Source organism: Spea bombifrons, chromosome 4, assembly GCF_027358695.1.
Source record: "Spea bombifrons isolate aSpeBom1 chromosome 4, aSpeBom1.2.pri, whole genome shotgun sequence".
Taxonomy (NCBI): domain Eukaryota; kingdom Metazoa; phylum Chordata; class Amphibia; order Anura; family Pelobatidae; genus Spea; species Spea bombifrons.
Window position 1 is genome coordinate 59,506,545 of NC_071090.1, and position 144,179 is coordinate 59,650,723.

Genomic DNA, 144,179 nt, shown 5'->3' on the forward strand with positions numbered 1-144,179 from the left:
AATATTATTGTCGAGGAACATTTTAAAGAAAATCTTTGTACTGGCTCATCAAATATCTGCTAAAAAAGTGTAATTATTGGGCTTAATTGTGTATTGTAGGGGATTCATTGTTATACAGTCTTCTATTCAATATGCAAGCTGGGTGGATCTGTAACATAGGTGGGAACAGTGTTATGCTAATTCAAACCCCCTTCACCCTACTCGTCTTTGCATGTTCTTCAGTGAAACAACACAATGTTCAAAAGTGTAATGATAGAAACCTAGTCACATAAACAGTGTGATGCAGCCAGAGCAAAGGAAGTTCTGTAGTTGCCCCCCCCCCCACAGACAGTAGAGATTCAAAGTACTTGCTTTTAAATGCTGATGAACCAGCGTGCCATGGCTTTTTGTTTAATGCTTGTATTGTAATTCATACTGGTAGACCCCTTTAATCATTATTTTCTTCACAGCAAGACACATTGGACACGATTCACAGATAAAATTTATATACTTATCACAAAAAAGTTGTGTCTTTCTCTGGGTCTCACTGACTGATATGGGGGTTGTGGATAATTTGGGCTTTCATATACAGTATGCATTTAAATCGAGCCACCCATACAATGAGAAGGGCTATGTTCTGTGCCTATATTTTGTCATCAGGGCTGACCCTTCATAATTGACCCTGACCCTTCGTAATTGTTTACTAGTTCTGTATATGACTCTACAGCATGCTGTGTTTTTAAATTGATTGTTATATGTAAAAGTTGGTTGAGTGCATTCTGGACCACTTCTAAAGCGAGCATTCAATATATTAACACATTTCCCGAATTCTCTCCAGGTTCACTAGAAAGACTAGGCCTAGCAAAGTTGTGGAAGGGGAGCCCCAAGGCTTCTTACTGCAAAAAGTGACCCTTTTAAAACCGACTTTAATCTGCTGTTTATTATATCTGCATTATTTTATCACTGAGTGTAAGAAAAGTGTGTATTTACATATCTCTGGCATTATCTCTGTGTTATGTCATTAGGCCAAAGTTAACTTTATAAATACCATACTCAACTTGATAATTTTCAAAGTTAAGTGCTATAAATAAAATTACAAAAGTACAAGACTAAAGTAAATATTGTATCAAGGAAAACACACTTTCAATGACAGCTGGAGATCAAAACCAAAACAGAGGTCAAATAGACAAAGTATGTGAAGAATAATTGATCTTTGTAACGTCACATCATTTCAGGCTTTTCAGTTTAGTGGATAATACTTGTGGTGTTATAACCCTCTCAGTACCTCTTAATGAGAGAGTGGGCTGCGTTTGGCATCTTAAAAGGAAACTCTTATTTTACTTAAAGTATCCGGTTAAAAATATGTTTTGTGCTGTTTTATTTTTTGCATAATATAATGTTTCAGACAGCTGCATATTAGCCATTTGTAGCCCAATCTACTTGACAAACACCCTGATTCCTTTTATCACCTACCAGGCACTCTGACTGATTAATGGAGAAACAGACTTCATTACAACTGCCATAAAGAATCAGCTTTGAACAGAGAAAGCCACGCAAAATATTACAACTGACAACAATGGCAGCCTACAGGTCTCTAGATAGAGGAAGTTTATTGGAACAAAATGAAATAAAACTAGGCGTTTTAATGCTAACCTACTTTACTGTATAGAACACTATCTTCTGTGCTCAAGGAGAAAATATTTTCTTCAATGGGATTTACCCTTTAATCTGGGAGACTATGCTTAGTCATGGGTAAACCATCCACACAACATAAAAATGTCACTTTACTACAAAAGCTCTGGCCTGACTGATGAGGGTATCATGTTTTATTAGAGATAATCATTTGGTGTATGCAAGATAATATTTCTGCCAACAGGACAATGCATTTCATGTTATGATTCTGACATTTGCATTAGGAGCACTTAAATGTTGTGCTATTGTGTATTTTGATATTAGTAATGTTTGTTTTTAAATTAGTAAGGCTCTCAGTTAAGCTCACGGGTTGGATTACATTTCTCATGATAAATGTATTACTGGCATTGCTCAAACTGTTCCCATAAACTGTAATAAAAATCTAAAATAAAAACATTACATGCTATCTTCAGCATTGTACATTTTAAGTGATTTGTAAACAATGTCATGTCATTTTCATAAGGCAAAACCTACAGTTCATGTCTCCTTGACGTACTCCTGATGGGTCCTTCCAAGCTTGGGATTTACTGAAAAGGTACCTCAAACCTTTCCATCACAGGACCAGAAAGTATTTGATGGTAACACATAACACTAATACTAAGTGAACAAAATGTGCACACGAGGCTTGCTTGGTTTGGTACTATGAGCACTAGGACGAGAGCACTGGTAGAAGAACATTGATACCTAGGTGCAGTCACTAAGCTCAACATTTGCTGGTTAGGTAAAAATTTCCACTCGTGGGCCACTGTACATTGTAAAGGGCCAGTCCTAATGAGTTTCTAATGAGAGTTGTTAATTTGCCTATAATTAACCAATTCGCCTATTGATATTTAATTTCATGTTATATTTAGTATGTTTTTTGTTGTTGTTTCCACTGACCTTTATACCACAGTGTGCTGTTTGTATCACTAGCTACAAAGAAGTAAATATGTTCAAGGTTAACAACAAAAGAGCTGGTCTTAAATGGTAGAGTAGATAGGCCAATTGGTTCTTCTCTTGATCCATACATGTAATGTCAAGAGCCAAAGATTTGATGAAACAGTAGGTCATGGTAGCCATTAAGGAATAAGATAAGAACAAGATGGTTAGATGTCCAGAGGACAAAGACAAAGCGAGGGCTTATAAAAGACTGATGAGAAAGTGGGACAGAAACTGGAGCACTAGAGATTACTTTATCATTGGTATGAGAGCATTCGTTTTAATTGACGGTGATCACATTGTACTACACACAGTATGGAAAAATGCTTCTATGTGTTCTAGATGCACTGGTGACACCCATGTTTGCAGTGACACATGTGTCCTTAAATTATGCATACAGTATGTGTGAAACGTCCAGCTGCCTGCTTATGTATGACACAATGCAAAAACTAAGAAAATGTTATCCATATCCCAGCTGCATGGTTGGATATTCCAGCACTGAGATTAGGAATCAGTTGTGAATGCCAATGTTTTATTAAGTATGGCTGCAGATAAGTAGAGGAATGCAAGAGCTTGGCCTCGTTATACCACTTATTGTTAGCAGCTGTATTCTCTCAATTCGAAACCAAGAAGAAAACAGCTAACAAACCAACAATCTCCAGTGCCTACTCTGAATGTTATTTATGGCAGCAAGTACATGGATTTGGGTAATGCTTTCACGGTGAAAATATTTTAAATAATTTACAGAGATGCTTCCCTCTTATATAAAGCCAGATGGATGAACCCAGAGGTCCACCATCAAAGGACAGTTCAGTCGGTGCATTTTTAGAGATAGATAAGGCCCTATGTCCCCAGGGAAGTCATGGCAGTTGTATAGGTATGGCTTCTTTGAAACCACCACCCCCCTCCTTCCCCAAGCATTTTTCTCCACCAATTCCCAACCACCATACAAAGGCTAATTTAAAATAAAACTATTTTATTTTGAGTAAGCAGTCTTTGTGCCTAGGGACATACTGGGCTATAATATCATATCATATAGTTACTGCATCACCCATAATGGTTGTTAGATGACCCATAGGTTTGGTGACAATTTAAAGTACCCTTATCATTAAAAGTCAGGTCTCATTTTGTGGAGGGGACGATGGAATAAATACATCGTGTATTATTACAGAGCATCATGTTATTTTACATTTTGCCAGCAGGTGGCACTAGACCACATCTTCTTTCATGACATCCCGTTGAGACACATGGGGTGTGGCAGGCAAATCCCCTCCCTGGGGACGCTTCAGTGACCTACTGTCTCCATGGTAACAACAACTTACTCGTCTCATTCAACGTGTTGAACAATACATTTAAACTGAACTAAAAAAGTTTCTTTTCCCACTCGCACTTTCGATTTTTCGTGCAGCCTGAATCCTGTGTCTCGGTAGGGTGGCATAGGATTAAAATACTTGCTTTTATAGATCAGTAAAAACTGTAGTCACACACCTAAAAAGTGACATTATTTTGACCACAAATTCCTTAGAATCGTTGCAAGTTATCCTTTTAACCACTTAATGATCAGAAGTGTTTATGTTAAAAACATGTTTTCGCTTTGTATCTAATAATATTTACAGTTAACCATTTCAAAGCCAAATACAATGGCTTCTTTTGGTGATGGGAATATATTTATAGAAAATTCCCCTCCCCCACATCACCGGGCACTCCTCCCCAAACTGTCACTCGTGGATTTATGGGTCACGCTGTTCGTGCTTCTTCATACCCTCCTTTATATAAAATGCCCTGCATTAAAGCCTCCAGGCCGTGGTGTTAACCCGCTATTGTCTGGAATCCCCCGTTGGCACCATGTGCAGTTTAGGGAGGGCTTCATTTTAGTTGAAAGAAGAGGGGACAGGTGCAGGCAGCAGCCTGTGTTGGGGGTGGGGGGGTCTTTACAATCCCATCCGGGAAACACTGGAAATACAGCTTTTGAAGAAAAGGGGGCTGATTGGCAAACAGTGAATGGAAAGAAGTTCATACGAGAGAGTTGGGGAATAAGAACGAGAAATATTAACCCAGGGGGCAGAATCCGTGGCAGTCGGTTGCAGTCTATTAAGCATCGGCTCCATCTCTGGCATGTAGTGGGTTAAACGCCCGGCTGGCATCGTGGGCATCCTGTGCCCGCTGTTTCGGAGAAAGCCACGGTCCGCTCCGGCACAGGGGAGGATGGGGGTTGCTGTGGGAAGCTCCGGACAGGGTGAATAGATAGAGCAGGTTTATGCTAATCAGCTCCACAGTGGGAGGGGGAGGAGAGGAGCGGCACAGGGTGAGAGGGGGATGGAGCCATTTTGAAATCACTTTTGAGAAGTACCGTGGAAATTAAAGTTGAGGTGCGGGTCCGCCCCGGTATGCCGCCCCCCAGCCCGGTGTGAGGGGTGCAGATGGGCCGAGGCAGAAGATCTGAGCGGGAGATGTGGGCGCCGTGCGTGTGGATCGCTCTTCTTGGGCTGCTCCAGCCGGCTGGGGGACTGGATGTGCATCTCTATCCCGGGACCCCCGGAGGAGCTAACCTGTCTATGGGAGCGGGGTGGACTTATCACTTGGAGGGCTCCCGGCAGATGATGGAGACCGTGGAGGTGACCGAGCTGGGGCAGCTGAGGCTGACTTCTGGGGCAACTTGTAAGCGACTTTCCAGCCTCCCGCAACCTGTGTCTGCGCTGCTGTCCTCCCGGAGGGAGCTCACCTCCATATCTCTACGGCTGCAAGTGTACGTGCACGGGCAGGACTGTTACACCAAGCACCGGAGGAAGAGCTCCTGGCCAGGGGAGCTTGATGTGGATATTGAGCACCTGGCTGCCCCAGGGGAGCCCCCGTACCCCCCGGACCTGTTGGACAGGACGCAGGAGCTGGTGGCCGCCGTGACGGGGAGCTCGGGATGTACAGTGAGAGGGTCACCCTCCTACCCAGACCAGGGTGGCAGCATAGATGCTAGAGGGCTTCGGGTGTTGCTCGTTTGCCCCACTCAGGACTCTTCAGGGCAGGTGATGGCGCGGGTCCGACTGAAAGCTGACGGAGAAGAAGCCAAGGTGGCCTCTTCCAGACGGAGAAGGGCAAAGAGGAATACAAATAGTACCCCTCAGTTCCAGCTATACAATTACCAGGCTTCAGTACCGGAGAACGAGCCTGCGGGGACACGAGTGACCACCCTGAAGGCTTCGGACCCGGACGATGGAGAGTCCGGCAGGGTGGAGTACTTCATGGAGGCTCTGTTTGACAGCAGATCTAATGACTACTTCGAGATAGATCCCGAAACGGGCACTGTTACCACCACTCAGCCACTGGACAGGGAAACTAAGGACACCCATGTACTGAAGGTGACGGCCACCGACTTTGGCTCGCCCAGGAGGTCGGCCACTACTTTCCTCACAGTGACAGTAAGTGACACCAATGACCACGTCCCCATGTTTGAGCAGTCCGAGTACAGGGAGAACATCAGGGAAAACTTAGAAGTGGGCTACGAGGTAATGACCATCAGGGCCACCGATGGAGATGCCCCTTCTAATGCCAACATGCTGTACAGGCTGGTAAACGGCGACGGGGTGAATGCAGTGTTTGAGATAGACCCCAGGTCAGGGGTGGTCAGAACAAAGGCACAGGTGGACAGAGAGTCCGTTGCTGACTATCAACTCATAGTGGAAGCCAATGATCAGGGGAAGGACCCGGGCCCCAAAAGTGCCACGGCTACCGTCTATATCTATGTAGAGGATGAAAACGATAACTACCCTCAGTTCACAGAGAAGAGGTATGTGGTGCAAGTGCCTGAAAACGTCAGCCCCAATACTCAGATACTGCAGGTCCAAGCTACGGACAGGGATAAGGGCAACAATGCCATTGTCTACTATAGCATGGTAAGTGGCAACATCAAAGGCCAGTTCTTTATCCATTCACTGACTGGGAGCATTGATGTCATTTACCCCTTGGATTATGAGGCCATCAGAGAATATTCCTTACGGATTAAAGCGCAGGATGGTGGGCGGCCACCACTAAGCAACACAACTGGCATGGTGTCAGTGCAGGTCATTGATGTGAATGATAATGCACCTATATTTGTTAGCACCCCATTTCAAGCTACTGTCTTGGAGAATGTGCCCATTGGTTACTCGGTAGTTCATATCCAAGCCAACGATGCGGATTCCGGTGACAATGCCCGCATACAGTACAGCCTCACTGACATTCCTCCAAATTTCCCCTTCGCGATTAACAATAACACCGGCTGGATTACAGTGTCTGCCGAGCTGGACCGAGAAACAGTGGAGCTCTACACCTTTGGAGTAGAAGCCAGAGACCATGGGGATCCCATCATGACGTCATCGGCAAGCGTAACTATAACAGTACTGGATGTGAACGATAACAACCCTACCTTCACTGAGAAGGTCTACCAGCTGAGGCTCAACGAGGATGCTGCTGTTGGGAGCAGTGTCCTCACCATGACTGCTGTGGACAAGGACGTAAACAGTGTTGTGACATATCAGATCACCAGTGGGAACACCAGGAACCGATTTGCCATAACCAGTCAGAGTGGCCATGGGCTGATAACCCTAGCACTGCCTCTGGATTACAAGCAAGAGAGACAATATGCCCTAACTGTAACTGCATCTGACGGCACCCGCTCGGACACTGTCCTAGTATTCATCAATGTGACAGATGCCAATACCCACAGGCCAGTATTTCAGAGCTCTCATTATACAGTGAGTGTGAGTGAAGACAAACCCATAGGCACCTCTATAGTCACTATAAGCGCCACAGACGAAGACACAGGGGAAAATGCCCGAATAACATATTTCATGGAGGATAACATCCCCCAGTTTAGGATAGACCCTGACACAGGTACGATCACAACACTCATTGAACTGGACTATGAGGATCAAGCTTCCTACACCTTAGCTATCACGGCCAAGGACAATGGCATCCCACAAAAATCTGACACCACCTATGTAGAGATCTTGATTCTCGATGCCAATGACAACGTCCCACAGTTCCAAAGGGATAGGTACCAAGGTTCTGTGTTTGAAGATGTTCCACTTTCCACCAGCGTGCTTCAGATCTCAGCCACCGACAGAGACTCTGGGCTTAATGGGAGGGTCACTTATACTTTTCAAGGAGGAGATGATGGAGATGGAGACTTCTACATAGAGCCCACCTCAGGCATCATCAGGACATATCGAAAGCTGGATAGAGAAAATGTGCCGGTATACAACCTAAAAGCTTATGCAGTGGATAGGGGCAACCCTCCTCTGAAAGCTCCCGTGGATATTCGTATCACAGTGCTGGACATCAATGACAACCCCCCGGTGTTCGAGAAGGACGAGCTGGATATCTTCGTGGAGGAAAACAGTCCCGTGGGGTCTGTCGTGGCCAAAATAACAGCCACTGACCCAGATGAAGGTACCAATGCTCAGATAATGTACCAAATAGTGGAAGGAAACAACCCGGAGGTTTTCCAGTTGGATCTGTTCAATGGAGACTTGACAGCTCTGGTAGACCTGGACTATGAAGTCAAGACAGAATATGTCATCGTGGTCCAGGCGACCTCTGCCCCTTTGGTCAGCAGGGCTACAGTCCACGTGAAATTGTTGGATAAGAATGACAATGATCCTGTTCTGCAAGACTTTGAGATCATATTTAACAACTATGTGACCAATAAATCCAACAGCTTTCCAACAGGAGTAATTGGCAAAATCCCTGCTTATGACCCAGATGTCTCTGATACTCTCCATTACAGCTTTGAGCAAGGTAATGAGTTAAACCTTCTCATTCTGGACTCCTCCACTGGAGAATTAAAGCTCAGCCGGGACTTGGACAATAACCGACCTCTGGAAGCCCTGATGAGGGTCTCAGTTTCTGGTAAGTGAAGCCAACATTTACAACTGATTTGTTTCTTTATGAAATTGTTACAGTTTGGTCCCTACAACTTCATAGTTTTGTCAGCTATGCGATGTTATCTGTTTAAAAAAGATGAATTATGTAAACCGAGGAAGTGCAGTATAAATTTGCTTTGACATATTTGCAGAGGTTACTAAACACGATCACCTTTCAGGAGGAAATGTTCAAGTAACTATAGCTAATCAGCCATAATGTTTAGAATATAGCACAGGGCAGATTGGTCATGGCTATAGAACCCTCCATGGCTATGTAAAATGCTCTGTCCTTCATAACATTCATCTGGTGAAGTTAGCAATCTCAGAAGTAAAGTTCACATGTGGAGTAATTCATGCATGTATCTCACTAAATACATCCCTACCACCTCAGTTGGGTAGCTCTTCCATGCATCTAACATTATAATGTGTCATCTTGTTTTGCACTCTACCAATACCTAACATGACCTGTTTGAGTTTATGTAGAACATTCATATGTTCACACTGCTACTAATACACTGTGTATGGGGTAGCAATTTGCATTAATAAGCTTGGCTGGAGATGGAAGAATAAGACATGCTCAAAAGTAGCTCTTTAGATGTGGGTTGTGGACACCTGGATTAGTTTTGTTATTTTGGTTGGTAGATTTGAAACATTTGAACATACTGTATACTTTGATTAACATTTTAAAATATGTTTTGGAATTCTTACAAGTTACTTTCCCAGACAAATCATAGTAAAGGCTAAGAGCACTACTCCTTGTCATGCTCACATGTTCCCTATGTTTCCCATGTTTCTCAGGCTTTAATGTAGACTCCACAGTGTTCCAAGATGGATAAAAGCATTAATCTTGCCAGGCCAATGTTTTGGTCTTTTAGAATTTACAGGTGACTATTTTTCACATATAAAACTATTTTATGCCCAATTGATGACATTGAAACGGTGTCACTTTGATTAGTTTGACTTATGTAATTCTAGCTAGTGCACATATTTTTGTACTGTCAAATGAAGCGATCATTTGGTGTCTTTAACTTGTCAACAGGTGACTTAAATATGTATTTAATAACCTGGCAGCTGGAAGGAGAGCTGAACTTTTCAACTGCTTGGCATCAGTATACATCATAAAGGAAAAACCCTGGTTAGCTTTTCCTTTAATAAGTGCTGTGATTGCCATGCAATTACATTATTATTATTATTATTATTATTATTATTTATTGTTTTATATACCGCCATCAAATTCCATAGAGCTGTACAATGGGTACACAGTACATAACATATAGTATATAACATAACAATCTGGCTTACAGAAACAACTTTATGATACTGGAAAAGAAGTCCTGCAAAACCCCACCTTAGCCAATACACCTTTTATTGTTCAAGCAAAATTGATTCTGTTTATTAAGGACAATGTGGTACGGTCAGCAGGGATGATCTTGATTTTTAGGGGATTATTCTAAATGTATTCCGCAAGCCACTTCCTTGCATTTTAAAGAGTCGTATACGTCAAATATATAAATCTGCACTGAATAAATTAGTTCATTATAACTAAATTATAAATACAGTATCCCTTTCCCCTTAATGTTGCCGTTGAACACTCGACTAATACATTATAGTTTTTATGCAAAATATTTATGCAAAAGACCAACAAGCTGTTTTTTCTTTCCCTTCCTCAATCTAAATACTTGTACCACAAGCGTGAGAAAATATAGCTGAAATATGAAAAAACAAATACTTATATTTATATATGTCATTAAAAAATCTATAACTGTGGCAAACACCCACAGGGATCATCAAAATAGGCAGGATGTTTTTTAAACTGCTGAAGCTGTTAATTAGTGCTCCACGTTCTTTTCTCACCAGTTTAGACAATGTGCTCATACTGACCTTTTCTGAAACTACTACATTGACCTGCCGTGCATTTGAACACAAAGCAGATGGTTCACCATGTGAGATCAGCCCAGCTGTCATACCCCATGTCTGGATCCCTCCCAGACACATTAGTGGAAAGCTATACAGCATCTCCTCCAACTCAGGCCATTATATCGGTCTCATTAATTGTTTATGGCTTAATGAACATTAAAGGAGTATCTACTGGTCTGCTGTAAAGTAAAGTACTGCGACCACTTACATTACGAGTTAGTTGCACAGATGAGAATATGGCTAATGTAATTTAGTTCAGAATGACTACACGTGTGGTTAAACGTCTCTGGAAGCAGGCAGTGGGTGATGTGTCCAAATACACATTATAATATTTCTCTTGGTTATGATCCACCAACAAGATCTACCTTGTTCTGGTTAAGAGCCCATAAAGGCAAACTCATTATGAAGGACCAAATTTGGTGACCTTCTCTTGAAAGTCAACTTACCTATCTCACTTTACCTTGTGCCAAGCCAATTAGCCCCCTTCTTGCAAGAGCAACTCATTGCAGATTGCCATTAATGATACTTAGTCAGTTATAATCAATTATAAAGTTCTCACTCAGCTGCAAAAATGTGAGTTTATTGAACTGAATTAACCTAAAGTTTTTGCTTTTGGGGTTGCATTCTTTTTGCCTCACCCTAATTACTATAAGAGCCTAATAATCTGTGTGCATATGGCCAATTTCATGCATCTGTGTACTTTAATAGCGGTTTTTCGTGTTTCTTCTTCTTAGAGTATATATTTTTATTGAGTGCTAACATTCTGCATGCGTGGAGCAATCGAAATAAAACCCCTAATTAGTATGTGTAATGTAAACAAATAAATCAAGCTGAATACATATAATATGCACTTGTTCTCCTGGCACCGTTAAGCAATTATAGCATGCTTGTTAAGAGCTCTCGATAAACACCAGCTTCTTATCTACAGACAGGAGGCAGATTCAGTATTTCTGTTTAGTCTATAAGACTACTGAGAGAGGCACAGCTGACATGTTGGAACAGATTGTTGAGAACCGCTCTATTGGATAGTAAGATAGGGGAAATCAGTGTCGTTTTACAAGAAGAATCAGTCAAAAATCATGAAATGCAATGCCTTTTTAACACAATTAAGCATATTTTTCATGGGAAAGGGAGTTTTGGCAGCGATTTCTTGCCTAGATTCGGAGGAGTTTCCCCCTCCTCATATGGTAAATGCCCACTATTCCAGTTTGACACTATCCAGAAACTATTCCCATGGCTGTTTACTGGAAATCCTTGGGAACCAGACTAAGGGAGTTCATTCTGATTTGCTATTTACGAGGGAGAACTCAAAATCTGTATTTAAAAATTCAATAATTTTTCCCTAAATCATAACATTTAATTGAAATGTTTTATTGTTAACATGAAGTCTAATTTTTAAGAACCCTAGATATGTTGAGCAGGAGCCTTATTGCTGTGAAACTAGTGACGTTCATCCTCAAGTTTAATTTAAGTTATGTGATGATGGATCAGGGCCAGAATAGCAATGACAAGACGTCCTTGGCACTTTAAAGCCGGACACTGCCTGATGAAGTAGGTGTGTGTGGCTGCACGTTACATGCAACCAGGCATATTTAGCCGCCAGATGCACTCTGCAGCACCAGATCTGCCAGTGGAGAAGCAGACTGAGTGTTGGAGGCGGTTGGCCAGTGACCCATTGGGCATTTGGCCGGTGTGCCAGATGGGCAGTCCGTGCATGTAATGCACACAGGTAGATATAATCATGTTCGTATTAAAATGACCCTTTAGCTCTGTTACCTTTTGGGAAGGTTTTAATTAGTTGTCACAATTTTGTGCATTGCCATTCCTCTCATTTGCTGAAAACCAGTTCAGGCAACCTTAGGAAGAACAAGGTGAAAGGGGAGAGTAATTGCTTGTCTTTTACATGCAATGGAAAACTAAAAAGTGCAAGCTGTAGTTGGTAAATATAAGAACATGTAATGGTGCTAAAATTGCAAATGCAGCAGGTCTACTTTAACTCTATGCTTCCTCCAAAGACTAGAAGCTGAGGCTACACATGGATTTGTTGTCTTATGATATATTATTTCTCGCTATCTTGGTAGCCTTTTAATACAGCTGTATGATATTTCCCTAAAATGTCAGATCTTTAACATCATACTGTGTGGCTTTCTCCAACTTGCCGGTTTCAGAAAGTTGCAGTTCATAGGCCAAGCTGCCCTCTGTCTCTCAGAAGTCCCTGCTTGTCCTCATTTGGTGTTGCTATCAATACCAAGCATTCATAGTCCGGTATATCGAGTGTCTAGATAAAACAGACTGCAATAAACTTGCCATGTAATCCCCGGCTTCGTGTTGCTGAAAGGATACGTTTATTGCGCCTCGTGCCAAGAAATTACCGAAATCTATGAAAATGCTGCTGTAATCAGAGTGTGAGAAGCCACGGTTTTCCCTCTGTGAAGTGGAATTACAGGTGTGGCGTCTTCAAAAGGAAGACATTTTTCACTGTCAAGACATTTTTTTTCTGCCAGCAACAAATTGGAAGTGATGCCTTTTAAGCTAAGCACAAACTAAACATGAAAGGAGAATAAGTCATAATGACTGACAGGCTAAAAATGTTTATTTTTTTCCCTTTTGTTTTATACTGTTTGAATCTCTAATGGATTTGTGTTGTTTGTATATTGAGTGTTATTTTTTAACATAGACAAAAAAAGATATATATATATACCGTATTTGGTCATTGCCCTGATTATAAGACAACCTCCCAACATTTGAATATTAATTTAGGAAAAAAAGAAAAAGCCTGAATATAAGACTATCCTATAGGAAAAATATATTTTCATATTTAATAAAAACTATGATTGAGAAAACCTGATTTTTTTTGTTTTTATTTCCTTTTATTTACCACTCTGCCCCAACTTATGCACATCTGCCCCACGACTTGCTACTCTGCCTCCCTGATATGCCTTATACCCCCCTATATGCTACTCTGCCCCCTGACCAGTGTTCCCTCTAAGCTGTGCGCTTGTGCACATAGCTTTTTTAGAGAGCGCACAGGTCCAAAAATTGTGCGCACAACAGTTTTTCCGAAAAAAGAAAAAAATAATAATTTTTTTGATACTTAATGTGGCGCAGATATTGTGCACACGAGAATTTTTCTGCGCACGCCTACTAAGAAAAATTAGATGGAACATTGCCCCTGACATGCCTTTTAACCCCCTATTTGACACTCTGCCCTCCCCGGGAGGTGCCAGCAGCAGTGGAGGTTGCCTGTGTGCAACCGGCAAACGTTCACTGGCTACGGGATGCGGAACAATATCCGCTGCTGCCGGCACTTCCGCCGGGGCTTTTATGGTGGAGTACCGGAAGGTCATGTGATGCCAGCGCTCCATCATAGAAGCCCCAGAGGAAGTGGCGGCAGCAGCAGAGGTTGTCTGCACGCATCGCACAGACCTGCACCGGCTGCTGAAGGTCTGATTAAAAGACGACTTTGAATATAAGACGAGCAAATACGATATATATATATATATATATATATATATATATATATATATATATCATGTTGATCAGTATTGCTTCAGACCTGATGAAGACAGGATAACTCTCGAAAGCTTGTTTTTTAAATGTTATGTTATTCCAATAAAAAAGGTTTCACCGCATACTCTGCAATACTTTGACATTATATATATTATATATATATATATATATATATATATATATATATATATATATATATATATATATATTTTATTCTATTTTAGGGGTTATTTCCAGAATAGTTAAAATGTGTGTGTGTGTGTGTATATATATATATATATATATACATGTATATTATCGCACGTTTCCAATTTCGATGTCAGTGTGATTTTATGCCAGCCACAGATCAATAGGATAAAGAAGTTTCAAGCTATTTACCATATGAGAACTTCTTACTCTCCTTCAAAGAAGTGGTCCCCGTAGGAGTAGATGTGTGTTTCAGTACATAATAATTAAATGAAACCTCATTAAGACATTTTAAGAAAACAGGTATAATTGAAACAAACATACATTCTGTCATTTGGTTTATCTCTATTGCAAGGAATGCAGACATCCTATCTGCGTTACCCAGGATTTGTGTAATTATTTCTTCCATCTGAGATATGTGGTAAACGGTTTCAAAGCTTACATTCCTAATCTATTCCCTGTCCTGAAGTTCGCTCTCTTCTCCTGGCCTCTCTCTTGCAATTGCTGCTTGAATCATCAACTTAACCACAGAGCAGAGATAACATAATGGGGAGGGATAAAAATAGAGATCTTGCAAAAAATTAAAAAAGTATTTAGCGCAAAACGCTTTAGGTGCGGTTTATCTGTCCACATCCTCGTGTTCACTGAACACTCCACAATAAATCTTTACTTCCGTATAAACATATTTTGTGAGTATGTTGTGTTTTTGCGCTTTGGTTTTTGCTGTGATACATGCCATTGGCTCCTGCTGCTTTCTTTAACCCCAGTCGGAGTGCTACTGAGCATGTCCAGTAGTTTGCATGCAGCTCATGCATTGGAGTCCATGCAACATGTTAGATGCAAGATTTGGGATATTAAGGGCAACTTAAATGGAACTTAAAAGCCATTTCATCGTCACAGACATCTTAGTGTTGGTTGCATGCCGTAACCTGTTTTATACCGTGTGTGTGTGTTTTTAGCATAGGAGCTGCAGTTTTTGCAGGCGATATCCTTTCATCACGGCATTGTGCTCTGCGCTGTTTTTTGTAAACACCCTGCACGTTCTAGCACCTGTGAATACTGCTATCGCATATCTGCCATTCAGGGGCTTGGTCTTTTTCCCTTTTCTCTTTGTTACTGTAAAAATAAAGCCCAAAACCAACAAATCCTGAAATTCCAGTCTCCTGCATGTGCAGGTTTAAGTTCCAGGATGTACATAAAGTTGTATGTTTTTTATCTGTTAATGCCCTAAACAAATATAGTAGATTAGAATAAAAATATGTCTTCCAAAATCAGAAATATATATATATATATATATATATATATATATATAATGCAATGTATTCAGGCGAACAGAGGCTTAATAGCTTTTCTAGCTGTTATATTATACCACTTTCCAGGAGCACAGCAGTGTATTTATTACTGAACGTAAATGAGTTGACAGCTTAATAGGGCATTCTCCTTACCTGCAAAGTTTGAACTATAAATGATGTCATGAGCATGGGTGTCGGATCCTGATGTTATAATCCCAGCTACTAATTATAAAACATTAACCAGAGGGTTGCAATCATAAACGTGATGTTGCAGGGATGGGTTTGTAAGAACAGAGCCATCCCAATGCTATCGAGGCTGTCAGGCCATGCTACATAAACCCATCTACTATTATGTAGGGCAGATCTCATCAATAATATATATCCATACTTCAGAGAGCATCATAACTAGTACATTTCCTTTTCTAATGGGTTTCCTTTATTGCCCTTGAGATAGACTAACAAGCAAAATCTTTTACGTTAATCTCTCGTTTACACCTGGGAATTTTTAAGGGTTTTGTTTTTATTTCTTAAAATCTAAATTCAAAAGGAACTGTAATAGTTTCTAACCAGAATACATTTTAACTTCATCATAAGGTGAATAATGATGAAGGTCATCCATTGGGCTAATCAGCCGTGTATGGTGTAGGGGCCATCTTAAAAAGTAATTAATAATTTGCAACTATTTTATTAAGTAATATATTGGAAAACTCATGGATAACAAACAGGTAGGAACCACTAGCTGTATGATTAGGTATGACTTGGGAAAAGTCAAATCCAAGGGAAGGGAAGACATTTTTGGCTGTGCTAATCGGTTTTATTAAAGTTTGGCAGGGTCAGACTACTCTTTGGGGTAATCAGGAAGATGTAAGAATGGCTGTATTCCCTTTTATATTCTCATTCACAAACATGTGCATGTTGACCTGGTTTCCTTTTTCTGGTGGCAGTCGAATGGAAGTTGAATGTCTAGTTTCTACAGTATACCTTTCCTTCCCAAAAGGGTAGCTAAGGGCTTTGATGCAGGAAGTGTCTTGTTTTCTCACTCAGCTACAGAAAACATGTTGATAATTATATTATATGCCAAAATATTAGTATAGTAGTTCCTGAGTTCTTCATATTTCATTGTCCTCCATAGTGCATGAGTGTGGAGGGTGAAAAAACCCCATAAAACTAACAAATACATATGTGCCTGGCAGGCAAAAGGCAGACAAAACTTTTTTTGTGACCTTCTAGACATATGTGTGTGCGTGATGGTATCAGGGTAATGGTTGGCTGCTATTATTGTGGTGATGAGGGGGAAAAGTGCAAGGTTATCTGAATAGTGTTCTTTCCATAAAAATTACCAATGTGGAGGATGGGAGAGAGTCTAGTGTTGCATGATGGGAAATTCCAATGGCAAGAGTAAACCTAGAATCCTCTATTATCACTAGTACAGATATACAATAGTATACTACAGTGCTTATATCAGCCAGACACGACGGATAAGCTGTATTCATTACACAGTCTTGGAGCTGTTGACTTGTAACATGAAATACTGTGCTAGCAAAGAGGAAGCATTTCTTTGATGACAGGAGCGTAGTCTCCTGCATTGTAGTACCATCAGAGCTTTGTGGCTCAAAAGCCACAGTGAATGGCTGAGAATGTTTTTTTGTGCTTCTAGAATAAAATAACTCTGTAATAATAGGTAGTAGAATTTGTTCACTTCTATTTCCCTCTTGGCACACCTTGTGGGTAATGTTGCCAAGTCTGTTACTTAATCCGACTGAGAGCAGCGTCTCGCAGACCTATTAACCAGCCACCAATTCAGGCTCTGGATAATCTTTCCAGTCAACCTCTCCATTCTTACATTTATTCAATGGGATTGTTTGTGATTAATAACATATTTAATAAATTATTTTTTTAAATGGAGATGTCCATGGTAGATCACAAATAGTTTTGGAATATAACTCTTTTTCCAATGTCAAGCAATACAAACAAGGAATTGGGGTATATATATATATATTTTTAAATAGAATCAATTTGGGACTGAGTCTTAAATTGTTAATTTGCCCAAAATGTTCTCTAGGCAGCCTAGGGGATATTACAGGTTTTTTTAAAAAAACCTTTGTACCTTTGTTTAGATGTGAATTGGTAGACAATGTTCTTTTACTTGCTTTGGACTTTTTAGCGATTGATATTGGATTGGGTCTAATATGAGTATTGAAAAGCTGGTCAAGCTGAGTAAAACCCGGCATTTGTTACACTTATTAAGTAATAAATGTGACAATTAGTTTTCTGGGATTGTAGACGGGTTTCTAGGAGGATATGCAGGAGGAGTGCCTCTCCCATTTAATAGCTTGCTATCTGTAACGGTATCACCTGGTTATCAGCAAAATGTATCAGCAGTTGACATGCCCCAGCAGAGTGGGGGGTGTTTCACAAATGCACTTTGGTGCATTAGAGGTACATTCAAACCAACATGCCTATTTGTAATTCGAGCAGGGACTGTGTTTCTTTCTCAGTCTTGATTTTAGAGAAACTAAAATCAAAGCAAAACTGGACATTATAACCCCTTTGGTAGATACAGTTACAATGTGCAGATAGTTTTTACAGTCTCGAGATAACCCAGCCATCACAACATCGTAACATTGCAAATTGTTTTATTACACGTATAAACCGTGTCTGCTTTAGGTGTTATCACAAAAAAATGGTGGTTTTTGAAACTTTTTGAAGCCCTGTTTTTACATGTATGTGTACAAATAAAGGATATTTAATATACGTTACAGTGAGATAGTTGGGTGAATTATTGGTAAAGTATTATCACGTACATTTTTTTTCTTCAACGTTGTCAAACATCTATATTAGGCAATCTAAATTGCACTAATTATTTGTGTAATGTTCAGCGTAGCTGGCAAGGGAATTATGCTGGGACCCAAAGAATAGTTCACATTTTAGGAATACTCCAAGCAGAAAAGGATTCTGCCCAGGGGGCTGGAGTGAAAGATTCCTGAGCCAATAGATAAGATTGCATTTCAGAACAGCACTGCAATTGGTTTGTCTTCTCCTTTTCACTGCTAGACGTATGGAAGTAGACGGATTATAAAATCCGAAAGCAGTGATGAAGTTGATGCAGTGTCCAACAGAATAATTACTTTTATTGAGGAAGCTCGTATTTTTGTTTGTCTTTAGACGAAGTCACAAAAAGGTCAATGAGTTTCACGCATGCTCCCCTTTTTTGGTTCCAGTTCTGTGTGCCAGATAGCTGACTAATGTCCAGAACAAAGCTGTTCCCACCCATAGCGCTCCCAAATAATTAAACAAAGGGATCATCTATAAAACAGCACCGGTTTACAAGAAGAAGTAGGATGTTAACAGAGCACACAAGCAGTTAGTGGGCTGGGGTGGTAGTTTCTACTTAGTAATGTTGAAAATTCAGAGGCAAATTAGTATTTTTATTTGTGTAGAAATGGAATGCAACTACTACAGCAGGGGGTAAACATGAAACTGTCTGAGTAGGAAATGAAAGGATATATTAGGACTTATCTTTGTAGATAGGGAAGGACGGTTGAGATAGGACTATTGACTCTATCTATTGTAAAGTACTAGGATTTCTCTAGCTCCTTGGCTTTTACATTACTCTGATGGTTTTATTGATGCATCTGTTTAGTGGAACAGTGAATCTTTCCCAGTAAACTGCAGAAGGCCTGGAAAGAGTATAGTATTCAGTGCAATAGTCAGAATACAACATGGAACTGAGTATGGGAAAGGAGAGTGTTTTAATTTACTTTCCGATGGTCACAGGGTTGGGCTAATAAGGACAGGCTTTAGCACTAAATTGCTCAGTCGGTAAGCAACGGCTTGAATCACTTTTCATACAAATTTGGATTGCTACTGGACCCTGTTTTATGTAGCATAATGATGGATTGTAAACGTGCAAAAACAGGGTCCTCCTCCTTTACCAGTATGTCATATCCTCATGTCATAGTATATTTTGTATTTTGCCCTTATATGTAATATGCTGGCGCACTCTTCACAAAATGTAATAGTAAAGCACAGAAAATGTATACTGCTGGGGGAAATTCTGAACTGTATATGATAATTTTGTTTACATGATTGCGTATGTAATGGTGGCAGCCTATGCATACATAAGGGGTTTTGCTCATTTATGACAACTTTGAGAACTTTCCTTCTCAAAGACAGGATTTTAGAAAAATGCTTTAGTAGTAACTAACCATATGCTAATCTTTGAAAACTATATCACTTATAAAACAACCTACAGTTATCTAATTCAAATATCTAAACTTAAATACCTAGCACAAGCCAATTGCAAATATGTCATTTACTTTGCATTCATTGAATCATTTATAGAAGTGCTTATGGTTATCAGAAAGGTCACTTTTTCCAGTGCAGCGTAGTATCTGAATACAGCTACTGACTTTATCACTGCTCAGACTGACTGTTGGGATATTAGCTGCTCATTAAATCTTTAGGGTAATTTGACAGCTTTGGGGAAAACCAATATAGTGAATTATTAACCACAACCTAATAATTCCTAACTTAGCCCTATGACATTACGAAGGTTTGCATGCAAAATCGTCAGTTCAGTTAATTTAGTGATGACTGCATACCTATAGGAATAAGAAACAACTAGTGAGCTCTAACTGATGGATACACTGATAATGCTGACACATGACACAAGAGGAATTTCTAGTACTTCTAGCCTTTACATTTCTTGCATTAGGTTAACTGAGGTCAACGTTTGTAAGGCCATTTGAGTTTAGGCTCCCATGCGGACCTCTTTGTTAGAGTGGGCATGCTATTTTCTCATATCCTAGTGGGCAGGGAGTGGGAGACTTTAGGCAGAATTTACACTTCCTATGAAGTTTTTCTCGGGAGGTGTGTGTAGGACAGGCCTAGTCCAGTAAGTGTATTTTTGGCTCCATTAGTATTGGCCATTTTAGTGAGGCTTTCTCTCTTGGGATGAATCACTAATAATAGCTTCAAAAATGCTGTTCTTTTATTAATTACATGAAAGTTGCTGCTGCTATCACAAATGGTCCATCACAACTATTACTTTTTAAAGACTATGGTGCCATTTGTTATATAAATGTTTGCTTCAAAATACATCATTACTGTAACAATGTTTTTGAACATGTCCCTGACAAAGCTTAACTCATGACCCACTATACACTACAGGTGGCTTTTCAAGTGTTGCTGAATATTATCTCTCATGATCATATCTGGGAACATCCCAGTCTGGCTTACTATGATTGTTCCTCCTCATGTTCCCCAGTTGGGTCAAGAAGGTTAGGCTAGCCACAAATAGGGGTTTCACTGGCTCTTATTCCATCACCCAGTGGGCATGAAGTATGCAAAAGAGTAATGACAAGATGAAAGACCACATCACCTATCCAGAGCTGCCTCTGAGGTCAACTAATGAGCTGTGAGGGTTCACAGGTATCCTTATAAGTCTTAGCTTCTGGCTGTCCAAAACTTGGCTGAGTAGAATGGATGCAACACCTGAAGAGATACCTTTTGGCTTAACTATACCTTCGCATAGTGCTCATCCTTGGAAAGTTTATATGTCTTCTTCAGGCATATATTTTGGGAAAAGATTCAAAATATATTGTTCTTCTTGTTAAGTCATCTACTTATAAAGGACACAGCCAAATGAAAATAATAGGTATTCCGGAGACCTCTGAAGTTAGCTAATAGGAATGATGTGTTTTGTTTGAGTATTTGTTCAGTAGGTGCAGTTGATGAAGCTCTCTGGAGGTATTTGAACCCATGCCACCTATTTATTTGACTTTGTGTGACTGAAGAACTGGCACAGTATAGATGTTTTCTCTGGATCTCGGGTTCTTTCTTTTGTCTTTAAAACTAAACTGTGACATAAATATATTATTATATGCCTCATAAAGGGGAATGTACAGGCCACTCCTTAAGGTGAGAACCAGCAGGTTTCTAGCACCTTAGGAAACCTTTGCTTCCCAAACCCCTCCTGCATGTACTTGCGTGCTAATGTAGGAGAGCCCCTGGTGTAGGTGTCCATCGCTGCAGAAATGGGCTGAGAGTGAGTGGAGCCAACATAAATATCTTAGATGCCCAGTAATCAGCTCTGGTTCTAAGAGCCTCTGGATTAAACCTGGAGATTTCCCATATATGTTTATGAGTTAGGAGTAGTAATATTCCATTTTGTCTTACAGCATATGCTTTATAATTACCTCCTACCTCCCTTTTGCTGAATGCGATTGGTTCTGACAGCTTTAAAAGGAGGTGAGAAAAAGGGAGGGGGTTTTGAATAGCGATTGTGATATCTTAGACAAGACTAAATTTACCTTCTGTTACACTGAGACAGGAGCTGTTATGACATTACATTCTAAATACATACACATTCATCCAGTAGAGCATTTGTGGGATCAGATGTTAGATAAGAAGGCCTGGCTCGCAATCTTCTTTCCAGTTCATCCCAAAGGTGTTTTTGATGTGCTTGAGGTCAGGGTTGTGTGCTGACCAGTCAGGGTTTTCCACACCAAACTCATCCAACCATGTCTTTATGGACCTTGCTTTGTGCACTGGGGCACAGTCATTCTGGAGTAGAAAAGGGCCTTCCCCAAGCTGTTCCCACAAAGTTTGAAGCATAGCATTATCCAAAGTGTCTTGGTATGCTGAAGTATTAAGATTTCTCTTCATTGGAAGAAAGCAGCCTAGTCCACCCCATGAAATACAGTCTAATGACACATACACGGAGAGAAGCAGTACTTGCCAGTGGATATTGGAACCTGTCTGATGGCTTACATGATATATTACAACCTGTCTACATCTGGAAAGAATACTGTAGCCAACCATGTTGAATGCGTTGTGGGCAATATATATATATAGCATAGTAATGGTCTGGTCATTGTCATTGCAAACAGAGACGTGCTTTAAAAGGGTTGAAGTATTGTTTGCTTGCACGCCACCCACTCAATAATAGGTTTTATATTCTACGAAACTATGAGAAAATAGGTTCTAATGGTTTCCAGTGTATTCATGAGTAATGTTTAAACCAGGTTTGTCTAAAGTAAGATAACACTTTCAGTTCTCTACGGGCTGTTATTTTCTCTATAAACAAACCTGTTTGCTCTTGCATAGCTAAGCTTGACACCCATAGCAGTCTGCACATGTATGTGAAATACTGATGAAACCTGCTTTGGGTGAAAGGCTAGTAACGCTATCATGCAGTAACCAACAGGAACCCTCACATAAAGTGAACAAAATGATTATCGCAGGGGTGCTATAGTGTCAGTGCTCCATGGCATGATCCATTAATGTGCCTATCTACAAAATAACCTTATATACAAAGCCAGTGCCTCTCATGGACATTTAAATGGTTTGAGGTTTGGAAACCATACAACTTTAGCTGTACAACTATAGAAAGCAACACGCTAGTTTCTTAATTCCCATTTACATCCCAGTGGACGTGATTATGTTGGATGTATATGATCTGTTGTGGATTTTGTATATCAAGTAGAATTATGCTGTTTGTCTTTTGTTAATGCATTATTCTATAACAAAATATTTTGTTATAAGAAATGTGTTATATACCATTCAATATGAATAAAAAAATCGTTTAAGAAAGATTTTATCCCGTCTTTCTTTAAAAAAGGTTGAATTTTTTTTTACAAACATATTGTTTCCATGATCTTGTATCTCCATCACTTTAGTTTTTTTTTTATCTTTGTATTATGTGTTTATTTAAGAACATTAAAATAAATATAGATGCATCGACCTACAATATTATTATTATTACATGTGGATTAATAATTAGCTGCAAAGTTTATCTATTAAAAATGAAATATAAAATCTAGGTAAATGTTTGCGATCAGGAGAGCCAGTGAATCAGGATGTTGTGTTCTGTTGCCAAACTTTAGTTTGCCATAAATTAGGAGAAAACCCAGTCTTAAAATTTGAAGGTGGAAACGTCCAGGCAGGTCAGAGCAGGTACGCCATGCAGAAAAGGGTAACACAGAAGAATTAATATGAGGAACCTGATTTATATGAAAAAAACTTATGGAAGAAAATAAAAAAGACCTCTTGCCGCAGGTTATCCAACATTTTCTAATATTAGATGATTTATGGGACAGATTATAACAGTCTTATTCAACAAAATGACAGTAAACATTTCATAAGACTACGTAGACATTCAGCTTGTATTCCTGGGGAAATCAAAATGCTAGCTATCAAATGGATTAATATTTGACTGATTGTTTCATCAGGCAACTGTCTTGTTAATTTATTGGTTCTGCTTAAAGCAATACATTTATAATCCAATTTTTGTTCACAGTTGAACCCATACAATAAATCATAACTTCTGGAAATCCATAGATGATTCTTCTTAGGGTGTGCAACATGTAAAAAAAAGTTGGCTCCAGGTACAAATGGCTTGAAGAATGAGTCAGAACATGCTGAGAATAACAAAATGTGTAAATTAAAAAAAGTAAACTTCCTTCACATCAAAAGGAGCATATTTCATTTCCGCAATCCAATATTACTGATCATCCGGACAGAGCTGATTTAGTGTGGTAACATGTATGTAGTATGTAGCATGTGCATGTGAATTTGCCCTGGGTTACTCTGTAGCCAGTGCAGGATGCAGTTCAATGGGGGAGGTTAAATATGTTGCATATACACAGGTATGCCTGGAAAGAGGTTCTCACAGCATTTATTTACCTGTGTTGTCATTTATTAATAGGAAGGAATGAAAGTTCAAGCTTGGTGTCACCAGAGTATTGACCAAGCATTTAAGTATTTCCAAGTAGAGATTCTACGTAGACAGACTTAATTGATTTACCACCTAAAAATACACTCACTCTTTGCTACGATTAAGGTAAAAAAATAAGTAAAGTGAAATAATTTAACATTTTCAAACATTGAATAAAAAAATCTACAAAGTGCGAATTTGATGAAATCATGATTTACATACTCTTAGTAGTTTGTGGAACCTCAGTCATTTACTTGTGTCACCAATATTTTATAATATTTTAATATTTTGCATTTTCCAAATTGAAAGGAAAAATATAAATACAGCATTAAGCATACAGTTATCCATCCGGCAATCTTATCTATCTGTGTCAATTAAGACTCATTTTACAATTTATTTTTCTTTCTGTTTGGGACAATATTTTCCATACTTTACTATTCAAAGCTTTTTTCTTTCTTTGAAATAATAATATGGTAAAAAAATAACAATAATAAGGCAATATAATATGTGTCTCAATCACCGATGATGTAATGAAAGATCAAGACCAATATGGACAATGATGTAAATTGCAAAGACAAGTCATTGTGAACTGTCTATATGCATCCCCTAGACTTAAGTGTATTGTTTTTTTTAATGTTTTTTATTTTTTCTGCCCACAGCCTACAATAGCCAGAACGGTGGTTTTCTTTGTTTTTGAATAAATTGTATCTTTATTAAATAATTCTGAGTGGGCATGAAAAGCTAAATTGTAATCTGCCCTCACTTTGAAGAAGTAAAGTAGCTGCCAGCTTGGAATATTTCAGTTTTCTTTGTAAATAACATAGTTTGCCCAAGGTGACCTTGTCCATTATGGTGTTGTCAGCGATGCTTAAAGTACAGTTTTGGCAGAATTTTGAGACATGCCCTTTTGCAAGACAATGGTTGTCTGGGGTTGGAAAAGTTGTTGGCATTACAAAGGGGTCCCCATGGATACTGAAACCTTCACATAAGCATTTCACAGTAAAAGCAGACTGCAAGATGTACCTTTTGTAGTTACTTTCTAAGCAACGGACCCTTTAAATCAGGGAGTCCATTTTATTGTGTTAATGCAGATTTCTGTCACAGCCACATCAATGGTCATCAGCAGCGCTGTTTGTGCATCAATGAGTATTTTAATTGCACTGCACATGAAAGTCTACAAAGAAAGTTGAGTTCTAAGGCTTAGTTCTTGAGCAGGCATGGGATACAGAGAATCAAAGAAGTTAACATGTGTCTCTAGTTTGTTATGAAACATTAAGGTAGACTAGTACAGAAATAAAAATAACAAAATAACAAAATGTACAATTCTATCAAGGTTATAGGACTTGAACTCAAGCATCAGAGAAGACATAAAGAAAATGACTTTGGTTTGATGGTTTTACTCCTACAAGAAAACTGTATGTTTGACACCATTGCCAACTATATGGTGATTTTAACAAATAACAATATAGCAAAAAAAATAAGTTTTCAAATTTAGCTCCAGTTAAAGTCACATGAAAGGTGACAAATGGCAAGGTCCCAAATTCAGCATATATATAGAATGCATATATTTGCTTAACATGTACTGCAAAATCGACTCCAGAGTGCCTAAATCTTTTTTTATGTACATTATCAAAACAGTGATTCTACCACTTATTATTTTGTAATAAGGAGTTCCATAACAGCTGCTTGTATCCTAGTGGGTCCAAACACAAGGACCACCCTTGCACTGTAAAGTGTCCACTCTATAATCCAAATAATTAGGATTTTCTCGTATCGTTTCAGCAAAATTCTCCATTAGAAAATATGCAGAAAATGCCAGTAGAATAAGCTCTTCTGACAATCAACACAAAGTAAATCAGATTAAAACACTGATAATATCTCATCATCTTGTCTTGCCTTGCCTCATCACCTTTGAAAAGTAAAAAATAACAGACTGAACTTCTTGTGAAAGCCAAATGTGCCCTTAGATGGTTTGATCCCAGCACTGTAATGAAAATAAAGTCAATTTCACAGGCACAGGGATAACCACAACATTGCATTATGTCTACAATGTATACCTTGGGGCCATATAATCAGAGCAGAGACTGCACACAACTGTGTGCTTTATTTTAACAACTGACTGCAAAAGGGCATTCTCACAGCAACACGATATAGCAAGAGACTACTCGTCCATATTCTGTGTTTTTATATTCTGTGATTTTACCGGAAGTGGAAACAATATTACTAATTACTAACTGTGGGCAATGAGAACCTCAAGGTGCGCCTTTACCCAATGGGCAGGTTACAAGGGCAATCTCTGACCTTCCCGACCAGCCCATTTACACTTATGGACTGCTACTGGCACTACTATTACATGCCTTTAGATAACAGGAGCTGCCATGGGTCAGGCTTGGGGCAATGCCCAAGGTAAATGCATCTTTGTCCCCAAGTGTAAAGGTGTGTCCAGACCTGAGACTTCCTGCTCGCTGTGGTTAGAAGGACACAAACGGTACTTGCTGTGAGGCTGTTGATTCCCTTCTGTGGAGGAAATGTGTCTCGCCTTGCATTTTTGATGTAGATTGCCTTTTGTGAGTCTATTAGTCTGTTACGCTGATGGAGAATTTTCCTCAGTAGTGGCAACCGGGAGCTAAAATCTGTGACAGTCCCATGTGGGAATTTCCCTGTAGGGCAGGTTATTTAAACCTAGCTATACTAAAGAACAAGCAGTTTGCATTGGCCTATAGCAATAAAGACCACGGTTTTCTAAGGCGGTGAGGTGGCCCATACCCTGGGAAATCTTGTTACAGGCAGATACCTTCTTGATCCACTTGGGACAAAGGTTGCATTGCACTGAGGCACCCTTTACACCCCATTTTTATACAATGCACCTTTGTCTGTTGTTGGACTGTAAACCCATACTTGCTATGTATTCTGGTGGGCTGCAGGCCTGACCTACATTCTAAAATTTCTGAGGCGTTACTCAAGTAATGAATAGACCAACTTGTGGGAATAGTCCTGTCTGTGTAACACCCGTAGGCATATTTTAAATAATGAGTAATGCCGTCTTACAGGGTAGGTACATTTATCCCCTGGCTATTCTCTTTTGTCTAGTGCTACTGTGTTTTAGAGGAAGTTGAACGTACTGTATGTACCCCATTTCCTCCCTTCTTATCTGCATTGGTTGCTTGATAAGGTCAGGGTGTGGTAAAGAAAACACTTGCTTGACAAACACTTAGCCACAATATAAATCTTTAATCTAGTTATTAATCTTTATATAAGCTTTGATTTTGTTAGAACATTTAGGATGTTTTTAGTAAGATCCGCTCATTTATGGACACTTCTGATCACACAACTTAAAAAACTGATGCTACCATGCTACACAAATATAGTTTAACAATGTTTGCTAATGGTAGGACTAGATTTTAAATGAAAACAAAGTTCCCTGATTATTTACAATAACATTTGCTAATAAAACTTGATTCAAATAATTATTTTGGTGATTGAGTTATTTTTCTAATGATCTTGGACGTTTTTTAGAGTTACTTCCTAAAAATGACACTTTAGTCTTATACGTTATTATGTCATACGTTATTAGATACCTCTGCTAAACCAGAATTTCTCAGCATAAATCTTCGGGTATTCCCAACAGTGATTTAGTGTTCTGCCCTGACAGGTGTATCTGTCAGTGTCTGACCTCTGGTAATTGCCCCTTGGGCTCATGAAGAGAAACAGAAAAGAAGAACTTAAGTACCCAACATTCTAAAGCCAGTTTGAGAAAGATGTTCTAAAACACTGTGCTGTGACATCTGATACGTCACTCGTTACTCATGTCCAGGTCCTTTTAGCAGACTGCGTCTGTGGTAGAAGTATCTGTTGATGACATAAGCTTATTGGGAATGTTAACCAAGTGCATTAAAGTGGGTTACAGAGAGTTACAGTTCACTGCTCAGCCCTCTGGAACTTAACAACTTTAAATTTGTAAGAGAATTAGTATTTGGGTTTAGAAATGTTTAGGTGGTGAACCATTTTTCCTCTGGTCCCCACGAGGAGCCTCATATGGTGCACTTTTGAACCTGTACACAATTAATTCACTTTATAGTAACAAAATAACCATGATTGTCCTGTGAGTTGGCATAGCTGTGTTTAACTGTTGTGATAGCAAAGCAGCTGACCTTGAAAAGGTGTTATCCTACAATAGACTGCACCTTGATTTGATCTATTGATAGAACTCCGCTTGCGTAAACAGTTACAGCAAATACGGCTGTCGCAGAGCACCTGCAAACAACTCGTATTATTCACCCGCCTTTGTAACAGAAACAGGTCCTGATCCAAGAATTTTCTTCTTTTCTCACAAGAGAAGTTCTATGCTATTCTCATATCCCGGGTGTTTCTCTTTTGGATGGAGATACACAAGAGCTAAGGGAAGCTTTGGGAAGACAACCTCTCGGACCCGCGTTTCTCCTCTTGTGTATCTCATTAATGAAAGCTTACAATTTGAGGGGCGTGTGTGCGTACCTATAGCAGAGTTGGGTGGCTAATTAATTATACTGCAAAAACTGTACATTGATTAGTTAGCTGTGGTAGTTTACAGTTCAACTGTATACAAATGACACTAGAATATACATTTTGTTCTTAATACTCTGCTTAGAATGTATCGCATGCGTGGGAAAAGGTAGTTAACATGTCAACATTATGTTTTGTTAATGACATCTATTGCATATTTTTCTGACCCTTCTTTACCTGAAAGTAAGAGAGCAGGAAAACACAGATTCTGTAAAGTTTACAGTCTCGTTGATCAAACCTCAACTTAGTAAATGATTTATTATGCAGTAGGAATGTGCTTATTATAAGGTGGATCTTATTTTATTGAATGTTAAATGTTAAAATCCAAAACAGACACATGGTTTAAGTTGTTTATACTGTGTATATAATAAGTCCACAAACAATGGTAAATAATGTTAAAGTAAATAAGCTAGTGAAAATATGTAAGTGCAAGAAGATGTGGATTTTTTAAATCCATTTTTGAGACTAAAACGAAAATACGTCACAATATTGCTTCTGCATTGAACTTAGTACCCATGCTTGAGGTATCTTTTTCTCCTCCGTGATTGTCAACATTGAAAAAGTGTCCAGATTTTTGGATCTAAACTGGGCTTTATGTCAGTGTAGATATTACCAGTTGTTAATTGCCTTTATACCATATATAATTAATTACATCTTAAAATACAGCACAAGTAGAGACCTTCTCATGCGATAAACAAATGGCATATATGTAGTCATCACAGCAAAACAACTTCCATCACCCTCGGCTAGCCAATACATCAGGGTCTTGCGGTCTCCTCTTACAATCCAAGAATGGTCTGGATTTATATTACAGACTCCGATATCTCAGTCAATCCCACTTTACCTGACGACAGTTTCCTTTCCCAGGTATTTGCCAGCAGGCACCAGACTTCTTCATTGTAATGTATGTGAACGCTCAATTTTCAGTCTATGCTTCTAGTAAAATGTGTTACTCGGACATTTTACCTAACTGGAAATTGTTATCATTATTTATATGATTAAAATATGTAAAATACCAACAAAAATACAGTTTTGATACAAATCCAGGAATTTTCAGCCAAATTACGTTTTCCCATGTAAGAAGCCAAAAAAACACAGTTGCGTAATAAATTAGAAAACTGACTGAAATAATCCAGATTTCTTGACATCGTGCATGTCATACCTACCTGTCCGGCTGGGGTCCCTCGGCGTTCCTCGCGCACGTCCTCCTCGTGTGTTGCCGTGCGTGCGGCGCGCACACGAGGGGGCGTGCGTGTTGAACAGGCACGCCTCCCTGCCACTGACAGTCCTGATCGGGCTGCCGCAGCCTGTCAGCGGCGATCTAAAAGACGATCCGCCGCTGCAGGTTCGCGGCACCCGACCAGTACCTCTTCTGCCTGTGTGGCGCCGCCGCGTCGCTCGCGGCGGCAGCACAGGCAGAGAGGACTTTGTGGTTAGCCGCCACGGACATGTCGGCGGCGATCGAGTGTCCGATCGCCGCTGCCTGTCCGCAGTGGCTGTCTCTTTCCCCTCCTGCCTGTGTGCGCTGCCGCGTTGCTCGCGGCGGCAGCACAGGCAGAGAGGGCTTTTCGGTTAGCCGCCGCGGGCATGTCCACGGTGGCTGTCTTCTTTCTTCTCCTGCCTTGTGGCACCTCCACGTCATTCGCGGAGGTACCACAGGCAGGAGGGTTTGTTTTTGCTCGTTGCCATCGCGACGACGCATATCTTGCGTCGGTCGCGATGACGTCATCGTACCTTCTTTCCCGCCATTGGTCCTATTTAAACTTCCTGCTCCTGTGTTTCCTTGCCCGTTCAACGAGTCCATGTTAATGTTCTCTGGGTGCTCTTGTTTATTGATTGATCTCCACGTGTACCAGACCTCGGCTTTGTTATTCGACCTTGATCCTGTGCTGCCCGTCCCGACCTCGGCTTTGTTATTTGACCTTGATCCTGTGCTGCCCGTCCCGACCTCGGCTTTGTCATTTGACCCTGATCCTGTGCTGCCTGCCCCGACCTCGGCTATTGTATTGACCACGCTCCTGTGCTGCCTGTCTCGATCCCGGCTTGTTTTTCGGAGATATTTCTGCATCGTGGGTCCACCACCTGTGGCGCCTGATCCGGCGTAACAGTGCATAGGCATTCATGCATGGGAGATGGGGGGTTATTAGCTATGCTTAAATATTGTGTCACAGATAGAATGAGGCAGAACATAAGATAGGATATTAGATGGGTATTTCTAACATGCCATCACCATACCAATGAGCATCAGGTAGAATGTTGGCGGGGCTAACATTTAATCATATTTAAGTAAAACACAGCTTTTAGAATTTTATAGAATTTTATAGTGTTCTTTTGTCTTTAGATTCAATATAATGACCATAATTGATATAAAGTGGTTTTGCATTCTGATGTCGCCATCTTCACTGATTCTGGTCTGAAATGTAGATTGGGTGACCGACATGACCTTTCAGGTTCAAATCTAAATGAAGCATGGTGAACACCCACATGCAAATTAAATTGGGCTGAGGTGCTTGCTTTTCATATGGACACGCAATGATAAATGCTGAGCTGTCCGTTTTACCTTACATTTTCTGGCTCTTTTATGTCTTTGCTGGAGGACTCTGGCTTTGATCTTTCTCTTGCAAACTCAAATATATTATAGATTTAACCTCCACCTTAAACAGGATAAGCTATACAAAGTGACGGCAGCTCCTTGTTTACAGTTCTAGTTCCGGCTTAGTGATAGTTGCTGCCGACTGGCAATCAAAGTATTTTGTCTATGGGAGCTTCCAGCTGTCTTCATAAAATGAGCATGACATTGACAATGGAGGGGGTGGAGGTGGAGTGGACACTTTACACAAAGTCGCATGGAAAGTTTAATATAAGATTATTACACTCAGTGGGTGCATTATATTTTGGAGAAAATATGTGTTTACCCAATGCATTTTGGATGATGAAAGAGGATTGCCCTAAAGTTTTGAACTGACCTGGTAATAAAACATACCAAAACATTTTTGGTAGACAAAAGGCTTGCTGTAATCTATATAGTACTGTCCTACACATGCTCACCACAGAAACATTTAAAAGAAACACAGAACCGATCTAGTCATTGTCCAAACACTGCCCAACGTCCATGTTACTTTAGACACCCTGCAGACTTTATATGGAATTAACATAGTAACATAGCCACATAGCAAGTCAGGTTGATAAAAGTCTATTCAACCATTCTACTTATCTCTGGCAAGTGCATTTTACACAGGGGCATCAAATTGTGGCCCCAAGTCATAGCATCCAAAGGGGAAATGTCTTCATTCCCACCCCTGGTGGCCTTTTATAACCTACATTTAGCCATAACCTCCCTAGCCATAACATAACTGTTTACACAGTTGCTAAACCTGTCACAGGGTCACATAAAAAAATCTAAGTAAAGCCTTGCCCAAGACATGCGTCTAACCACATCTCATAAAACAACTGTTCTGCTGCAAGAGATGTTGATAAGTATTCATTACGATACCGTGAGCCCAATGACGGATAACTTGAGAATTCCGCCTAGATTCTCACACAGTGTTGTGGGAGAAGGTCTTTTGGCTTGGCCCTTTATAATGCATAGTGAAGCTGCAGTGACAAAATGTTTCAACTCGCCCTGAAAAGTGCTGGTTTAGTGACAAAATGGGTGAATAAATGTGTGTATTACAATGAACCAAACGGTTTAATTTCTAGGTCCACCTGTCTGTCCACTTGTGTCATGCCCCACTGACCACAAGTAAGGCAAATGAGCCGCAAATGTCTTCTGAAGATCGCTGCTCTTACTGCAGTATTTGCCACAGTTATGGGAGGAATTTCAGGAGTGCCAAGTGGCTGGTTTGGAAGAGGTCAGCAGGAGGGAAATGCAATAAATCTGAATTGACAGCAGCTGAAGGGGTAACAGGGGCAACCAGTTTGGTATCAGACAACAGCTGTAATATCCCAGCAATGGAAGCCGAGGAATGAAGCCAGCAGGAGCAGATAAAGTAAAAACAGGCTAACGGCATTCAGTTCATATGCCTCTCTGCAGACAGCGACCTGCCCTGTATAAAGGATCACTTATCTGAATTACCATTATTTTTTATCCAGTTTATGCAGCACCTGTATTCAGCAGCTTACAAAAAAGAGGCATGGAGGATGTAGGCGGGAATGTATATATCTTTTTTCTGTATCTATCCCTGCAATACATTAAGAGAATGTATGGCACCTGATACGGAACAGACGGTAAAAATCAACGGTCATATCTAGGTTCTCTTGGACTTATTGGCTGATATAATGCATGAAGCTTTACCGTAGTGTATTTCTAAACAGTCTTACAGTTGTCCTTAATGGACCTCTATTACATTGTCTTTATAATACCAGAAACACACAATCGTAAGTTCATTCTTAGTTTCTCTGTTGTTTTCTGTTCCTACAGTAACTGTGTGCCTTGTTAATGAGCGGCACTTTATACTCGACCTATTGTTGTCTTGTTGTCATTTCCTTATTAATTATTCACTGGTGATCTACGTTGATTAACCCCATTGTTGCCTGCTAAACATGCTAACTGCTAGCATAAGACGAGTTAAAATGCATTTGTGTTGGTGCATGTGCTATGTACAGAGAGAGAATGTATACACTAATATATGTGTTAATTATCATATGTAGCAGGGCACTTCATAAAATACAAGCTGATTTAATCAATGAATGAAAGGCTATTCTGTATTTTAGGTTTAAAATTCACACCTTTCTATGGTTTTGGCCGTAATATTTCAAAATATGTATTTATGCGGTATAGTCTTTATTTCCGCACCTGTGCTGTTTGTCATTCTGTTGTTTTACCCAGTAGTAATGAAAAGAAGAGGGGAGAAGCTAATATTGCCTTAGTCTGTGAATTCAGTAGCAAATAAATCTAGTGTTTCTTATGACACTTGTAAGCTTCATGTTTTAATTGATGCGTTTAAACACGCAGGATAATTACAGTGCAGCTGGCGTCACCGTGGCTTGCCTACATCGCTACCGGTGGCTACATGAGCCTATGGCTCATGAGCTACTTTATCTATGCTGGCAAGCTCCGGTGTCACAGGACAGCAGCCGTCACGCCGAGCTGCACCATCTGCACACCATTCCCACCTACACTGGTCTCCAACTTGTTCATAGTGAAAGCCACTTAAGTTGATGGGGAAAAATAACGCTCTATGTTAAATGCATCCTGAGGTTGGAACAAAAACCTTGAGACTTGGGGTCAAACCCTGAGAGTCCCCAGGAATACATTTAAGGATATTAAAGGTTTATTGCATTATTATAACTTTTTTTTAAAATTCCAAGCATGAAGTTCCTAGTATCTCTGGCGTGGTGATGGCAAAGTTGCATCTATGACAGGTGGCAAACTGTACAAGGTTTTTAATAAAAAAATATAATAAAGATATCTCCATTAACAAATACATTAATTAATCATTAATACATGAATTGCTGCATTTTGTCTACTATATAACAAAAAAATTGACTTAGTAAGCTCATGTGGAACACAATCAAGAACAGAGGCAGGGTTATTCATTTATATATATATATATATATATATATATATATATATATATATATATATTACTCGATATATTATTACAAATAAACAAGGCGTGTGTTTAAATACACAATTTTCCCATTTTGTTATTTAAATACTGCCCCTGTCAATAATATATTACAGTTATCATTGAAAGGAAACGCATTGGTTGCTCAGACAAAAAGCGTAACGCATGATATAATCTGATGCTGCCTTGAAAAAACAATAATGCTTATTTGTTCCACAGTAAAACCGCCATGCATATGGATGTTTGTAAAACAGGAAACACATTTGCCTTCTGATTGAAATGTTGTTCGCTGGTAGGATGGAAAATGTCCAATAATATGTTTTTACCCATCCAGTTTAATGTGGTATGTAACGTTATGTTGGTGACAGAGGTGTCACCGGCCAAATTAAACAAAAGGTGTTTGCATATCCAGTTTGGCCACTCAGTGACAGCAGTGCCGCAGGCCGCCATGTACACACACCTGCAGGAAAGTGCTCAAGGTGTGCGTGTGCCTTTTCAGTCACCTTTGTGGAATGGAGTTTGCTGCATTCCAGGTAGTGCGTGGAATGGTTGGTTTACAAACACTCTAATTGCTTACTATATTTTGATGGGCAAGGTATGTCTTAATGAAAAAAAAACTATGGGAAAGTAGCACATGTCTACTAAACCCTCAACCTGCCTCTACTCTACTCATGATCAAGTTGCTGTGAGTAGAAAAGCAAGTTGAAAGTTTAGCAGACATTAATTTCATCAAAGCATATACCGTATTTGCTCGATTATAAGACGAGGTTTTTTCCAGAGCAAATGCTCTGAAAAATACCCCTCGTCTTATAATCAGGGTCGTCTTATAATCAGACCTCAAATAGGTCTGATTATGAGACTAAGATCCAGATCCCCCGCAGCGATGCAGAGGACCTGGATCCTCCTGTGTTAACCCCCTCCCCCCACTTACCGGTGCTTCTGAGTCCCCGGTGCTTAGTCCGGGCTGCGTGTAGAGCTCTACGCGATATAATCGCGTAGAGCTCTACACGATACAATCGCGTAGAGCTCTACACGCTGCCCGGACTAAGCACTGGGGACTCAGAACCACCGGTAAGTTGGAGGGGGGTCATAACACAGGAGATGCAGGGGACCTGCATCCTCCTGTGTTATGCCCCCTCCAATTTACCGGTGCTTCTGAGTCCCCGGTGCTTAGTCCGGGCAGCGTGTAGAGCGCTACGCGATTCGCGTGGAGCTCTACATGCTGTCCGGACTAAGCACCTGGGGCTCAGATGCAGGGGACCTGGACCCTCCTGTGTTATGCGCCCCCCCCCAACTCAGAAGCACCGGTAAGTTTGGAGGAGGGAGGGGGAGTGTTAAATGGGGGGTGTAAGGCATTTCTGGAGGCAGAGTGCTCTTTGAAATGCCTTTTAACCCCTTTAATGCCACTCTGCCTCCTGAAATGCCTTAAACCTCCCTATATGCCACTCTTCCCCATAATATGCATTTTAACCCTCTAAGTGCCAGATAGGGTTAAAAGGCATATAGGGTTAAAAGGCATATCATGGGGCACAGTGGCATATAGGGTTAAAAGGCATATCATGGGGCACTGTGGCATTTAGAGGGTTAAAAGGCATATCATGGGGCACAGTGGCATATAGGGGGTATAAGGCACTTCTGGGGCAGATGTGCATAACTGGGGGGCAGGTTGGAAAATAGAAGGAAATAAAACCAAAATATTTTTCTCAAGCATACCTTTTATTAAAAAAGTGTTTAAATGAATTAACATTTACTGGTAAAACTTTTTTCCTATAGGGTCGTCTTATATTCAGGCTTTTTCTTTTTTTCCTAAATTAATATTAAGATTTGGGGGGTCGTCTTATAATCAGGGTCGTCTTATAATCGAGCAAATACGGTGTATATATCTCTCTCTCTCTCTCTCTCTCTATTTATATATATATATATATATATATATATATAGTGAATACTTCAAAATTCATGGAGAATTCATGATTCATGGAGAATAAACATTAAATCGTCTTATCTTCAAGTGTGTGCTTTTGCATTCTGATCGCCACTCCACCATCTTCATGATTCTGACCACAAACAGTCTAGGACTCAATGGCCCTTTAAACAATTCAGGATCTGAAGAGGCTCACACAATGTAATAACCAGCTGGTGAAATTGAAGTGACCACTTAGCAAAGTAAAAACAGAAACTATGTTAAACCATCATAAAATAAGTGGGGACTTATGACATTGCATCGCCTTTCTTTATATGAATGTGTGTTTGTGTGGGGGGGTTATGCATGCGACGTTGCATGGTGTTGCAAGCCCTGGGTATGGACATACTCTAGTGCATTAGGGACATATTGTGGGTGAGAAGTTTTCTTTAGGAGAGATTTGACGAACCAAAGAGACAAAGATTCCAGAATAAAACCCTTAGGCAGTTAACTTTTGGCTACTCCTCCCAATGCACATGACTACTAAATACTGATTCAACAGCGACTCTCAGGTGGAAGCAAATGCAAGGTATTCAATAGCTAAATTGTACCCACAGTCAATATAGAACACATGCACGTTATTTTTAATTTTTTTTCTATTTATGGTCCACTGACCATACAGGTATGTAAGTGTATTAGGTAATTCAACAAGTTCATCTTAATAGTACGATGGTTTTCAGAATGCAGTGAAGGCCTTTGTAACCGTGAAACACGGTTCTATCACCATGGCAACGAATAAGTTGTTCCTTCTGGACCATTGCATTGGTTGATGTGGTGATAAGGTAATGTTTCAAACTTTTCACAACTATTGGGAAAGTGACAGGGAAATGGACCACAAGTAGCAATAATAAATTCACCAATTAAACTGCCTGTGGTTTGTGTTTTTTTTGTCAGTCAGAGGAATTGTTTTGAGATATTTAGTTTAAAAGTTTATAGACCGGAGCAAAAATTATCTAATCCTAATCCATTTTCGATTCCGAAGTTCCCTCCTGCCACAAAGGCTGTCTGAACTATTCAACATAAATCAGCAATTTAACCCATAACAATGGGTAGGGATAGTCATGCCGAACTTTTCCCATGAAATACCGTATATAATGATTATATAAATATATTATGTAAGATAGGCGCAACATAATGAAACAACTTGAAGTTGCAAGTAACAGCTATTTATTATGTAAAGAATACAGACAGTAAATTGCATACATTTTTATGGGTTCTTCCACGGCTTGATGAAGGCTGCCATCATTATAGAGATTACAATTTACATATTTGTAGATGATGAATCCAACCAGGCAGCAGCTCTGGCAAAATGTCACAATCATCACTGATGTGATAACAGCAATCCATGTTATATCCAAGTTGTTCTGATAATTGCTCGGACGCTTGCATGGTACTATCTTCATCTTGATTAACTTGTCGTCATCATCATCATCATGCCAATTTACAGGCAAGGGAGCAGGGCAGACTTCCATCACAAATTTTAAAGCTATTTATTATGTAAAGAATGCAGACAGTATGACTTTGAATACATTTGGACGGATTCTTCCACGGGTTTGATGAAGGCTGCCATTATTATCGGGATGATGAATCCAAACAGGCAGCAGCTTTGGCAAATTAACACAATTATCACTGATGCAATAACAGCAAGATATTTTGTATCCATGTTGTTCTAATAATTGTTTAAAGGCTTGCTTGGTACTATCTTAATTATGATTAACTTGTTGTCATCATTATGCCAATTTATGGGCAAAGGGAGCAGGTTAGTCTTCCATCACAAACTATAAAGCTATTTATTATGTAAAGAATACAGACTGTAAGAATTTGAATACGTTTGGACCTGTGCTTGCATGGGTTTGATGACGGCTGGCATTATTATCGCCATTAAAAGCTACATATTTGTAGATGATGAATCCAACCAGGCAGCAGCTCAGGAATATTGACACACTTAAAAATGATGCAATAGAAGCAATACATTTTATACGCATGTTGTTCTGATAATTGTTCGGAGGCTTGCTTGGTACTATCTTCATCTTGATTAACTTGTCGTCATCATCATCACAATTTACAGGAAGTGGAGCAGGGCAGACTTCTATCACCAGTAGAAATTTTCCTTGTTCAGTCAATCCAGCAAAGTGGTGGCCTGAGCCTGTGTTCTGCACACATTCATCTTTGCCTTTACTGCATCACAGAGTTATGATGTCACCATAAGTACTGTTACAGCTGGAATATTTGCATCTGGACTCAAGTGAACAAAATATAGTTTTATTAAAAAAATAATAATAATTTTGTGTTTGTTTTGTAATTAATTATAGGATTTTTAATGTGCTCATCGGTATACTATTACTGCAAATAAAAAAAGATAGTTGTTATTAACTGTGATATGTAAAAAGGCACATAAATGTAATGATAGAACTGAAATATGTTCGAAATGCGGTGAAGATCCCAGTTTCTATTACTATGGCAGCCAATCAGTTGTTCCTGCTGATTGGACCATTGCATTGGTTGATGTGGTGATAAGATAATGATTCAAACTTTGCACAACTATTGGAAAAGTAACATGGAAATAGACATCATGTAGCAAAAATAAATTCACCAATTAAACTGCCTATAGTTTGTGTTTTGCTTGTCAGTGAAATTGTTTTCAGAGAGTTAGATATATAGTACAATAATTCATTGTGCATTATAGAGGACCATTCCTTTTTTCTGTGAAAGGGTTTAGCTGGCCCTGCATAATGCATAGTTCAATTAAGTACTTGAATCAATCTCACTGCATGCTTTACACAGTACCAAACAAAGTGTTCATACAGCCGAAGCTCATTGGGGTTGGGCTTTTATAATGTAAAATAAAGTCAGCAAGGTGAAAAACAACTCTTCTGTCAACCGCCTGTTTAGCTAATACCCATTTTAGCGGGATTGTTGATGTAGCTTAACCTTTACATCTGTAAAATGCTAATCTATCTCTCCCGTACCCTGTAGACCATTTTGTATCTCTGTAATAGTCATTAGTTTTGGTAATTTTGGATTGGGTAAAATGGATTAGTTGAGTTTTTATAGTGAACAGCCAGTAATGGTGATCAAGGCAAAGATTGAGATTACACTGCTGTTTAATGATGATGTTATGAGATCCTCTCAGGGGACTTCTAAATCCACAGCAGCAGCTCCTTTTGTTGCACCACCACATATTCTTTAATAGAACATATGACTTTTTCCACTCTCCATAACATAAGTTTATTTTCTTTTGAATAGTTTCTCAGAAGGTCTTTTATAAATTAAGATGTACAGATTAACAGTCGATATATATAACGGTATATATATATGTATATATATAATGTATGTATGTACGTGGGGACCTGTTTTTGTACTAACAGACTGTGCATTGTGAGTATATCCTTTTATGAATAGTTCCACTTAGTCTTATTGCCATGTAAATCCATAATGTTACAGATGGGTCATTATTCTGCACTGGGGACATTTGTGTTTGTTAAATGCAGTGATGAAACATAACTGCATATTTATGTGCCAATAGCAACCACCATTTTTGCTGATTACATGTTTTTTACCAATTCATGCCAGGACTGCACGTGTCCTCCATTGTGCCATCTAGTGCGTCCAGTGCAGTGGAGACCTTTGTTGTCCCTGCCTTCCAGGATGCTAAAAATTCTGGACCCTCTTCTCCTTCTGTACCAGTATATTTATATGTGCATTAATGTTATTGGCAAATTATATATTGTCCGTCTTGTAAAAGTAATCTGCTAAAGCTCTAGTCACGATAAATGGCATGTAAGAGTGCATTTAATCCACAGTCAATTATTCTGGGATTCTCGATTAGTGCATATTTTTAGTGTTGATTTAATCTTAAATGGAATGTACTCATTGGTTTATTTTTTTTCTTTCAGATGGTATTCATAGTGTAACCGCACATTGTACTCTTCGAGTGACTATCATCACGGATGATATGCTGACAAACAGCATCACAGTACGCCTGGAAAACATGTCCCAGGAGAAATTCATGTCCCCGCTTCTTTCACTGTTTGTGGAAGGGGTTGCTACCGTATTGTCTACCACCAAGGATGGAATTTTTGTCTTCAATATTCAAAATGACACAGATGTCAGTTCCAACATTCTTAATGTGACTTTTTCTGCACTTCTTCCTGGGGGTGTCCGTAACAAGTTTTTTCATTCTGAAGATCTCCAGGAACAGATTTACCTCAACAGGACCCTTCTAACCATGATTTCCACACAGCGTGTCCTGCCTTTTGATGACAACATTTGTTTGAGAGAACCTTGTGAGAATTACATGAAGTGTGTGTCTGTCCTAAAGTTTGACAGCTCTGCCCCCTTCATTAGCTCAAACACAGTACTTTTTCGCCCCATTCATCCTATCAATGGATTGAGGTGCAGATGTCCTCCTGGATTTACTGGAGACTATTGCGAAACAGAAATTGATCTCTGCTACTCCAATCCTTGTGGCAAAAATGGGCTGTGTCGAAGCAGAGAAGGTGGCTACTCTTGTGAGTGCAATGAAGAATACACAGGTAAGCTTCATTTATAATATCTATATATTATATATATATATTATTTACTATTATTTATTGTATTTTGGTGTACTTTGTTCAGTTGGCATAATAGCAAAGAATGCCTTTTTCTATATTATATTATCTGGTAAACCCCTTGATTTCTAAGGAGACACGGTGGATATTGGAACACAGCAAAAATGTGTATTATTATTACTACCACCTTTTATTTATTAAGTGCCAACAAATTATGAAGCGCTGTGCAACTTAAATGGGGCCGTTAACAAACATATCTAATATGCATTAATACATACAGACACATCAGGAGATGAGAACCTTGCCCGAGAGCTTGCCATCAAGCCTGATGGTACTTTTATACAAAGTTTCAGTCAAGAATGGTGGGCTTTTTAGGGCCCCGCTTGAAAAGTGTGTTAGATGACTCCATAACAAGACATGCAGGATTACTCATATGTGGTAGTAGTAGATGTACCTCTTGTGATGTTCATGAATAAACAATTCCTTAGCTAGCTAGTACATATATCATCAAGCAGTGTCTGGTGAATCTGCAAGACAGAGAAATCAAGATGACTTATTACGTATAAGTGCTGTAGGCTGTGAGCATGCCCGAAGTGCCCCTGACTTACCTCCGCTGGTTGGCCTGGCGCATTCACTCCATGATATCAGAAAACTACCTGTATATAATTAAACACAAATTATTTTTATCGACAAAATTCTGTTCCTGTGTTTCCCTGTTTATCTTTAGTAATTAAGCAACATGTCTGCTGCCTCTACAGCTCAGATCTCATGTAGAGGTTTTATGCATAGGTCATAAACAATTATGTTGCGTGCTTTATACATTTCACAGTTTATGAAATATACTAGAAAACACATTCTCGCAATTTAATGTATTTTTGAGTATCGTGAAAGACACAAAAGATCTAATGACAAGCAATTTGTAAAGCAATATCATTGTATGTGTTACTTTTTTTTTTTAAAGACATCTCTATTAATCTAACAACCGCTTTTTTTAAAAAAAATAATAATTTGGGCTTTGATTGCAGTTAATCAGGATAAAAAAGTCTCCTTCGTGACAGTTTGCACCCATGCTGGGAATGTCTATTGTTCCCGGGAATCCTCTTCACAGTAAAATGTAGGCCCCTGGAACTCCAGCTGTAACAGTCATGTTATCTGTGTAGCCCTGAGCGGTGGTGACTTGCTGCAAGCTGCATATTAATGCCAGGCATTGTTTGGGCCATGAATGGGCTTGGCGTCCAGTCATTCTGGTTGATGGGGTAATGCTGGGTGGAATGCAGCGCCAGCTAGGGGCTCCCTCCTTTTCATTTTCCCTTTTCGGTGCGCCGTATATCAGAAATCTGCCATTTCAAAATGCTACAATCTGTCATCCAAATGATAAGGCCCACTAAGGAATGATGATGGAGAGCATGCCAGAGATATAGCTCAGTTCACAAATAACTACTTGTGACCAAACATGAAATATACCTCATTAAAAAGGGCAATGATTATCCTCCTTCCTCTGGAGGATAATCATAGCGTAATGTCACCATTATCCCATCCAGTACTTTGAAGGTCTTCATTTGTCCTGCAGTAATTATTAGTAATTTATACACGATGAAAGTTATCCTATCGCTTGAGTTTTGTGTAACTTACACTCCAGTAAACTGAGCTGCAGTGTGCATTTTTGTAACTGGTATTCAGGACAATTAGACTGGCTTATCTTTAAGTCTGTTTCTTTTCTGAAGGTTTTGACATGATGAAATAAATAAAATTGCACATACTTTTTTAAAAAAAGTTAGGGAGTATGAGATATTATAATGTCTTCATCTTCCTGAATAAAATATTGCAATAGTCAAACCAGGTTCCATAAAATAATAATGTTGTTATCGTAAAATACCATGTACTGTAAAGACCATTTTTACACATCCTTTTAAGGGTTCTGGAGTGAGGGCAGATTATATTAAATTGAGGATATAATAGAACCTGTTTTATTTTATTTATTTAATTATTATTACATATTATACCATGGGATTTAGAAACATTCTGGAGCATTCCCAGTACTCTTTTAACTAATATAAATGCTGGTGAGCTAGGTTGTTTACTTGTGTTACCTTTCCTCACCAAATGCAATACACTGTATTTCATGTCTCCAGGGGTAAGCCTTCCCTTTTTCATGAGTAATATGAATTCTGTTCCTGTGGCATTACTAAACAACATGATTGCCAACTCCGGCAAGTGATTAGCACATATAAACAGCCTCAGGCCCAACAATTCAAACCAAGTGTCTGCCAGTGATAGATGGTACAGATAACGCTATACCCAGTGCTTATCTTTATGATATAATGTGCGATATCGAAACAACAAAAAAATAGCTGTTTTACAAAGCTATAGAGATTGTATTTCAAGATGAAATTTCTATAACCATAAGTATACAAAGTGTGAAAAAAACAGTGCAAATGGGCTTTGTTAAGGTTTACAGTTTCTATGCCATTGAACTGTTATGAATGGAATATTCCTATCTTGTTATTATTTATGCACTTCAAGTGGTCAATATAATTCCATTTCATCGTCTCACACCAGCAACATATTTTGGGTTCATTTTGGATCTCAAAATTAGGAAAAGGAGCAGGTAACAAAGTAACTGAGACAGAGAAATAAAATAATCTAATCAAGGTCAAATTTGTTAACCTTGAATTTCAGACACATTTCTTTTGTTCACCAAAAATGGTCTTGCAATACATATTGAGGGTCATCACTATCTATCTATTTTACATTTGCTCTTTATAAAGATGAGCACAGTTTCTGAAACTTATTTTGGCAGGAGCGAGCCAATGGGTCTTTTGGGCAATTTCAAAGTTTGTTCCAATAAGGAAGGATCCAGGAGCCTAGTAAACCATTACAAGGAAAATGACTTAATAATTACATGAATATATGAAATATAAATTATTTTATTTATTGTACTTGTTATTATTAGGTATGTCATTCTTTGCAATAAAGTATTCTATAGCTATCTAAAACTTTACTTAACTCTTTATTAGGAGAACACTGTGAAGTGAGTTCCAGATCTGGACGCTGTGTTCCCGGCGTCTGCAAGAACGGAGGAACCTGTATTAACTTGCTTATTGGTGGTTTCAAGTGTGAATGTCCAGCAGGTGAATTTGAGAGGCCTTACTGTGAAATGACCACAAGAAGCTTCCCACCACAATCCTTTATTACATTCAAAGGATTAAGGCAGCGTTTCCATTTCACAGTCTTCCTAATGTGAGTATTAACATATAGACCAATATATACGTGTTATGGCATAGGTTAGTATGTGACAATGTACAATACAGATAGATTTCTTGTATGCACCACTTTACCAAAGGTAATTCTTTTAACAGCACTACACTATGCTATACAGAAGAGTCAGAGTTTGTTTTATTAATATATTTATGTATGTATAATAATAATCATCAAGCTAATGTTTCTAATGAAAACAGTGTATCACTAGCCAATATACACAAACAGCTAGAAATCCCATTACATTGCACCAGTAGCTGTCTTCAGAAAGCACCTCCTGGGATGACAACCAAAGCTTAAAATCTTGAGGGAATGGGGTGAGCACAAACAGAGAAAGGGTGAGAGGTAGTGTCGGGGTTGTGTCAGTGACAGGGAAGTTCTAGCAACTAAGATGGTATGCTTCTCTGGAGAAGTGGCTTTTGAGATTTAGCTTGAATGTTGGGAGGGAGGGTGAAAGCTGAAGGTTTGGTGGAAGAAGGTTCCAGTAGGTATGGGGCAGCCCAAGTGAAATCTTGTAGAGTGGAAAAGTGAGGAGCAGAACCTTAGCTGATGGAAAGAATGTAAAGATTGAGTAGAAGACTCGATTTTCTGCCATTTATAATGGCAGAAATGTATGGCCTTATATGTTAGTACCAGGATTTTAAATTCAATTCTTAAGGTAATAGGCTGTCACCACTATTTATTGGTGACTCAGTTCTGACACGTGGCTAGTTTTCCTATGTAGTAAATACTATGGGGTAATGTTTTGCCGCAAATTGGTAAGAGTTACTACAGAATTAGTACATGTGCTCCTTCCTGGTTGCACTCATGTTAATTTTGTAGGGAAATGTTATAGTCTTGATGAAACTGACACTTTTGTATTGTTTTACTCTGACTTTTGACCCTCATCCTCTGTGTTTCTCTGTGTGAAGAATGTGCCTGTTTTTGTGTTTCAGGTTTGCTACCAGAGAAAGGAATGCTCTGCTGCTTTACAATGGGAGGTTTAATGAAAAGCATGACTTTATTGCACTTGAGATCATTGAAGAGCAGATCCAGCTAACTTTCTCAGCAGGTACTTTAATTATCTTGTGTAGATCACATGGATATGTATATACGAAGACTCTGAGATATTGATTTGATTCGTTATTGATTTTAAAACATACAAAATTGAATAACATATTGGCATATACGTTCCATTACAATACAATGCAGCAATTTTAGTGTAGCCAAATATATAGGACAGACAAAACAGACAACTAAAGAGGAGGGGGGCATTATATTGCCGGTCAGGGGGAAATCTGGGATAGAGAGGAGGTATAAATACTTTTAAGTACCTATGGAACAAACTTAATTGACAGTGGTGTTAATGTCAAGGGTGTATTTCTTGATTTCATTGCTTTGTTTTGGTTTCTGGTTACTTTTCAGTCAAAGAGTCGAGAGACTGTGCAGCCAACTGACATTGTAAATAGGATGGTTTTTAAGAATAGTGTTCCTTGACCAGTCATTTTATTTTAAAACAGAAATAGTATTGCAAATCTGAAAATCATCTATGAAGGAGGCAGTCCACAGTTCCAAGTTAAATGCAGCGTAACTCTACTTACTTCAGCAAATCTGTAGTAATCCTCCAGTAACTTTTTTAAATGAGAGAATATGTTACATTCTTGCTCAAGAGGGAACACGCTGGAAAATCCTGGCCTATTGTGCCATTTGGTTTACATGTCCTGCAACTAATCATATCCAATTAACTCCAGATTAGTCTGCCTAACCTCTGATACGTATTAGTGTCAAATAATCCCAGATTACCAGATGAACACATTAATATGCCTAAAGGTGAATTAATACCAGATTATACGACTATCTAGCAACTATTTATGAACACCAGGTGAAGCTTTGTAAGCTATAGCCAACCTAATTGGTGATTACTGCATGTAACCAGCAAAATCCGTTTTGGACTAACCTTTTCAAGAGAAAGGATTTAGCACGTTTTAGAGTCTTTTTCTTTTTCTTACCATATATCATGATTTCTCCTTTAGTGTACCCACAAAAATTTTATATATTGTCTTTTGACAAACAGGACTTATATTTGGTACGATTTGTATAGTCCATAATTTAAAATGAACAATTTATAATAGAATTATATATATATATATATATATATATATATATATATATATATATATATATATATATTTCTAGTGGGAGGAGTACTAGTCTGTCTGTCTTTACTTCATTCTTTCTTTCTTTCTTTCTTTCTTTCTTTCTTTCTTTCTTTCTTTCTTTCTATACTAGAGGTAAAGAATGGTTCTATCTGCCTTCAAATTCTATGGTTCTACCTCTTCAAGCTGATCCCAAATTAATAAAGAAGCAATACAGTATAATCCTGCATTCCTGATCTCAGAACCTTTTTGGTTCAGGAGCTTAATAATAAATAGTTACTTTTTGTTAAAAAAAAAAAAAGAAAAGAAAAACAAAAAAAAACAAGCATTTATTGTTGCCTACTGATGATTTAAGGAGATTATTCACTAATTGCTGGGAGTGACAGGACATGAGGGGAGCGTTCCCCCCCACCCCAAAATTTATATTCAGTCCTGATTAACAAAACCTCTGGGAAAAACTTGGAGGGTTCCCAGGTAGGCTACTTTGCTAACAACATCATGTCTTTGCATACAACAAACAATTTGTAAAGAAAACATTCAATCAATATAATAAAATCTAAAACATTTTGTAATATGCATAGAAGAACAGTGGAACCCTTTGTATTTGTTTAGATTAAGTTAGGTGTAACTTTTAACTGCAGTTGTTGTTGTTTTGTTGACCTGGAAGAGTACTTCTTTTTTTTAATTAACAAGCAGCTCGTCTTCTGTTGCCCTGAAAACTGGTCTTTAAATTGCCCTCTGGGTTACGCGTTGAGCAAGTCTGTATTAAAACCATCTCTTGATTTCTGTCATAACATTTTGACAAACCCCGTATGACGCATCGCCTCAGCATACCATCCAGGCACACGCCACGCATTTTGAAAATTACCCTGAAAGTAGTTATTATGAAGGTTGCGTTTCCCACAAAGTTGAGCTGCAATCCTCCCACTGCTGCATGTCTTGGCAAAACACTAAATAACATAAATACGCTTCCAGTCGTTCATTAACGGGGTAAGATTTGTATGCATTTTAAATACTCCGGTATTTTCTTTATCCTTGATTAGGCTAGATTAAATAAGCTTTACTTAAAATGCTGTGCACCGCACTGATTTATAGTGAGCGCTCTCATTATTGTTCATGATCCATCCACGCAACATGCACATTCTTGTGTGGGTTATTGTAAGACCTTCGGGATAATATGACACATTTATTTATCCATTGCATGTCGTAAATTAATTTATTGGCATTTCAAGCCTAAACTAGGACCCCACTGGTTTCTGTGAATTATCCAGAAGCTTGTCGGCATAAAGGGTGTATGATATAATGGTCGGTTACAGGATTCTAGAATATAATAACAAATCTCTGCGTTTCGGTTCATTTAGTGTTTTGGGAGTGTACTGGTGGCTTAAGAATAGGCTTACAGCTAAATACGTTTTAGGGACCAACCTAAGACATGCAAACTAAGAGGCTACTAAGGTATTTAGTTGAATTTGGCACTAAAAGAAAAGTACTTAATTATCTGAACATGTGCAGTCTTACGAAATGAGGTCCTTAAGTGTTAACTATGATTATGGTGAATTTCGGTAAATGTGTGTTTTGCAATAGTTGCTCACCTGCATACATATATCTGATTTGAGGAATTTCTTCAGACATTTTTACTGAATCATAACTAATTTGTATAGTTTTCACTGATGCCACTTTTTATGTAGCCATCTGCTTTTTTTAAGATTCTCAGGCTCAGGCTTGAAAAGCAGAAAGTATATTGTATATCGTTTTTCCCAACACATCTCTTGTTGCAGTCAACAGAAATAATGTTTTTTTTTTCCGATCCGTGTCAGCAAAGTCAAGCAAAACAGTGTAGGTAATAATAAAACGTCCTTAATTGTGATCTTCTGCAGGAGAAACCACAACCCGTGTGACCCCCTATGTTGAAGGAGGAGTGAGTGACGGGCAGTGGCATTCCGTGCAAGTGCAGTACTACAACAAGGTAAGGATTAAAGCGGCTTAATCTTTGCCATCATGACATACAGGCAGCAGCTTGCGTGTTGGACTTGCATAAAATTGGAATGTTTGCCTATGCACCTTCTTTCGCTCTCTCTGACATTTCTCTCCAGTTGCTGAATCACAATGCAAATAGAAACCAGTATGATTCTGGAATTTGATAGGGCTTACTTTTTTCTGCTGTAACATTTCTTTCAGAAATGTAAAATGATGCAGCATATTTGTAAAATATGCAAAGAGAGAAAATAATACATTTTTAAGAGGGAATAGAACAATTGGAGTTATTTTGGTTTATTGGTTTCTGGAGAGAAAAGACCACTTTTTAAACTTTGTGCCTAAATCACTTCTTATTCATTAACCACAATATGTTTGCCTGGGGAAAATATTAATTTATTAAGAAATAAACTATTTTCACCCACTTATCGTATATTTGTGAATAGCTTTGGTGAGAGGCTTTGTGTAGTTTGTTTATGACTTTTAATGCCCCAGGAGTGGTTTTGTTTCTTAAAAAGGGATTGTGGTGTAAAATGTGAAAAATGCTCTTATCCCCATAGAAACGAATCGAAGCATTCTGTGGGTTATTATGGTGATATGGACACTTTACAGATGTGGCACTGGAAACACTCTTTATATGTAAAGCCTCCACTACTTTGCCAATAATGACTTTGTGTGACTACTCAACACTTTTTATCCTTTGTGCTATGTCAACTTTAATGCTAAGGGAGACTACTAAAACTGACATTGTAAGCGCGCCCAGCTTTGTTTGTCTGGATATTGGCTCCTTATAGAGCATATATTTGAGAATGGCTTTTCCCACTGCCCATGTGCACTTACATGTTTCCTTCTCACGGTAAACATAGCCTGTTCATGCTTGCATTTGTTTTATAGAAAAACAAATGTCACTATATGGAAATCCCATGATGTCTGATACTTTCCTAGAAAATGTCTCGCTTTGCATCACCATTTTTTTGACTGATAGTGGTGAACAATGAAATAAAGGGCCAATACTGCCACGATACAAGAAAGGTGAACTAAAGGTGTATCGTGGCTCGTAAATAGGCCGGTCAAGTTTCACCAAGGTATTCATTTGACTTGTCAGCCCCATATGAGCTGCGTATAAAGTTACTGACATGCGTATGGAGAGAAGTGTATGGGAAGTTTCAGGAATGCCTTATGCTAGATCTTTCCATTTGTTCTAGTTTCCTCCAGGTCAGCGGGCATACGTCCCAAGTGAATTCAGTGTTACATAAAGCCTTTGTGTTGGTCCTCTAAAGTAATAGTGATACCCTTTGAAACTAAGCTTTGGCTAATTATTATAATGATTTCTAATTAGTTGGACTAGTGTGAGTTTCAGATGTAGGCTCCAGGAAACCTTTTGATGCTCCTCAATGACTATAACATATGTTATAGTCCTACTATAAATAACATAGTTCTACTTCTATGTGCCTTTGTTATAATAGACATATTCAAATGTGCAAGATATATATTAAATGAATGTTGTGTACATGAAGAGCCTACAGGTTTCAGATATATTACAGCATATAGCTTTGGTGCAAAAAATGCAATCCAATTAAGCACAGCTGGAGTCCCATTGAGATCACTAATCTGTAGTGATTGGCGTTTTCAGTACAACCATCCTACTGGATCTGCTGTCATGATATGACTTTCACATGTAAGAGATTCATGGTACAATGGAAGGAAACTTAAATCTATTTGTTTTTAATTTTAACAGACACTTGTACAGGGCAGTATCTTCATTTCACAGTAAATGTGTCAGGAATGCCTTTGGTGACACAACCAGTGTTCAAGGAAGGAAGACAATGTCTAAACCAATTCACTGACCTGGATCTTGAGAGGCACCACATGCTCAATTCACTTTATAACCCAAGTGCCTACTGAGCCATTGTTATCGTCGGCCTTATGCACTAAAAAGGAGACCAGCGCAGGCTTTCCGTCCAACTTCCTGAGAACGCCAATGTTAGTCCATTAGCGCTCTGCTTTTCATTGAGATGTAAATATATTTGCCCAAGTTCCTAGGAGCTCTATATATGTCAGGATACTCAAGGAAAGTTAACATTTTAAGCATCTTTATGTGATTTATTCTTCTACCACGCCACACTACGTAGATATCTATTTAACAGAAATATTTCTATGAAATTAAATTAAATATATTATTAGATATAGGATAATTATAATTGACATAACGTTCTAGCTCTCATTTCCACAATGTATGTGGAGTTGACATGTATTTTTAGTATTATTAGTATGATCTACACTGTGATTTGCAAGGCCCTAATGACCGAGTGAAATACATAAGGCAATAGTATTATGTTTCCGTTAGTAAGACATCCTTGAGCTGCTGTAATCTACTTAAAGTGTAAGAAGACAACAACCGTAAATCTGAAGAATTAAATTCTATATTACCTGTCTCTTTAAACTATGATAGGCACAGAGGAAATCCCATGTTTAAAAATCAACGTATTACCTCATAAGGAGGCTAAAAAAGAAAACCTAAAAATAATAAGTCATAAGTAGACCTATTTGCTAAGCCAGTTTTTAGACCAGTCTGCTGGTTATAAAATGTATGTTATGTGGTGTTCAGAATGTCTTAAAGGTGAAGTAGTTTCCAAGATATTTTTTTAATCCTATATTTACACTTTTCCTCCCTCTTATTGTGCATCAGACATCATAATAATATTAATCAGTATCAATCATACCACCATCTTCCTGATTGGCTGCTGATTTGGTATTTTTTAACTCTTTTTAATGCATGCTATAAAAGAAATGAGTTAATGGTAGGTAAGCTGAATTTTAACTTAAAACTGATCCAGAGTGTTTCGCACATTCTCTAGTTTGAATTTTCATAAGGGGCTGGTTGACTTTAAACATAATAAAACACAGCAAAGGACCATAAGTAATGTACAGTTGTTCCATCCGTTCTCTTTTCTCTAGACAAAGATTTGTTTAAATTTCAGGTTTATTTAAAAATGTATCACAGGGAAGACATTTATTCCTTATAAGGTAGAGTTTCTCCGGGGGTCTCTGTTATGATTTTAGTATGGTATTGCCTTACATAGACACTTTACCTACTTCTAATCCCACTTAAATTCCCAGCGAATAGTGGACGGGAAATCTAATAAGGATATGTTTTTTTACATGCAAATGTATAATCCACTTGTCTAGCCTGTTTTTATTAGACTTCTCGAAAGCTTAGCTATTTTCAAAAATGTATCTTGTTAACTGAATTTAAAACATGCAAATAGCTATTTTCCTTATAAGTTTGTTTATCAATACAAAGTAAAAAAGATACTGTGGTTTTTAAAAGTATTTATTTCTCTGTGTTTTATCTTGTCAAGTTGATTATCACAGTATTGCCAAAAAAAAGTTATCCTATTTTTTGGGGGTTGGAATTTTAGATTAGCTTGGATTATGTGTATATGTAGGGTCCTGCGCTTTACATGTCAAAGAAACCATAAGCATAACGTTGTTCGTGAAACCCACCCACATCCATCTAGTTACATTTACCAGTATAATCTTCTGCGAGCAAGCCTAAAAGAATGTTCTGCATTGCTTATTCAGTTTACATTTTCCACGCTAAAATTTAAACCCAGCCTCAAGCATTGTGTAACATATAATTTCTACGTTCTGAATGTTGTAATCGTATATTAGCAGTAAGCCAGTTAACAGCCGTAAGTAATACTTTTATTTTATTTTTTTTACTGTTTTGGAGCTTTAGACCCAGGTTTAAAGCGTCTGATCTGTTGTGACAAGTAAAGATACAATGGAAGAAGACAATGCTGTTTGTAGAAAAGCCTTGCATTAAAAAGTAGCAAGATTGTGCTTGATGTGGTTAATTCAATGGTGTATAACATGCACACATATTATTTCATCCCTATTTGTTGTAAAAAAAAATAGCTGCATTTTTGACATCCCTTAACCATATACTAATCTTGTTATTGATGATCCTTAATTCTATATTTTGTCAGGGCAATTTGAAGGATCTCTATTATTGAATAATAATTATTACAATTATTCTATTACCTCTGACCGTTAAAAGCTCTTTGTCATAAGATTTTTCAAGTTTGAATTTACTAATGGCACATGAATTAATCAGTACTATCAAATGTAACTGTGGAATAAGCTAGAAAAGAAAATGTATGTAGTAAACTTTGGGAGTTCTGAAACTAATCAAGAAAGATGCTTTGCCATCATCTCTCACATCTTAAAGAAACCTTCCCTTGATACTATATCTTGATACTATATCCCTATAAAACTGTCTAGTGTCCCTTCTCCCCTTGGCATGCAATCTGGTTTATGTCCACAGTGTTTTACAGAGACAGCACTCACTAAAATTACTAACATCTCTGTTACTGTTGACAATTCCACCATTCAATCAACAGACCATGTTAGCTGCCTTGGTGTTACAGATGACTGTGCTCTCTTTCATCCCTTACATCTAGTCCTTCACCAAATCCTAAAAAACATAATCCTCCCATCCCTTCTGGATTACTGCAGCTCACTACTAACTGGTCTCCCAGTCTCTCGCTTTTCACCACTTCAGCCCTTCCTCAACACTGCTGTTAGACTAATCTTTCTCTGTCATTGTTTCTTGTCTCCTGCTCCACTGTGCCAATCGCTCCATTGGCCCCCATACCCTCCAGAATCAAATTCACACTTCTGACCATGACCAACAGAGCACTTAACAACCCTACACCCCCTACATCTCTACCCTCTTATCCAAATATATCCTTAACTGCCTCTGTGTTCCTCTCACATCTTGTGTGTCTCTTCTATCATCATTACCTTTTCCCTGCATTCAGGATCTCACACATGCTGTACCCCTTCTCTGGAATTCCCTACACCATTCCGTCAGACTTTCTATCTTGTACGCAAATTTCAAAAGCTCTCTGAAAACCCACACGCTCAGCCAGCATCCCAATCAATCCATCTGAATGATCAACAACATCTACTGATTCGATTAGCTGATCCATATCCAAGAAGTCCTCTCCTACTGTTTAACTTCCATGATACATCTACAATAACATATGGGGTTTCATTTATTGAACTCTAGGTTTGCAAGTGATTTTCCATAAATTTGACAGTATGTTAATTCTACTCCAGCAATAATCACTCTGCAAAGAATAAACTCAACGGTGACAGCATCTTTGAAAGCTGTGGCAACTCTCTGTCCCTAGACCTTTAACCAGTTTTGTAGCAAACTAACAATTCTGTTACAATAGGCTATTAAACTAAAAGTTAATGACCTGCTTACCGTTTAAAAAATACATCCATATCTGGATCCGCATGAAGGCAAACTATATGGGCCAAACGGTTGTTATCTGCCAAAAGGCCACCTGTCCACCAGGTGGAATGACCACAGTCAGTTTCCGCTTTGCTTCTTAGTACACGTATAAAGCATGGATTTATGAGTTTATTTGGTCACCTTGCAAAATAAAATCTGATGGTTTCTTAAGCCTTGCATGTCCTGGCTTATTTGTCATTATATATTCTGACAGATTCCAAAGTAAGGATGTATATCTATAGCTGTGTTCTATATTAAAGGCTGATGCTCCTACTTGTAAGCCTTAAACCGTTGGCTACTCAGCAAGCTCAAACATAACAGAGCAAGATGAATGCTCCAAGGGGGTAATTCAATCCGTACAGAAGCCTCTCTGAGGCAACTCCCTTTAACATGAATAGAAGTTTTTCTGCCAATCACAATGTTATCAATGGTTACTGTAAGTGAATGACTCAAGAACACCCATGTACTACCTTCTTTACATTGACATGCACATCAGTCATTAAATACTTTTCCGATACAGTCACTTTGCAGCCACCTGCTTGACTAATTGGTGCAGGTATAGTATTTTAGTGTTAATGCAACTGTGAGCCCACTATGGAAGCAGACCAGCTTGTAACGTATTATTCTAGTCTGGATTTTCAGTTGTTTATGCCTTCAAGAAGACAGCATTCCCGTGATACTAGGTCAACATATCGTATATTGAAGTATCAACTTTCATCTTCTAATAGCAGAAGAACCATGTGTTCCCACCTTGTCCTTATTCAGCATTATTTTTATATTTTATGTTGTGCTATTTTGAGGTCATAATTTATTTGCGGTTTGATATTTTAGTGTGCATATAGTGAGAACTTGTTGCCTCCAGTGTTCCCATGTATGACATAATTATAATAAAACAGACACATACTTATTTTTTCTCTTAAAGTGTCAGCTACTCAATTTCGATGGATGCCATGTGGATTTGTAGTATTTTATTGTTCTTTTTTATAAGTTCCTTTTACCGAAAAAATATTTAAAGGCTAATTAAATTAGTAATATGGCTATCAATGAAAACAAAATTTCCGGTAATGCGAAGGGAAGAAGTAAGTAGATGCTTGAGAAATGAGGCCATGCTTTACAGTATTTTTTGGCTGAGGTCAGGGGGCTAATGAAATGCTTCTCCAGGGTTGGCTGGGTGCCTAATGGGATGATGCTTGTTTGAAGTAAGCATCCGATATTTTCCAGGTAAACACTCCCATTACTTAAAGTGAACTAGCAAAATTTGGTCTTAAATACTGTATCCTCTTTTGTCTCCTTATTAGACAGCTTTAGACAGAGACTTACATATGGCTCATACACTCCTGTGAACCTAGTTTTAGAGTTTATCATGGAGTTTCCGAAACGAAAAACTACAAAGTCATTTTAAGTACATTAAATCATTTAAGTGTTTGCCAATATAATCCTCTAAATAATGAAATTTCGATAGTTGATTTATGTTAGCTGATAACTATAACTAAGAATGGTCAGAATGCCCTCGTTCTTCTCTTTGGTCATTGTTTAGAAGATAGGAGTAAGTGTTATGTTACTTTATAGTATGCATTTAGTGCATGAAGCTTCCTCTACAACCTGTACAATATTTCTGTATACTTTAGATTACACTTTCTTATGTATCATTATAATAATAATACTCCATAGTTCCATAATGTAATTTATACGATTAATTCCGTTCCCTCTGATCAAGTTAATATATATATATATAGTGTTTGATAATTTAGTCTTTTATAAGCGCCCTGCTGTATTGCCATGAGAATATATGTGTATAAGTGAGAGGGACTTCTCAAGGTGTGCAGTTTTTAAGGTGTCCAGCGTTGATGACAATGTTTAGCTGGCCCTGCAGTGGAAACACAATTAGCCAAACTAACGACTAATATCCTGTTTGATGACATTCCTAGCTCAAATAAGTTTCTTTACTGCTTCAAACACTTGGTTGGAGGCAATGTTGACTCCTAAATGCTATACTTAAATGTAAATGTGGAGACCTTTTGAAGGCTGTGTTCTGTTTAGATCATTGATTGGACCGTCCATTATCTTAAGCAAATAAACCTTAGCTAATTTGTCACTTTGTTCTTTCCTCTGATGGCTGAATCACATAAAAACACCTATTTTTTAAGCAACAGCCTATCAATACGTGCTTTTATATTACGCGACAATTAAGTATTCAGAGCAAAAAAATATGAATCAGATTATTATTAGCTTTTATTTATATAGCAGCAACAATTTACACAGCGCTTCTTACAATACATATATATTCAAAGGAGTATGACAAGACGAGAATTGGCAGACTAAGACAAACCGATACATTAGGTGGAGAGAGCCCTGCTCGCAAGCTTACAATCCTGTGCTAAAGTTGTACTTGATTAAATCATTTCTATTTGTTTCCGGTAAGAGTTTGGGCATTCAACGGTACCGTGAATGATGTTTCTAGTGTTACAAAAGTGTACCGAACCGTTACAGACCATCGCCAACTCTGGAAGTCTATAGTCATAGTTCTTTCTCCTCTGTTGAGCATTTACCTGTGAAACACGTGTTTATTTACAGCTGTGTGAGCTGCAAATGCTGAAAAACATCTAGCCATTTAAAATCGTGACAAACACAATATATTTATATTTAAACCACAGCCACCAAAGTGGGAACACCCAGATAAAACTAAATCAATGCTCAACAGTGGGCAACCCAAAATATAGACTTCCCATAACATCTTCGATCAGCTTTTCTAGTTGCTGTGTAACAAGTTATAATTCAACACTAAACTGTTATTTTCTTTGAAAAGGCACTTTTCTAATGTTTGGAGGATATTATTTTAAAAGCAAAATGTATTTTTTTAAAAACTGGCGTCAACATGCAATAAAAAAAAAGGAATAAATAGTATATAATTGGCTTTAAGGTAAATCATTAGCTTACCATTAAATATAATTGCGTATTTGGCATTTGTTGAATTTTCTGTAACATGCAGATTACTGGTGGGTTTTTTTTTCAACATTTTAGTAGATCAACATAAATTATTTTGAATTGAGCATGAGACAAGTGTGTGAATATTCTTAATAGCCACCATTTCAAACTATGTTCATTTATAGCCACGGATTCAGCAATTTGAGATGATACTTGTAAATCAGGACCAGGCAGTTTTCATAAAGCTGTTAATAACATGAATTGCCGAGGGTAGCTTATAGTTGTGATCTAACTGTACCATGTGTTGACATGGCAGAAAAGGTAGCTAGGATCTGTCTGCCGGCATACATTTGAGCCTTTAATTTGTGGTTCGCTAAACCTTCCCACAAAAAAAAAAAACTACTTATGAAGAACAGACACCACGAAGGGCTGTCAGTAATGCGTGGGTAATAATTGTAGAAAAAAAGGATTATAGGATTTCCTTGTAGCCGAAATGCTGTGTATTAAAATACCTTTTTTATTGGACACTTAACTTTTTATTTTAACGTAATGTTGGTAGAATACAAATGATTTATGTGTCTTTTTTTAATACCTATTTCTACACTGTTGGATACATTTATATGTGAAGGGCACCTAAGACTGTAGGCTATTCATTTAAATGTACTTAAATGAATGATTTGAATGGTTTTTGCTGGGTATGCACCGATTTCTTGCTTTGTTTTGTATTGATTTTATTAATAAAGGGTTTATAAAATTACTAAACACTTTCATAGGTTTATGAAAAATAATTAATCTTAATGCTAGTTTTTCTGTCTGAGATTCTGAGAATGGGTTACATTCTGGGCAGCAGATTCTGAAAGAGATTTTGCAACATTTGTAGGAATTGTCACAATGCAAGACCTGTTTGGAAAGGAGCCTTTGTTGGAGTTACATGGTTCCACTTGATGTATGAAAAGAAATCTGAACATGTTTAGGCTTCATGGGTTTCTTGGAAGTCTGGAACAAAAGTCTAAAACATAGATCTTTTGTGGAGTTGGGCTTTAACGCTTTCTGTCTGTCCATTTATTAGAAGAAAATGTGAGCCATGCAATAAGTATCCAGGGTTTGATGCATCTAGACTGCCATTTATTCTGTAGAGTTTTTGCTGTATTTCTCTGTACATGGTGTGATAGTGTATTTATCACATGGCAATATAGTGTTATAATCTAAAGCATTATGACAGGAAGATGCCGATTACAGATGTTTACAAGGTTACCCCCTAACTTTTCTGAGCTTGAACCAACATTGTAACACACATGGGTCCATATATTACTCAACGTATTGTAATGTGCAATAATTGTCATAGATGATAACAGGTTTTATATAGGACCGGTGCCTTCACGCACATTATAGTCTTAATAATAAGCATTAGCACAGTTGCTTCCTTTTAAAATATTTCTGTACACCATTTTTTTTTACTTCTAATAATATAATATCAAATACAAATGCATAGCGAATTTGTTTGGAAAATAATGTTTCAAATAATTTAATCTGCAACGTTGATCTTATTAATAAAAAACAGGAATTCCGGATTAGTTTTCCTGCCTGTCACTTTGTGATTATGTTTCACCCACCTACTGAAGAATACCCAATCATGTTTTCTAGGGGATGTTGGGAATTACCTGAGTGCTTTGCTATGTATTACCTGAAATACAGGTAGTGGGCACTGAAACTACTCAGCGTGACCGTTGAAAAGGTTATGTTGCTAGCAGAGCTTGTTATGTATGAGAGCTTTGTTCTTAGGCCAATTCACTGTTCTAAGTCATACTTAGCAATGATGCTGGTACTATTAGCAAGGTAATGCTACAACACACAAGCACCAAAAAACTCACATGCTATTATATGATTTAGATATGGATGTAAACATGTCCTTGTGCATACAGTTTAATCTATGAAATGGCTTTGTCTCTGTAATTAAATTTTTTGATTGAAAGACACCAAAATTATTCATATCAAATAAATGTTGTTATTGCAGGAAAAGGAAGGAGGTGGTTAGCAATGAAAACAAAGAGGAAAGTTGTTTGAGTAAATCATTCCTTTGTTTCCCCTGGACATAAAATAAGGAGACAAATTGCTTGTTTTGCTTGTTGAGGGTCAGTAAGCATATGGCAAAGACACACTAACCTTGCATGAAGCAAGAAGTTAAAAAACATCAATAAATAATGTTATACATAATACAGACTTTTTCCTTAATTGTAAACATTTCAAGTTCAGTTATCATACTGAGAGCCGAAATACTTTATTAATGCAAGCTAATGATTTAGTAATCCTGCTGTAAGGTATCTGACACACACAGCTCACAGAATCGTTGAACTCTCAGCAATTATTTTTGCAGCCTGATATTGGGATGCACATGTGAATTACAAAAGGCAAAAAAATCGCTCTTGTTCAAGGTACACTGCTATAATAATTTCCTGCATCGTTAAAAATATATTATTGTTACCATTACTGGCACACAGATTAAATTAGATTAGGTTATTGAAAAATGAAGCGTACAAATTGCTATGTTTTTACCGTTTATTCAAGTTCTTGTTTCCCTAACGCTGAATATATTTTACATTGTAGCCTAACATTGGAAGACTTGGTATCCCACATGGACCATCTGGGGAGAAGGTGGCTGTTGTTACAGTAGATGACTGTGATACAGCTGTGGCTATACGGTTTGGAAACTTGATCAAGAACTATACATGTGCTGCTCAGGGGACCCAAACAGGTTCCAAGAAGTACGTTCAATACATTTCCTTTAATTACTTTGTAATTATTTTATCACTGAGACTTTAGGTCAAGTAAAGTACATTATTATGCATAATGTGATGGAGTATCATCTAGGTCCCATTTGTAGTGACATAAAGAATATTGGTGATCAATGCCTTAGCTTATCTAATATCCTGCATCTGTCTTTCATGATAAGCTCTATAGCATTGGGCATTATACTTATCTTTGTGCATATTATAGTTTAATCTATACATTTTCTGTCCCTGCCTATCCTACTTTGCCCAAAGATGTTTTAATAGACACATATTATGCTGCTCTGTAGTAATTGTTTACATTGTTGTACTGTATCAAAATGCTTAGGTATTTACCAATTCATTTCCTAGGTCTCTTGACTTGACTGGACCTCTTCTACTGGGAGGTGTTCCTGATTTGCCTGAAGACTTCCCCGTTCAGAATCGCCAGTTCACTGGATGCATGAGAAATTTAACCATTGACAACAAGCCAGTAGACATGGCTAGTTTTATAGCCAATAAAGGCACTTTAGCAGGTAATTTTGGCATATAGTAAATACTTTAACAAGTTATATAGTGAATTGTTTTGCAGTTTTAGGATGAGCCAAGTCCATAGGTATACCTAAAATGTTAATGTGACTTAAGCTTACATAGATACTAATATAACGAACCTGACATAATATCAGTATGAGACAGAATACTTTCACAATCCTCTTTCTGTTTCTTATGAAGAATAAATTCCTACGTAAAGTGATTATACCTCTCTCTCTTTTACTTGGAAGGATGCAGTGCTAAGAAAAATTTCTGTGAAAACATCTTATGTCAAAATGGAGGGACATGTGTGAATAAGTGGAACACCTACTACTGCAAGTGTCCTCTGCACTTCGGTGGGAAGAACTGCGAACAAGGTAAATCGCAAATAGTCACAAAGTTCTTATTGGATGAGTTAATTTTTTAAAACAATGTAGTTTAAACTCCCAAGGCACTGCAATGTTACCAACACAGTACATTCTACCAATATTATCCAAAAGACTGTTTTTGTAACCATGTAACAAACCATGTAAAAACCAAGTTTAATGTTCTTTAATGCATAAGGTACATTGTAGGTCTGCCAAGGGATCAATCAGCAGGATGTTCTAAGCCTGAGTAGGAAATGCCATCTTTCATCTGCTGTATATGTTTGGGACATACTTTGTCCTTCAAGAAAATGGCATGGTAATTGGTTGAAATATAAAGAGTGATCGGCTATGTGTGTAATTTGTGAGAATTCTGAGAGACATTTAGAGAGAGCGTGAGAGAGCGTGAATGAGTGTTTTAAGAATATGTGAATGAGGATCAATGACAATTAATTTTGTTTCCGAATTTAAAATGCCCAAACCAAAATGGCAAGAAACGGAATGAGTTGTCCGAATAGTTTTTTGGGTCCATGAGCACAAGTCTAGTTTCCAAAATGCTGTTTATGTCATGTGTTGCCATTTAAATGTGGTAAACTCCAATCTTATGGTGAGTGGCTGATTGTGTCACTAATAATGTGTTCTCTTTTGTAGCAATGCCTTTCCCTCAGCATTTTCAAGGCAATGGAATTGTGATTTGGTCTGAGATGGATATCATGATTTCTGTGCCTTGGTATATCGGACTAATGTTCAGGACGCGGCAATCTACTAGCGTGTTAATCCAGGCTAACGCAGGAACTTCACGGATTAATATTCAGGTTAGTATTTAAATAGGGCCTATGTGAAGACACCATACTTAGCAAGCCATTCCTAAGCAATATGAAACATAAATGACACCATATAAATTCCTGGGCAGATGGCCAACTTGCCTGTTAATGCAAATGTTACAGGATCATTTCACAGTGCCAGTTTTGTCTATAACAAGATTTTGGCCACCATATAATGTTTTTAGTATATATAATAAGGAACCACAAGATTACATTACAACAAACCAGAACAACCAGTATGTTTGTAAATTAAAGTTAGTAAGGCTTCATAAAATGAGATACCACTGAGACCTATTCAAGGGCAAATCAAGGGCATTCAAGTCTTTAGATTGTAATATGAAGTTAAAAGGGACCTCCACGCCTTTGGCCTCTGTTTGTGTGTATATATGTAATGTGTATATGTAATCACTGTGTAGGAGCTGCAATAAACATGCACATAGTATTTAATTTGGCTTCTGGTCACAACACTTTCATCTTGTGTTCTATATAGTGTTGTATCAATATGCTTTGGGAAAAACTAAAGATGTGGAAGATTCTTCCTAGTTAGATATACAAAGGGTTAGATATAAAAAAGCAATGCTTTTTTTCAGTAATTTTTTTTCAATATATGCTCTATATAGAGCCATCTTATTTGTATTTCAACTCTTCCATAAATGATGAATATGGTGTATATATTTTTATATTAATAATAATTATGTTTTGTCTGTCCCTGGTTAGAATAAATCAGTGTCTTTATATAATTATATATTTCAGTTCATACCCTTACATGATAAAAACCAGAATATTATTTTAAAATAATTATATTAATGCTAGCAAGGTTTACTTTTCTCCGTGATTAGCTTTTTTCTTTTCTTTTTAGCCTACATCATCTGTTATTAAAGCTATCAATATTAAATATATACATTAATAACATTTTGTTTATATCATGAGATATGTGTGTTTCCTACTTTTTTATCGATCATCTTTTTCGCTATATAGATCCCTTTCTTGTGGTGTGTAAATGTACTTGACATTCTATACCATTATTTCAGTAATGAGTTGGTATCTTACGGCACCTTAGTAGACTACTTTATACATTATTCTTATTATACCAAACATTCCAGATAATGTACTAGCCTTTAACTGACGTAATATGCTAACTTGTTTACAGATATTAAACAAGTACATTCAGTTTGAAGTATTCAATGGCCTCAGCCGCATTGCAAGCATGATCATCCCTCAGACCCATGTGAGTGACGGTGAATGGCATCACTTGCTCATAGAACTGAAAAGTTCCAAAGATGGAAAAGACATCAAATACCTGGCCATAATGTATCTAGACTATGGAATGTATCAGGTAAGGAATTATTTACATCAAAGACACGAATAATAATGTGTTTGGAGTCTGGAATATATACATGAATAACCTATATACTGTACATCAAAATAACATTTCAGGTATGCACGTGAATTATGAAATACATCTTGTAAAGTAATTTAAACATCAATATTTTATCTTCCATTCTATAATCTACTTCTGTCTTTATCACTTCTATGGGCAGTGTTCAGGGTTATTTTGTACCTGCTATACTGGCATAAGTGTTGATGAAATACTTGGTACATTCCTTATGATTTATATTTATTTGTTTCATAAAAGTAGAGAATGTTTTGTATAGTAACATTGTTTCAACAAACGTCTGCTATGTCCATTAAAATAGTTACACTGGTATCTCACTGATGGGTTCTTCAAACATCTCAATGGACCCTCAACAGGGTTCTGTAACAGAGTAACATTTAATTGTTAGACCGCATATTTTGTGTTCATCTCCATGTCCTCGTCCAATTTTTCTGCCAGAAATGTCTCCCTTAAGAGGTTTTTTGTTTTTTTGTTGGGATAGAACTCTGTGGAAATTGGGAACGACCTTCCTGGTCTAAAGCTGAAGAATATCTTTGTTGGAGGTCTCACCGACGCAGAAGGCACCGTAACACAAGGTTTTAATGGATGCATGAAGGTAAAATATTCTGTGACTGCATATTCACCCTAATGTGAAAGACAAATTATCTGTACCTAGTTAACCTTCACGTGTTTTGTTTTTTTTAAATACCATCTAGGGAGTAAGAATGGGAGAAACCTCAACAAATATTGCCACTCTCAATATGAACAAAGCAAAAATAATCAATGTAGGCAGTGGCTGCCAAGTAGACAACCCGTGTGACACTAACCCCTGTCCATACAACAGTGATTGCAATGATGATTGGAAAAGTTTCTCATGCCATTGCGAGCCAGGTAACAATGAAACTAATGTTTTTACAAAAACAATGAATAATCATGCATGATATTGCCAGTATTGATGGTGCTGGGTAGTACCAATGAAAATCAAGATGAAACATTCTCCAAAACAGGAACACATTTCAGTTTTACAATGGTCATTCCTGAACACATCTAATTGTGTAGCTCTTGACATTTTCAGAGGGAGCTCTGTGAGGGTTAATAATTACACATGATTGGAATTTACAGCCCATAACATGTCCAATCTAAAAGAAAACGCCACAGACACATTATTGACATTATCATTGAAGATCTGATTAATTGAGATATTTGAACGGTGTCCATATTTGATAAGTTATAGCGGAGTATGTAACTGTATCTCTTCTTTCCTCCAGGGTTCTTTGGAAAAGACTGTTTAGATGTGTGCAGCCTGAACCCCTGTGAGCATGTTTCTACATGTGTTCACAAGCCGAGCTCTTCTCATGGATACACATGTGAATGCGGATCCAGCTACTATGGGCAGTACTGTGAGAACAAGTAAGACCCAACTAAAAGTCTTGCTCGGTTGTATTGTTGTCTTCGTTAGTCAAACCATGTATAAATTGGTATGTTTACCAAGAGATTGGTTACCTCAGGGATATTCAGCTCATTGAAGGTGAAATGTAGCTTGTGTTTATATCAGATGTATTATTTTATGGATGAAAGAGGTGACCAACTATCTTTTTTCCCATTTCTCCATAAAGAGTTGATTTGCCCTGTCCTAGGGGCTGGTGGGGGAACCCTATCTGTGGGCCATGTAACTGTGACATCAGTAAAGGCTTTGACCTTGACTGTAATAAGACAAATGGAGAGTGCCGCTGTAAGGTGAGTGATTTTGATGTGCTACCCTTTTTTCAATGAGCTGCTTGGGTGTATTGGTCTGTTCTCTAATTCAGCCCTGTAAGGGCTAAAGCATTTTAGTGTTTCGTCTGCGTAATAGAGTTTGGTCTCAAGGTTATCCGACCATACTTGGGAACACGCCTGGAATGGCCATCGACACGCCAACTACCTGGTGGGACTGTACATGTTCCTAACAATACAAAAGCAGAAGAATCTAGAATGCTGACATTTTTTATTTAATTATTTATATTCATTGCCTTACAGGATAACTATTATAAACCCCAAGACAGCGATACTTGTTACCCATGTGACTGCTTCCCCTCTGGTTCTTATGCCCGTACCTGCGACATGGAGACAGGACAATGCCCTTGTAAAGCAGGAGTTATTGGCCGACAGTGCAATCGTTGTGACAGTCCATTTGCAGAGGTTACCAGTCAAGGCTGTGAAGGTACTTTACACATATTCTGTTAATCACTATTAGCTCAACAGAAAATGAAGTCCTCAGTTGATGTTGATACCTTTTATAGGCAATCATAGAAAAAGATAAAGTTACATAATCTCTCTTCTACAGATCAAATCCAAGGAAGACCAATAAAAAGTATTAACTGTGGCTAAAGGTTTTACACTAGAGCTTCTGATTTAGCAAATTGCGGTATATATTTTTAATATTAAATCGCTGAGTGTATAAATGTATTGAGATTCCACATGGGCAGCCTGTCCTCTATACCTACAACCACTATTAGCAATCTCATGATATTACTTATTCACCTAGGAACGGGTGGCGTTCTGACATCTTGAAACTGAAATAGTGGAATACGATAGAGCTGTCTCACCAGGACTCAGACTCAGATAGGAGGATTTCTTCAAGCAGATATCTGCTTTATGAATTAGGATTTTACCACGACATAAAAATACATTTCATGCTACTATGGCTTTTTTTGGCTAAGTTTGGGAGAGATGAGAGATGAAATTCCTGTTTCTGGAAAAGCCTGTTTCAAAATGTTTATTTTAATATTTAGATTTATATCACAAATCACATATTAAGATATTTAGATTTGCTCAGCAAACTAAGGCGCACACAACATCTGCTTTCCTCAGATAACACCTTACTTTTCACTCTATTCTGACACTCAGTGTTATAGTTTTCCATAGAAGGTGGGATATTTTGGGTAATCGATAGAATGTATTCCAAAGGTATAATCTCAATTTGTGTAACCTACACTTTCCATGAGGAGATTTCCGACAATTCACGGGCAAGCTGGTAAAGGCTTTGTTGTTTTTTAAGTGTTGGCGGCTCGTGATAAGTTATCAGAGCACAGCTGTGGACTGCATGCTGCTGTGTTTTTCTTGGCACATGAACAGCCATAGGGGACATCAAACCTAAATATTTTTAACTTAGCCACAAAGGATCTGAGTCACTTTGTAGGTGTGATTCCAAGACCGGATTATGGTGGTTGTGGCATGGATCAGTAAATAAATTTCACAATGGTAGAAAAGAACACCGTTATGGATCTACCGACCTGTCCCACTGTGCTTTAGCAGAATATGTCATGTTCCTGCAGTTACTGTGAGTGACAACATCATGATCTGCTCTTTTGATTGCAGTGATTTATAATGGATGTCCCAAAGCGTTCGAGGGTGGAATCTGGTGGCCACAGACAAAGTTTGGTCAGCCAGCTGCTGTTCCGTGCCCCAAGGGATCTGTGGGTAAGTTCAGCTGTGAAACTCTACCTGCTTAAGGAGTACAATAAAATACAAATGCCCCGGAGGCCTTTCGAAAATATGAACATATGCAGGCCAATGTAGTTAAAGAAAAAGACACCAAATCACCTTTATTGCTTTACAGCTTAAGTAACTTTCTAATATACATATATATCATATTGAATGATACGTACATCCATTAACCATAACAGAAAGATTTATTTGTCTGCGTTTTACCGTTGTTGTTCATTTCCGTTTCAAAGTGACAGAAAACATACTTTTTGAGAGCTTTTTTGTGTCTCAAAAACTGCACCACGTTGACCTAGTACCGATTGGTGTACATTGATTATATGGTGAGGTCCAAAGTAGGTGAAGTTTAGCATCGATGTACACTGCAGGTTCAGGCTATGGCAAGCTTGACAAAGGAAGCTGTAAATGATTAACAGCGTGAGTCATAAACTTTCCAGACTGGTCAGGCCATTCATTTATTTAGACAGGATTGCCCTGAGTTAGGTGGAAGAAACAAAGTGGCGTAAACCGGCTTCTGTGCTGTCAGTGCATAATTAATGAATGCTGTAAATGAGTCAAGTTAAACAAGGGCCAGCGTAGTCACTGGCAACTGTACAGGTTTCAGAGTTATGGGAATAACTTTTTCTGGTCTAAATTACAAATACATGTTACAGTCAAAGTGTGAAGAATCTAGCATTAGACATAATGTTTGATCAATTCAGAAAGAGTGTGAAATCTGAACATTCTTTCAAACTTTGGTTAGGCATTGTATAGCATGTCCAGAATTTTTTTTCCAAAAGCAAAAACATGCATTAAACATTAAAGTTTTAGTTTAGTTCTCGCACTTCATAGGCACACGTTAAATATTTACACAACATAACATATCTTAAAAAGTCATCATATGAAAATGCAACTAAAAAGTTTGCAGAATTAGTGAAATGTTACCATTCATTTATACATTGTGAAGAGTTAGTAACAGTGCATGAATGGCATATTACTAAATCATAAAGGTTAAATATTGAACAGTGTAAACTTTGATAAATTCCCCCAGCAGTCACTAATCCATTAGTATTTTGTAAATCATTACAGAATAGTCCATCAACAAAGGAATTCCCTGTAGTTACCATTCACGTGTATTCTTACATTTATTAGTGCCATATTAAATTACTATTTTAAATTTGCTCTAGTGTGTATGGTAATTCCATGGTTTATCGCACGACTGGTTATTTTAACTTTGAGCCCTAAAGTTTTAATCCTTCTTAGCCATCGGCCCTAGAGTGCTAGGAAAGTGGCATACACCCCTCCAGCATTGAAGGGGTTACACAAATATCGTATGCTAATCTCTGTTCTGTTAATCTGCGTTGACATTATAACGTAAAATGTATGGAGGAGGGTAGCTATTGTATTTTAATGAAAGAAACAATGGGGTTTTGCAGTCATTGGCAGCACTACAAGTTTCGGGGTATCAATATTTTGTTGTCTCACATTATATTTTATTGTTCATGTCTGTAATTCCAGCATTCACTTGATTTCCCGGAAGGTTTCCTACTAATTATGAGAATAAAAGCCTATGGAGCCGTATAATGATTACTGGCGGCTGGCAGTATTTAAGGGTCAATTTTACAAATGCTAGATGAACAAAAGATGCTGGTATTTGCAGATTACAAACTACATTATTGTCTGTGTTTAGAGCCTCAGGTCCTGATTTTCATGTAATAGCAATGCCACTGTTGGTATATGTATAGAGGCACCAAAACAATTTGGGACAGGACTTTTATTGTGGTTATTGCAGCCATGTTTGGGGGGGGGGGGGAGTATAATGCCACAAGGGTAAGCTACTGTTTCACGCTGACCCTGAAACATTTGTATTAAAAATCCAGCTCTCTGAGTGTGTTTGATAGAGTTACTAAGCTTTTATTCCTACCTGTATAGATTAAATGAAAAGAAAAAATATTAAAATGCATGTCTTTACCAAATCTAACCAATTTTATATTTATTATACATATAACACCCAAAAAGCATCTGCTACCCTTTGCAGGTAGATAAAGCAATGTCTTACCACAGGTTGTGCCAGGAGAGCCACCCAAATGGTGGAAGACCTAGCACCAAGAGCTAAATATTGTAGAAGCACATGTATCATTTGGTTTTCATTTGGCATAGGAAACGCAATCCGGCACTGTAGCGAGGAAAAGGGCTGGCTACCTCCTGAACTTTTCAATTGCACCACCATGACCTTCCTGGAGCTGAAGACTTTGGTAAGTGTACCTCCGAAACAAAAATGACAATAGTCAGGCATAGATGGCATGAGGGTGTAGCTCACGCTCCATTAGCATCAGGCTGCCGTCACTCACAAAGCTTGACGGTGTTAACTTCCCTTTGCTACAAGTGACCAGTCTGAGTATGACAGACACATTCAATGTTCAGGAAACAATGAGAAATTATTAACATATTTCAAGATGTCTTTTACGTTTCATGGGGTACCCTGGCATTGCTTGAGGAATGAGCACCGAACACATTTCACAGAACAATTAATGAGGACCAGTGAATTGTGTTCCTCATGCCTGCCAGGATCTCCACAAACATAGCTTTGCTAATGAATGTTTGGCATTCTGTGCGTGTGTGCTTCTAAAAACTCTTCCTTGATGAGGTTGACTTTGCACAACACTAATATATTTTGTGATATGCCTAAAGGTATTTGAAGACTTAGTGTCAGAATTTGTGTTGGTTTTGCACGGCTTTAGGAAAAGCTATTTAAAACAAAAACCTGGATATAAACCAGATCACAGATATGTTGCTTTCTTAGTTCTTATGCTTCTATATCTACATTTCTTTGTAACTGAAGCTATGATTTAAATGAGGCATGGATATATCATCCGAATCGTGCTTCTACATGACATAAGTCTCATTAAACTATTTCAATGCAATGCTTATAATGCCCAGCAATGATTGCTCTATTCTAGAACGAGAAGCTGCACCGCAACGAGACTACTTTGGACAGTGACAAATCAATCATGATTGCCCGGGTGCTGCAAAATGCCACCAACCACACAAAGGACTTCTATGGGAACGATATCCGAACCGGCTACCAACTTCTTGTCAGGGTACTGCAGCATGAGAGCCAAAAACAAGGCTTTGACTTGGCTGCAACAAGGGATGTGGAATTCAATGAGGTACGCGGGTCTGTCTGTATTAATCTGCAGGACTGCATCATCACAATATAAAATTGTATTTCTTTTCTAGAGTAAAGTATGAAACAAAAATGTACTGGTTTTGGTTAACCAGTATCATTGATTAGTCCGATATGGTTTTGTGAAACAGACACAAAGTAATATTGATTGCAAATTAGGTCATGTCCATGCTTGTTATCTGCAATGAGTGTTATGTATAGAGCAAATCTGATGCAAAATAGTAGACAAGGGACAATTGGCAGGAACCCTCACTAGTTGTATGGTGAGTGCTCCATATTTGCTAACATATAACCTCATAGAACCACACTAACTGCATAGAAGATACAGTTAAAATAAGGCTTTCAAAATATGCATTTGAGCAAGTTTAGAATGTATGGTTTCCCAATTTCATAAGGATCAAGAAGAGAAGGGGCATTGTCATCTTCTTACTGATTGGTAATTACAATGTAATTTCCAACTGCTGGGTCATAGCCAGTGATAAATACATGTTCCTGAGTCAGAGTTACTCAGCTGCTCCAAATGACTTGCCGACATGCGGCTTTGTGGTAACTGGACTCCTTTAGAAGAGAGATACCTTGGTCAGATAGAAAGCAGGCTGTTGATGGATGCTTCCTCGATATCATTAAATCACCTTGAAGATAGGTTACTAATCTGGATGCATGGACCTCTAAGCCTTCCGTGGTGTTTTTAGCATTTGGAACTCAAATTCTAACTTATTGACGGTATTTAAAGCTAGAACACATTTCGGCTTCCATATTAATATTTATAGTAAATTGCTGAACTCTGCTAGGATTTGTTAGTAAAAAGTTGTCTTAAGGATTTACTTGAAAGTTGTGCAGTTTATGACCTTGAGGTTTATTACAGGAGATGCAAAGCCGTGCAATGAACCAAAATAAGATGTTGTTGTTAACAAAGTCTTTAATCTCTGTTCAAGAATATATGCCCTATATGCACTGGGACATACCTGTATGCTGTTACTAAGCCTACAAAAAGCGTAGTTTTACCATACAAGAAGGTTCTGCACAGAAGCTAAAGCAAAGATATTATCTATAGGACTATTGTAAAGAGCAATTCTGGTGCCAAGTTCTAAACGTGGGACAGTTGCCAGCAAAGCTAATTACATTTTCCTGATGATTTCCCCAAATATAAAGTACATTAAACTAGAATTTTTGTTTACTATTATGAGTTTGTGCTGTAGGTTAAGCCTCATTCTGTGTTTTCTACATATGTCCTTATGATTCACCATGCATGCATTTGCCTGTTATTTCACAGAATGTCATACACGCAGGGAGTGCCATCCTAGACCACAAGAACAAGGACCACTGGAGCCAGATCCAGAGAACTGAAGGTGGCACGGCTCACCTCCTGAAACATTATGAAGAGTATGCTAACAACATAGCTAGGAACATGAAGAGGACATACATGAAACCTTTTGTCATTGTAACTCCAAATATTAGTAAGTCAGTAAGCACTAAAGAGGAATTGAAGCCGATATATACTTGTTAGGCTGCTTATATATATATATATATATATATATATATATACAAAATGATGTATAATATATCTGCTTATATATATAGAAAATGATGTGAAGTGTAAAAAGTACCATTGTCGATTTCACCTGATTTATTGTGGTCTTTTTCCCAACAGTCATCGCAGTTGACATATTTGATAAGGCTAATTTCACTGGTGCCAAGGTCCCGGCATTCAATGAGATATACGAGGATTATCCAAAAGATCTCGAGTCATCAGTCATATTCCCTGACACTTTGTTTAAACCCCCTGAAAAAAAAGGTAAGATCATTTGTTTATTGGTTGCTGCTATGTAAAATATTCAGCATTTTTCACATGAGAAAATAATTGCTACTAGCTGTTCTCAATTAACGTATCTGGGCATGCCTTTTATCCATAATCGCTGCCCCACCTGTCTCTGTTCGCAAGCAATTAAGGGTCTTCCCTCGGAAGACCATATGTTGCGTCTACCGCTATTTCTTACAGAACGGGTTTAAGCCTTTAATTGCCAGATATGTAAGCAGCAGATCACTTTGTAATTTGTTACATGTTCCTCTTGGTGTAGAAAAGGGTTAAGACTTATGATCACTTTTTGAGATTTTTGTCTAGTGACATTATTTTTCCCTGAACCTTGATGCATACATTTATTAATCTGTTCAGTGCACCAAGCGGTAAGGAACAATGAATGGGTTATTGAGATGAGAGGAACAGGGTTAGACTGTAACATGCTTTGTGATGTTTCTGCAAAAATGGATGCCATTCTTTCTGGATTAACAATTTGGTTTGCATTTTATTGCTAAGCAAGATCATGTAGATGGGCAATTGAAAGTGTGGTTTGTTATACTTTCAACAGAGAGCAGATTCTGGCTGGTAATGTATTTGTAAAGAAGACTATTGATAAGCCTGACAATGTTACATTTGTGGCAGGTAATCTTTTTGAACTAGGCTTAACCCCTTCAGGCCTGGGTATTTTCAGAACCAAAGGACCAAAATATTTTTTGTTATTTTTACCATATATGTGTTAAGCCATGATTCCCCTTTTCCATTTTGATGAACCTGCACAAATTATACATCATTTTGTTCAGGAGAAATTGGACCTTCTTTTATATCATAGAAAAACATAATTATATAATTATAATATTTTTTATATTATTTATTTTATTCTTTCTTTTTTTGCATTGTTCCTAGCCCAGTATGGCCTCAGATCCTTTTGGGGATCTCTTATGCATTTTTGTATACTAATGATGTCATGGTAACATCACTGGGCTCCCAATTAATTTTTATTTATTTAATTTACATTTCATTTTTACTTTTTTTCATTTTTTGGAAGGGGAGAAACTATTTTCCTCCCACTCCTCCTAATCTGTTTGTATTTATCACACTGAGATCAGCAAGCATGGCTTTATAGCTCTGCATTGCCATTTGCAATAATTGCAGTCAACCAGCAGAGGAGCAATGAGAGAGCACAACAGGGTCTAGAACTTCCAGTGGGTGTCAGCAGTGACACCTACCAGAAGGGAATGTCTGATCGTGTGATTGGGCATACATTGAATGACATTGTACCAGTGCTGGCTGCAAGTGCTGGCTTCCGCCAACAGGATAGAGTCCAGGCTGTCAACAGTTATGCTGTACTACCCTCTATCTCTGGCTCATTGTATAATACCGTAATAGGAGTCATGCTGTACCACTGTCTGTGTCTAGATCACCATATAATAATAGGAGACATGTTGTACCACCATCTTTGTCTGGCTCATTATATAATGATGGGAGTCATGCTGCATTTTTTCTGTCGAATGTCAAAGAATGTGGCCCATGCATGCATGCACTTCTGATGAAGTTGTCCACTGCAGAAAACTGGACACCCTTGCAATAGAGCATATGGGTTTCTCAAACAATCTGCAACCACTAATACTTTCAAGCATGCAATTATTGTCATAAAAAATGCACATTGATCACTGTAATCTTGGAACATTTAATTCACCAGTAAATATTCAAATTATATATATATATATATATATATATAATTTGAATATTTACTGGTGAATTAAATGTTCCAAGATTACAGTATTTATATGTATAGGTACAAATTGAGTATGTGGATGTATAGAAGAGAATGGCAGGTATTTAAAAGATGAAAATTGCAAATGTGTTGTTTACTGCTTCGAGGCATCCAGAGGAGGAACACAGCCCTCTGTCACTAATCTTTCTCGTGACTATGCACTGAGAAGCTGTCAGAATTGTGCTCTGGAGTACCCTCCAGCTCTCTCTAATCCCAATGATTCCAGCTCTGTAATTGGGCTGAACACCTGGACAAATAGGAGACGCACTACTGCTACTAAGGCAGGGTAGAAAACAATCCTGCCAAATTAATGGACTATTTTAAACCAAGATAATGCCTTTATTACTATGATCCTAAATCTGCCCAAGTGGCATGTCTTGTGTGTTGAAAATCATTTCATGATTTAGTTATATCAATAAAAAGCTAGTTTTCTAAAATTTAGACAGTTCCCAAAGTGACAAGATATACAACAAATCTGATTTTAAATGTACCACTTTAATTCACATTGACAAAATATTGTACGGGACGTATCAGTTACACACACAATGTAATTGTATGAATAAGTATCAGCTGTTTTGTGTATAGCAAATAAAATATTTTGTAAAAGTGATGATAGTTTCCCTCTGGGATTATATATATATTGGGCCCTTATTCACACCATTTTCTTTTTTGTTTGCAGTGGCCCCTACAGCTAAACCTCCATACCAGCAATTTCAAAGTAGAGATGACGGATATGAGGCAAGCCTGTCCAAAAGAAAAAAGAGGCAGCCTGACCATTCAAACCAGCATGCTGTTGCTATGGTGATTGTGTACCGTTCCTTAGGCCAGCTATTACCGGAGCAATATGACCCAGACCGTCGAAGCTTAAGGTACGGTAACCTTGTTCTGAAGCAATGACTGTCAGGTGCAGCAATAATTTCCACCTGGAGCTTTAGAAGTTTGATACACAGTCTGAGAGAGAGACCAAAGATGAATAGTCTTCTCCATGTATGGGCTGGCCAGGGGCCTTGCCCCCCAGGCCGGTCCAAAATTGTTCACAATTGGCCGGTCTGACATGGCAACCTGCAGAGGGGGGGGGGGGACATAGCAGGTCATGTCAAGGTTAGGGAGTGAGTGCGAGAGCGCGTGAGGGTAGGAAGCATGTATGTTAGAGTGAATGTGTAACTGTGTGTGTTAGTGTGAATGTATATGTGTGAGAAGGAGTGTGTATTGGCATAAGTGTGTGTAGGTATGTGTATGAGTTAACCTGTGTGTGTATGTGTTTGTGTGTTAGTGTGAATGTGTATGTTTGCGAGTGTGTAAGTGTGAGAGTACATGTAAATATGTATGTCGGTGCATAGGTTAGTTACTGGGGGGGGGGCAGAAAGTCTCAGCCCTCACCTGGTCCTTTTACCACAAACCCATAAATACTTATGTTAAGCAAATGTGTACAATAAACAAACCTCTAGTATTATTAAACTATGTCTTACACAATGATTGATCAGCCAACTGTAGTGACATGTATTTTTTGTTTCTTTTTCCTTACAGGGTTCCCAATCGTCCCATCATAAACACACCTATTGTAAGCACAACTGTTCATAATGAAGGAGACCCCTTGCCTGCGCTTTTGGAGAAGCCAATAATACTGGAATATACTATGCTGGAAACAGAAGAGAGAACTAAGCCCGTCTGTGTGTTCTGGAACCACACAATAATGTAAGAGTACCTTTGTAATGGAATCACCCACGTTTTCTAAAATACAAACTCATCATCATACCTGAACATCTGTCCTTTAAATGTCCTGATACTTTCGGTTCTGCTATATGTCATTTACGTTTTGCTTCTTCAGGAATTTGTAGGTTGCTGGTGCTTGCACTAAAATCACATTTTTAATCCCACAGAATTGGAGGAGCCGGAGGCTGGTCTTCCAGAGGGTGTGATCTTATTTCCAGAAACAAAAGTCATGTTACCTGTCAGTGTAATCACATGACCAGTTTTGCTGTGTTAATGGACATTTCTAAAAGAGAGGTCAGTAACTGTGTGGAGACAGCTTTGGCCACGTTTGGGGACTTGTCTAAACCTAAATTCCTGTCCCTCATACACACAGTATTACACATGTATATACTGTAAAGCCATTTTATGTTTTGATACTGTTTACATCATGAGTAAAATCAGAAAAAAAATCAACACAAGAAAATATAACAATGGACTATGCCGTCTGTGCTTAAGCGGTCTTTACTTTTCAAAATCAGAAAGAAGGTGGACGTCTTCCCATATGTTTTAGTTTTGGGTAATATTTAGGGTATTCTGTGTAAAACAGGTGTATGTGGAGCATCCAAAAGCTCGGCCATGTGACGAAACCAGACAGACCACTCATTCGTAGTAAAAGGAAGGAATTAGTTAGTTGATACGAGATACAATCAGCAACCAGTTGGTCAACTACAGTTCTATTTATCCACAAATCCTTGGAATTTATTTCCCATCATTATGGGGACTGCATAGAAACAGTTCTATACATCATATGTAAGATTTTTGTTTAATGCCCTTCTGCTATTACCTTATTAGGCTGTGATATTGTTATAGAGTAACTGAAATTGCATAAAAAGTACACAACTGCACAAAATTAACAATTATCCCAGAATAGAAAGCATGTACTGTTTGTAAGCAGCAGAAACTTATAACCTCAGTTAAACATGCTGCGATAATATTTTTTTTTCCTCCAATGTTGATATAGAATGTATAGCTATATACCGGTATGTTAACCTTAAAACAGTGGTAAGTACACTGTAATGTAATGTAATGTATTTGTGCACAGATGAAATTAAATGTGAAATGTCTCCTTAACAGAACGGGGAAGTGCTTCCCCTGAAGATCATTACATACGCCTCTGTGTCGATTTCACTGGTGGCTTTGCTGCTGACCTTTATTCTGCTGGTTCTTATCAGAACCCTACGTTCCAACATTCATAATATCCACAAAAATCTGGTGGCTGCCCTTTTCTTGTCTGAGTTGGTCTTTCTCATTGGAATCAATCAGACTGATAATCCGGTAAGTGGAAAAATGATCTGGTTTCTGCATTATTTCAAATAGCTAACTTTTAATGTCCTATTAATATGATAAATGGCCTGATAATGGACATGTCTATAGAGTCATTTCAGGCCATTTACCTAATTATTCCTGTTGTCTTTGGGTCTGGAAATTCCACATCCTACACTGGACACTTTTCATCTAAAGATCCCTTTTGTACTCTTCATCCCCTGGCAACAATATAAATGTTCAAGGTTTTAGGACTGAGAAATTTATTTTTTTAATGTAAAGTTGCCTTTATGAATTTACAATGCATATGCCTTTAATACGCTATACATATTTACAATCAGTCGATACATATATTCCTGTTAGGAAAAAGAACAACAGTTCCCAGGCTGTTTGGATCAACATTGTAGGAATTAGCATTTTGTAATTCTTAGTATAGACAAACACTCTGTTAAGGAATAGTGTAGCTTTCCGGAATCCTTCATGGACAGTATCCTTTCTATTTCTCCTTTATCTTTACAAATAAGTAATTTAAAAACAATAACAGCAGCATACATTTTCCTTGCAGCCCTTTTTGCTGGTTTTTTATCCATAGACAGACGATTGGCTCTGTGCAAGCAGAAACAATATAACTTATTGCAGACACAACATGTTTTGTAAAAACAGTCATGTTGAGCTTTTAAGTTAATTTATATTTTAGATCTGGGCTAGAAATCACTTTTCTTTTGCTGGTTAAAATTTTATCATCAGCTCGTCCCAGTTTGCAATATATGATTCAGGTTTCTGTAGCCAGTGCTGGGTATTTTAAAAGGAGTTTAATGTTCTTGCTGTGCTACCACTGTGCAGCTTTGGCAATTTGGTACCTCGATTAATCATCTATGTACCTGCACTTGAGCTGCTGCCTGACACGTAACGCACTGGTAAACCTGAGAGCAAATAAGAATGCTGGAGTGGAAATAATTCATGGGTACCTGGCTCCAAGCCTGAGTTACTGACGTTAGCAAACAATACCGTTGCAGGGAGAGGCCCTAATTCCCCATGAATGCCGATAGCCGCAGAAGATTAATTGCAATGCTGCACCATTTTAGTTTATTTTTTAATTAAACTGTTTAGTGAAGGAGGCCTCTCAAATACAAAATTGCTAAATTACTAGATTGTTTGAAACAAACTAGCAAAGTCTGACTAGTTGAGACTCTTTTTTAGCAAGCATATGCTATGTGAGTTAATTGATGATCATATACAGTATCTCACAAAAGTGAGAACACCGCTCACATTTCTGTAAATATTTTATTATATCTTTTCATGTGACAGCACTGAAGGAATGACTCTGCTACAATGTAAAGTAGTGAGTGTACAGCCTGTATAACAGTGTAAATTTACTGTCCCCTCAAATATAACTCAACACACAGCCATTAATGTGTAAACCTTGGCAACAAAACTTTTGTGAGATGTTGTATATGGTATTAACCATTCCTTTCTTAGAGTGATGGCCTTTTTAAGAGAGGTAAGAAGTGTAAGTGCAGATGTGTTTGATTTGAGACATGCGTGTAGATTAGTGTTCTCTGTGTGGGACTAAAACATCATTTTACATGTGGGTGATGGGTGATCTCTCTACTGCACCTTATGTGACTTATTCCTCCTCTTACAGTTTGTGTGCACTGTGATTGCTATCCTCCTCCATTACTTTTATATGAGCACCTTTGCCTGGATGTTTGTGGAAGGACTTCACATCTACCGCATGCTGACAGAAGTGAGGAACATCAACTCCGGCCACATGCGATTTTACTATGTTGTGGGTTATGGGATCCCAGCCATTATCACAGGTATGGCACATAGAGCTGCTTTCCATGATACGTGCTTCATGTTAGTATTATTGTAGTTTGAATGAAGGAACAGCCTTCCCTTGAGATCAGCCTGTGGCAGGACCAGCATTAAGTTTCCTGTAGTGAAGCCTTCTCCCTCAAAGGCTGCCTGAACCAATGAACATGTTTTTCTTTGTATGGGTGATCACTTGTTATGCAATCACAGTAATTATTAAGATTACTATTTTTACTAGATATGTGTTTAACCCATGTATTATTTGACTGACAACTGCTTATTTGGTAAAGAATCATCCCCAATTCTGCTAATTTCATAGCCAGTTCTTAGACGGTGTGCGTTTCTTAGGGAAGTTTGTGACAATGTTCTTATTTAACCAGTAAAGAATCAGGTGCAAATGGGTACATAACCAGCAATAAGGGTACAAGATATTACAGTTGTCTGGAAGGCCCAGACAGACACAAAGGCTGTATTACCCACGTCTGAGTAGTGACGTTGCTTTCAGGAACTCTTGTGATCTGTGGCTGTGTTACATTTGATTCCTATTAAATGTAACCTTACACCTGCTGAATTCAATGCTCTGAGTACAATGTAAGAATTTACAAACAACAATGTGCTAAAGTCTTCTTTCTTATGTGCATTCCTGTTTTCTTTTCATGCAACCTTCAAAAGTCAACCCTATGGAATAAAAGTGATTGATATGTGTACGCGCAAAAATAATAGCTGTTTGTGTCCAGAAACATGCCCACAGTGCATTCGTATCTTGCTTTTCCAGACATAATCTACCACCCCACTGCAGTGAATTAGGGTATTCTGTATGATTAACAAGATTCCAGCCTCTGAAAACTGACAGAAAGTAGCATTTTCCACATACTTTTGTGGGAAAACTCAGCTCCGGGTCTTCACTGATGTATATATCACGATCATTGTGGCATGCGTCACGTAACATTTTTTAATATGTCACCTACCTCTGGACCCTGCTATTCTCCATGGATCCTGGGCCCTTTCTGAACATTTACTAACCAAATAGTGGTTTTAGGAAAACGTCGGCTTCTGCTTGAATTTCACTGAATCCGCATGACCTATTGCGATTTGCGGTGCTGTCAGTTCACTTTACAAATGGCCCAGCTGTTCTGTTACTGATACTGAATCTTGTGTTGTTCAATGGGTTTACATTTTTTTTTAATTTATTATCCAGGGCTCGCAGTTGGGCTGGATCCTCAGGGTTATGGAAATCCAGATTTCTGTTGGTTGTCTGTACATGACACACTTATCTGGAGTTTTGCCGGACCCATTCTTGTGGTCGTCACTGTAAGTGTTTGTTTATAATCTCTAGTCTGCTTGAGTAAAATGAATGACCATCTAATGAGGGCAAGAAGTCTTTATTAGGTGTTTCCATGTATATTTAGTAACTGTAAAATAAATTAGAAATGTTTAGATTAGCGGTAGTAGAGAGTTTATTGTACAGGTATTTATATAGGTATGGGTACTGATTTGAACCAAAGTGCTTAGTTGCTTGACATTATTATTATTATTATTATTATTTATTACTTGTTGGTCAAAAGGATACATAGTTAGGCTTAAAAAAGTCCATTGATTCCTGCGTTTAAGTCATAAAGAATTAAACCTAGAGACATGGACAGCAGATATGTTGTGAACCCATCCAATCTGCCTGTGTTTAGCAGAGAGAATTATAATGGGCCATAAAAAGCATTTTGAAGGATAAATTGTGTAAAATGTACTGTTATTTATATATCGCAGAAATACCACATAAGTTTTATTTAAGTAGAACGAGTATTATTCTAATCACATGTACTGGACTAACAAGCAGCGGCTGGTTTTATGTGTAATGATGTGTTATCTTCACAGATAAACATAGTCATCTTTGTGTTGGCTGTAAAGGCATCTTGTGGACACAGACAGCGGGCATTTGAAAAAACCGGAGTCATGTAAGTCCATATTGCAACTCCAAATACAAGTGTTTCATTAAGTGTCTGACTGCTCAGTGCAGTGCTCTGCATTGTTCAACCCTACACAAATTCAAAAATGTCTGGAATAAAAAGTTATTCAAAGCATTAGAATCACACCTGTTCACTTTTTGGTTTATTTTTCAGCTCTGCACTGAGAACCGCTTTCCTGATGCTCCTCTTGATCAGTGCAACGTGGTTACTGGGACTTATGGCCGTTAACAGCGATGTGATGACCTTCCATTACCTCTTTGCCATCTTCAGCTGTTTGCAGGTGAATTGTCTTCTGGTCTGCTGCATTAAAATCTACATTGACCATTTACCTACAGTTTTTATTTTAAATAGTCAGCTCTATGGATTAGGTGGTGATTGGTGATTAGCTCACCAAACTTAAGGAATAGCAAAGGTCACCAAAACATTTGCCTACAGAGCCAAGTACTGTGGAAAACAGAAAATTATATTTTCCTAAAGCAATTGTATTCTGCCCAAAAAAATTGAGTGGTCCATTATGATTAAATGAGAGCTACCCTGTTTCATAAATATAGACAACTGCAAGGATCTCAAGGTCATCCCTCCTCCCTGTATATAATGTGTGTGTTATTTATGAGGTTCTAATTGGAGTTTCATGGGAATGCCAAAGAATTCTTTGTTCTGTAAATACAGGCTCAATCTGTGTGAGAAAATGTTAACCTTAAGAAAAGCTAAACCAAAATATACCAATTTCAAAAATATTTTATTACTAAATGTTAGCAAATGTATTAGTATACAACACTAATAATACAAATGTAAACTTCTTTTTATGCAATTCATTTTTATGTATCTTTGCCTCTTAAACAGCTCATTCGTTATTTTGATAACATTACATAGAAACAATGTTGCTTGCCCTATTACATTTTTTATGGCGATGAACACTTTGCTATAACTTACCGGAGCAATATAACCCATATCATGAAAGCTTGGCAATTGTTTAGCAATTTGTCAAAGTTCGCTATATGTGTTCTTCAAACCTGTATGTCGACTTTATAATAAGTGCTAGAACTGAACTTATTTGATATGTAAAAAGTACTAAGGCTTCTAGCAATGTCTATTTAATAGTGTCAAAGCCGTGCAATGTGGTATTTTGTCATGCAACGTCCATAGATCTTTGGAATCAATGCGCCCGTAGTTAAGAACCAAATACAAAATAATGATTTCATGTGAGGAAGCCTATGGAGTTCTCAGGAAGGTGGTTGGAATAATACGCATTGACCCATGTCCTACTTAATTACGAGACAGAAGAAGACTTTAACTTTTCAGATGTTTAATAAGTGAGATGCTGACACGCGTGTGTGTATTTCTAAATAGAAGAGAAAGGGGGCAAGCACTTGTATGTGAGAGAGGACTCTAATAAGGTCTGTAACAGTGCAGTGGCTGGCAAATGAGGTCACTGGCCTGGGAAAGCTCAATGAATCAGTACAATAAGGGTGCCTGCCTACACTCCCTTCTCATCCTGAAGAGCTCAGTGAACCAATTCTACTGCCTGTGCTGTTACGCTTGCTGAAATAGGGTTATTAGGACATTAAACCATTCCAAGACCTTCCAAAACATGCATTTCATGCCTTTGGTGTTACTTCGGTGCACGTGCTTTATAATTGGCAATTACTGGCAACATTGCTTCACCTCTTCATCTTCTCTTTTGATTGTCATAGGGTCTCTTCGTTTTCTTTTTCCACTGTGTCTTTAATAAGGAAGTCCGCAAGCACTTAAAGAATACTTTTAGTGGAAAGAAAGCTCTAGCAGACGACTCCACAACAACAAGAGCCACGTTGTTAACAGTAAGCAAGTCAATGTATAAACTGCCATTGTATTCATTCAGTTCCATACTGCCCTCTATAGGCAAAAATATGTAACTGCAAAAATGTTTTAACCATGTTTTAAGAGGATGAACAGACATATATAACCTTTTAAACAATAATATTTGTCGGTAAAGGATACTAAAGAAAGAGTGTGAGGGCACTGGTTTGGATTCAATTTTATTTTGAAGTAGGACATAAATTAAACTGTCCTTTCACTCCATGACCTTCTTCCATCTTTTAAAGATGTAAGAAATTGTTTATAGGGATTTCCAAGATCAAGAGGGCGGTGTCAATGTAGTCTAAATTACTTTATTTGAAGAGAAAAAAAAATGTTTCTTTTCAAGGAATGAATGAAGAAAGGATAAAGAATTATAGTCTATAGTTGCAAAGTTGTGGAATGTAGCTTATAGTAGTCATATGTTTTGTAATAGGATTAATTTTAATATTTAAAAATAACTGGTGCACTGGAGGGTAATTATTTTTCTTTCACAAACATTTTCTATGATCACTTTAGTAGTAACTAAGAACCTTGAAGATTTTGCCATTCCGTAGTTGGGGTCAGTGGAGTTTATCCATCATTAATCTATTTAAAAAGAAACAGCAGATTGGAATATAACACCAGTTGGAATATAAATGCTCAGCTGCTCCAGTGTATTTCTTTTCCAAAACACACACACATATATATATATATATATATATATATATATATATATATATATATATATATATATATATATATATATAAGAATATATCTTGGATTCACCTCGTCTACCTGATGAGGGCCTGTTCTTATGCTTTGTTTATTTTAAGGGATTCAGGCCATTTGTAGGGAAGGTAGAGTCTTAGTGCCGGAAGTAGGGCCACAAAAATACTCTGACCTATTTGTCTTTTTTTTAATTATTATTATGTTTATTCATTCATTATTGTTACAGTACACCTTCTTGCTTTCAACACGATTATTAAACAACAAACAAATGACATTAATTATAACTTTTTCCTAAAGCGAACTCTAAACTGCAACAATACATATATGGATGAGCCAAACATGTACAGGACAGGCATCGGAGAGTCCACTGCCTCACTGGAGAGCACCGTCAGGTCAGCCAAGAGCCACAATAGCTACCTTGCTTATATTCTCAGGTAATCCGGTGGTGGGTGCATGGCGCTTGGGTTCTATGCTATATCTTTTGAAGAGAAATCGCCCCCTACAAAAAAAGTAATTTGATATTAGCTGAAATATTTACATTAAAACCTCCACCAACATGAATGCTACATGTTTTTATATCATCTTAACAATAGGTGTTCTTTCTCTTTAATATTGCCACAGGAGTTGTTGTGGCCCTATATAAAATATTACATGTTGTTTTGAAAGTGTTTGATATGACTGGTAATCATAGGTTCATTATGAATGAGAACATTATAGCAGTCCATAACTTAAGAAAGTTCTTGCAGTTGGCCCCTAAAAGCCCCCATGACTATGCTTTAAACATACCTAAGTAGTCTTCAGAACCTGCAATCTAATGAGTTTCAGTTAACCTATGAAGGTATTGTCCTTACCAACTGCAATGCTCATCTTCTTTTCACAGCTAACACAATGCAATTGTATACCTCCAGAAATCACTAACAAACACTGTCTCTATTCCTGCTGTATTTTAATTTAAACGCTATACACAAGAAAACCCAATTTCCTGCCAATTATCTGTTTATTGCTCTTTTAACAATATTTCACTAATTTGGCTGTTTGCTTGAAATCATAAACCGTGCATGAATTCACACAACTTGCAAGCAGTGATTTTAATGGGCGTTTTGTTTGTGGTTAATTGTGTCCATTGATAAAACGCTGGCGTTTTTTTCTAAATTCAGAGATGAAGCTGCCCAGAAGCTTAGCACGTCTTCTGGACAAACTCGGGCTGAGGTAGATTCCTCCTTTTTGCGCAGAGCACGCTCCAATGGTATGTAATTCAATCAATATGGATTTTTGGTTAAATGTTTTTATATTTCACTGTAATGCAGGGTACTTGTTTTTCTTTTTCTGATTTCTGATCTATTTTCTGGTTATTTGCCGAGCATCTTTGAAGAGGTACTTAATATCTCCTTGAACAAAACTAAGCATCCACTTTACCTTCGGTTTAGACAGTACTGTGGTCTTAGAAACCAATTTGCCAGCCAAACTATTTTTGCTGTATTCCAAGCTGATAAAATTCTGTTGGAAGTGCGAAATGATGTTTCATTGTGTTCTTTCATAACTCTGGTTGCTTATTTGTAGGCCATGATTCTGATTCAGACAGCGAGCTCTCCCTTGATGAGCACAGCAGCTCATATGCGTCTTCACGTTCCTCGGACAGCGAGGAAGATGGGATTGAAACTGAAAAACAATGGAAGCCATCAAGTCCCAAAAACAACGAAAGAGGCCCTGTCCACAGTACTCCTAAAGGTATTTAGAAGTACATTTCACAGTCAAGCAGAGTAATCTGTCTTTTATATAGGCATAACCCAACTAAATGATATTCCTAAACTTTCGTTACTTGCTTGTTTTTGAATGTTTGTTTGGTGAGATACATATGTTGGTTCCTTGCAGTGGATTCTATACCGAATCACATTAAACCTTATTGGCCTGGAGATGGTATGACCGCCAGTGACAGTGAGGATCAAGGTGGAAGATGTAAGTTGAGAGTGGAGACCAAGGTGAATGTTGAGCTGCATAACGAAAACAAGGTCAATCATTGTGGGGACACACCTCACGATAAAGAGAATGAGGCACACCTCAAGGATGGCAAGCTGGTCATCAATCAAAACAACCAGCAGCCGGAACTGAGAAAAGGTAAAACATCACAAAAGCGTAAATGTTTTTACAGTATAACAGCAGTATTTGACCTTTGGCAGTGCAACAATATTAATGCCAAGAGCCATTTAGCAAGGCCCAGAGAGCTCTACAGCCATGATGACCTGTTGCTGGAGCATGTTATATCTCTACAATATTCCGGAAGGTTCTAAGGAACAATCTAGTAGTTTAATTTTATATAAATATCTATATATATATAGATATATATATCTATATATATATATATCTATATGAGTTGAGCAATTGTTTTAAACCGTTAAACCAGATTGCTAGCAAGACAATTGCTGAATTTGTGTTCTACAATAGAATGGGCATAGCCATGCAAGTATAACCTCTGCTGGGGTAAAATCTGCTTTTTTGGGGGCAAATTGTTTCTTAATGCTATGGTAACTTTCTTTTTAACTTTTTTATTAGGTATTTTAAAAAATAAGGTAACATACCCTCCACCTCTGACGGACAAAAACATGAAAAATCGACTGCGTGAAAAATTATCTGATTACAATCAAAGCACCATCTCATCAAAGCCTTCGTCTCTGTGCTCTAATGATGGTGTCCGTCCAGTAACAGACCCCGGGATGAGTATTAAAAATGTTCAGAGGAATCACTCTCGAGAGCAAATTAATGGCATGGCTTTGAGTGTGCAGGTTGGACCTACAAACGGAGAGGCATCAGATTCAGAGTATGTATATCCAACAACAAAAAAATTATGGGGATACACCCTGGAATCAGTGGGATAAATTGATTCTTTTCAATGATGAGCATGTACTTTATATAATAACATTTAGTTTATGAACTTGTGTGATAAACTTCTGCGTACAACACGCAACACACAAAATATATGTAATGATTTTTTAATGTAGGATAATATCACCTTATTTATTTAGTTGTAAAAATCATTTTCTGATTTTATTTCCCAAAATATTGTGGGCATTATTCTTCTTCTCCATTTATAGTGTCACTATGCATTAAAATTTGATGCACATAGTATTTTTGGAAAACAGGTTTTGTAAAAAGAAAATGTAAAAGATAAAACTCAGTGCTTTCTTGTTAAATTTTACCCTTATACAAAAATGATTGGTCTATGTATTATATTCGACCTATAACAGAAAGAGACAACTCTACAATATATATATATATATATATATGGAGATTCTCTGTTAAATGTATGTGATTAATTTGCCTTGTGTGTATTCATTGATAAAATGTTTCTTGGCTGTTTTCCCTTTGGAACCCTTGGACGCTGTAAACCTAATTTCATGGTGTTCATTGGGTTAAACTTACTAGAAGTGTACGTTCAGACATCCTGTAGAAGGGTCTTTTCTGTTACATTTTGCCTATGTGTACATATTTATCATTGGCATAGTGCATGGTCCGGTCTTGATAGGGTCATCGTAAATGTTAGGTCCTGGTTTGGTCTTCTGTTTTTCCTCATCAAGCAGCATGAACTGGTAATGCATGATAACTAACACACAGTGACTGGTGTTTGGCTCCTGTACCTAACCCTAATCCTGCATGGTCCCTTCTTTCATGCACAGCGGCAGTAATGAAACCTCCATTTGAATCATCAGGAAACCATGAAGGCTGCTAGTAAACCGGAGTGCTGGTGGAAGTGTGGACCTCCCTGTGCAGAAGAGCTCACCTGTCAGCATTGAGGATGTGTTATTGCAATTACTTAAAATGGCATGCTTGTGACTGCTTTTAAACCAAGCAATGAAAAAAAGCCATTTATTAAGCGAGGATCCCTGCTCCAAAGCTCCATGCTGGACGCCAGTGCCAAAAGAAAAATCAATGAGACTCCATTGCCTTGGATGCACAAGACGTCAACGTTATGGATCTTGCTACAGAAGATCAGCAGTCACTCCAAGCCATACATGGAAACGAGATTGTCTTGTGTTCAGCCTGTGCTCATGACTTTGGAATACATGTAAATACAATGGATGTACTATTTTCAAATCAGCACTGTATAGAGAACCCTCCTGCATGGGGTCCAGCTTGCTGATTGTTACGTGTCTGTCACAATGTGACATTCCAGCCTACTGAACAATACTCACAGGAATGACACCAAGTGCCCTTCATTCATTTCACCACATTACAAATTGTCTTAAAAAGAATCAGCTTATAAATCTATGAAAAAACAAACAAACAGATGTAGATAATTTTATATATTTTGTATGGAGACTCTTACAAAGAAAAGCTCTTTTTATATTCATTTTTTTGTCACTAGTACTAGTTTTGTTTATTTGATACCCGCAATCATGCTGATAACAGATATTTTTCTAAAACGAAGATTGCACAAAGTTACTTGAATTTCATGCATCACAACACAAAGGTTCCCATAATAGAGGGTTTTTTTAAAGAAAATCACGGGTGGTTCTTTAAACAATTAACTCCAAATTGAAGATTCTTATTCTAGTAGTGCTCCAAGATAAATATGGTGTTCCCATGTGGCCCTTTTAAATGTCTTCGCCTTACTAAGACCCCCATTTACCTTGGCAACCAGTAGTAGGGAAATTTACTTTTCAAATCTATTCTTCCATTTTTGTTCTCGATTATCCGATACGTCTTTCTTGCTACTTTAACATTCCACCATAAATGTTCATTAGAGGTTTTATTAGTGCCAATGTCACTCTTAAAGTTTGGTGGCTCATTGATGTTTTAGGACTGTTTGTTTTGCCTGAAATGTTTATCTTTTCCTTCTCCATATTCTTCAATGTCACATTCAAGTTACACAGTCATGCTTACTTCCTAAGCTCCAATCAAGGGCTGATCATTTCTTCTTTCTAGGCTGTAGCCATTTGCAGGTAACTGGCAGTGACTGTAGCTACTAAATTCAGGGTATTTTCTCTAATACAAGGAGTCAGAGAGTAAGAAATGCCTTAACTTAGATTTTTTTTTGTTAAATTATGACATATTCTTATTTTCTTTTTAACCCTTCATTTGGAGGTATCCAGAAGAATATGCATATGTTGCAAAGCTCTCTGGTATTCAGATAGTTACAAATCCCTAACCCCTTCAGGTTTATGACCACGTGTTTGTTAGGAATATTTACACAGCCAGTGTATGATATCTGTATCTGAAATACAGACACAGCGGCCCACGCGAAGTAATGAATGCGTAAAAAACCATTGTGGGAAATATGCAGGTTATACTTTGGTGCAAAACCACTATGAAGTTGTAAAAAAATGTGATCTTAGAAGCTCTCACCTGTTTCTGTCTTCCATAGAACTACTGTAATATTACCCCTCCTCCTCTGTTACTGTAGCCTAGAATCCAAGGCTTTGTTTTACAGAGACTTTTTATGTATATTTTGACCCTAAATGTTTTCTTGGCTTGGGTATTTCAAAAGAAAAACAAAGAAGTGTTAAAATATCAGTTTTGTTGAAATTTTTAAAATTATTTTTATGACATACTTTTATGAAAAATATCAGACACTGGATTTTTTAACGTGTATTTATTGATGTATAAAACACTGGAAACAGTACAGATGGAAGATGGAATGGTAAATTAAAATTATGAATTTTTGAGTGTGTGTGTTTATTACATTGGAATACCGGTTTTAGCCAGAGAGGGCTGGTAGCCCACTCTGGGGGGGGGGGCAAAGCAAAGAGAAGGCAGAGAAAACGACAATTGACAAACAATACATGCCCTTCAGTCCTGTCCAATTTCCATAGCGAACTACAGAGACCACCTGTGAAAAACACAGAAAGAATCCCACCAGGGTGCAAATGTTACCTTGTTATTCTAGACTGTAAGTACCTTTATGAGGAATTGCAAATAAAGCATAGAAGAAATTCATGTCTGCAATGTATTGTGGATTTCACGAGATCACGAGAAAGGGGGGGGGGGGCGCAATTCTTCCACACCACACCAGTAGCCGAAAGAATGTTACATCTTAAATAAAGGAGATAAAAGCAAGTCCTGATATGGCAGAGAAAAGAATGGGGAAAGGCGCATCCCAACCTCTCCTTTCTTGTACTGGTTTGATGGTATTTATATTCTTGCTTTCCACAGTTTCACCAAGAACAATATTAGGGCTTCAGAATAACTAATATGGCAAGCTAATCAGCTGAGTACGAGTATGAGCTGAGAATACCTTGAAATGGGGTCACGGGCACATAGACTCCAAATCAGAAATAGATGACAGCTGTTCTGTTCTCTCTAGTGAATGGGCTTCAGATCTTCAAAGAGTATGTTTAAATGTACTTTTTAAGTAACTGAGGTTATTGTACTGGTGGTTATAATAATTTATGTAACTGCCAGCCTTTACACATTTGGATGATTTAGGATATGGTAGAGGAACTACCTCCTATTAAGAAATAGTAGTGAGTTTAGTAATTTTGGGGTGTACATGTCTAAATACTTATACATAACCATTTTATTAAGTGTTTTGAGGCATTTTAATTCACAGACCCAAAGTGCTATACAAATAGTTGCAGCTGCAAAATACTAAGAATTGTTACTGATTTTACGATACCTTTCTCGCCATTTTAGAAGGAAACTCGCTGGGCTTGGCCCTTTATAATGCATAATGAAGTCGCTCCGTTGATATGTTCAGCTGTGCCAGGTTAGTTATTACACTTTAAAGTTAAGTTTAGCGGTGGCGGAGAGTGTGTTTGCCATACTATACCCCTTGCCTGACCCGATAAAGCACACACTTGCTCTTTGTATGTGACCTGTAGACCCGCCTTACTCTTTTTGTTTAACCGAGGGTGTGGAAAGCAAATATTACATGGATTAAGTGAAATAATAGCTTGTAAATATTACCTGTCAGGTAAACCATTTGCATATACCTTATCAGCCAACTGTTTCAACTGTGGTGAAAATACCGGATTTTCTGGATTCTGACGACATACCTTCTAATCGATTCTTCTTTGCAATGGATTTTCAGTTATACTTCGGTGCCCTAGGAAAATAAGCACACAGATGGCTGTTCACGAAGGTCCAGGAAACATCCACGTTTGGTTATTAACACATCACTGAAATATTATCAGCTAGATCAGGTTTTCTCCCCTATTGACTCGGTGCTTTGAGTGTAGACAAAGGGTCTTTTAATGGACGAGGATTTTGTATGTTACTTGGCTGCCTTACTATTGTGTAAATTCACAATGCAAACAGACTCATGTGTACATGACCTTGCAGTGTTCAAGGTACACTAGGAATGGTAAAGGCAGATAATACTAGGGAACGTTTCATAAAATCTAAATACCCGGCATACCACACCTTGTCACGACTCCATTTTATTTGCTCTACTTCACTGGGGTTTCTAGATATCCAGCAACAACAAATTGTTTTAAAATGACCCAACACATTTTTCCGATAAAAAAAATAAATTCTATAGCTTAGTATACTTATTAAACCTATGTTCAGATTAATTGTTTTGCAGGCCTGCTTCACGTGTTTATGGTCCGAATGAAAATTGCATTGGCGGCAGCTGCTTTTGGTAGACGTGAAGGTTGGAAGCTGGAAGCCATTGTTTATTTCTTCGTGCTTTTGGCCTGATAGTAAAAGAGCTACTAGGGTGTTTAAAAAGTATTCCCTGCAACAGAGGGGTCTTAGAAACTTGATTTTGTTTTATTTCAATGGATGCAGCTGCAAATCCTTTGAAAATGTGAATATAATAAGCAAAATAAAATAAAAAATACAAAAAGTTGAATACTAATGGTTAATTAAAAAAATAACAAAGAGGATTCTCAAGATGTAATAAAATAGGGTAATGGAGCTGCTAAGATCTGGGCTCCAGTGAGATCACACCGAAAGGAAAGAAAAAGACAGCGCTAAAATGAATCAATGCCACAATATAATATATATATTTTTACAATATATACAATATTTTATAAATATATAATGGTATTATTAGATAGGATACATTAATATATTGTATTTGTTTCCTGTATATGTTTATTGATCTTGATTTATTTATTATATATGTATTGAATAAAATATATATATATATATATATATATATATATATATATTTTGTGGCATTGAGTCATATTAGCACTTTTAAAGTTTTGTTTGATTCCTAGTTTATGGTAAAGTGTGCAGAATATAACAATATATAGTGGTAAAAACAAAACAAAAAGATATGCCCAAAATCAAGCAGACTATACGCTGCTCAAATATGCCATCCCTTATGAGCCTCTGATGTAATTGTTTGTGAAGCTGCAACTCCAATCACCATTGTCATCATTCTGGCTGAATGTGATGGTAGTTGTAGTCCATAATAGCTAATTGGTCCAATTTTGGGCTTCAAAAGAAATAAATAAAAAAAAATTGGACTCAAGTATTCTCAAACAAGCTACAGTCGGTCACATACTGATCAACAGACTTCTCCACTACAGACACAATAATGTATAAGTAGTGATAAGAGATGGCCTATGGGATAATAGTGATTTTATGCAGCAAGAGTGAAACAATAGGGCCCAAAGACCTATTAATCAACAATATCATATAATGCAACAATGGCAGTGCTGACACCATGTTGGAATGTATTACATTATCAAATGGATCCCTGGCAAAAGAATAAACACAACATACATAATACAGAAAGCATCAAAACAGGTACATTCAATGCGATTCCTTTAGTGGCTATCATTGTACTGTATCACACATGATGTCACAAGCAGGTCAAAGGGGGTTTTAACTTATATACCCTCAACTGGCAACCTAAAGAAACCATCTGTCATCCCCACCTGCAAGCTCTCAATACCACTGAGCTCTTACCCCAGTCTTGTTGGTGCAATGTTTCCAGGGCTTCCCCAGATGCTTGGACATCCTAGATGTTTATCATGTGTAAGTCTTCTTTTCAAAGTCATCCGTGGATATAGGCTAAGATGTCATACCCTAATGTTCTACTTTGGTAAGTGATCCTGCACTAAAATTGGTTGTATGGAACATTAAAAAGATAAAGGCCCCGAAGTTGAAAATTGTTTTACAAGGGTCTCATGACATATATTAAACTGTACCTCTGCCATCTCCACAATCACATACTCACTCACCTCCCGGTGCCTCCTGTTTACCCTTAAAAACAATGCCTCCAATGTATGTTTCAATAATGTATTGAATATGTGATCGGTGCTCCACTGTGTTTATAGCGCGCCACCTTATGTCTAATAAATATTTTCTTGCGTAATGTTTTCAGGCAGCAGCATATTAGCCATTCGTGTGATAAAGGAGAAAAGTATTTTTCCATGGTACTTCCCCCAAAGGCAGCCACTAATAGATTCTTCCCATAAAACTGAAAAAATACATCATTCTTCAATGTTCACACAGCCTGTTTTTATGTAACTAAACCTTCAGAGAAAAGAATAAAATGACAAATATGCTAAGATTTATTTACAGCAGCTTTGATATATTTTATTTGGGCACAGGTTTTACAGTGAAACCAAATGAAATACATTGCCGATTCTTCTTGTAGTTAGGATTTTCAGGGAAAGTGATTGTTTGTCACCTGCATTCAGAAGCATCGGCATGCAGCTAGTTATTGAGTTATAACATCCATTAGCAGCTCACACCTCTGCACTAAAACAGCGGAAGTATTTCACACAAAATAAAATAAGAAGAAAAGAGATACCAGAAAGCCATGCCACAAAAAAAATAAAAATGTATCATACAATGCAATATCTAGCACTAAAACTTCCATGCAGAATGTAGTTGCACAATAAACACTGCTCCAATGTACAGAAGGAACTTGTTTATGAGACATAAAAAACATATTTAATATTTGAAATATGGAAAATAAAGACAGCAGCACACAAAATGCATATCAAATCACATCATCAGCCAAGGCATCTGCTTACTCTGATCCCATTTACCAAATTGGAGATTTCCTAATCATTTTTCTCCCACATGTAACACTTGGGGATTGCCAATCTGATCAAAAAGCCAATATGTAAGCCAAAACGCACTTAAATATAAAGACCGTACACATGTTGAGGTATGATGGATTAATAAACTGAATGGGGAAAAAAGTGAGACAACTTATCCTGTTGATTTTGCGTCCTATGTTTCACAGTTTTCAGACAAATATGGTCCATAAAGTCATACCTGAAATAGATTCATAAAATAATAATATACTAATCATTGTTTCCTTATTTTAGATGTAAACCGTAAGTGTGTATTATTCATATATGTATACCGTTCAGCTCTTGCATTATACATGGGTGCCTAGTATTCTAGTTTTGTAGTTCCCGGTTTTTTCATTTTCAATAACATAGTCAGGGAATTTAATGTAGATTTTCATTGGTTTCCCATGACTATATGTGAAGCTTGTATTGGAATCCATAAGTCTTTGTCAAACCTTAATAGACCAAAACATTCAATCATTAGCCAGTGTCTAGAATTTAATAGAAATTATAACAGTGTCAATAATAAAACAATTTTAAAAATGCATCATTTATTCTTCAGCAGAAAATATATTTTCATGCCATTGTTCAAACACACATGAGTATAGATTGTCTTGAACACAATCAATGATTGTTTATAAAATGCCCCGGAGTTAGTATGCCAGTCATATCTGTCAGAACTTGTGCCTTAATTAAGGTAGAGACAGTGTGTGCTTTCCTTCCCGCATAATTCCACGGCTCAGATTTCATAGAATTCTTTCAATTTGCCAGGAAAATAGGAGCCGTCAGGACACCGGATCCATCTCTTCAACAGCCTCTGTCGACACACTTGCTGCCGATTTCATTCTTTGCTGGCCCTGCTGCAATGTGTGCAGCGAAGGGCCCAGTCTCATGATCTTGCCACTTCCAAGGCATTCCTCCCCTTTGTAGAAGACTGCAAACTGGCACAGGGACGAGAAATCAGTACATTGTTGGTTTTTAATGTAAACATACCCCATTGCGCACACAAACTGAAATGGAATCAAATGGATTCAGGCAAAGAATCACAAAACACATTTCCAAGTCCTAAAGTACACACAGAACAGATATTAAAGAAAACAGCTCCGTGCAAGTTGTTTCATGAAGACGCCTCTGCAACCCTGCCAGTGTTCACATTACGATAGCTTTTATGTTGGGACACCTACAGCTCTAATCGTAAAAACTTTATAGGGAAAAATAGTAACCCGTGTTGGTCCTACCATGGCAAAAATGAATTGCAATGCTTTATTAACTGGAATAATTTTATGGTAGCCAAGCAGCTCTGCTAATCTCACAACCTATGGGGTTCCTTGACATGGCAGGTAAGGTGTGTGGCTTGTCCAAAATGTAGTACCAAAGGCTTAAGATGATTACATTTATACAATAGCGGGTTCAGATTTGAGCCCTGGCAATTTGTTTAACTGCTGTATTACTGACTTTGAATCAGTAAATGATTCTAGTTATGATATTCTGGTCAGAATTGCATATGATACTGCAGGAGTAAGAGTTGGCTTTCAGCAAGTAGATGGCAGCAGCGCATTAAACAGCACAGAGCATGTCTCTAAATTTGTAACATTCAGTTATAATTTATTTGTGCCAGTAAAATGGGGATATCCTTTAAAGCTGCCCGTTGTATTTGGAGTATGAGATCCCTTAATAACCTGTAAGCCATGTAAGGCCATTGCCAAGTATTTAGAAACAAATGATGTTTTACATAACATAAAATATACCCCCCCCTTTACATTCCTACATTCCTAGAGCAGCCAATAAATCCAATCAAAAAGTTTTAGGAATGAAAAGAAAAAAGTATAAAGTCTACCTGTCCAGGCGTCAGCGCTCGGATTGGCTTGACCAACGACACCCATACTGAGCCATCTTGGTTTAGCGTCAGCACACACGGCACTAGAATATAAGAAAACCCCTCAAATTTGGCATTGCAAAGATTGAGACAGGCAAGTAACGCCACCAAGATAATGATTCCTTTGTTAAACAGATTGACATAGCATTCTTGAGTAAAGACATTATATTACATATACACACACAAATTAGAATAAGCACGTGTGAAAACCTGAATACAGAAGCCCAGAAGAGGAGATAACAGTAGGAGAGATGCAAGTCATCGGAGGAACCAAGAGGGCGGTTGGGATTGTATATGCATATGAGAGTAGCAATATGGAGGGGTGGAGAGTCGCTTTCTTCTGCACTGGCACAGTGAGGCAGCAGATGAACAGTGGGGATAGGAAAATTAGTTTGGCAGCAGTGTTGAGGAAGGATTGGATCAGTGCAGGGTGGAAGAAGTAAGGGAGACCAGATAGTAGGAGTTGCTATAATCCAGACTGGATCAAGGGAAGGTTTCCTTAGATGAGAGAGAGATGGTAGGACAACAAGGTCAAGTGGGCAGGTGGGAAGACAAGAGGGTGTTAGAAACCTTACTAGGTATAACAGGACTGAGGGTGGGTTGTGGTAAAGAGAGGTGTTGAGGTACAGTATAAGTAGCACCCTTGGGGTGGGGGTTATCTCTGATATTTTGCATGTATTTTTAAAATGGGTAGTAGACCTTGGGACGCAGATGGAGAACAGAGGTATAAGAGCAGAGCATAAGTTTGTACTAAAGTCGTCAGGTAAACGCAATTTACTCCACAGAGGCTTAGTGGTGCGCGAACACCTGGAGGCAACGGGACTGTGTGGAATGCCTTTGCTGAGGCGGGAGACGGCGCAGTCACAGAGGCAACCTCCTCTAGACCAGAGGATAGCATGTGTTGGTGGTGGTTTGAGTAGTGGGGGGTAGAGATGGTTGAAAGGAGAGGCAGAATAGTGTTTGTTAGCTGTAGAGGGTTAAGTTCATAGAGGTTTTGGTAGGTTTGTGGTGGCTGTTTAGGTAGAGGAGGTGGTCCAACGATTTAGAAAAAGGACTATAAGCAGCAACCAATAAGACCTAGGCCAGTGCAATGAAAGGAGTAGTAGGATATATAAATGCACAAAATAAAAATTCCCCAATTTACACAAACAAAAGTAAAGCACCAAATGCATTTGCAAGTGATGGTAGCACTGAAAACTGTAGAAGAAACGCTTCTGTTTTAGGTTTCTCAAGAGACAACATCACTACTCTGTCCTTTAGCAGGATAGCAGCCACAGAGGAGGTGGCCGGGGCACTAATTTATATATACACACGATACATTTTTTTTTTTAAAAAGGAGGCCGTGAAAAATTCAGATATCGATGTCAGATCGGCTGAGTTTGTCATCGTGAACCGTTTTTAAGCCTATGGGTAATGACAATAATAGTAATAGTAAAAATTCCATGGCTGCAGTAACATACAGGGACTGCATGGATTCTGATGTTGAAATGGTTCTACGATGGGAACCACAAGGCATGTTCCAACGTATAGCAGCGAGACAGTTAATCGTGGTTAGCATCATGGTTATAGTAACTTTTCTTCAAACTCCAAACAGTGTAACAATTGAAAAAAGCAGAACCCTAAACATGATTTCTGAGCTGGGTAACAAGACGTGACAAGCAGCGCATTTCTCTAGGATTAGCGCATGCCGTGGGTGCGTTCGCCAATAATATGATACATGAACTTCACAAGAGCTGCTATAATCACACAGAAATGCCAGCCAACGCTAACCACCATTACCAAAGACAAAAGCTAATTGCAGACAGCACCTTATCGGATGGCAAGCAAAACAAGTTATTTAACATTTGGAAAAGCTTCAGAAACATTACAATATATATATACGCACAATGAAAAAAGTTTTGTAGTGCAAGCCAAATCTTTATAAAAAAGAGCTGCTGAAATTATACAATTTTAATTATCACAGTTACAGAAAAGTGACACTTAAAAATAACAGCAAAGGACACTGGATATTAAAATTGATCTCGTATTCACTAGATGAGGTGGGACAAGCGTGTGTCCTTTAGCAATGCACTTTCTCTATGAAAGCCGCACTCCCGTCACAATATATATATATATAGTGTGAAACACAAGGTATGTAGAGAAAAAGAAATATTTAAAAAAGTTGATGAATATAGGTGATTTATTAATTTAATTTATTAATAAATAATCAGGACACAGGTGAGTTTGGTCCACAGGAAAGAAGTTATATCCATGCTGTCACAGACAGTCTGAGCAGCCATCAATGAAGCAGAGTCCTCTTGCCCCTCACCCTTTAAAGAGGGGAAAGCAGGGTACAGTGCCGACAAACTTCTCTTGTTGGTGTATCCTGTCATTTCTTATCGAAATCTCCAGTGCCCACTCCCTGGGTATTTTTGTGCAGGAGATTTGTTTCGCCAAGGTGAAAATGTATTTAAGGGGATTCTACAGGAAAACCCCAATGATCCTGGAAGGGGCCACCAGAGGAATAGAAAGTGCCCTCTCGGATATCATATACATTAAAGGAGGGCTTGACAGATTTGCTTTGAATCTAGGAGCCAGTTTTTTATTTATTTATTTTTTTTTATAAACTAATTATATATATATATATATATTCAATGACAAAAATAACAGACCTTAAATTTACACATAACAAAGACTAGAAGCAAAGAGATTTAACGTATGCAGATCACTAATATTCCCTGATGTGACAGGCTTTGCACCTTTTTCTAACCTCTTACTCTCTTTAAAGTCTTTTCTGTCTACTTCTTGCAATCTTTTTACCTTGTCTGTCTTTTAGATTCTTGCATGTGATTGCTATATCTCTTTCTGCACCAGACCTCCCTTGCTCTTTTTTCCTGTGGTTTTCAAGTCCCCCTCCCCTTATTCTCTTGCTGTCTTTTGCTTTTACCTTATTCTCATACCGGAACTAGAGAGCCAGAAAAGGAGATAAAAAGGAAAAGAGACTGCAAGAAGTGGGCAAAAACGTTCAGCAAGAGGAGGACAGAAAAGAATTAAAAACAGAAAAAAGGCATATAAATCGATAAAATATGCAAAAAAAGATATAGCAAAAGAAACTGTACAAGAATCAAAAAGGCAGAAAAGGGGATATCAATGGGGGAAAAGAGATTGCATCGCAGGACAATATCAGGTCTTGAGATTTAAATGGGCATTCTTTGTGACAGACACAGATGTACGTGTACGGACACCATGCCGGTCACTGCAGCCAGCACATCATCAAAAGTGAATTGTGCCACAGCAGACACAGTTTTAACACTAGTCAAGAAACAAATGTATCTACCATCCCTGCTGACAATAAACAGAAAAACTAGACTAATCCAGCCACATTTTCCATTGCATGGACAACAGTGAAAACCAAATCCATTAAAGGAGACCAGAAAGAGGCGTGTAAATAAATTAAACGTGATTCAGACTGTGTGGACTCATAATATATCATATGAAGACCCTGTATGAAACAAACTGAAGACAACTAAAATTAATAAGGATATTCTGCAAAGGACTGCGTGGCCAAAACATTGATTTTCACAGTTTTACTGGTGTAAGGCTTTGATAATAAAAGTTTTATATTATTAGACAGTCATAGCATTGTTAAAGTCACCTATACTAAATGCACATTAATAGACATGTAAAGTAAAAGAACTCACTGAGCGCCATCTGGTGTTGGAATCTGAAATGACACTCCATCATCTTATCCCTGATCAACTCTGCAGGTGGGTCTTCGGAGAGCCAGTGCACACGATCTGTTCGCAGCAAGTCTCTCAAGAGAGCTGGATGGTTTGTAGATGGTGCCTATAAAAAAAAAAAAAAAAAACATAAAAAATTATCTTGGCTGGCATCTCTTAAATATGCGGATAGGCGTAATCCTTAATATCACAAGTGGGCCAGAAGGGGAGAGCTCCCTTCTAATTGTTCTTTTATACAGTGGTGGCCTCCCAAATTGTATTGCTGATCCAGATGCTATGAAGTGTCAAAGACAATATCAGATAACTACAAAAACTACATAACAATGAGATACAGATTTCAGCACTCAAAAGATATAAAAGACAACAGCAATATATTTATAGGGGAGTCATGCCCGTATATCCCACTGAAAAAAAGAGTTGGATCTCTGTTTTAGTTTTTGTTCCTACAAAGCTGCATAAAACTAACTGAATGTCCACACATAACCAGGTACCCATCAGACAAGACAGTATGAAAAGAAATTGTTTGCATACATGATGGAAGCAATTATGCTGCTGTTGTCCTTGTGTTGCTACACCAACACACAGACATATAAAGGCACAATGCAAATACACAAATACATACAGATATCCTTAAAGGGCACAACCGCACTCAGATCTCCTACATAAACACACACATAAAAGTGAGAGTTTGGGTTTAACTCCCTACTTTAGTTTTTATCATGAAGGTCCAACACTGGCAGGTTTCTCCAGTAAGAAGGACAGAGCAGGACCTGTATAATGCATAATTGAACGGATGAGGAGACTTGGAAGAAATCAAATTGCTTTAAATATGTTTTATACAGGGCAGCCAAGATCACCCTGCAGAAGAAGCTCATTGGAGGTGGATCTTCAGAATGCATATTGAATAAAGTCTATATATACTTCTGCTGCAGGAGAGTGGCTCTATTCACCTAGAGGGCCACTTCTGGGCAACCACATTACCCAACACAACTCTATTCCTGCTCTGTAGTGTAAATGCATAAATTACACTGCAAGTGATGCCCCTTGCCACCAGCCAAAATTATAAAAGCTTTTAGGCAGTGTATGCTGAATAAACATAAAATACTTAATAAAGGCGGCCTGTCATATTTCAGGAAGAATTCCAGGTCCCAGAAATGCAACCATATTGTTTTTGCAGAATTCAATTAATTACATTATTAAAATCCTAGTTGCTTTAAGGCACTTGCTTAAACAGACACCACTGAATTTTAAGTTCCAAATAATGCTGTAACAAATGATAAGCAGGGCTGGAGAAGAACACAAATTTATCTTAACGACAAACACTGTTGTCATCAGCAACCTTATTGCATACGAGAGAGTTTGTTCCTGCACTCCCTATGGCGCTATATACTAAAATGCATAGCAAATGCCATAAATTGTTGCCGTTATGAATTCGTTTTTTTTACAGGAAGCCAGTAATAGAGATGAAATGCCCCAGACTCTATTGCAAAACAAAAATGTATTGCATTGGGACTTTAGTAGAGCAACTTTACATTTAACTTTAATTTGCACCTAGAAGTCAACCTGTCCACGAGAATCTTATGTTACAATGAATCGAGTCAATGGTGATGCTTATATATAGGAGCCACATACCACATAAACAGTCCCTGCGGCCACATCCTTATCCACAACAAACCATGCATCCCGCTGACCTCCGATTCTTGCCCTCTGTCCCAGGGTGAACAGGAACCAACCTATTGAAACAAAATAAAGTCAAGATATAACATTTTATTAAAATGTTATCCTAAAAAATAAATAATTTACATACATTTATTAGTTGAGGGACAAGTGAATTAAAGCAATTGTGGCATTTCGTTACAAATACAGTGGCTGTATGGGGTGGGGGGTGTTTTAATGAACAACTCACTCAGTATAGCCAGTTTCTTTAGTATGGAATGCACAGCCAACACCTCCCTCGAGGAAATACCTAATACTGCATGTAGGTTATCTGATCATCGGTTAAGACCCCAAACGTTGCTATACACGCTATTCTACTAGCATGTATGCAAACGTATATTATATAATAATATGAGTACAAACTTAAACAAGCATGTTTTCATCCAGCTGCTATATATTTTGGATTCCACCCCATCCACCTAAATAACAGGTTCACTGAATAAGATTTGGTAGATACACAGTTACACCTTAAGTAATGGAAATAAACATAGCAAGTCTTGGAATGGAGAAAGGTGAATCCCCACCCTTCTATTCTTGTACCGGTGGGGATTGTAAAAATTCGGACTTGGGTAACTATCAAGAAAAGACGAAAGTTTGGATGCTCACCTTTATGAGTTCCCATGATTTTTCCATCCTCTATTGAAACAAAGTTTCCAGGCTGAGGTTCCAAATACTTGAACGACAAACATAGATTGCTATTAGAATTGCACTGCCATTTTATATTTCCGGTAGTATGATCAACGCGAAAGAACCAACCTCCAGTATGAATCTTTCGAAGTTCCTTTCTCCAATGAAACAGATTCCCATACTCTAAATATATATATATAAAAAACAAGAAATGAACATGGTTGTATAAAGTATCTCACAGTATTATGGTTTGAGACATGTTACCATTGTTACTCTACTCTCCTTTATTTCACTTTAGTGAATAAACCCTACTATATTATTACGGTAGGAAACCAGAAATGGCGTAACAACCAGGTTCTTTGATTGCATGATCAACTAGTTATGTCACAGCTAGAAGGCAACTTCCTGGTTCTATAAATTATATAGTATATATTTATAGTAGTGAATTGGTTTGTCACATGTAATAGAGAATAAACCGATACAATGTTATATCAAAGTTATCTACAAAATAGATTGGGTAGGAAATACCAACTCTCAGTAAAACCAAGCCATGTGCAAACTCCACTGCTCTGAATCAACGATGGATATGTGTATTTCCTAAGAAATATATGTCCTCTTTTTATATCTAGGGAGCATCCCAAATGCTTTTAAGTCGGTTATTGTCATTTATTGAACAGAAATCTAAGTAGAGAAGCACTGAGCGTGTTTTCTTGCCTCTTTTCTCTTTAAGACATGATGGAATCCAGCTTCTGCAGCTATTTTCTTTACAAAGTCCTTTGTTAATCCTCCAAGCGGAAACATGGTTTTGCGTAATGCATATTGGGAAATCTGACATAGGAAAAATGTCTGGTCTTTAAATTTATCGGCTGCTTGTAAAAGCTTTACATCTGTAAATAATAAAAAGAAGAAAAAAAAACTTAAATATAGGATTCTAAGTCTAATAGTAACTCCAGCACAGCCCAGGCTTTTGTGTAACCATGAGCTCTGTAGGAAATGGGTGACGGTAAAAATGTTGACCTAAAACCAGTATGCGACAGAGTTACATGTAAATGTAAGAGAAATGGCCTTCAGACAGATGTGGTACAGCCTAATTTACATGGGGTGCCATTAGGTTATCTATGCTAAACATAAGCCATGGAACAGTTTAAGATTTTTCTGCAAAAAGGGGGAAATGCCCCCCCCCCCCAAAAGTGTAGAAATCTTGTCAGGAACAAAGACAATAAATATTTTCAGAATGAGGTTCTTTGCCATGAAAAATAGAATTTTCAAGCTTATTACCAATCTTTGTTATGAAATTATAAAATGCTGTAACAGTATGGCTTAAGTGCTTAATTACAAAGGATATCGTCTTTTTACAAAGCTAATGAAAAAAAATATATCACCTTTAAGAAAGGTGAAAGGTTAAGAAAAAAAAACCAAAATATATATATATATATATATATATATATATATATATATATATATATATATATATATATATATATATATATATATACACACACGTATCTATTATTTATTACATATACACATACAAACACAGAGAAATGGGAGAAAGTTCTTGCAGCAGCAAAATCTCAAACTAAAAACCCTAGCATCCCCCTAACGACACAAAAACAGGATTGGGTTGTAGTTAATTAATGTAGTTAAGTAAGAGACAGCTTTGAGGTCCTTGGTATTACCGAGTATACAAGTTTTACATACATGCTCTGGACCCATTGTGTATGTTAATGTGGGGTATGCCTGTAGATACTCTGATTAATCCACCCGTACTGAAGCAGAGTTAGCCACAAAACAAAAATACGCAAACGAGTTTACGAATCAAAACCTACCATTTCTAACTTCAAATCTGTTCCTAAAGAGACTTGGTCTATGCTTAATATATTTCTGCTGAAATACCTCTTCATCTTCTTGTGATGTTCTAGCATAATGCCCAGTGGCAATGGCGTCAGCACCTATCATACAATAGAAATATAATACAAATAAGCAATCTTATTCTGATAACATGAACGAACACCAGTCTATCTGATACAAAACAGAAAACTAAATCTAATTGGAGCGTATATAGTTTATAGGCAACGTTTCCTCTTCTTACGAAGCCACCTGTCAAATAATTACTGGAGTTTTGGCACAGAGATAAACTAAACTCAAAAAGCATAATGAGTAGGCTACTAGCACATGAGACACTTACCTAAATTATCTATGGCATGGCTGATTAAATAATTAAACTTGATATGCTTGTTGCACAGAATGTCAGGGTTAGGAGTTCTTCCTTTCTCATATTCATTCAAGAAGTAACTAAGAAAAAAAAAGAATCAAACAGATCAGCATTTCAACAGAGTTCAAACGTACCTGTTATTTTCCTAGAGAATGCTGCATATTTATATAACGATCACTTAGAAGTACCTGAATACATCATGCCAATATTCCTTGACGTAGGACACTTGGTGGAAGGGGATATCCAGCATCTGGCAGACCTTATATGCATCCTCGCAGTCTTTCTCCGCACTGCAGACACCATGCTCATCCACTACATCCCAATTGTTCATGAATACACCAGTGACATCATATCCTGTTTAAAGACAAAAATAAACACTAATGTTTTACATAGAATATTTTAACATTGATGATGCAGCGAAAAACATCCGGGAACATAATGCCTAAAAAAATATCAACACTACAATAGCATCAGATGTTCAGGCAGATCAGTGAGGCAACTGATTATACTGTGGGGTATTCTATCACAAACAAGTAAGCATATAAAACACATTTATAATGGCATAATAGCATGTGTATTTAACGTTACTTTAAAAATACAATACCTGGTGTGTTTATTTCTTAAAAGGGACAATATTTATCTCCTTCATACTGCACAAAGTCATTATAACACTCTAAAAGTCAGTCGCTGGATGATATTTAAGTTAAAAATGAGCTTTAGTACGCAGTTGTGACACAGTCCTCATGATGGGATGTCTGGCTGGACTTGCATTGGGTCTTCAGCTCAGCATGTCAGCAATTTATTACAGGCTCTGAAAGTTGTTGCTGTTTGCTGCTGAAAGGCAAAATATGAAAAATAGTAAAGCTATGAAGTGATAAAGTGCTGAAATGCGTTGGTTTCACATGCAGCGAGTCTCAGAAACTGATGAATACCGGGAATGAATGGGATGGGCGCTCCACCATGACTTGGATTCGGCTACAGAGATCCGTAACGATGGTCACTAGTCAAAACCGGAGAGAACGGGGTAATCAGAGGTCTATAGATGAAGCGCAGCAGAGTACTTGTCCGATAGTGTGTCACAGAACTCCATAGGTCCGTGCAAAACATAAAGGAGTTTATTCGCTAGGAGGGTTTGCAAGCAAGTTGTAATTTCAACTCCCTGACTTCACTATTCATTAGGAAGGGCCAATAGTGGCAGGTTTCTCCAGCCCTATGTAATGCACAATTCAATGGGTGAGGAGACTAAAGAAATCTCACCGAGTTAACTATACATTATACAGGGCCAGCACTCCGAATAGTGAAGTAAAGGGCTGAAACCCAACTCTCCCTTTAAATGAATAAACACCGTTAAGACGCCAGTCCCAGCTTCACTCACATGTCCCCAAACAGACCTCCTAACATCACAGTGTGATGGTTAAGTCCGCGTGTTACTCTCACCTCTTCTCCGGAGCAGTAAAGCGGCCACCGAGCTGTCCACCCCGCCAGACATGGCACACACCACCCGGCGGACTGCCTGCATGTTGCCCTTACTTCCACACCGGGCAGAATGTCACCGATACTGCCGCTCGCGGAAGGTGCAGCGTCAATAGGCGCCCGTGGGAAAAAGGGACTCGGAATAAGGGTTCCGAGTTGCGACGTCTCAACCTGTGACTAATTTAGCGCGGGCGAGATAATGCTACTGGTAACACCGTGTCTAATGTATTGTAAGAGCGGCCCACGCGTGTCAGTGTTAATGATGAAAACGCAATTATCAGGCATTAGAAATACAGCTCATACATCAGGTGACCGGCGGTTCCCCTCAGGAATTGTCTGTCGCTTGAAAACCTTTAAAGTGACGCATAACTTGGCCTTTTGATTTAAAAGTTTAACCCCTTGGCTGCTAAGCCATTTCACACCCTGGTGCTAAGCTGGTTTTCGGCATTTTGGTGCATCTCACGTTTAAACGTGTTTCAAGTAAATTTCTTGGGAATAAACTATACAAACCATATATTGTTTTTTTCAGCACACCCAGCAGATTCCAAATATACCATTTTTATATGTGTATGTCTCATTAGGTTTGCAAAATACAACCAAAAATGGGAAAAAAGTGTAATTTTTCACTTCCAACTCAATAAAAACTAGTTTGTAATGTTATTTTTCTAAACTCTAATATCAAAACCTGTGTTGCTAAATATTTGTAGTAGGTAACCGGTCTAAAATAAACAGACATCGAGAACAGTAGACTGTGTTTTTCTAATATTTTATTGCTAAAAGTTAAATTTATTAGACTATCACAAAATTCATCTTTAAATTTTATGCATGGCTGCGTCAATTAAACAGCTCCAGCTGCCCGGGATGTTAAAATATGCCAACAAAACTATATATTTTTAGAAACTACACCCCAGCCGCAGCAAATGAGGTCTTATTTGTATTTGTATCACAAATCTGACGTGCACAACAAATAAGTGAATATCACACAAATAAAAATAAAAAAAAATAAAATTAAAAGCGACAAGTTCATTTATGTCTTCCGCACTCCAGGTTTGTCCTAGAAACACATGCAGCCCCTCATTTGATGCGCCAAGGGGTGTAGTTTCTGAAAATATATACTTTATGTACCATAATTTAACTTCCCAGCTGTCTAGAGCTGTCTAAATGCAGGCATCACCCCTAAATGTTTTAAGACAATTTTTTAACAAGATTCTCCAATCTGCCATATCTGAAGTTAAGGTGGTCGAGACATCTGGGAAGTTAAATTAGGGTACATAAAGTACACATTTCAAGAAACTACACCCCTTGGAGCTTCAAATGAGGGGTTACATGTATTTCTAGGACAAAAGTTAAGTTCACAGATAATGATGGAATATGTCGCTTTGGCTAGAAAATATGTTTTTTCTAACCATAGCGACATGTTCATTTGTGTCTTGCGCACTCCAGGTTTGTCCTAGAAACACACGCAGCCCCTCATTTGATGCGCCGAGGGGTGTAGTTTTTGAAAATATGTACTTTTTGTGCCATAATTAAACTTCTTACGTGAGCAGTAATGCCACGTCAAGGCTTCAACCCTAATTACTGACCATTCACACGCTTTTCATATCTCCATTCACTCGCAGAAGCACACACCATACTTTCCATACATTCACTCGCAGAAGCACACACACCATTCTTTCCCCTTACAATCCCAAAGAGATGATCGTAAAGGGAGAAAAAAATCACTTTTACAGCAAAAAATAAGTTTTGCAGTAAAAATGCAAGGGGCTCCAGGGATGACATGGTTAACTTACGTACTACAGGCTATACGGCTGATTTTTGCAGTTCATCTGGATTTCAAAAATTGCCTTCCTCTACCATTGGCTAAATTTAACCCCATGATCAAAGGGATCATGGGGTTAAAATTTAGTATCGGCCATTTTTAAAAAGGGAATGTGACTTTTTATAGCTGTATGATCACCGTGGTAACATTGGCTACCACAGTGATCATTTAGCTAGAATACTTAAACTTTTTTTTTTTTAAAGTTAAACCAGTTTATGTTTAGATAATTTAATTTGGGGGTCTCTAGGCAATTTTGATCTTTATTTATCTGCCTTTAGAGACCCCCAAATAATTTTTTTTACTTTTTTTGTACATTTTTATTTTTTTAACATAATATTTTTTATTCTTTTTTTACAAGCATTATACCGTTGGAAAGGTGAGGCGATTACCTTTCCAACGGTATATGTTGGGGGTCTGTAGCTGCTCAGATGCCTGAGATACAGGCATCTAAGCAGCATGCCCCCATACCGTGAAAACTGACAATTGTCAGTTTTCAATAAAGTTGCGCGGTGACGTCATCGCGTCATTACGCGCGACGTCACCGGCCGGATCGGGTGGTCCCAGTGATGCCCTTCAAAATGAGGGGCAGATCGCCGGGGTAGGTGGTGATGGGGGTCCACAGACCCCCATCAAGGTAGGAGAGTGCTAGCGACGGCATGGTGCCGTCGTTAGCACCTGACTGGGACTGCTAGCGACGGCACCATGCCGTCGTTAGCAGTCAAGGGGTTAAAGAGCCGGTAAAGGTTATTCTTTCAAAATGAAAGAGGTAATTTAAGCTATAAAATTAAAACAATTTGTACCGTGTTTGCGTACAGAGAGCGCAGTACTTACCACCTTTACCTCCTGCCACCTACACTGTGGGCTCAATAGCACGTCCAATAGCGATGGACACTGCCCCCCCCATAAAGGTGTCCAGCTCTTATGTGTGTATTGTTGGTTCTTGGGGTCACAAATAGTGTAATTTATCATACAGCCCAAGCGTCCCTATTTGGGAAGCACAATTCCCTCTTTCCTCCACTGATGTATGATTTTGGTGGGTATAAATATGGCAGTGTCTTGGAGCACCAAGTTATGATAAAGTAATAGTTGTCAACCGTCCCATTTTTCCCCCGGATTTCGCAGCTTCAGCGATCCCAAAGACCCAGATATGACATCATATCCCGGCGGACAGCAAGGAAGCCGCCAGCGCAGCACCGAAGCAGAGGCGTGATGAAAACAGAGGGTGAATAGCTTTGTCTGCCGTCTTCAACATCTACGTAAATTAATTTGTTGGCTGCAGGCCAATTTATGTCTTCAGCTTATGGTCATATAAACTGATCGCATATTAAATACATATTTATAACACAAAAGGCCATCACGAGCCATACCCACTTCTGTCCAGTTCATGGGTTTATTCTCTAAAGTGGGAGTTCATAGGGAAATTTCAATGTGTATTACAGATCGCTTTATCCTGCAAGCAGGAGCTATTTCCCACACATCATAACATTCAAATCTCACAGCTTTTGACAGAGGATTACAAAGGGTCAGTTTTTCTTTTTCTTTAATTCACACCACAGCTTTTAGACTCAGTTCTTCTTCCGAACTCTGAAAAAGGGGCAAGGGAGGCTAGCTGTGTAGACCACCCATTTCTAACATGTTATTTTGGGGTATTGTGCACGGTTTGCATGAAGCTATAAAGTCAAAAGCCGCCCTTCCTAGTTGGTATATTTTCCATGTTTTATTTCAGTTTCTTTAGCACCAATAGTACATAGATTGTATTTTCATTTATAGATGCCTCGTCAATGAAAATGTATACAACAGCCTAAATCAAGTCTCGTCACTTATTTATGAGAGGAACTGCCATTCCCAAATTCAGACGCAAGATGCGACTTAACGGCATGTACAAGAAAAAATATTTGTTACTTTAATATAGCTTTATTTTACAATAACACAAATTTCAAACAATCATAATTTACAAGAATTGTGCATGGAGAATTACTTATTTTGAGACATTTTATGTTTTGATTTTTTTCTGCACAAACGCACATTTTATTAAGTACCCTCTCTCTTACATATTTTCATCAGGTAATACAAACACTTCCCAAAAATACCAGTTTTGTATCCAGAATTAAAGGGATACTACGGTTCACCCAACAGAACGATTACATAGAAATTTAGAGACATTTGTTTGATCGTGGAGGCCACTGAAGGTCATGCTACGAATGTCCCGGTCGTTTTACAGTTTGTGTCCAGTGAATCTTGTAAACAAAAAAAAACTTTCCAGCTATTTCTGACTATAAATGTCAGAAAAGGTTAATTATCCAGTCATTAAAACGTGATATGTTTATAACCACCGCAAAGTTTATTACAGCTCTTAATTCTGTCCTGTTCAATAAGACTTTAAACGGTGGCAATCTTTGCATCTCGTGTACTCTTGAGCGCTGTAAATTTTAGTTCTTCCTTGTGGAAAATAAGTCTTTTACGCCAAAGCCACCAATACAAATCGCCATTGTACATTGGCAGATATGCATTACAGTAGCTTTTAAATGAATCTCCCAAAACGCACTCCCTGGTAGACAGGGTTCTTCCTGCTAAAACTTTAGAAGAGGAGAATCAAAATCCATGTTTTCTTTGTTCACTATGGGGCTCAGCTTAATAAGAGGAGAACTGAAATCTATCAGCTGAAAAGAAAGCAGAAGTCAAACATTAATATTGTGAGCCGGTAATGTTCTTGGTACAGGAGAAACACTGCTAACATGGAGCTATAGTTTATACATTATCTGTAATAGCACTGTATAAAGTACTAAAAGCTTCTAAGAAATACAACAGAAAACGAAAAACAAATGCTCACCTGGCCAACATGAGCTGCTTTCGCTGACACGATTCTTTTGTTCAATTCAGGTGTGTTGGAAAGGTCAATAAGAGGTTGGCTGTCAAAATCAGCTGACATTTTCTTCACTTTCACATCCTTTTCGTGATTTTCCATTCCAATGTCAATCAATAAAGCCTTGTTAATAGAAAGGAATATATCGTATTACGAGAATTGGTCTAAACCACGTTCGATCGTCGCACTGTTCCAAGCATGGAGGGCGCAATGGAGTGCAGCGAATAGACGTACCTCTGCGCTTACCGGAAATGCCACACACTTTTGCACATCGCTTTGTTCCAGACATGCTGGCTTGCTTTCTGGAGAAAAGTTTAAGGAACATGGAACGATTTCAGGCGTGTCTTCATCTGTTGGCGAACACGGACTAGTAACAGCAGGCAGACCATTTTCATCAGATTCCACAGGCCTAAATTTAAAGTTATAGTCTTAGTGTCAAAAGAAAATCTATATATATACACACATATGTATACATGTAAACGTTACAAAACAAAAAACTTTAGGTGGGCTCCAATACAAAATGGCCCGTTTGTCAGTTTCCACTGTTATTTCAGAGCTCGGGATCTTATGAACGTCAGAAACAATGATGCATAATGAGCTTAACATAGTAGCTAATGTTTGTCGTACATGCCGCCCATTGTAAATGCAATTAACTTCTTACCCGTTAACAGGACACTTTATGGCAGATTTGTTTGAGACCGGCAGAGCAGGAGTCTGGCGCAGAGATGAAAGAGACCGTGGGAGAGTCCTTGGCGTTAGCATTCCAGAGGTCCTTCGGTTAACGGGAGTGGGCAAGGCAGATGCACGCTTTGTGCTAGGCGTTGCGGAGGAAACTGATCTTCCAACCAAGGGGATGTTGCTTGGAACGGCCTGTATTTCTCTCATGGGGGTACTTTGTTCAATACCACTAAAAATAATAAAATTAGGTTTTTCACAAAAATGTAAACATTAACGAGAAATGGCAAACTACTCACTAAAATGTCATTTGAGAAAAAATAAAATCATTTATAGCTTTAGAAATACTGACTGTATAACTGTTGATGTATATTTGACAGAATTAAGTTTGAGGCATTTTAAACTATAATTTGTAAAAACACTAAGCAGTATGTGCAAAACGATATAATATGAATCCACCCTATAGAAAATGCGATGAGTCTCAAGACATACTAAGGTAAAAACAGTTTAGTAGAGGTGTTGGTACCTACCTTCCAATATCACCACAGGACATAAGCCTTGTCGGTTGCATTTTTCTTCCAACAGGACGATCAGGAGACATCCCTATGTTAAACAGATATGCAAGAACGGTCCTTATTGAAATGAAACTTGCAATGAGCTGCAACAGATGTAAACATTTTCAAGAAGCCTATTGTGGTTTTCCCCATTCATAAAGAACCTCATTTAACAGAATTCCCCAGCTCATGTCATGATATTTCTCAAACTACACTACATGGGATTATTGAGCAATACAAGCTCAATTGAGCCCAAGTGGACTAGAGTTTGATATGCATTAGATATGCATTTTAGTGACAGGTTCACTAAATTAATCAACACATAGAGCCTTACCTGTAGGCCTCTGGGGCAATTTTAGCCGGCTTGTGGGTGTAGGCAGTACCCTAGCCTGAGGTTTAGTACATGAAGCTCCTTTGACAGCACTTTCTGGGTTTGTCTGCACAGGTAACCTTTGAAGATTAGGAGCGGATATCTGCCTCTGGAATTTGCCGGAAGGCGTCTGTGGTTGCACCACTTGCACGGAGGAGGACTTGCTGTTATTCCCAGCTATTTTTCCTTTTACTGCACCACCAGGCTTCAGTAGGTTGCTTGGAAGCTCTGTGCCATTTGCTTTTATGGAGGATGTGGACCCACCAGTAGGACGAACTAGTGCAAGTCTACTTGGATTTGACTTGATCTTTGAATTGCTTGCCGAGATATTCAAGGAAGCATTTATTTTGGCTGGGGAAAAAAAAAACAAACATGTATGTAAGCACACCATGCATTTTATTTTGGAATATTACCTTTAACAATTGTTTTTTGTAATTAACAAAAAGGGAATCAGGGTACCACTTATCAGTTTGATAAGGAAATCTTACCATTACTAGCAGGTGGTGAGAATGATAAGCTTGAGTTTAAACTTGTGTTGATGCTAGAATGCGAAGATGATGAAGAGGAGGTGTTCCTTCTATAAGCAGTCGATGTTGGCGCCTTGAACTGCGTATTTTTTAGACTGAGCTAAATAAAAAAAAATAAATAAATACATATATAAACTTTAGTTAAAGCAGAGATTGCTCTTCAAAAGCAGTATGTGCTAGGGGGAGTAGGCTTGATAATTAATGAGAAACACAGGCCTAATTTACTTTCAGCCCTCAATGGTGCATATTAGATGAGCTCCAAAAAGATTTAATTTATAAACTTGAATTTTACTTTCTGCGTTATACAAATAAAAGACTGAACTAGTGGCAGTAGGTTTATTTTGTACACTTTCACAGTAAATACACCAGGGTAAGTGCTCTTCAAAATATTTAAAACTAGCACTACAAGTCATAAAATAGCTTGAATTTACCTTGCTTGAGGCGGGAAGGGTCTTCTTTGTTTGCCCCACAGTACTGTTATTGAATGAAGTGTCACTGACATCGGATGCAATGCTGGATTTATCCGAAATTAGGTCTTCGGACGAACCCGCACTACTGAGATGTTTCCGTCTAACTGGACTAGGCTTCTTGCTTGTTTTAGGCTACAAGAAAGAAGATGACCACACAAAGCCAGACTGAATCAGACATCACTTAATCAAAAAGCTTGATTTTACATGTCAAAAATGAGTTGTGTCATAATGTGCTTTAGCCCTACTGTATTTATAACCAGTAATATAAGGCTTCTCACATGCCGTTTGCCAAAGAAACTCCCATTGAAATCAATTGAAAATACTTTCTTGAATGCGCATAGGGTTCAAACGAAATATACAATGTAGCGCCGGCTGATGAGCACAAGTGGACGCCAGGTAAAACAGTAAGTTTTATCGGAGTCCATAAACCAAAATTGAGAGACAGTAAGCACATGGTCCCCAAGCTAGCCATGTTTCACAAAGAAATGTGCCTATAACTTAGCAGCCCAGTTGAAGAACAAGCATACATCCAATTAAAGGGCAATAACCAAAATCAATTATGACTCCGTTGTGCTGGAGGGGAGAAAATGAAGAACTTAGAGGTAGTATAACACCTGCACCAGAAATTGGAAACAGAATTTGATGGCAAATAAAAGCCATTCATACGATCTAACCTGCCCATTTTTCCTGATGTATGGGATTCAAGCACCTATCAATCCATGGTCTGGATAGCGAGAACACCTTGTCTATCCCATGCCGCCACAACTTTGCCAAGAGACTGTCCAATTTATCTACTACACTCAGTAAAGTCCAACTTCCTTAATTACATCTAAGCCTACTAGTTTTAGACTATGACCTCTTCTATCATTCTAACATTAGTCTTCCTTTAAAATAAGCTTGCCTCTTCTACTTTTAAATCCCTTTTAATATTTCAATGTCTCTTTTAAGAAATCTTTGTTATGCTTTTATTCTGTTGACACTTTAGGCCTGAATGCAACTTGAGTGCCAGGAACAATATATATCAATTATGTGACATAGCTTAGAGGGTCTTCTGTGAAATGCTGGTGCATCCTATGACTGCTCCAATACGATTCCTTATATTCATATATTGCCCATATAGTAAGAACTTATACCCTAACTGAAGGTAAAGGGGTATAAATATTCATGGTTACAAGGGCAAGGTCTCTCCATCTGTTCATCAATCAGTACTGTATGTATATTACTTTGTCACTAAATAAACCTACTTAAGACTTAGAAGCTGTGGTCTTGATTGCTGTTTGGTTACTGGAAAAGTTTAGATATTTAAGACAAAGAATATCTAACATCTCTATTGCACCCCCTCTCTCTTTTCTTTCGCCTAAGCTATCCTTGGGATTTTAGTCTTTCCTGATGGTTTTCGAGTCTGAAATCACTTATTTTTATAGCCCTCCTTATTCCGAAGGTGGGGTCTCTGGAAATGTACACAATACCCTAAATGAGCCCTGACCAGAGATCTGTAAAGTATCAGAACCACCTCTCTCTCCCTGCTACCAATTACTCTCGCTATACAAACCAGCACCCTGCTTGCTTTTTTAAGGTCTATTACATTGTCTGCTTACCTTTAAGTCATCAGAAGCTACTCAAATCCTTCTCTTCATTGTCCCCAAAGTTATATGCCCTCTTGGAATTTTTACATTTAATATTAATCTGCAGGTGCCACATCCTCGACCATTCTTCTAATTTACTTGAATCATTTGCAATTTGACTTGTTCCACCAGAAATGTCTACCCTGCCGCAGACCTCTATCACCTGCAAAAAGCCGTGGCTTTCCATTAAGACCTTGTGTAATGTTAATATATTAAAGTACAGGTCCCAATACTGATGATCCCTGATGTACCCAACTAATAACAAGCCCTTCTTCTGAATATATGCTTAACTACAACCTTCTGTCTCCTACCACTCAACATTACCTTATCCATCCAAACATTTCAATTTACTTATTTGTTTTCTATGGGGACAGCATTGAATGCCTTAGTAACATCTAGGTAAGGCTATAATCAACAGCTCATTTTTGGTCTCTTATCTTAGTAACCTAGCCTATAAAGTAAATTATGTTAGTTTGACAGGATCTCCCTGTAATAAACGTGCCGTTTGTGATCATGCAAACCATTTACTTTCAGATATTTGACAATCCTACACCCCTACTACCTTTTTTGTGAAGTTGTACTAGAGTTACCAACTTCCAGTATTCTGGAAGTACTTATGTCAATACGAATGGTTAAATCATTCCCGCCAGGACACTTTGAAGCTCTTTTTAATAACGGCGTATGCCATTGGGTCCCATGTTTTAGTCTATTTTACTTTGGAGTACAACTTCAGGGCTCTCTCCACCTAATGTATCAATTTGTCTTAGTCTGAATTCTTGTCTTGTCATACCTCTTGAATTTATGTATTGTATTAAGCGCTGCGTAAACTGTTGGTGCTATATAAATAAAAGATAATAATAATAATAATAACTTTCTTTGTAAACACAGCTGTACTGTATGTCATCCTATTCCTCAGGATGTAGGATCCTGATGCCTCATCTTAATCTTCCTCTGTAAAAAGTATTTAAGCAGTCTTTATGCCTTCATTTATCTTGAGTTTAATTATTCCTGGTTTATGTTTGTTTTCTATGTATATCTGTTTTATTAAACTGGCAATTTTCTCCATGTTTGTTTTGGCGCATCTAATAATGCGCTTTGTCTACTTAAGCTTAGCATTATATTCAGGCCCATCTTTCTTAAAAGCTAGCTTCTTCTCCTTCAGTATATTTACCACAGGATTCCTTTTTCTTTTAGTCTTACTAATGCAATGTTCTGCTGTCTTTAGTCAATAGTTCCATCTCTGCCAGACTCCTAAAGATGCCCAGATCAAAGGCACACATACAAATCTCTTCATTTTAGAAAATCCCACTTTAGTTTAGTGTGGTTCAATGCTTGATAAGGCCCTGCCTTAGACGCAAAAACAAATGTAAGCACATTCATAAAGGATAATAACACCCATGAATAGCACTAACAGATGTAACAGAGGAAAAATGTGAATGCAAAACTATATATACACTGGTACATATAAACACATTATTATAAATAGTGAATTAGCTGCAAAGGCAACATCATAATAAGCTACATACCTGGAGAAAAGTACACACTATTAAATACATAGTAGCACACAATCAACATATAATTGCAATTACCGGTAAACTGCAAAGCTAAAATATCAGTTTAACCCCTTAATGACAAAGCCTGTACATGTACGGGCTCAAAATGCATTGTTTTCAAGGGGTTTAGGGACCGCCCATTGTCCTTAAGGGGTTAAAAAGAAATCGTTCTAGCACTAGAGCATTTGAGACCCGAGGAGATAGATTTCTGTGTGGAACGCATCAAGCATCTAGCCATGTGCTGACTTCTCTTGACGCTTTTATTTTGGTCTATGGACTGCAATAAAGTGTGTTACTTTTATACCTGGGTGTTACCTTGTGTTCCCCTGGTGCTACATTGCATGTTTATCAAGACTTTCATTGGGATCTGGAGTCCTCTAAGCATCGTGGCACCTAGATAAAGGTTGAGTAACTATTTTATTTGGGACTTGAGCTGGTGCATTGGATTCTTATTTCTTTGCGGGTAAGGGTCTGACTACATTCTGCCTAGAACATTCGGTGAGCTGACCGACAGAAAGCACATCACACACAAGAAGATGTATTCGTCCAAACAGATCACCTGCATTGGAAAATGGCAAGGAGCGGTCAAATACATATAGGGGATTCTGCAGAATCACCCCATACTTTTGCAAAATGGACACAGTGGAAATTTAAAGGGATGCCTTTACACCCATTAAACTGCATATGATGTCTTTAGTGTCTATTAAATACCTAAGATCACAATTAATGACCAAAACAAACATTACCTTTTCAACTGTTAAGAGATTTTTTTGTGCATAAGTCGTAGAGGTCTTCATAGGCTGTAACCGGCTTAACGTAGGTTTGCTGGTGCTTGCTGCTGGAACATTGTTTTTCCACGGCAGAGCTTTGGTCTTCTGTGCAAGTGGCGACACAGAAAGGGTCTTGGCAGATTTTTGCACTTTTGCAGGGCTGTCTTGTTTTGACATTTTTAGACCCACCTGCTTTCCTCCTTCTGTGCTCGGCATATTAAGTCGCTGCTGAACTGAAGGCGGGAGCTGGTGGAAAGGACTTTCAGTCACACAGTAAGTTTCTCGCTTGATAACTACCGGTGTTTTTGCAGACTCGAGTCCTGTTTCAAGTATTTTCAGTTTTGATTTGGACTCCTGAACAAATTTCTCCACCACTTGGTTTGTGGCTCTCTCAGCAGGTTGCTCTTTCTTTTCATCATCAGTCGTCAAGCATCCCAGCTGTAGTGCCAGCAAGTGGGCTTCTTTGAATATCTCAACAAACTTATCTGCACTTAAAGGACTCCAGGCTACCTGGTCACATTGAGGAGGAGTCTTCTCCTCCGATACATCAGAGGCAATTGCAGCACGGACACATTTTTCTTTGTGCTTTACAGGTCCAATAAATACTTCGTCATCACAGTCTTCTTTCGCACTAAGTTTAAAAAGCCACATTAAGAAAAGTTAGAACATTTCTAGAGTATTACACTAACAGGTAGCAGTGAATTGGTAAGTTACCTTGAGGGAGATAATGAGATATCAAAATCAAACTTCTCATCGGTCAGAAGAGAAAAATCTACAACATTAAAAATACATAAGTTATTAAATTACAGATTTCAACATGAAAAAATATCCAATTTAATAACCAATAGTTTAATTAAAATAAATGACAAAGCAGCTCTTTCAGGCAGCACCCACTTAACATGCTAGCACCAGATCCGCGTCTCTTTATATATCTCGTGATTACACAGTTTTAACACTCACTTCCCAATGCATTCCCTGAAAAATTACAAGAAACATTTAGTGCACATGAAGGGGTTAAATTAGGTATCTATGAATAACTTCTTGAAAATGTAAATAATTTTATAAAACTATATAAAGTATTTTATAACATTAAAAAGAGAATCTAACAGTACTATAAATTTTTTATTCAGCTGCCATTGAGTTAAGTTTAACCGTAGAACAGCACCTTCAAGAAAAGGCATTTATATATATAAGTTTGTACAATTACGTATACTTGTATCCAAATGACGTAAAGAAATAAACAAAAAAAAAGGACACAGTGAGCATCTGCTTACCCCCACCAGTATCCATTCTCAAGAGGTATTCCAGCAAGTGTTGATATAAACCCTGTCGCCTAAAATAAAAGTACACTTGGTGAGCAATTCCGAAATCCTACATGCTGGGCTGCAGGACCTCTATGTCCCATACCTCGAGACTTAAAATAAAATATATCTATCATTATACAACTTTAAAAATTGAATGCAATAGGAACCGAATGATTGTAAAATCTGACCAATAAAACGGTTTTGGTATATAGGGGACATCACCTATAGTTTGACACCATCATGCATTTTATTGAGGCAGAAATAACTAAGTAGCGTCCTCAACTATAGATCATAACTGAGAAAAAAATTTGGTCTGTTTTTTTTGTTTTCAGGAAATTATAAGGAAATCATGTAAAACCTTTGAAGTCTTAACACGGAGCCTACAGCAAACAGCTAGCACCAGGGGGACAGAAGAGGCATGTTCCTTACTGACCTATAACACAAAGGTAGCCAATATGACCCGGTAAATAAAGGTCCATAAAGATACGGTTGTGTGTGTTTGGCGTTTTAGAACTCGACTGGCCTGCACAGAGCCCTGACCTCAACACCAAACACCTTTGGGATAAACTGGAATGGAGATTGATGTTGGAGGAGAAGGCTCGGCTCCCAGTGTCTTACCTCACGAACACTTCTGGATAAATAGGAAAAAAACTCCCCAAAGGAGTTAATTTATTTAGAATGCAGTGTCAAAAGCCCCTGTTGGTGTAATAGTCAGGTGTCCCAATACTTTTGTCCATATAGTGTATTTCAAGCACCCAATTGGACAAAAAAATAAATAAATAAATAAGCACAAAAGGAGGCAGCACACTTCTCCTAAAGCTAGCTATTTTTTTCTATAACTATAAATCCTATTTTTAGAGTACTTTAATACCCATCAGGCACCAGAGTGTTTGCCATCTCATCTAGTGTAATAGCACCACAGAATATATTGGTGCTCATATATAAACAAAAAGAAAAAATAGGAAAATACATGACGCTAGAGGTACATTGCGGTCCCCGTGAATTGTAATACACACACTATTTACCCCCTCTACATGCATCTATTGAAGCAGCCTGCCTCTACAGTAGCACTTTTCAGTCCAATGAGCGAATATGGGAGTTTGAACCCCATATAGCAGTTTAGCCAATAAGGGATCACGACAGATCCCAGTGCGCATGCACAGCTGCTGTACTTAAGTACACTGCGGGTTTCAATAGATACGGAGCTGATCTCCAATTAAAAAGAAAAAGCGCATGCATTTCCTGACATACAGGGAACAGGTTTCACTTCCAGATAGGACAGGCCTATTCCTTTTACCCCACTTTTGGGGTAAGCACAGGTCAAATTCTTTAATATAAGTCCACCTTTACATCTGGAGACAGAGACCCCAGTGCTCAGGCATGTCGGCAAATGATGGCGTCTAATCATCTCCCACCAGCTTGGAGTAAGATATTAGCCCTCAATAACAGACAGAGATAGGCTTTGGTAGTGTGCTTGCCTTACTGTTACGCCAGAGAAGGTCCAATGCCGGGCAGCCAGCTCAAGACTAATAGAGGTCATAGAACTAATAGTAACTGATAACCGGCCTGGACTTCTCTCACGAAACAGTAAATACACTTCATTAAAGCCAATGCGTTCCATTACAGCTCTACGTGTTCATAGTGACCAGCCGTGATAACACCGCCGCGAACGGAACGAGACTCGGTATATAGAAAGTGATGGTATAGGGGGTGAGAGCCGGTAACGGACTGTTCGGTAACCTGATACGAACCTGTGTATGAAGGACCGGTCCGGCCGACCCGTGTAAAACGCTTCGCGATTCAAAATTCGTTCCCGACAAAAAAAGAGAGCACGTGACATGGAATGCCGATCATTTATTGGATGGTTCAAAGTCAGCCGGATGTCCCATGAAAGCACGCGTTGCGCTCCGTACATGCCCCAAAGCCACACGGGAGATGTAGTTTTCGTGTGTTAGTCATTCCCTTGAGAAGTCGGGAGTTGGTGGTTTGGCGTTAGTGGGTGGGAGTCGGTAAACGTTTAGGAAAAGTTTTTTGTTTTAGGCGATCACTGCGACTGTACGTCATAAGTACATTTTAATTAAGAGACACGTAATTATTCGATTATGCAAAAAAACACAAAGACCTAGGGGGATATGTGTCCTATAGTCATTATGTGAGCAATAATGGATTTTATTTCTGTACACTTTAATGTGACTTCTAACCCTTGACAACAATTGATGTGCCAGGCACAAGACAGAAATGCATCCCCTTAAAAACAATTGACGTGCCTGGCACATCATAGGGTTAAACAAGCTTAGAAACAATGTTCCGTCTAATTTTTCTTAGTTGGCGTGCACAGAAAATTTCTCTTGTGCAAAAATTTTCACAGAGCAAAAGTTTTGTGCGCACAATATCCGCGCCGCATAAAGTTTCAAAAAAATGATTCTTTTTTTCTTTTTTTGGGAAAAACTGTTGTGCGCACAATTTTTGGACATGTGCGCTCTCTAAAAAAGCTATGTGTGTGCGCACAAGCGCACAGCTTAGAGGGAACACTGCTTAGAAAGAAATCAAAGATCGCTTTCTTCTCACAAATGATAGAGACAGCCAACACTGAAGACTGCTGTAAGGGCCCGTGTGATCGCTCCAGAGAGCGACAATGTGCTCGTAAAAAAAGCAAGTCCTAAAAATTAAAACCTGTATCTTCACAATAATCCTGACATGGAAAGTGTTAAAATACCAGCATTTGAAAAACTCTGGGGTGTATAGTTTTCAAATACATGTTTTCATAGGGTAAACAGAATTGGGCAACTCCAAAGATATCCCAAATAGCACATGGAAGGAGGTTGGCCAGATGTCAAAATTCCAAATTTAAAAATGCACACCACCCTAAGGTGGCCCTCAGGAGATGTTACTGAACACACATTGGAGTGATGCATACTGTGACAGAATGACCTGTCATACAAGGCCCCAAGGTAGTCAGAGATGGCTCCAGCCTGGCTGCCAAACAGGCAGGAACTCGATTGTGTAAACTAATCCCATTAACAGGATGGCTGCCAGGGGGATATTCAGTAGCTAAAGGGGATTAAAGGTTGGGTTGAATACATGTATCTGTTAATTTATGCTAATGAAGTTCTGTGGATATATGAGTCTATGTTTTACAACAATAAACTGTTCATTCCTGCTGTACTCAATTCAAGGTAGTTGTGTCTACTTATTGGGTACACATAGCAGGGTTCCAAGGTGCGCATGCTGGCTGGTGCCGGAAGTTATTCCGGGGACAACAGGAGGATACATGTGGGTGATCTCTGGGAGTTACTACAGCTCTCTTGGTGAACCCATTACACATACCATGAGCTGTAACTTCAAACCTAAAATACAATGTGTGTGGAAAAAAAACACAAATTACTGTCACAAAGTTTGACAATGGCTGGTAATAGAATTAGTACATGGAAATAGTTAAAATACTAGCATTTAAAATACGCTGGGATGTCTAGTTTTCAAGCATATATGGTTTGAATAGGTACATTGAACTAACCGACTTCAAAGATGTACCCAAATTGGACATGGGAGCACTATGACCAGATTTTTCAAAAATGGTTTTAAAAATAGCAATTTCTGGTTGTACTAATTACCCTATATCTTGCAAAAAAAACATATAGAATATTTTGTTAGTTTAGAAATACTCTAACAAAATATAGAATCTAGTTAGCAGTATTTTTCATAAACTTTTGTAGACGAGTGAACAATTTCACCATATTATTTTTTTTATATATAAATTAGATGATATGAGCATCTAAAGAAAGTCCTTCTTGTCCTAAGAAACCCAAGTATATCATCTGTGTGGGTACACTAAATGAGATTGTAAGCTCGTTTGAGCAGGGCCCTCCTCACCTGTTGTTTCTATAAGTCAAATTAGTATGTTATATACTATTTGTCATGTCCTGTTTACCCATTATCCAGTGCTATGGAATATGATAGCGCTATATAACACAATAATAATAACTAATATTAATAACACTGCAAAAAAATAGGTCACAAATAAAAAACAGCTCTGTCCTTAAAGGGTTAAAACTGTAATGCAACTCATACCCAGCAATCATATTACATTTATTTATAGAGCGTCAGCAGATTCCGTTCTGTTGTTACAATTTAACAGACACTTTAGAATTGACAATAGGTATACTAATGGGTTCTACTGTTGCTAGTGGTCCTGCAGTCCAAAACTGAGTCTGGATCTTTTCCTAAAACTTGGCAGACAGGAGATTTTTCTACTAAAGCATTCCATGGAGCTGTAATGAGAGTGTGCATGTGCAGAGAGTGTTTAAACTGATTGCAGTAGGAGCACTTTCCTGCCACTGATTGTCTGCTTTGACCAGAATGATGGCCCACGGTGGAGGCTTTTTTTCTATGGTTCTTCATTCTATTTTTTTGGTAGACTCCCTGGAAATCTCATCCAAGCCTGGCTGGAGGCGAGTACTGTGCATATGTGCGTTGGCAAGCACTGCATTCACTAAGCCAAATGCAAGGCAAAGGAGCTGAATGTGCTGTGAAAAAGTTTTTGCCGCTTTCACGATTTCTTCTATTTTTGCATACTTATCAAACTTAAATGTTCCAGATCAACAAACTAATTTTAGTATTAGAAATGGATAACATGAGTAAGCACAAAATGCAGTTCTTAAATCATGATTTCATGTATAGAATAAAGAAAAGCTATCCAACCATACCTGGCCCTATGTGAAAAAGTAATTGCCTCTTAGTTAACTCAATCAATTAACCAAACGTAATTGACAAATTGGTTCAATTTCACTAGACACATCTAGAGGTGATTACTGCCAGCCCTGTTGAATCTAAACATCAATTAAGTGGAAAATTGCAAAATGAAGTAGGCTAAAAAGCAGCACATGATGCCACAATCTAAAGAAACTCAAGAACAGATGAGAAACAAAGTCATTGACATCCATCAGTCTGGAAAAGGTTACAAAACCATTTCTAAGTCTCTGGGACTCCAGCGAACCACTGTGAGAGCCATTATCTGGAAATTGAGAGAACTTGAAACAGTGGTGAACAGGCCCGGACTGGCCATCGGGCCGGGCCATGGCAGGGCCGCATTGACTTAGGGGCTGATGGAGCTGCAGCTCCAGGCCCCTACCCTACCTACGGCCGCATTGACGCGACCGGGTCCGCCACTCTAAGGGGCCGGGAAGTCCCCATCAAGGCCGGCCTTACGGGTCTGCGGCCGCACAGGGTTTAAATTAAAACATCGGGGGTTTTTTTAACTTTATTTAACATCCTCCTTGTTAAATAAAGTTTTTTTTAACTTTATTTAACATGGAGGATGTTAAATAAAGTTGAAAAAAAAAACCCTCGATGTTTTAATTTAAACCCTGTGCGGCCGCAGACCCCTAAGGCCGGCCCTGGTGGGGCTTCCCGGCCCCTTAGAGCAGGGCCGACCTTTGGGGTGTGCGACCGCACAGGGCACCACACTCCAGGGGGCGGCGGGGGCGGCGGCGGCGGGGGGCGGTCCGCACCGGGTGCCGCTCATCAGGGGGTGCCAACCGCTGGAGGAACAGGCTCGCAAGGGAGCGGTATCGGAGGTCTTTAACAGACCTCCGGTTCCCTTGAGTGATTTTAAGCCGGGTTCAACCCGGCTTAAAATCACTCAAGGGAGCCGGAGGTCTGTTAAAGACCTCCGATACCGCTCCCTTGTGATCCGCCCGGCAACAGCTGTTGTGCGCCGGGGTTTGTTTTCAGATCCCGGCGCACAGCACTGAAGCCGCGCCCACCGCTGTCCGTGCACTCTGACCCGGAAGAAGACAGAAGAATTGAAGAAGAGGAAAAGAAGCTGAAAGAAGAAAGAAAAGGTAGGAAAGCATTAAGTGAGAGTGGATTGGTATATGTGTGGATTAGTATATATGTGTGGATTAGTATATATGTGTGGATTGGTATATATATATGTGTGGATTGGTATATATATATGTGTGGATTGGTATATATGTGTGTGGATTGGTATATATGTGTGTGGATTGGTATGTGTGTGTGGATTGGTGTATATATGTGGATTGGTGTATATATGTGGATTGGTATATATGTGTGGATTGGTATATATGTGTGTGGATTGGTATATATGTGTGTGGATTGGTATATATGTGTGTGGATTGGTATATATGTGTGTGGTTTGGTAAATATGTGTGGATTGGTATATGTGTGGATTGGTGTATATATGTGTGGATTGGTATATGTGTGTGGATTGGCATTTGTGTGTGGATTGGTATATGTGTGTGGATTGGTATATGTGCGTGGATTGGTATATGTGCGTGGATTGGTATATACGTGTGGATTGGTATACGTGTGGATTGGTATACGTGTGGATTGGTATACGTGTGGAATGGTGTACGTGTGAATTGGTGTAAGTGTGGATTGGTAAGTGTGTGAGAGTGATGGGTGTTATGCTGTACCATTTCCAATGTCTTTTTCATGATCTAATTATGCTCTAAAAGTACATCATAACTCCCATCACTCTATACTGTTCCATACAGTGGCAGAGCTGGGAGGCAGAGGCCTTGCACCCCCACCGCAGGACTCCTGAAAGGTAAGTGAACTTCAAAGAGGGAGAGGGTAGATAGTTAGGAGGGGGTAGTTGCGGCGGGCTTAAGGGGCTCTGCGTTAATGTGGCCATATAGGACCAGTCAGTCCAGTCCTGACTGGGCCTATTTTAAGGTGGGGGCCTGGAGCTGCAGCTCCATCAGCCCCTAAGTCAATCCTGCCCTGCCACAGGCGCGGTCGCAGTTGCTTCTTGCTCCGGCAACAAGGTAAGTAGGGTGAGGGAGGGGGTGCAGTGAGAAGAGGCAGAGGGGGGTTAGATAGTGAGAAAGGGGGAGAGGGGATAGATAGAGGCAGGCCCGGACTGGCCATCGGGCACACCGGGCATTTGCCCGGTGGGCCGGGCCGGGCCACGGCAGGGCCGAATTGACTTAGGGGCTGATGGAGCTGCAGCTCCAGGCCCCTACCCTACCTACGGCCGCATTAACGCAGGGCATAAGGGGCACCTGCCCCTTAAGCCCGCCGCAACTGCGACCGGGTCCGCCACTCTAAGGGGCCGGAAAGTCCCCATCAAGGCCGGCCTTACGGGTCTGCGGCCGCACAGGGTTGAGATTAAAACATCGGGGTTTTTTTAAACTTTATTTAACATCCTCCTTGTTAAATAAAGTTTTTTTAACTTTATTTAACATGGGGGATGTTAAATAAAGTTGAAAAAAAAAAACCCGATGTTTTAATCTCAACCCTGTGCGGCCGCAGACCCCTAAGGCCGGCCCTGGTGGGGCTTCCCGGCCCCTTAGAGCAGGGCCGACCTTTGGGGTGTGCGACCGCACAGGGCGCCACACTCCAGGGGGCGGCGGCGGGGGGCGGTCCGCACCGGGTGCCGCTCATCAGAGGGTGCCAACTTGCGGCACCCGGCACCCCTCCAGAGACGGACAGTAATGTCCGCCGCTGGAGGAGCAGGCTCGCAAGGGAGCGGTATCGGAGGTCTTTAACAGACCTCCGGCTCCCTTGAGTGATTTTAAGCCGGGTTCAACCCGGCTTAAAATCACTCAAGGGAGCCGGAGGTCTGTTAAAGACCTCCGATACCGCTCCCTTGTGATCCGCCCGGCAACAGCTGCTGTGCGCCGGGGTTTGTTGTAAGATCCCGGCGCACAGCACTGAAGCCGCGCCCACCGCTGTCCGTGCCCTCTGACCCGGAAGAAGACAGAGAAGACTGAAGAACTGAAGAAGAGGAAAAGAAGCTGAAAGAAGAAAGGAAAGGTAGGAAAGCATTAAGTGAGAGTGGATTGCTATATGTGTGGATTGGTGTATATGTGTGTGGATTGGTATATATGTGTGTGGATTGGTATATATGTGGATTAGTATATGTGTGTGGATTGGTGTATATGTGTGTGGATTGGTATATGTGTGTGGATTGGTGTATGTGTGTGGATTGGTGTATGTGTGTGGATTGGTATGCGTGTGGATTGGTATGTGTGTGTGGATTGGTATATGTGTGGATTGGTAAGTGTGTGAGAGTGATGGGTGTTATGCTGTACCATTTCCAATGTCTTTTTCATGATCTAATTATGCTCTAAAAGTACATCATAACTCCCATCACTCTATACTGTTCCATACAGTGGCAGAGCTGGGAGGCAGAGGCCTTGCACCCCCACCGCAGGACTCCTGAAAGGTAAGTGAACTTCAAAGAGGGAGAGGGTAGATAGTTAGGAGGGGGTAGTTGCGGCGGGCTTAAGGGGCTCTGCGTTAATGTGGCCATATAGGACCAGTCAGTCCAGTCCTGACTGGGCCTATTTTAAGGTGGGGGCCTGGAGCTGCAGCTCCATCAGCCCCTAAGTCAATCCTGCCCTGCCACAGGCGCGGTCGCAGTTGCTTCTTGCTCCGGCAACAAGGTAAGTAGGGTGAGGGAGGGGGTGCAGTGAGAAGGGGCAGAGGGGGGTTAGATAGTGAGAAAGGGGGAGAGGGGATAGATAGAGGCAGGCCCGGACTGGCCATCGGGCACACCGGGCATTTGCCCGGTGGGCCGGGCCGGGCCACGGCAGGGCCGAATTGACTTAGGGGCTGATGGAGCTGCAGCTCCAGGCCCCTACCCTACCTACGGCCGCATTAACGCAGGGCATAAGGGGCACCTGCCCCTTAAGCCCGCCGCAACTGCGACCGGGTCCGCCACTCTAAGGGGCCGGAAAGTCCCCATCAAGGCCGGCCTTACGGGTCTGCGGCCGCACAGGGTTGAGATTAAAACATCGGGGTTTTTTTAAACTTTATTTAACATCCTCCTTGTTAAATAAAGTTTTTTTAACTTTATTTAACATGGGGGATGTTAAATAAAGTTGAAAAAAAAAAACCCGATGTTTTAATCTCAACCCTGTGCGGCCGCAGACCCCTAAGGCCGGCCCTGGTGGGGCTTCCCGGCCCCTTAGAGCAGGGCCGACCTTTGGGGTGTGCGACCGCACAGGGCGCCACACTCCAGGGGGCGGCGGCGGGGGGCGGTCCGCACCGGGTGCCGCTCATCAGAGGGTGCCAACTTGCGGCACCCGGCACCCCTCCAGAGACGGACAGTAATGTCCGCCGCTGGAGGAGCAGGCTCGCAAGGGAGCGGTATCGGAGGTCTTTAACAGACCTCCGGCTCCCTTGAGTGATTTTAAGCCGGGTTCAACCCGGCTTAAAATCACTCAAGGGAGCCGGAGGTCTGTTAAAGACCTCCGATACCGCTCCCTTGTGATCCGCCCGGCAACAGCTGCTGTGCGCCGGGGTTTGTTGTAAGATCCCGGCGCACAGCACTGAAGCCGCGCCCACCGCTGTCCGTGCCCTCTGACCCGGAAGAAGACAGAGAAGACTGAAGAACTGAAGAAGAGGAAAAGAAGCTGAAAGAAGAAAGGAAAGGTAGGAAAGCATTAAGTGAGAGTGGATTGCTATATGTGTGGATTGGTGTATATGTGTGTGGATTGGTATATATGTGTGTGGATTGGTATATATGTGGATTAGTATATGTGTGTGGATTGGTGTATATGTGTGTGGATTGGTATATGTGTGTGGATTGGTGTATGTGTGTGGATTGGTGTATGTGTGTGGATTGGTATGCGTGTGGATTGGTATGTGTGTGTGGATTGGTATATGTGTGGATTGGTAAGTGTGTGAGAGTGATGGGTGTTATGCTGTACCATTTCCAATGTCTTTTTCATGATCTAATTATGCTCTAAAAGTACATCATAACTCCCATCACTCTATACTGTTCCATACAGTGGCAGAGCTGGGAGGCAGAGGCCTTGCACCCCCACCGCAGGACTCCTGAAAGGTAAGTGAACTTCAAAGAGGGAGAGGGTAGATAGTTAGGAGGGGGTAGTTGCGGCGGGCTTAAGGGGCTCTGCGTTAATACGGCCATATAGGACCAGTCAGTCCGGTCCTGACTGGGCCTATTTTAAGGTGGGGGCCTGGAGCTGCAGCTCCATCAGCCCCTAAGTCAATCCTGCCCTGCCACAGGCGCGGTCGCAGTTGCTGCTTGCTCCAGCAACAAGGTAAGTAGGGTGAGGGAGGGGGGTGCAGTGAGAAGGGGCAGAGGGGGGTTAGATAGTGAGAAAGGGGGAGAGGGGATAGATAGAGGCGGTACATATTGAGAAGTGGGGAAGGGGGTTACATAGTGAAAAGGGGGAACATAGTGAGAAGGGGCAGATAAGATGAAGAGAGGGGGTAGTGTGAATGCGTATGAGAATGAATGAATGCGTGGATGAATTGTGTGAATGATTTGTGAGACTGCATTAATGAATGTGTTAATGATTTGTGGGCTTTAACAATAAATAAATAAATAAATAAGGGCTGCTCAGGCTTAAATGCCCGGGCCTATTTTTTGTCCCAGTCCGGGCCTGGATAGAGGCGGTACATATTGAGAAGTGGGGAAGGGGGTTACATAGTGAAAAGGGGGAACATAGTGAGAATGGGCAGATAAGATGAAGAGAGGGGGTAGTGTGAATGCGTGTGAGAATGAATGAATGTGTGGATGAATTGTGTGAATGCGTATGACAATGAATTCATGTGAGGATGAATTGCTTGAATGATTTGTGAGACTGCATTAATGAATGTGTTAATGATTTGTGTGAATGATTAAATGCAAAGATGGTACATGAAGGGTGGGCTTTAACAATAAATATATAAATAAGGGCTGCTCAGGCTTAAATGCCTGGGCCTATTTTTTGTCCCAGTCCGGGCCTGGTGGTGAACCTTCCCAGGAGCAGCCAACCTACCAAAATTCCTCCAAGACTGACTTATCCAGGAGGTCACAAAAGAACCCAGACTAAACCCAAAATATGTTTTTCTTAATAACCTTCTCACACTGGATTATCAGGTGCAGGATGACCACAGCCAATGTTTTTAACCTTTGGTTACTGCTTATCAAGAGATTGAGTTTCTTGATGAACCTCTGGCATTGTCAAAATAAATTTGCAGTGTGTTATTTCTTTTCTACTCCTACATCATCCACCTGAATCAGTGCCTTGGCAAGTGGTCTTCTGTTTAACCTTTTCAGATGAGCGACTTTTAATCATCAATGTTATATCAGAAGAAGTATACATGCTATGTACCAGCTGTCCAGCGATTTGCTCAGACATGATGTGTAAAGTGGACACTAAGTGTAGCACACAAGGTACTTACCCCCTGCTTTTCTTGCATACTATTATCCTTGCTCAACGGAACACTCTTTGAGTCTGTGTTTAGACAGTACTGTTGGTCTGGACAGGGATTGTTGCAGAGATTTTCTTATGTTATGGGAGAGCCCAGTGGAATTATCAGTACACTGCCACTGCATCCTTCTTGCTCTTCACTCAGCTTTTGACAACAGCCACTAAATGAATGGCTTTAGTGCTCAGGCAAGATAGTATTTTTTTTTTTTATATTCTTAATACTGCAAGCTTTATCACAAAGGTTGGAACCATAATTTAAAGTACTATTTCACTTAGGCATAAGATTTATTGCATTTTATAGTATGTTAAGCAAGTGGACATTAGCAGTTATGTCATTTTATAATTTCTTCTGAGGATTTAATCACATAAAAGCAACAGGGCAAATTTAAGATTTTTTTCCAGTTATGGCAACAACCTGTTAGTGCCTGCTTTTGTGTCAAATTACAATTAAAGGGAAAGACCTATGGAAAAATAGAATTCTCATTGATTCTAAAATGCAGTGCTGTATACAGTAATGTGGTTTAGAAATGACGTTTAATCTAATTTTCTTCCAATAAACTTCCTTTGTCAGTAGACATGCTGCCATTCTTGTTAGTCATGTGATATGTTAGATGACTTTCCCTGTTGGACCACCACACTGAGTGGAAATGGCAATGCTAATTAAGTCTGTTTTTATTGTACTTCATTAGTCAGAGTGTCTGGATAGGTGATTAGGACAGAGCCATTGTAGTTACCTGAAGGCACTATGAAAAAGAGGCTGGTTGTCTGCATAGTAGATTGGGTTAAAGGGAAATTCCGGTGTCCCAGGTAGCCATCTGGAAAAAAAAAACTTTAATATATATTCCTTAAACCTGCAAAAAATAATGCTTACCTGAAGCTGCAGCAGAACTCTCTCTGTTGACCGCCATTCGACTCCACTTATTGGCCGTTTGAAGCAACCAATCAGCGGCAGAAATGCATTCCCATTGAAATCAGTGGAAGCACTTTCTGTGCTTGCAAACAGGGAGCAGGTGTTTCCAGTTAGACACCCACAAAGAACAAATACCAAGCCAGGGCTGGAGCTGATTGGGTAAGTATATCACGTGTCATGCCAAATAGCTGGGGGAAGGTGCAAAATGCATATGGGGGGGGGGTCTGCAGAATCACCCCATGCATTTGCATTGGGGACCAAGCAAACTTTAATGTGCATATGATGGCTGAAGTGTCCCTTTAAGGTAACAGAGCAAGAAGACGTACAGACATACACAGATTTATTTTATATATCATATTAAAAAATCAGTGAGAAAGTGTTCCCAGCTAAAAATAACACATTTGGGTGCTGGCCTGTTCTGGAAATAATGTTTCTAATGCTGCGTTTATTGTTAAATTCTCCAAAGTAGGTGGAACAGCACCTTTAAGTGGCTTCCCTGTTTCCCCAACTGAAAGCAGTAAAAACAAAATATTGGTTAAGAACTGTAGGTCATTTTTAATTATTTGGAAGAAATTGTGTACACACAGATACAATTATATAAACAGATGGCGCACTTTTAATAATTTATTAACAGAGAATAGTTCCTTACATGCTGGTGGTCGCCTTTGTAACAAAAACAACCATGCTGTGTGGCTTTCCCCCTTGAGGATGATGTAAACTCTGTACTCCACAAGAAACACATCATTGGCATAAAAGTTAATCTCAAACACCCTATCAGTCAAATCCTTATGGGAAAAGTCACTCTCTGTATCTGCTAGTAGGAGTGTCAGAGCAGCAGGAGGCTGCCCTAGTGTCTGTTCAAAACTGATGGACCAGATACATCTAGAGCTTAGTAAAAGAAGTTCAGGACAGAGATAACATCAGAGGCTTCCTGAGGGATCTACTCTTTGAAGCACATCTGACCTGCAAACCACCAGCCGAAGTTCAGGAAGATGGTCACTTATTAAAGCTGAAAACCATTCCAAATCACTTGGAGAATTTTATGCTGTTTTAACAGAGGGTTCTTGGAGTCTGTTCCCTGGAGAAAGTGACAATGAATTCTTCAAGAAGGTAAACGCTTAGTTTTATAACACTTATGGAAAGAGCATGGCTATTCCAGTTAAGAAACGTTAAATAACAAGTCTCTAATATTTCATTATAAAACTCTTATATTTAACAGCGTACAGTTATACCATTTAGCTTAGATTGCAAGCTTTTAAGGCTACTTAAGTTTCTTCTTGAGGCATATTATACCAAGTAGCCTTTAACCTTTGCAATCTAATGCAATTCACGTAAATGCGTCATCTTTAACAAATTAGCTTTTTTTGAAACAGCAAGAAGTTATTATTTCCGACATATTTGTTTTGAATTAACAGTTAAATATTTTTTTTTCCAGACCCAAGCCTCAAATATATCTGATGCTCAGATTCTTGATCTAGAAAGCTATTGATTATTGATGAGTTTCTTCAATCCATTAGTGTCTATTTTATTCAGACAAAAGTCAGTGATTTAGTGAGAGTTGAAAGGCTGAACCCTTCAGTTTTTCTATGGGGCATGATAAGTGTTAAAATTATTTTTTACAATACATCAAAATGAAATGTATACATTTCAACGACACTGCTTGGCAAATCTTCTCCAGCAGTTTGCTAATCTAGTTATATGTAGCCGTTTAAAAGCAATATTTATCGTGTGTGTTAAATAATAACAATATTTCCTTCACTTTACCAATTACGTTCAATCCGATAGTGGCGTTTGCTTTAGCTGCCCCTTTGAAATATGAAATATTAGGTATCATGCAAATAATTAGCAACATTTTGAATTATTGCAAACCCATTGGAGAAATTATGATTTATGATGAATTAACAAACAATTTGGTAAATCCAAGAATAAACTGGTGTGAAAGCTTCAGATCTCACAATGTAATGGGCCTCAATAACAATTCACTGTAAAGGAGGCTACTGCATAATCGAATTACCTGTTGAACTACATTTTAACTCCGTGTAAATTAACATACATTTTGTAAATCCACAAAGTGGTCTATGGTCCTCTGAAAGAAATTGTTTTTCCCAGTATAAACCTATATAATTAAGCTTCGAGCAGGGCCTTCTTTACTTAATGTATCGGTTTGTCTTGGTCTGTCATACCCTTGAATATATGTGTTGCAAGAAGCGCTACATTAGAGCCATATAAATAAAACTAATAAAAAATAATAGTAATAAGTACACTGTTCTGCAAATTTACATTTTTGTCTTAAAATGAATCAACGCAAAGGGCATAGACATCACTGTACATACCAGTATTATTTTAACTAAAAAAGGAAATTAGCACAAACAAAACTTTAATTGAACTCAATTGGATGGGTTTCAGCCACTGATGGAACGTTTGGATAACTCTGCATGGTCGCCATTCAACTAGCAATCATCCCACCGTGTCCCCAGGGGTATCCCCAAGCATCTGTAACGTGTATATGAGCGACCTCTGACCAGGAAGTTCTTCCAACTAATTGGACCATAAAACTGTGCTTACCAATCAACAACTAATTAAATGAAAATGTGAATTCTTACTTATTTCAGCTAAATAATGAACAACATTAATCTTGATATATATATATATATATATATATATATATATAGTAAACTGGAAATACATGTTTTATAATTTAAAATAATATTTTTTTTACTGTAACAACTAAAATAAGTTATTAGAAAGTAAACACTAATGTAAACTGATGGGCATTTGAATCCATTTTTAAAAAAATATTTATATATATATATATATATATATATATATATATATATATATATATATGGGAAGGAGTGCCGCCATTGGTTATTAGTGTACTTTTCTAAGGACTCATTTTGTCTTTATAGTTGTTCATTGGCCAGATTCACACTTCTCTAATCGATTTCTCATGTTTTGTGAACGAGCCCCATGACTTTTCAGTAAGCGCTGTGCGTTATCAGACATCCTAACATTAATTGGGTATTTGATGTTGCAAAACCGTGTATTAGTCTTGTACTGTTAACAACTTTAATGATAGCCATTTAGCAAATATTCTAGGACAAGCTGAATAAGTCAATTTAATGACAATAATAGGTATTATTTAAAAGTCTTCTATTTATGATACAAAATTGACAGCTAAGTGTTCTGCAGACAGCAGGAAATTAATGAGATGTCATTAGTTGGAAGGCCTAATTACTTGTATCAAGGCTCTATGTATTTGCGGTAATAAGCTTTTACAGATTTGGGAAGTCTTGTAAACTAATCTTATCTGAAAATGAATGTTATTAACAAAGCAAATTACGTCTAGTGTTATTTCTCTGCCAGCAAGTGACTTTACTAAAGATTTGCCAACAACCGGCAAATCTGACCTCCTATTATGGAAATAATTCCCTTCCTGGCAGCAAAATAAATTGGTCCTTCACCAGCACCATTAATCACACTGAAGATGGTTAAAACTTCAGATATCGTTTCATGTGAATACACTGTTTATCCAGGGAAGTTGTGACGGGTGATCAATGAAAAGTTATCATTATAGCCATTTTTGTGTTGGTGTTTCAAAAAAAAAAAACAACTGACTTTTCTAACGATGGCCATATTACAGTATATTCAATTAAACATAGAATAAAATGTCTGTAAAAATGATAAAAAAAAGGGTTAAATGTTCAGTTTACATCCATACCACTGACATCATTAGTTCTAGCAACAGTTGGCACAAGGTGCATAAAACACATAAGTTGCAGTTTAAAAATATGATTTTTAAGTTAAAATACCCCAGGAATACAAAAATGATCACTAGTGGCCAATAACTGATCAACATCTGTGGTTACCTGGAATTAGCCAGGGACTTCACTAATAATTTAGGGACGGTTTTGTCCATATGTATTGTTAATTGTCTTTCACTAGTTTTGATATATACCGTATTATTTTCTCTCCCTAGAATACATTCTCTACGTGCCCACAGACAAAGGATCCCTGTAACCTACGTGGATGGCTGGCAAAATCAGTACTGCAGCTGTGAAGACCAGTGGTGCATTGATGAACTGGCCACCTACTTACTTATTACCATGATCGTGGTAATAGCTCTTTTGGGAGCATGGGCAAAAAAAGACGTCTATGTGTAGCTGTACTTTGGATCTGAAGCCCATATAAAACAGTTATAATGCGTTCAGCTGTACGGCGAAATCAAAGATGGTGATGTGTACCGATGCAAGAACTTTAAACGGTTGCCACTGACAATGATATATATACATCTTCAAAGTTCTATTTGAAGAATTATTTGTCTACCATGCAATTACCAACGCTTATACATATGTACATATAAACTTTATTCTTCATGTGAAATAAGGGAATACTGCAGCTGGGAAGTTTACAATACTTCAGGAGGACATTATGAAAAATATATATTCCTCCTCTGTATGATTGTGGACAGTTTTGACATGTCAATAAGTGGATAAAGATGTGTTTACAAATGTTGCCCCTTGCTTGTTTTTTTGCCAAGTACTACTCTCGTACTAGTCAAAACCTTGGCTGCTGAGCCAACTGAAAGGCGGACAAATGGCCTTGAAACGTCAGTGTTGGCAGCAAAGTGGAAAAGAAGAGCCAAGATAATTATTTTTGTATTGTAAAATAACATCTTTAAATGGAAATTTTCAGCACAACCAAGCTTTGATTAAACTTGTATACAAATTAAACATGTGTTTCAGTGAGAGTTTATCCCTGCATAACCTGTCCCTATTCAGAACTATATCTGAACGACGTAAACAGATAATGCTTGACTGTCAATATGATAGTGTAAATTTGTCTAATGGAAAAAAACAGAAGGTCACTTAAAGAAAACAAAGAATTAATTTATTAAAACTATGCACTTTGTCACTACATTGTAGAAAGGCTGAAAATCCTTAAAAAGTAATAACAAATCAGGGCAGATGTGAGATTGATGTATTTTGTATTCTAAATCCGAGTCTCTGTACAGGTAACAGGATGTGTTAGAGACTCCGCTTGTATACATGGGTCTGCACTTTAAGATGAAGCACTCAGGTTGAAGGTGGATGCAGGCTTCTACAATGAGCCCAACATACTATCTGACACACAGTATGTAAGTATCCTGCCCTGCAGGACCGCAATCCACATAGGAATACAACTAGAAGTCATATACTTTACAGGTGTAAATATGAAACGTATATATTAATTACTAATGTACCGGTACTGGAAGCATGCCACAAAGGTTCTTGAAGTCCTTGTCTAGTTATAGGAAATGCATTGTGCTTATCTGAGTGGATCACTGGAAAAAAACAGTATATAACTTACGTGGGTACAGTAAATGAGAAAAAGAAAATAAGAGCGGAACACAAACACCGCTAAAATGTTAAAACAGCCATTGTCACGAAGGGTTCAACGTTTCAAAAACAGCCCGGTCACAAAGGGGTTAATCCTTCAGTGCCATGATTGTACAACAATGTAAGTTGTATTCTTGTGTGGGTACTATGCCTCTTTGTGGGTATTGCGCTTTTGTGTGAACTGAATGTCTGTGAGGTCTAAGTGGGGCATAAAGTCAAGGTTTGGGTTGCTATAGATGGGGGTATATTAGTGGGGCAACACGGGGCCCCAACATTTTGTATTGAACCTCTGAAACCTATTGTGGAAATTGCTGGTTGATTCTACATTATACAGGGCAAGTCAAGCTTTTCATGTAGCAGAAGTTTACTTTATAATGAATAGAGAGGTTAAGGAGCTCAAACACAACTCTCCTGTCAACTCTTCCTTTAGTGAATAAACGCCAATGATTAATGGCTAGAGAAAGTCATGATTCCATCTCATTCCATCTTAAACCATTGGGTCCATATGTATAGGTTTAGATAGCAAATGAAACCATTGAAAAGCATGTTCATTTACTGCACCATTAAGAGAAGTGTATATCCCGAAATGCCTAAATGATAGTAGAGAGTCTTTCCTCCACCGGTGGCATTGGTCCTAACCTTTGACCTTACATAGCATAGGGCAGAAAAACAGTGAATGATCCTACTGGGATTATTCTTTCATAACTCCAGGGACCATATAGGTTCTAACACAAAGAATAAGATTGATTATTGCTATCATAACATATGTGCCAGTTGGCTGACAGCAGAAAGCAATCCACAGTTTTTGAAAATGTTGTCATCATTGGCTTCGCTCAACTGGTACATGGAGAGAAAAGAAACAACAACATGCCATGTACCCAACATGCCATGTACCCAACTGGGAGTGTTTCATCAGAGGAAACAAATGAGTGGGGCCACCAACTGCCACCTGCAGCACCACTACAAAAAAAGCCATGCTCTGAACAGACATCTGCTGATTTCACTGTCCAAAATTCATCATGAATTACAAAAGCTGCAGGTTATTTATTTGAAAAGGCCCAATTTATGAAGCCCTTTTGCATTGTGCATTTTATATAACACATAGGGGCCTATTCACGTGGGAGCTTGCAGAAGAGTTGGGAATGTCACCTAACTGATATCCCCCTTCACTGGGGTTTCCAACACTCACAATGCCATTGATAGATGGATTGCAATAGAATTGGGAATTTGTTTAAAGTTTAGAGCTCGGAAAGAAAGACTGCACAACATCGCATGAGCAACCAGCCTTCTTAGTATCCCTGCCCAAAGAACCGTTAATCTCTCCGCGCACCTGACGACAAGATCCACCGAGATGACATAATACAAACGTATTGGCAGAAAACATGTGTCGGTTTTTACGCACGGCCTGTTTTCCTTATTAACGCTAAGGTTTATATTTAATATCCAATGTACAAATTTGTGAACATGTTCAAAAAAGGATGTAAGCTAAACATGCCTGATTAGCCACGTTATTGTAGACTACCAAAATAGTGTCAAACACCCAGCCAGAACATTTCTTGACATATTCCATACGCAGTTGTTTTGTCAGAAGACATACACAGACGTTTTATTTTCCATAGTGATGGTCCAGCTTTGCAGCAGGGCATGGTTAGTCTCATGGATGGAAAACTGATGCTCTCCAATTGCCTTTTCTTAAGAAGCCAGTGTTGTTGAAGGTTGTTTTAAAACTTCCCACAAAATATTTAAATATTCCCAGATGTCTCTCTTAATGTTCAAGCTGTTACTACAGCGGGACAATATTTACATTAAAGCAGAATTTGATGAGCACTCTGTCCTGAAACAACAGTATAGTAGCAGAACTAGCAAAATAACTTTTTTTTTACATTTTTTTAACATTCATGTAAGTAGAGTCTTATTCACTATATTTAAAATGTTGTTATAATTAACTAATTGTTTAAGTCACTTGTAAACCTTACAACCATGTAGGTTATTACTATTATAACATAACATACATATTAGGAATGTTTTGTGTCCTTCAAAAGAACACAATACATTCTTTCAGACTTTCAAAACCTCTCTGAAAACCCACTTCAGCGTCAACACACCATCGGAATCAGATCAACGCATTCCCATCCAAGCAGTCCTCTCCTATTGTCTCACTTCCCCCTCAACCACAGACTAGATCAGTGATGGCGAACCTATGACACGCGTGTCAGTGCTGACACGCGTAGCCATTTGGGGTGACACGCACAGGATTTCATGCGATTCATCCTCGGCTCCTGCACGGCCGCCGAGGATGAAAGAATCTGTGCTGGAGGAACGGGGGGGGGGCGGGACGTGCAGTAGCGTACCTAGCGGGGGGCGGTCCGCACCGGGTGCCGCTCATCAGGGGGGTGCCAACTTGCCGGCACCCCTCCAGAGACGGACAATAATGTCCGCCACTGGAGGAGCAGGCTCGCAAGGGAGCGGTATCGGAGGTCTTTAACAGACCCCCGGCTCCCTTGAGTGATTTTAAGCCGGTTCAAGGATCTCCCTTGAACCCGGCTTAAAATCACTCAAGGGAGCCGGAGGTCTGTTAAAGACCTCCGATACCGCTCCCTTGCGATCCGCGCGGCAACAGCTGTTGTGCGCCGGGGTTTGTTGTCAGATCCCGGCGCACAACACTGAAGCCGCGCCCACCGATGTCTGTGCCCTCTGAATCCCGTGCCCTCGGAAGAAGACAGAAGAACTGAAGAAGAAGAGGAGCGAAGAGCAGGAAAAGGAGCTGTAAGGAGAAAAGAGGAAAAGTAGGAAAGCATACAGTGAGAGTGGATTGGTGTATATGTGTGGATTGGTATGTGTGTCTGGATTGGTGTATGTGTGTGGATTGGTATGTGTGTGGATTGGTATGTGTGTGGATTGGTATGTGTGTGGATTGGTGTATGTGTGTGGATTGGTATGTGTGTGGATTGGTGTATATGTGTGGATTGGTATATGTGTGGATTGGTATGCGTGTGGATTGGTATGTGTGTGGATTGGTATGCGTGTGGATTGGTAAATGCGGATTGGTGAGTGTGTGAGAGTGATGGGTGTTATGCTGTACCATTTCCAATGTATTTTTCATTATATAATTATGCTCTAAAGTACATCATAACTCCCATCACTCTTTACTGTTCCATACAGTGGCAGAGCTGGGAGACAGAGGCCTTGCACCCCCACCGCAGGACTCCTGAAAGGTAACTAGTTACTAAGCAGGTATGTTAAATAATTTGTTTTTGGTTTATTAAATACAATTAAATATTGCAATTATACATTTTTGTAGTTTAAACTATAAATTGTGCAAAATTATGTTTTTTTGTCGAAGTGACACACCACGCGAGTTATGCTCGATTTTTTGCCGATTTTTGACACACCACGCCAAAAAGGTTGCCCATCACTGGACTAGATTGTAAGCTCGCAAGAGCAGGGCCCTCTTCTCCTTTGCACCAGTTTGTTATTGTATGTGTTATTGTATGTGTTTATAAATTGTTCTAATGACTGTAACAGCGCTGCGGAATCGGCCGGCACTTTATAAATAAATGTAATTTAATATGAGGTATGTTAATGCTTCCACTATAACATATGTCTCTGACATTCTATTGCATGCCAAAATTAAGGTATGAAAAAAATGTGAAACTGCCTACAGACCCAGTTTGTAATAAAATACTGCTATAAAATGAATATTTACATTTTCACAATGTTACCAGCAGCTGTTATAGTCATGTATATTTTTACCATCAATATACCATCAATTCGTACGATACAGGATCTGAGTCAAGCATTTTATTTACAGGATAAATACCAAAAAATGTTTCGCATACATGAAGACTAAATAGAAACAAGAAGTATATCAAAATACTTACAGCAATTTCCTGAACCGATAGAAGCAACTGGATGGTGATTTATGTAAAACAGGAAAACCAACTTTAAAGAACCATCTTGTATATGATCTACTGTGCTTATTTTATCAAATTGCTTAAAATTGATGGTCATGTGTCTACCTGCCTTACCCAACCTGGTCATCTAGTGGCACTCAGCTTCAATAAGTCTCAAGGTGGCCATGTGGGAATTGTAACAGCAATTAATATAGGCAGAAGAGTGAGGAAAGGAGAAAGTACTACTCGTGATGGTGTAAATGGCTCTGGTATGCTAGGGCATAAAACAATACTCCCACATGGACAGTGGCAAAGGAAACATTTATTAACTGTTACTAAATATTTAAGGAGTAAAACATTAATTATGTGACAGTTCAGTGCATGAATATGTATAACATTACACAGGGCCTTTTTGGTCTTTATGCAATATCCATTAGTAAAATGCTGTCCACATGCTGTCATGCAATCGCCCCCAGCCCTTTTTAAACAATTTTGGTACAGCCCAGGGAGGAACATAGCGCAAGGTTACACGATTCTTCGGTCAAATGATGGTGGGAGGGGTATTTACGAATGAGTGTATGTATGTATGTTAGAACGCGAGTGTATGTGTAAGTGTTTATGTGCGAGCATGAATGTGTATGTTAGCATGAATGTGTGTATGAGCATGAATGTATAAGTGTGTGTAAGGCAGTGTGTGTTTACTTGCCAACCGGGACAGAAGGTGTGAGCCCTCCGCTGCGGTAATGCATATATGTAAAACAAACTGTGTGCCAAATTCTCCTGAAGAGCAGGATTAAGTTAACAAAGTGGGGTTATGCATAAAAAGTGATTCTAATCACTACCCATGAATTGGTTCAATACCCATAAACACTCTTTTGTTTGCTATGGTAATCCACCTTCAAACTTTGCACCACAATCACTTTTTATACATAAACCCCATTAAGGTATCTTAAGTGATGTAATGCAATAGAAATAGTCAATATAACCCCATTTAACCAATCTGAATTGTATGAGCCATCTGGCAAACACACTCACTTTCACATGAGATTGAACTAGTCAAATGGATAAACCATATTCCTTTGGTGTACTTATTATTTGTAACTATATTTAGTTTTTAACATTCTGCAAATGGCCCTAAATCTCAGTGACAAGTGATTTCACAACACTATGTCTGCTCTGGCATGAAAGTCTAGATAAATTATATATTCTGTACCCAACAGGTAGCTGTTGTGAAACTACAACTCTAGTGATGTTCAGCTAGCAGACACAGTCTATTTCTTATGTAGCGACTGCTGAATGTTATATAAATTAGAATTCCACAAAAGATGCACGGTTAACCGTTAACTACCCCTTTAATAATAAAATGTTGCATTGTTTTCATATGGTGCATATTTTTATCAATTATAATGAACATTAATGAACAGAGTCAAAAGCATTTGTAGCAAAGAAACATTCTTCCTTTAATACACACGACTTGCCACAGAAACCACTTTCATTGTCCTCGGATGTATACCTATCAGATTTATTTCCCAATGAAAAGTAGGAGGCCTACATAGCAATATGCTTAAATAATGCCCATTGACTCACTAAACGAAGTTGACTCAAAAGAATACGTCATGCTCACCCTAGTCCTCCTCTGTGCTTACATATGAGTCATTCTGACAGTTGTTTAGTTTAGGGTAGAAATAAATAATACAGGTTTAAACAAAACCATCTTCACTTGACACTAAAATTTACCTTTATTTATATTGAGGGTACATTGTGTTGCTGAGAGGACATCTGACACGCTGCCAGTAACAAATGGGAGACCGTTCTTGTCTTGCGGGCATATTGTGTATCTGGGCAACTTCTGATTGTTTTCACTTATGACAGTGATAATGTTCTGTGACAAATGCAAGATGCAGAGTGGTCTAAGTAAAGCAATATACTGTCAAGTTTATGGCCTCGGGAAATTCAAATCATACTGCTCTAATATGAAAGACAAAGAAATATCAGTGGAGTTTTTGTTGTTGTTACATGTACACTTTCTATGATGTAAAACTAACTTTGTGTAAGATGAAAATTACCTTTAAATGTGCCGGTCCTATATTTAGAACTCTCATAAATAGTTATTTTAACTAATGCTGTATATATTAAAAACAGGGAGAATCACATTGTTGGTTAAATGTTTTATGGTTTTGGTTACAAACCAAGCTTTAGATTTTGCTGACTAAACATTTTAGAAAGAGCAATACCCATTTAGGAAAATAAGAGAGAAAGAACACAAATTCATTTTTACTGTAGAGACATACTGTGTTCTTATTATCAATATTTATTTAAAAAAAAAATAAAGCATTCTACAGCAATTTAATCAAAGACAAACATCTTTCACATACTGAAAACTGTATTCATAAAACATCTTTGGTGGACATTCTGCAGATAACTGCATCCAATGTTGAGCCATTTTTTTCTTCTTGTGTTGTAAGTTTATAAACCTGGGAATAAAAGACACAATAACTTTAAAAACAATGGCATGAAAGTTTGGGGAAGAAAATGTGATCCGATAGCAAAAAAAAATACAGGGGACATTTGCTGTAATTGTTAGAAATGAATAAAGGCAATGGAGCGGCCAAGAAACAATAATGTTTTGCTTCTTTATACTAATTTTTAACTTGAATAACCATCATGATTTCTCATTAGGCTAATTTTACACACATACTTGACTACTAATGGCTCATATTGGAAGACAGAGAAAGTTAGGAGCTATGAATTGTGGGTATGAAATAAAGAGGAAATAAACAAAAGAAGGAAATACAGGAAAGAGGTAGAATGGTCAAGTGTAGTACCGAATGAAGGGTAGGATGGAGGACATAGTGAGAGAAAGTACATTTCAGCTAGTGTATTATTCATGGCCAAGAAATTAGCATGAAATGAACTTCTGTTTGGATCACCACATCTCAAGTTTGAATTAGCCCGATGCCTGCACGGCCTGTTTGTTTGATAAGAAAAAGAAAACTGTACACATGAGATTAAAGACTATCTTGGTTACTACATTCCCAAGGGACACAATCAATTAGCTCAAATATATTAGGATCATTGACTTGGTTTCCTACCTTCTTCACTTTAGCGAGATCTGTTAGCCGTGGCAGCTCCGCTAGAGGAACCTGCTGTCCTTCCACGTGAGAGATTATTTCTTGGGAATTCAAGATATTACTTCCATCGTCCGTCAAAACAACAAGAACTCCAGAATCGCTGTCTGACAGGCCAAACTTTTTAAAAGCTTCCGAAATCTAAGCGGAAAAGATATTTATTTAAATGTCTTTTTTTAGATTTTCCTTGTTTACAAAGATTCATTTTCTCACACGTGGAACTATAAAAAGCAATCACTCGGATATCCAGTGATGGTTTTGGGATATGTGAAGAGGATGTCCACTGTATGTGTTGTAGGGTAGAGAAAATGTCTACTGATCCACCTGCCTCCCACATTTTCTCCACCCTACAACATCCCTCCATAACATGTTTATCTCTTTCCTGGATGTAATGTTCCCAATCTCTCCTGCTAGTTAACACTCTATACAGACTGAAATTAGATAAAGATAAGTGAATAGAATAAATAATAATAATAGTAATGTGTTTTTTTAAGGGGTACCATCCAAAAATATTGTCGTCTATTTAAAAAAATATTTTGTCCATTTAACATTAATAGATTATATAAATTCAAATATAAATAGCAGACTTGATATCAGAAAATGCTAGCTACTTGAATTCTGTTTCCTTTCCTTGCTTTTAGATCTCTTCAAAGGTAAAGGGTGGTGACACCAAATATTGATTTTTCTTCTGTTGGACTATTACCATGGCCATTTTTCTTTGAAAGAATTCTTACTTTACAGAAATTTCTTTACATATGGCTAAAACCTTTGCACAGGACTATATAACTAGTGAAATGGGCAAACAGCTTGGAGCAATGCAGAGCGGTATTTGGTAGGCTGCCGTATGATCTACTCACGTTGTTGGTAGGCGACAGGTTAAATATGATCTCAGCATTAAGGGTCCTGGTCTTCATTTTCCCAAGCAACTGCAGATGCACAGCTTTGTTTACTGCCACAAGAATCTGAAGTGGATCTATAATCTGTAAAATTAAAAACAACAATATATCTCAACATATTTACTTCACATTACATTGTTCATGTCAGGTATTCTATATGAATATCAAAGGGAATACTGAACTCAATTTTAAAAGAAAAAAGAAACCATCCCTACCAACATACTTATTAAGACTTAATCCACAATAACGGGAAAGTATATATGTATATGGCTTGTTTTAATATGTAAACGCAAGGCAGGAGATCTTCAAAATGTGACTTATGCTTCCTCCCTCTAATTAATTCCAGCTAATTTCCAGGTGAATAAGGACATGTTCCATAATATTTTCAGAAAGTCTATAAAAACACAAGACATGATATCACAGAAGCCCAACTATATTTAGCAGTAGCCGTAGAAAATGTATTTTTACAAGGCATCTACAGTCTAGTCTCCTCAATCAGCACTTCAAATGAGAGAAATCACTGGTAAATTGTTTATTTTGGGCATGTGTTCTAAGAATTCTGGCCTCAGCTTTACGTAAACAGCTAATAATAGTAGACATTACGGTAATTTACAAGCAATTAAGGCCTTTTAATATACAGATGAGTTCCATGTTTTTAATTTCTATTTTGAGCAATAGAAAAAAAAAAGCTTGTCCATGTTGCAAAAATAAAAATACACGTGACAAAGAATCCCACAAAATACCATTAAAGCATATTGTTTTCTTATTATTACAGAACGGTAGAAACGGTACAAAAAAAGGGTAAATGTTTTATAAATGAAAGTATTTATTTATATAGCGCTGGGTAAACTGGACATAACACTTAGTACATAACAATTTCACTAATAGATACAAAAGGTGATGAGGGCCCTGCTCGAGCTTACAATCTAGAAAGGACTAAGTTAAGGTATAAAAATGTGACTTTGTGCATATGAAATCACAAAGTTATTTATAAAAGAATCTGAGGGCTTTAGCAAAGTATAAAACTTGAGAACAGTACCCCCCTATTCACAGAAGCTCCAGAATCAAGCTGTATACCAATAGCCAAAGGATGCCAGTGTGTCCTTAAAGGTGCTGTTTCACATTGTGGGGAGGCCTCGAAAATACCCCCAATACCCTCAGATAAGGTCTGCATTGTGTAGAAAGACTGGAGTGTTGGGGACATCTACAAGTATGATGTTGGTAATCCCAGGGGCTTAAGAAAGGATGGCGAATCCTTTAACCAAAATATGATTGCTCATTGTTGGAGACAGAGAGCGATTTGGAATTAGCTTGATGGTAGTACAGACTGACCGGTGACTGACCTCTGATGTCTCCATTGAACTGTAGCACATAGTAAGTCATGGGGAAATGATAACAGTACATTCAAAAGGCACAAATGTAAGATTTTAAAGCTTGTCAGGAAGACTTGAGCAGACATACTGGCAGATCTCATGGTGCTTGGGATGAGGTTTAGCTGCAAATTACTGAATGTGCCATCAATTGTCTTGTCAGCTTGTAGTGAATGCACACGGTCATGTTATACAGCACGCTCCTCACATTCTTTAAATCATATGTATGTTTTAACTTAACCCTGATAGTTTAAAGTAGAATAATCACAAACTAGGTGGGTTATTCAGTAGTCTCTGAATAAAAGTTTTGCGTCAACTTGTGTAGCTGGCCATAAATCCAGATAGAATTAAACTGCATGATGTAATATGATTAGCAGCAGCAGGTCTTGTGTATATTACAGACATAGAGATCATGGAGATATAGAATTCGGTGGTAGATAAGTCAGATCAGCATAGCTTGAAGAACACTTGATCACAAGTGGGAGTTTCATTTTCATTTCTTAATGTCAAGGTTTTGATGTGTTTGATCTGTGAAATCTGTTGGGAGTAAGACCTTCATTACAACAGGCATGCTGAGTACCAAAAGGGTTCAGTTTCTGAATCCAGCTGCCAGTCACCTCATTTGCAGAACCGACGAAAACAAGAATGCGGCAGGATGATGAGCTGGTTGAGCTTGTGCATAAATTAACAGAAACACAATTCATTGGGCTAGCTTTTTGTTTTTGTTTTTTTTTAAGGACCCAAGAAGATTCCTTGGAGAAAAAAAAGTTGTTAGAATCAATGGAATAATCAAACAAGTTATGCTCAATAACCAGTCTCTGGGCTCTGTTTGTAATGAGAGAGCTAAACAATCGCTAACATTAATAGTCTATTTAACGCATGCTTACCATTGCAGGGTTTAGCAGAGCCCCTTCAAGTGACCCGTCCATCGCTTGCTTTCTTAGGGCTGCAGCATTTTTTACATTTTTGAAAAGTAGCAGAGTCACCTTATATCCAGGAAACAATTCCAATGTGTATGTTTCATTCATTTTCATCTACTACTGCCCACTCACTGCAAAGAAAAGACATCTTAATACTCAAATTAATGATGAATTCTGCATATTGATTTAGAAGACAAAATACATGTGTATTCTTCAAGGTACAAAACCAGATTTCAAGTCAAATCAACATATTTTCCAAAAGATCGTATGTCTCAACCGATGTATTCCATTAATATGATGCTACCTGTGGTTATTTTACATTCTCAATATTATTACCAATGTTACAAGCCATCATTAAATCAGTGAGATTTTTCTTCTAAGTCTTCTCACAGATGAAATTGTGCGTTAAAAGGTAATCTCAGCTCTTCTTGCTCTAGAGACTTGCTAGCATTCAAAATGAATAAAGAAGATAAAGAGCTGAAACCCAAACCTACCACCAACTCAATGTTTAGTAGGTAAACCCCTTGGATCCTTTGCAAAATGACCATGAGATCTAACCTACTTTTACATCAAATTATACAAAAACAGTATAGCCCTAGGTTTT

At 38.5% G+C, this 144,179-nt stretch overlaps 4 protein-coding genes across 8 annotated transcripts in view; 1 reads left to right on the forward strand and 3 right to left on the reverse strand.

The window, feature by feature from the left end:
* Positions 1-4,946: 4,946 nt before the first annotated feature.
* Positions 4,947-86,031, forward strand: CELSR1 (cadherin EGF LAG seven-pass G-type receptor 1). 3 transcript variants are annotated; one of them, XM_053462153.1, is made up of 35 exons: positions 4,947-8,472; positions 40,079-40,717; positions 43,750-43,972; positions 44,926-45,041; positions 48,003-48,091; positions 58,937-59,094; positions 59,470-59,633; positions 59,880-60,005; positions 60,645-60,808; positions 61,968-62,153; positions 62,695-62,808; positions 62,909-63,083; positions 63,461-63,602; positions 63,809-63,929; positions 64,209-64,392; positions 65,550-65,651; positions 67,815-67,909; positions 68,615-68,824; positions 70,115-70,298; positions 70,493-70,636; positions 73,093-73,282; positions 73,941-74,108; positions 74,294-74,420; positions 75,240-75,440; positions 77,074-77,248; positions 78,442-78,554; positions 79,113-79,192; positions 79,358-79,484; positions 80,899-81,024; positions 82,050-82,186; positions 82,910-82,998; positions 83,313-83,480; positions 83,625-83,867; positions 84,303-84,567; positions 85,424-86,031. In XM_053462153.1, exons 1-35 carry the CDS (start codon positions 5,010-5,012, stop codon positions 85,446-85,448), a joined length of 9,033 nt encoding a protein of 3,010 aa, XP_053318128.1. In that variant the 5' UTR covers positions 4,947-5,009; the 3' UTR covers positions 85,449-86,031. The 3 variants fall into 3 exon arrangements, with proteins under 3 accessions (XP_053318128.1, XP_053318129.1, XP_053318130.1); XM_053462154.1 differs by having other exon boundaries at positions 85,457-86,031; XM_053462155.1 differs by having other exon boundaries at positions 82,050-82,144.
* Positions 86,032-92,217: 6,186 nt separating this feature from the next.
* Positions 92,218-103,469, reverse strand: TRMU (tRNA mitochondrial 2-thiouridylase). 3 transcript variants are annotated; one of them, XM_053465054.1, is made up of 12 exons: positions 103,323-103,459; positions 102,490-102,719; positions 102,074-102,239; positions 101,859-101,965; positions 101,500-101,622; positions 100,385-100,557; positions 99,800-99,853; positions 99,650-99,716; positions 98,960-99,060; positions 97,289-97,433; positions 93,570-93,652; positions 92,218-92,673 (listed from the first exon to the last, which is right to left on the reverse strand). In XM_053465054.1, exons 3-12 carry the CDS (start codon positions 102,214-102,216, stop codon positions 92,518-92,520), a joined length of 1,152 nt encoding a protein of 383 aa, XP_053321029.1. In that variant the 5' UTR covers positions 102,217-102,239; positions 102,490-102,719; positions 103,323-103,459; the 3' UTR covers positions 92,218-92,517. The 3 variants fall into 3 exon arrangements, with proteins under 3 accessions (XP_053321029.1, XP_053321030.1, XP_053321028.1); XM_053465055.1 differs by lacking the exon at positions 102,490-102,719 and having other exon boundaries at positions 100,385-100,498; positions 101,567-101,622; positions 103,323-103,469; XM_053465053.1 differs by lacking the exon at positions 102,490-102,719 and having other exon boundaries at positions 103,323-103,468.
* Positions 103,470-107,071: 3,602 nt separating this feature from the next.
* Positions 107,072-117,727, reverse strand: GTSE1 (G2 and S-phase expressed 1). Its single transcript, XM_053464402.1, has 12 exons — positions 117,640-117,727; positions 115,859-115,917; positions 115,299-115,356; positions 114,561-115,215; positions 110,598-110,768; positions 110,128-110,266; positions 109,604-109,990; positions 109,246-109,318; positions 108,702-108,947; positions 108,275-108,449; positions 108,008-108,163; positions 107,072-107,837 (listed from the first exon to the last, which is right to left on the reverse strand). Exons 2-12 carry the CDS (start codon positions 115,872-115,874, stop codon positions 107,748-107,750), a joined length of 2,166 nt encoding a protein of 721 aa, XP_053320377.1. The 5' UTR covers positions 115,875-115,917; positions 117,640-117,727; the 3' UTR covers positions 107,072-107,747.
* Positions 117,728-139,579: 21,852 nt separating this feature from the next.
* TPRKB (TP53RK binding protein) overlaps positions 139,580-144,179 on the reverse strand; it is a 6,013-nt gene continuing 1,413 nt past the window's right edge. Inside the window, exons 2-5 of the mRNA XM_053462555.1 lie at positions 143,543-143,706; positions 141,247-141,369; positions 140,354-140,530; positions 139,580-139,735 (exon numbers count right to left, since the gene is read on the reverse strand). Coding sequence (XP_053318530.1) covers positions 139,649-139,735; positions 140,354-140,530; positions 141,247-141,369; positions 143,543-143,689 — 534 coding nt within the window. The 5' untranslated portion in view covers positions 143,690-143,706 and the 3' untranslated portion in view covers positions 139,580-139,648. The remainder of the gene's footprint in view (positions 139,736-140,353; positions 140,531-141,246; positions 141,370-143,542; positions 143,707-144,179) is intronic.

What these genes read in the sequence shown, in the direction of transcription:
- CELSR1 (XM_053462153.1), top strand. Translation starts at nt 5,010, where the DNA reads ATGGGCCGAGGCAGAAGATCTGAGCGGGAGATGTGGGCGCCGTGCGTG. An exon ending in CCAGACCGTCGAAGCTTAAG is followed by an intron (nt 73,283 to 73,940) that starts GTACGGTAACCT and finishes TTTTCCTTACAG; the next exon opens with GGTTCCCAATCGTCCCATCA. An exon ending in GGAGAGGCATCAGATTCAGA is followed by an intron (nt 84,568 to 85,423) that starts GTATGTATATCC and finishes TTTCATGCACAG; the next exon opens with CGGCAGTAATGAAACCTCCA.
- TRMU (XM_053465053.1), bottom strand. Translation starts at nt 103,404, where the DNA reads ATGCAGGCAGTCCGCCGGGTGGTGTGTGCCATGTCTGGCGGGGTGGAC. An exon ending in CAGATTTGAAGTTAGAAATG is followed by an intron (nt 100,558 to 101,499) that starts GTAGGTTTTGAT and finishes TATTATTTACAG; the next exon opens with ATGTAAAGCTTTTACAAGCA. An exon ending in GAGCGCTGACGCCTGGACAG is followed by an intron (nt 92,674 to 93,569) that starts GTAGACTTTATA and finishes TCCCTGTGCCAG; the next exon opens with TTTGCAGTCTTCTACAAAGG.
- GTSE1 (XM_053464402.1), bottom strand. An exon ending in CCCTTCCCGCCTCAAGCAAG is followed by an intron (nt 110,267 to 110,597) that starts GTAAATTCAAGC and finishes TTTTTTATTTAG; the next exon opens with CTCAGTCTAAAAAATACGCA. An exon ending in CATTTCCGGTAAGCGCAGAG is followed by an intron (nt 108,164 to 108,274) that starts GTACGTCTATTC and finishes TCTATTAACAAG; the next exon opens with GCTTTATTGATTGACATTGG.